This window comes from Salvelinus fontinalis, chromosome 1 (assembly GCF_029448725.1).
Source record: "Salvelinus fontinalis isolate EN_2023a chromosome 1, ASM2944872v1, whole genome shotgun sequence".
NCBI classification, from domain to species: Eukaryota; Metazoa; Chordata; class Actinopteri; order Salmoniformes; family Salmonidae; genus Salvelinus; species Salvelinus fontinalis.
Window position 1 is genome coordinate 73,347,390 of NC_074665.1, and position 141,642 is coordinate 73,489,031.

Genomic DNA, 141,642 nt, shown 5'->3' on the forward strand with positions numbered 1-141,642 from the left:
TTGCTTGTTTGATGGCTCTGCAGAGGTTGTAGAGGGATGTATTGTACTTGTTTGTGTCCTCAGCTGTAGCTTCGGGGTTGGCTGCAATACATAGCCCTGTGTGCAGTAGCCCTGTCCTTTATTTTAGCTCCAACCTCGGTGTTAATCCCGGTCTTTTGACCCGAGGAAGCAGCGAGCATTCACTGTGATGGAGGTGGTTAGCTCGTCGATGCTATCGGCGGAGTCCCGGAACATATACCTGTCAGTGCTAGCAAAGAAGTCCTGTAGCATAGCCTCTGTGTTGCCGTTATGTGGCAATTTATCCAAATTAGCTAGATGTTTATCAATATTAGCTGGCTAATGTAACAATCCTGCTTTCTGGAACAGCCACAAGGTTTCTTTCATCAATCCTTTGTTTAAATGTCAACAACAGGTTCAAGCAGGACCGAGTCATTACACATAGCTACATTGTAGTTTATTCTTTATCAAAGTCATTAATGCGTGTTGGCAGCCAGCTACTGCAGGAGGCACTCACTGTATTGCATTCGCCCATCCATTGTGTGTACCATAAAATCTACCCACCATTCAACCAACCTCTTAGAAAAGACACACAAAAGGTGTCCGAAAGTGGCACCATATTTATTCCCTATATAGTTCACCAAGGGCCCATTGCGTTTCGTCGAGGGCCATGATCAAAAGTAATGTGCTATATAGGGAATAGGGTGCCATTTTGGATACAGGCAAAATGGCACAATAGAGACATTAAGTGTGTTAACGCACAATTGTTTTCCCTTTTAACACTGGACTCTGGTTGGTTGGTTGGGGGGGGGGGGGTCAGTGTGAATATAAGGCAGAGTAGGTAATAGGTTAACTCTGATCCAGGGCGTTAATCGATAGCGATACAGGGCGTAGTGGAGGAACGTGCACTAATGCCCTGGACCAAAGCTAGTATTAGGTGTAACTTCTGACATAGACAGAATCATTGATGGAATGGAGGTTTTTCTTCAACAAAGTTTTGTTTGCAGCATAGTCTTTTTTCCCTCATCATAGATCATACAATGAAATGTTCATAGCAATAGCTAAACATTTTGGTCCGGTTTCACAGACTTGATTAAGCCTAGTCCTGGACTAAAAAGTTATTTTAAATTGAGATTCTCCATTGAGCATGCATCTGTGTCTGGGAAACGGGTCCTTTGATTCTTACAGGAGTTTCCGAAATCAACTACTACAGTACAAAGAAATAAGAATGGTTTTGGAATTCATAACTATGATAATAGGAATCATATGAAGGCCTTTTTGGAATGTTTTAATGTCTTGTCTTCAGTCTCTTAAACAGATGTTCCTTCCTTCAGCACTGTACTCTGAAAGTCAGACACAAAAATACAAATTTACAACCACACCCAAACAATACATACATGAATCAAAACAATCATTGATGGAAATTACAAAAAATATAGAAAAGACATGACCTAACCACACCCATGCAGCAGTTCAAAACAGTATTACTGTAGTCATTCAGGCTAAGTGTACAATAATAATAATATATATTTGACTCTGTATTCCACTAAGCAGACGCAGATATCCAAAACAAGTGTCAGTACAGAGAGTGCATACATTTTTAGTTTGGGTATGTGATCCCTGCGGGAATTGAATCCACAACCTTAGCATAATAAATGAGTAATAGATTGTAATAGCCACCTTGGTCTCATCAGAGTGGTCCTGTAGTGTGCAGTGTTTGTTCCTCTCTTTGGCGAGCTGCTCCTGAGTGGACTTTAAGAGCTGCTGGAGTTTGGTGGCTGCTTGGCCAAGATCTTTGATTAGTTTTCTCTCTTTCTGCAGGTGCACCTGAGGAGAAAAGAAAAGGGACAGAAGGTGATCCTTCGGACCTCACACAACCTCCATCGGCTTCAGTACTGACCAGGGCATGTATTCAGAAAGCGTCTCAGAGTAGGAGTGCTGATCTAGGATCCGTTTTTCCTTTTAGACTATAGTGAATGGACAGGGGTGACCCATAGAGATGTATAACGATCGCAACATTGAATAGGCTACTGTATATCCCATTATAGCATCTGTGACAGCATGGGTAGTGCTATTCAGGCTCCATTTTGAATTAGTCAATTTGTTCCACTACTTCTATGAGCTGGTAAACTAACTTTAAGGGAGCATACTGCCACCTGGAGTGTGTTGTTTGAACAGGTATAAACCCAAGGTTGGTGATTTATTGCCACCTACAGTTATGGAATGTTAGCTCAAGAGTATGATTCATTGGCTGATTTCTCCTGATGACATGGATGGAATCATGTGATCCTTCCTTGACCCATAATAAGTCCCACCCAGTTGACTACTTTAAAATTATAAAAGTCCTCAATGGCGGTGACCATGCTAAAACAGGCATTTGGGCACTAGAGTCCTCACCCCAGAGATAATTATAAATCCTAGATCAGAACTCCTATTCAGAGACACTTGATGAATACTGGCCCTGGTCCACATTTAGTAGGCAAACGTTGTCCAATGTTGCAGGGTTAGGGTTAGCAATGTAATGAATAGAGCCAACATGATTACTATTTTTATCCTACATGTCAGAGGCATGTTTGTTCTACATAACATATTTCTATCTGAAAGTTCCACAGCATTGTGTCCTAATGAACACAGCCAAGGGTCATGTTCAGCGCTATGTGGGTACCTTTAGCTGGGCTACGTCCTCTGTGTCGGCCTGTGGGGAGTCTCCTGCCTCTTTCAGCAGGTCCAGCTGAGCCTGGAGCTCTGCAACCGTCTTCTGAGCCTGGGGGGGGGGGGGATCAAGAGAGAAAACAGTCAGTCAGAGAAACAGTCAAACATACAGTCGATCCAACAAATCGCTGTGTCTAACTAAGCAATTTTGTTGTTAGCCAATGTCAAACTTGCTAGCAAGAGCTACCCTCTTCCGATTGGTATGTAGTGTGGGGTGGGAGAGTTTAGTACCTGCTCAAACTCCTCTGTGGTCTGATTCAACTGGGACTGGACCTTGAGCTGCAGAAAATATAGTATAAGAAGATGAATATCTGTACAGACGCTAGAGATGTTGTGTGTTCCTCCTTGCTACAGACAAAAATAGATAAAAGCATGTAAAAGCACTATAACATGTTGTGACTTGCACACCCACACACCACCCTGTGTCATGTTAGTGCCCACTTCACTCCACACCAGGCAAGACACAGCGTCATGTCCAAAACAAACAGTGTGGTTCTTCAGTGAAAAATCTAAAATCAGTGGGAAACTGAACCCAATGAGTGAGTGATCATGCTAAGATGAGTGATAGAAGCCATGGTTAGAGTTAGCTGCAGTTGGTAGTCAACACACACACTGGCTGGTTAAACACACACCATGGTTAGAGTTAGCTGCAGTTGGTAGTCAACACACACACTGGCTGGTTAAACACACACCATGGTTAGAGTTAGCTGCAGTTGGTAGTCAACACACACACTGGCTGGTTAAACACACACCATGGTTAGAGTTAGCTGCAGTTGGTAGTCAACACACACACTGGCTGGTTAAACACACCATGGTTAGAGTTAGCTGCAGCTGGTAGTCAACACACACACTGGCTGGTTAAACACACACCATGTTAGAGTTAGCTGCAGTTGGTAGTCAACACACACACTGGCTGGTTAAACACACACCATGGTTAGAGTTAGCTGCAGTTGGTAGTCAACACACACTGGCTGGTTAAACACACACCATGGTTAGAGTTAGCTGGTAGTCAACACACACTGGCTGGTTAAACACACACCATGTTAGAGTTAGCTGCAGTTGGTAGTCAACACACACTGGCTGGTTAAACACACACCATGTTAGAGTTAGCTGCAGCTGGTAGTCAACACACACACTGGCTGGTTAAACACACACCATGGTTAGAGTTAGCTGGTAGTCAACACACACTGGCTGGTTAAACACACACCATGTTAGAGTTAGCTGCAGTTGGTAGTCAACACACACACTGGCTGGTTAAACACACACCATGGTTAGAGTTAGCTGCAGCTGGTAGTCAACACACACACTGGCTGGTTAAACACACACCATGGTTAGAGTTAGCTGGTAGTCAACACACACTGGCTGGTTAAACACACACCATGTTAGAGTTAGCTGCAGTTGGTAGTCAACACACACACTGGCTGGTTAAACACACACCATGGTTAGAGTTAGCTGCAGTTGGTAGTCAACACACACACTGGCTGGTTAAACACACACCATGTTAGAGTTAGCTGCAGTTGGTAGTCAACACACAGGCTGGTTAAACACACACCATGGTTAGAGTTAGCTGCAGTTGGTAGTCAACACACACACTGGCTGGTTAAACACACACCATGGTTAGAGTTAGCTGGTAGTCAACACACACTGGCTGGTTAAACACACACCATGTTAGAGTTAGCTGCAGTTGGTAGTCAACACACACTGGCTGGTTAAACACACACCATGTTAGAGTTAGCTGCAGTTGGTAGTCAACACACACACTGGCTGGTTAAACACACACCATGGTTAGAGTTAGCTGCAGTTGGTAGTCAACACACACACTGGCTGGTTAAACACACACCATGTTAGAGTTAGCTGCAGTTGGTAGTCAACACACAGGCTGGTTAAACACACACCATGGTTAGAGTTAGCTGCAGTTGGTAGTCAACACACACACTGGCTGGTTAAACACACACCATGGTTAGAGTTAGCTGGTAGTCAACACACACTGGCTGGTTAAACACACACCATGTTAGAGTTAGCTGCAGTTGGTAGTCAACACACACTGGCTGGTTAAACACACACCATGTTAGAGTTAGCTGCAGTTGGTAGTCAACACACACACTGGCTGGTTAAACACACACCATGGTTAGAGTTAGCTGCAGCTGGTAGTCAACACACACACTGGCTGGTTAAACACACACCATGGTTAGAGTTAGCTGCAGCTGGTAGTCAACACACACTGGCTGGTTAAACACACACCATGGTTAGAGTTAGCTGCAGTTGGTAGTCAACACACACACTGGCTGGTTAAACACACACCATGTTAGAGTTAGCTGCAGTTGGTAGTCAACACACACTGGCTGGTTAAACACACACCATGTTAGAGTTAGCTGCAGCTGGTAGTCAACACACACACTGGCTGGTTAAACACACACCATGGTTAGTTAGCTGCAGTTGGTAGTCAACACACAGTGGCTGGTTAAACACACACCATGGTTAGAGTTAGCTGCAGCTAGTAGTCAACACACACTGGCTGGTTAAACACACACCATGGTTAGCAGCTGCTGTGTATGGAGAGGACTGGACAGACTAGACAAACGGTCTGTTTCAGAGGAAGCAACATTCTGGAGCTAGTGATGATCCACGTCTGAAGCACAGGCATACCAGATTGCCCTTCTGTTTCTTTTATTGCTGTAATCTTTTTATCAATCAAAATGTGTCAGTAAAAGAACAGAGGACTTTTCTACTGTGATCCGATGGATCCCAACTCCACAGATACATGGTTTAACAGCAGGAGAGATACTAATTTAGAATTTAGTCCATATAAATAAAATCTAGTCATTTCATTTATGAGTTAGTCCCTATTTATGACATGCCAAGATGGCTGCCATTAATATAACATTTTAAACTCTGGCAGCTGTCTATGGTCATGACATCAGCCAGTAGTATTTGTATATCTCTCTATTCCCTGGTTATGGTAACCACTGCTGTCCAGTGACCAGTTTCCAGAAAGTCTAGTACCCCCCAGTAAAACAGACAAGCAGTGAAGGGTGCCCCATGACCTATAACCTCCGGTGCACTCTGACCTCAGGCTCTGATTGGCTGTTCTGTGCCCTGGTTTCAGGGACTGCCTCCTGCCTCTGAGCACACATCATCGCCTCGCTCAGCTGACCTCTGACCTGGATAAGGAAGCTCCAAGGGTTAGGGACAAGAGGGGAGGGGGAGAATTGTGATACATACTAAGTAGACCTCAATAGGCAGCCCACTGCGTTTCCTATCAGGATCACAGGGGCGCGCACACAGTCTTGTTTAACTAACCTTGTGGGGATTGATTCCCATTCCCTATTCTCCCTAGTCCCAAAACCTAACCTTAAACCCCTAACCATAAACCCCTAACCTTTTTCCTTGTGGGGACTAACACAATGTCCCCAGGTGGTCACATTTTTGTTTGTTTACTATTCTAGTGGGGACTTCTTTCTCCTACCGTAGCCAGCTCTTCCTTGTGCGTCTGGGCTTCCGTCTGGGCTGACTCCAGCGGACTCTGAGACTTTGACAGTAGCTGCTTCAACTGGAGAAGACAGACCAGAACAATTTTACTTAATCTTTATTTGACAGGGAGTCATATTGAGACCAAGGTCTCTTTTGCAAATGAGACCTGCAATTAAAAAGATACAATTAGGAAATGCAAAAAAGGAATAGAAAACCCAATCATTCTTCAGTAAATATATCCTCAATCAGCAGTGTGAATTGCCCTAGAGGAACCAAATAAGAGTCTCAGCAATGTACTAGATTATTTGGTCAGCCATGTGATTTAGTGAGACAAGAGCACAAACCAGCTGGTGATATGGGATGATGATGTCTTTACTAGTCAGTGTATCGGTGTCATCAATCCCCTGTGTCTGGATGGTCTCTGATTGTTTCTACTACATGAATGCTGGTGTGTATAGCTAGTGTACCTATGGTGTACTGTATGTATGTAGATGTGTATAGCTAGTGTACCTATGGTGTACTGTATGGATGTAGATGTGTATAGCTAGTGTACCTATGGTGTACTGTATGGATGTAGATGTGTATAGCTAGTGTACCTATGGTCTACTGTATTGATGTAGATGTGTATAGCTAGTGTACCTATGGTCTACTGTATTGATGTAGATGTGTATAGCTAGTGTACCTATGGTGTACTGTATGGATGTAGATGTGTATAGCTAGTGTACCTATGGTGTACTGTATGGATGTAGATGTGTACCGGTGCCATTTCCTCCTCTGTCGGGGCGGTCTCGGACTGTTTCTCCAACTGGGCTTCCAACAGCATCAACTGCTCCTTCATCTGGAGGGAGAGGAGGGTAAGGAGTCCATTACTTAAGTACAATTCAGTACAGACAGTACCAGTCCAGCACTACACACCTACTGGACTGTAGTTGAAATCAGCCTGATATTATGATCAACCCATTCAGGTGGAAATTAATGAACAGATTATTTTATAAAATGTCGATATATTTATTATACCTGTTCTATGCTTTGGTTCTCTGCCTTCAAGCTCTCTGCAGTCTCCTTCAGAGTGTGCACTTGTTCCAGGGCCTAGTGTGAGTAGAGTGGGTGTGGTTTAGAACATGGCAGTGTTTCCCCAATAATAATTGAGCAGTGGCGGGGTGCTTTTTAAAAATACATTTGTGGTAATTTTCGGAATGTAAATGTTTTCAGTGTAAACTTAAACGACTATGTAGAGAATATATTTCTACATACTTTATATCTGGTTTTGGTATATAGAGCTATATACACTGCTCAAAAAAATAAAGGGAACACTTAAACAACACAATGTAACTCCAAGTCAATCACACTTCTGTGAAATCAAACTGTCCACTTAGGAAGCAACACTGATTGACAATAAATTTCACATGCTGTTGTGCAAATGGAATAGACAAAAGGTGGAAATTATAGGCAATTAGCAAGACACCCCTAATAAAGGAGTGGTTCTGCAGGTGGTGACCACAGACCACTTCTCAGTTCCTATGCTTCCTGGCTGATGTTTTAGTCACTTTTGAATGCTGGCGGTGCTTTCACTCTAGTGGTAGCATGAGACGGAGTCTACAACCCACACAAGTGGCTCAGGTAGTGCAGCTCATCCAGGATGGCACATCAATGCGAGCTGTGGCAAGAAGGTTTGCTGTGTCAGTGTAGTGTCCAGAGCATGGAGGCGCTACCAGGAGACAGGCCAGTACATCAGGAGACGTGGAGGAGGCCGTAGGAGGGCAAAAACCCAGCAGCAGGACCGCTACCTCCGCCTTTGTGCAAGGAGGAGAAGGAGGAGCACTGCCAGAGCCCTGCAAAATGACCTCCAGCAGGCCACAAATGTGCATGTGTCAGCATATGGTCTCACAAGGGGTCTGAGGATCTCATCTCGGTACCTAATGGCAATCAGGCTACCTCTGGCGAGCACATGGAGGGCTGTGCGGCCCCCCAAAGAAATGCCACCCTACACCATGACTGACCCACCGCCAAACCGGTCATGCTGGAGGATGTTGCAGGCAGCAGAACGTTCTCCACGGCATCTCCAGGCTCTGTCACATGTGCGTGTGAACCTGCTTTCATCTGTGAAGAGCACAGGGCGCCAGTGGCGAATTTGCCATTCTTGGTGTTCTCTGGCAAATGTCAAACGTCCTGCACGGTGTTGGGCTGTAAGCACAACCCCCACCTGTGGACGTCGGGCCCTCATACCACCCTCATGGAGTCTGTTTCTGACCGTTTGAGCAGACACATGCACATTTGTGGCCAGCTGGCGGTCATTTTGCAGGGCTCTGGCAGTGCTCCTCCTTCTCCTCCTTGCACAAAGGCGGAGGTAGCGGTCCTGCTGCCCTCCTACGGCCTCCTCTACGTCTCCTGATGTACTGGCCTGTCTCCTGGTAGCGCCTCCATGCTCTGGACACTACACTGACAGACACAGCAAACCTTCTTGCCACAGCTCGCATTGATGTGCCATCCTGGATGAGCTGCACTACCCGAGCCACTTGTGTGGGTTGTAGACTCCGTCTCATGCTACCACTAGAGTGAAAGCACCGCCAGCATTCAAAAGTGACCAAAACATCAGCCAGGAAGCATAGGAACTGAGAAGTGGTCTGTGGTCACCACCTGCAGAACCACTCCTTTATTGGGGGTGTCTTGCTAATTGCCTATAATTTCCACCTTTTGTCTATTCCATTTGCACAACAGCATGTGAAATTTATTGTCAATCGGTGTTGCTTCCTAAGTGGACAGTTTGATTTCACAGAAGTGTGATTGACTTGGAGTTACATTGTGTTGTTTAAGTGTTCCCTTTATTTTTTTGAGCAGTGTATTTTTAAATAAGATCATCTTTGAGAAGTAACAATCACCAATAAAAACTAGACAGTCAGAGAGAATATAAAATCCCAAATATGTCCTGGCATGGGGCCCCCATTGATTGTGTCATAATGTTTGAGTCACTCAGATAACATACGAACACAGAATAAGCAATGGCAAAATGTGAAGAATTTCAGGAAATGTGCTTTAAAATAGCAACATTTTGTCTCTTTGGCCAAGAAAAGGGCCTTTAAAATGTTGGGTCGGAGACTGCAACATTGGCCCCGCCCACTAATACACTGCAGGGCCAATATTACAGTTGGAGAGGAGAGAAAACACTGCTTCTTCACCTTCTTCAATTGGTCCTCAGAGTCAGCAATCTTGGATTTCCACACCAGCTCCTCCTCTTCAACACTCTTCTGAAGGCACTTCAGCATTCCTTCCTGTGTAGAGACAGATACATAATGGTGTGAGTATTTCTTTTTTTGCAGGATGAAATCTTGTAGACCACAACTCGCACTCACACACTTGTATTTTTATGCAAGAGAAGGTTTTGCTTGAGGTCAAATTTCACATCTTTATAGATGCAGGTTTTGGGTGATAAATTCAGTAGATCTATCCCCCATTTACACCCGTCTCTCACTCACACAAACATGTAATTGTCTTATGTTGTAGGCCCATTTTTAAGTTAATCTAGAGCAGGGGTATTCAAATCTTACACTACGAGGTCCAAAGTACTGCTGGTTTTCTGTTCTACCAAAATTAATTGCACCCATCTGGTGTCCCAATTAAATCAGTCCCTAATTAGAGGGAATAATGAAAAAAGCAGTGGAACTCGTTTCAAGATGCAGATTTTAATTTGAGGGATCTAGATATGCCGATGTGTAAACCAACTGGGCGTGTTGTGTTGTTGTAGGTACTCACCGTTTCAGCCAGGACCGTTCTGTACTGGTCACACTCTGCCTGCAGTGTCCCGTGGCTGTCCTCTGCTTCCTTAAGTTTCTCCAACAGCTCCTGGAATCAAAACACCATAGTCAGTCAGAACAAATGAGAAAACATTCATGTCCATTACATTTTCTACAAATGTGATATTTTTCTGTGGCGCTTTGGCTTACAGGTAAAAGCAGACAAACGATATATAGTACCAGTCAAAGCTGACACACCTACTCTCATTCCAGGTTTTTCCCTTTATTTTTTAAACTATTTTCTACATTGTAGAATGATAGTGAAGACATCAAAACTATCAAATAACACATATGGAATAATGTGGTAACCAAAAAAAGTGTTAAACAAATCTAAATATATTTTATATGGGAGATTCTTAAAAGTAGCCACCCGTTGCCTTGATGACAGCTTTGCACACTCTTGGCATTATCTCAACCAGCTTCATGAGGTAGTCACCTGGAATGTATTTCAATTAACAGGTGTGCCTTAAAAAGTTAATTTGTGTAATTTAATGTGTTTGTGCCAATCAGTTGTATTGTGACAACGTAGGGGTGGTATACAGAAGATAGCCCTATTAGGTAAAAAACCAAGTCCATATTATGGCAAGAACAGTTCAAATAAGCAAAGAGAAATGACAGTCCAGCTTTACTTTAAGACATGAAGGTCAGTCAATTCAGAAAATGTCAAGAACTTTGAAAGTTTCTTCAAGTGCAGTCGCAAAAACCATCAAAGCACAATGATGAAACTTGCTCTCATGAGGACCGCCATGGGAAAGGAAGACCCAGAGTTACCTCTGCTGCAGAGGATAAGTTCATTAGAGTTACCAGCCTCAGAAATTGCAGCCCAAATAAATGCTTCACAGAGTTCAAGTAACAGACATCTCAACATCAACTGTTCAGAGGAGACTGCGTGAATCAGGCCTTCATGGTCAAATTGCTGCAACAAAAAAAACACTACTAAAAGGACACCAATATGAAGAAGAGACTTGCTTGGGCCAAGAAACACGAGCAATGGACATTAGACCGGTGACATTAGATCTGATGAGTCCAAATTTGTGATTTTTGGTTCCAACTGCCGTGTCGTTTTTAGATGCAGAGTAGGTGAATGGATGATCTCCACGTGTGGTTCCCACCGTGAAGAATAGGAGGTGGTGGCGTGATGGTGCTTTGCTGGTGACACCATCTGTGATGCATTTAGAATTTAAGGCACACTTAACCAGCATTGCTATCACAGCATTCTGCAGCGATACGCCATCCAATCTGGTTTGCGCTTAGTGGGACTATTATTTGTTTTTCAACGGGACAATGACCCAACACACATCCCGGCTGTGTAAGTGATATTTGACCAAGAAGGAGAGTGATGGAGTGCTGCATCAGATGACCTGGCCTCCACAATCACCCAACCTCACCCAAATTGAGATGGTTTGGGATGAGTTGGACCGCAGAGTGAAGGAAAAGCAGCCAACAAGTGCTCAGCATATGTGGGAACTCCTTCAAGACTGTTGGAAAAGCATTCCAGGTGAAGCTGGTTGAAAGAATACCAAGAGTGTGCAAAGCTGTCATCAAGGCAAAGGGTGGCTACTTTGATTTGTTTAACACTTTTTTTGGTTACTACATGATTCCATATGTGTTATTTCATAGTTTTGATGTCTTCACTATTATTCTACAATGTAGAAAATAGTAAAAATAAAGAAAACCCCTTGAATGAGTAGGTGTGTCCAAACCTTTGACTGGTACTGTATATGAAGCATTATATATAGTGTACATAATATACAGACTACATAACCAGGAATATATTCGGCAGACAATCTTTGTCAAATATTGCATATAGAACTGCCGTGAATAGAGCAGACGTGATTCCTTATTCTACATGTCAGAGAGGCACGTTTGTTCGACAAGGCCTATTTCTATCTAAACGTTTCATAAACGGGCCCCATGACTTCTGTCAGACCAGACCAATCAATTTATGATCATGGCTCAGTCAGATTTGTACATCATGTCTTACCGGCAGCTCTGTGCTAAGCTCTGACCCCTGGCTCTGCTGGACCTGAGCAAGGGTCTCCTGTACCTTCTGCGATTGGTCCCTGGCTTCCCTTAGCTCCACCTGTAGTGATGCCATCATAGCGTCCCTCTCTGCCAGACTAATAAACAACCAGATGGCCAGAAACACAGTTTACTTTAATATCCTTTTTATATAGAAGAGCCAAAAGCAAATATTCCATATAGCTTTTAATCAACATTTGTATTGTTTTACTGTAAAATGTGTTGCGATTTTTAAAGACACTTTAAATACAGTTTGATTTGATATTCCACAAGACAAAAACCAAGTTAAAATCAATGGGTTAGGTGATGAACAATGCTTTTTGTACCTGGTTTGTAGCGCCGCCAGTTCTGCGGTGTTGTCGGACTGCTGAAACATAAAGCAGGAATTCAGATAACTATATCCTACAGTAGTACAGATATCCTACAGTAGTACAGATCAAGTTGATACACAAGAAGGGCAACTATAGCCTGGTCCCAGATCTGTTTGTGAGGTCTTGCCAACTCCTATGGTTGTTGTCATGCCAAACAACCATAGGAAATTGGTAAAACGGCACAAATGGGCCTGGGACCAGACTAGGTTAACTGTAGGTGACTGTAGGAGAGGAATGGCACACTTACAGCAGTGCTGCTCTGGGCCTGCTCTGATGTTTCTTTGAGTTTCTTCACTTCCTGGCTCGTTCTCTCCTTCATTCTGGAATGAAGGAGCACATTGTTAACCAGCATTAGGCAATGGTGTGTTGTAATGAAGTTTTATTGAAACATATCTTTTTTTGTTTGTTGTTGATCCAAGTAAGCACAAGGCATATAACTATAATTACTAGAACTAACAGTCCCATTCAAGACAATGTTCTGTCCCTTCTAGTAAGTATATTCTTCTGAAACTAGGTTTCAATAAAACCATAATTCACCTGTTGAGCAGCTGTTCAGTCTCTCTAGTGACATCAGCCTGACAAAAAAGCAGTCAACTTTGAGAAAACATGTCAATATTCATAATGGAAAAGCTGTCGTGTAAATATAGAAATGTACCGCTTTTAGCTCAAAGAAACTTACGGGAGAGTTTTTAAGTTGCTCCATCTCTTCTTTAAGCTGCTTCAGTTCTTCCTGAAGTGATGCCACCAGGCTTGCTTCCTCACTGAAATGAAGAGAGATGCATATGAGGATGTTCAGGTACATAACAGCAGAATTGAACAAAGTTGGTGACAGTTTCAGCTTCAAATGTGTGATTTAAACTGAAATAGCAGTGGACTTCCTCCAGACATACCTGTTAGGTGCCCGCTCTCTCTCAGCTGTAGCGACTGCCTGCCGGGACAGAGTAAGAAGATAATGAAAGATAAAAAGACAACATTGTGGTTCTCAATACCCCCCTTTGGAGTCTCTTCCCAATGGATACAATTCTGCCTAGAAATGTCCAAATACATTCAGTAAATATAAATAACTGATTCAGCTAGGAAATCAAGAGACAACTAACTGATTCAGCTAGGAAATCAAGAGACAACTGACTGATTCAGCTAGGAAATCAAGAGACAACTGACTGATTCAGCTAGGAAATCAATCAAATACATGTATTTATAAAGCCCTGTACAGAAACCCAGCCTAAAACCGCAAGCAATGCAGGATGTAGAAGCATGGTGTCTAGGAAAAACTCCCTAGAAAGGCCAGAACCTAGGAAGAAACCAAGAGAGGAAATCAATAGAGAAAAAACAGATTCAGTTAGCCAAAGTGCATGGCCATCCAACTAGCTAGCACAATGAAAACACAAGAGAGACTACTTACAGAACTTACAGTAGCCTCCTGTTTCATTTCTTGGAGCTGCTTCAGCTCCTGTTGGAGTGATGCCAACTGACTGTCTCTGTCCTGAAGACTGGAAGATAAATGATTGGTGTTGTTGAGAAAAGACCAACTCCACATCTATAAAGAGAATTATGAGGGACAGATTATCAAAACCATACCTGCTCTTTAGCTGTTCCAACTCAGTGGAGTTACCCTGTAAAACATAAATAAACATGAATTCAGAAGTGGACCCCCAAAAAACGTTGGTTTTCACCACCACATCACCTCCGGACAAGCCATTGCTCATTAGCACCAGAGAGGTTTGAAACAGACACTCAATTTGTGATTACCTCCTGCAAATACTTTGTGAACAAATTTGCCATTGACAGTGCTCTGAATCTTCATCATGGGTGTTTACAGAAAGTCATGCATTTTGAGTCTCTCAGTTAACAACCTCTGGCACTAGTAAGCACTGGCTCACGCAGAGTGTGCAAGTGCTGGTTGGGAGCAGTCTAGGCGCTTACCCTAATCCTAATCTGATAACTCACCTCCGTGTCCTCGTCCACGTCTCTGTTGTGGCTGGCCTCCAGCAGTACGTTGATGGATTCTACCTGATCCTCCAGTTGTCCCTTCTCCAGCTCGGTCTGCTCCAGCTGGGCTGTTAGGGCCTCCACCTGGGCACTACGCTCTTTCAGATCAGCCTCTATCCTGCCCAGATGGACCTGAATGTCTGGAGGGATGGCAGACAACATTCACTTACAAACTATATATTTATAGAGCACCAGCTGTTCTGGACGACTGTGATCACGCTCTCTGTAGCCGATGTGAGCAAGACCTTTAAACAGGTCAACATTCAAAGCCGCGGGGCCAGACGGATTACCAGGACTTGTACTCAAAGCATGCGCAGACCAACTATCAAGTGTCTTCACTGACATTTTCAACCTCTCCCTGACCGAGTCTGTAATACCTACATGTTTCAAGCAGAACACTATAGTCCCTGTGCCCAAGAAAGCGAAGGTAACCTGCCTAAATGATTACTGCCCTGTAGCACTCACGTCGGTAGCCATGAAAAGGCTCACATCAACACCATCATGCCGAAAACACAAGATTCACAGTTGACACAATCGCACTCCACACTGCCCTTTCCCACCTAGACAAAAGGAACACCTATGTGAGAATGCTGTTCATTGACTACAGCTCAGCGTTCAACACCATAGTGCCCACAAAGCTCAACACTAAGCTAAGAACCATGGGACTAAACACCTCCCTCTGCAACTGGATCCTGGATTTCCTGACGGACAGACCCCAGGTGGTGAGGGTAGTAGGCAACAACACATCTGCCACGCTGATCCTCAACACTGGGGCCCCTCAGGGGTGCGTGCTTAGTCCCCTTCTGTCCTCCCTGTTCACCCACGACTGAGTGGCCAAGCATGACTCCAACACCATCAGTAAGTTTGCTGACAACAGTGGTAGGTCTGATCACCGACAACGATGAGAAAGCCTATAGGGAGGAGGTCAGAGACTTGGCAGTATGGTTGCCAGGACAACAACAACCTCTCCCTCAATGTGAGCAAGACAAAAGGAGCTGACTGTGGGCGACAGGAAAAGGCGGGCCGAACAGGCCCCCATTAACATCAACGAGGCTGTAGTAGAGCGGGTCGAGAGTTAAGTTCCTTGGTGTCCACATCACCTACGAACGATCATGGTCCAAACACACCAAGGCAGTCGTGAAGAGGGCACGACAACACCTTTCCCCTCAGGAGACTGAAAAGATTTGGCATGGGCCCCAGATCCTCAAACTTCTACAGCTGCACCATCGAGAGCATCCTGACCGGTTGCGTCACTGCCTGGTATGGCAACTGCTCGGCATCTGACTGTAAGGCACTACAGAGGGTAGTGTGTACGGCCCAGTACATCACTGGGGCCAAGCTTCCTGACATCCAGGACCTATAAGCACTAGGCAGTGTCAGAGGAAGCCCCAAAAAATTGTCAAAGACTCCAGTCGCCCAAGTCATAGACTGTTCTCTCTGCTACCGCACGGCAAGCAGTACCAGAGCATCAAGTCTAGGATCAAAAGGCTCCTTAACAGCTTCTACCCCCAAGCCATAAGACTGCTGAACAACTAATCAAATGGCCACCCGGACTATTTACATTGACTGACGCCCCCCTTTGTTGTTTTTACACTGCTGCTACACGCTGTTTATTATCTATGCATAGTCGATTTACAAATACCTATACTAACCTGTGCCCCCGCACATTGACTATGTACCGGTACCCCCTGTATATAGCCTCGTTATTGTTATGTAATTTTCTTGTGCTACTATAAGATTGTATATATATATATTTTTTTTTTAATAATAATCACTTTAGATTATTTAGTAAATATTTTAACTCTATTTCTTGAACTGCATTGTTGGTTAAGGGCTTGTAAGTAAGAATTTCACGGTAAGGTCTACTACACCTGTTGTATTTGGCGCATGTGACAAATAAAATTTGATTAACGCTGTTCAATCAATAGATCTTATTCACTGCAATTTTGAAGAATAAAATACAATTGGTTAAGGTTGGCAGTCAAATAACGTGACTATAGCTAATCCGATTTCTTTTGGTCGTTTTATTAAATCTGACGGTTCAATTTAATGATCAAATTTGAGGAACGTTTCAATTGAGCATTTTCGCTTCATACTCCGTTAGTCCACTGGAATTCGAACAAACATGGCCGAAACATGAATAATGTCTTACCGGAGAGGGTGGTAGAGTCCTGCTGGGCTTTCTCCAGGGTGCTCTGTGAACTCCTCAACTCCTCACTAATCTCCTCCAGCCTCCTCTGCAGCACCTGCTCACTCTCTACACGGCTGGCCTGAGGTAGAGTTAGACATATTTAAAAATTCTGTCATACTACAGTAAGCATTGTGACCACATGCTCAGGGTAAGATATGACCACAACTAGAATGAGATTGTATTTCTATGATTATAACAGTATGACATTATTCCCAGGGTCTGGCCTGAGGATGAAGGGTGGGGGCGCATTGTATGTTACTAACCACCAGAGAGCAGCAGAGGCTAAATACAAAACATATCTACATTATTATCCAGCTACAGAGAGTTAGTAATAGGTATACAACTGCTGTGTGTGTGTGTGTGTGTGAGAGAGAGAGAGCAAAAGAGAAAGACTAGAATCTGGGAGGGCTAAGGATAGTGACATGTGTATATTCACTAATAGGCATGTAACATTCTGTTGATAAACCTCAGGACTGGTCCAGGAGGACATGATAATTAAATGATTAAATAACATGAACTCTTGACTGCCATTAGGATTTACCGAATGGACTAAACACAGCTGGTGTCTAGTAATGTTTTAAACTTTGCTTGGGCACATAGCACACATTCCATCTGGTGCCTGCCAGCCAGCCAGCCAGCCAATCTGCCAATTAGTCAGCCCTTGAGCCAGCCAACCAGTCAGCAACCAACCTGCCAACCAGCTAGTCATTCAGCCCCATTATTGTGTGGCTGCATTCCAGTTCAACACACAGCTCTATGATGTCAAGGCCATCAGAGACGCGCATTAGACGGGTGGGGTACCAGCCGGTGGCCAAGGCTTTAGAGGGGTGGGGGACCAGCCGGAGGGTAAGGGTTTAGAGGGGTGGGGGACCAGCCGGAGGGTAAGGCTTTAGAGGGGTGGGGGACCAGCCGGAGGGTAGGGCTTTAGAGGGGTGGGGGACCAGCCGGAGGGTAGGGCTTTAGAGGGGTGGGGGACCAGCCGGAGGGTAAGGCTTTAGAGGGGTGGGGGACCAGCCGGGGGGTAAGGCTTTAGAGGGGTGGGGGACCAGCCGGAGGGTAAGGCTTTAGAGGGGTGGGGGACCAGCCGGTGGGTAAGGCGAAGGCTCACAGCAAACTGACAGTTCTAGAACTAGGGTGCAGCCTTGCAGTTCAACATACCCTTGGATATATTGATATATTCATGCCGTCCCTGGGAGGGGTGCGTCACTTGAGTGGGTTGAGTTACTGACGTGATCTTCCTGTCTGGGTTGGCGCCCCCCCTTGGTTTGTGCTGTGGTGGAGATCTTTGTTGGCTATACTCGGCCTTGTCTCAGGATTATAAGTTGGTGGTTGAAGATATCCCTCCAGTGGTGCGGGGGCTGTGCTTTGGCAAAGTGGGTGGGGTTATATCCTTCCTATTTGGCCCTGTCCGGGAGTATCTTCGGATGGGGCCACAGTGTCTCCTGACCGCTCCTGTCTCAGCCTCCAGTATTTATGCTGCAGTAGTCTATGTGTCGGGGGGCTAGGGTCAGTTGGTTATACCTGGAGTACTTCTCCTGTCTTATCCAGTGTCCTGTGTGAATTTAAGTATGCTTTCTCTAATTCTCTCGTTCTCTCTTTCTTTCTCTCTCTCTCTGAGAACCTGAGCCCTAGGACCATACGTCAGGACTACCGGGCATGACGACTCCCTGCTGTCCCCAGTCCACCTGGCCTTGCTGCTATTCCAGTTTTAACTGTTCTGCCTGCGGTTACGGAACCCCTACCTGTCCCAGACCTGCTGTTTTCAACTCTTAATGATCGGCTATGAAAAGCCAACAGATTTATTCCTGATTATTATTTGACCATGCTTGTCATTTATGAACATTTTGAAAATCTTGGCTCTCTAATTTTCTCCTCTCTTTCTTTCTCTCGGAGGACCTGAGCCCTGGGACCATACGTCGGGACTGCCGGGCGTGGTGGCTCCTTGCTGTCCCCAGTCCGCCTGGCCTTGCTGCTGTTCCGGTTTCAGCTGTTCTGCCTGCGGTTATGGAACCGCCACCTGTCCCAGACCTATTGTTTTTCAACTCTTAATGATCGGCTATGAAAAGCCAACTGAAAATGATCCATGATTATTATTTGACCATGCTTGTCGCTTATGAACATTTTTGACATCTTGGCATAGTTCTGTTATAATCTCCACCCGGCACAGCCAGAAGAGGACTGGCCACCCCTCATAGCCTGGTTCCTCTCTAGGTTTCTTCCTAGGTTTTGGCCTTTCTAGGGAGTTTTTCCTAGCCACCGTGCTTCTTCACCTGCATTCTAGCTGTTTGGGGTTTTAGGCTGGGTCTCTGTACAGCACTTCGAGATATTAGCTGATGTACGAAGGGCTATATAAAATAAAATAAAATAAACTTTAAAAAAATATATATATATATTGGAATTCCTAATTTTACTTGATCACACAACAGACTAGCTAAATCTGGTGCGATACTACTTACAGTATGTAACATTTTCCTACATCACACAACAGACTAGCTAAATCTAGTGCAATACTATGTCATGACTGTCCTGTGAGGATCCGGATGGGTCGGATCAGCTTTGCAGTAGATGACTTCAGCCAGACTGGTGGTTGGTTGACAGTTCACACCCTGTTGTAAATTAGGGATTAGAACGTTCAGCTTTCTCCCTCTCCAAATTCACACAGGAACGTTTCTCGCTGAAACTAACACGTTCTAAAGCGAATACTGGATCAATATTTCTAATATAGAACGTGAGGAATGGTCAGAGGTGATCTAAAGAAGAATGTAATGACATCACAAAATGACAAATGTTATAAAGGAAATACTGTAACTTGAAAAGTATATACACACTACATGTACGAAGTCTCCATCCTTTACGTTGTGTATGTTTTTGTTAACCTTTTCATACGCGAGTTCCAAATATCTCTAACGGTCGCCCCCAGCGCGAGTTGTTTTATGCACGTGATGTCAGAATGCACTCACTGTTCCAAAATGTGATTATTACGCAACAGGACAGTTAACACGCGCTGCCTGCTAATTATCTATAGGCTGTGTTTCAACATGTCAAAATAATTTTCTAACAAGTTTTATTTTCTAACAGTTTGAATTGAGGTGTGTTCCGTCTCTTCATTCATTTACATAGAAGTAGCCCTTTTCAGCGGTGTGGACAATTTATGTTTGAGGCTTTACTGAGCCTGACAAAGTTCTCTCTTCAAGGAGAGCCCAAGCATTTTACCAATGTTTGCGCAGATCAAGTATGCAGATATTTGCGCAGTCTTGCACGAATTGGAACATTTTCTGGCTGGCAAATATAAACTATGGACACGCGTGCGTTCCCATCAAAGTTCCTTATTTTCTGTATATCGTGTTGTTCTTTCTACTGTATGTATGTATGTACAGTTGAAGTCGGAAGTTTACATACACCTTAGCCAAATAAATTTAAACTCAGTTTTTTACAATTCCTGACATTTAATCCTAGTAAAAATTCCCTGTCTTAGGTCAGTTAGGGTCACCACTTTATTTTAAGAATGTGAAATGTCAGTATAATAGTAGAGATTTCTAATGGGTCAGAAGTTTATACACTCAATTAGTATTTGGTAGCATTGCCTTTAAATTGTTTCACTTGGGTTAAACGTTTTGGGTAGCCTTCCACAAGTTTCCCACAATCAATTGGGTGAATTTTGGCCCATTCCTTCTGACAGAGCTGGTGTAACTGAGTCAGGTTTGTAGGCCTCCTTGCTCACACACGTTTTTTCAGTTCTGCCAACAAATTTTCTATGGGATTGAAGTCAGGGCTTTGTGATGGCCACTCCAATACCTTGACTTTGTTGTCCTTAAGCCGTTTTGCCACAACTTTGGAAGTATGCTTGGGGTCATTGTCCATTTGGAAGACCCATTTGCAACCAAGCTTTAACTTCCTGACTGATGTCTTGAGATGTTGCTTCAATATATCCACATAATTTTCCAGCCACATGATGCCATCTATTTTGTGAAGTGCACCAGTCTCTCCTGCAGCAAAGCACCCCCACAACATGATGCTGCCACCCCCATGCTTCACGGTTGGGATGGTGTTCTTCAGCATGCAAGCTTTCCCTTTTTCTCCAAAAATAACAATTGTCATTATTCTTTAAACATATATATTTATATATATATATATATATTTTTATCTTTATTTAACTAGGCAAGTCAGTTAAGAACAAATTCTTGTTTTCAATGATGGCCTAGGAATAGTGGGTTAACTGCCTTGTTCAGGGGCAGAATGAAAGCTTTTTACCTTGTCAGCTCGGGTATTCGATCTTTCAAACTTTCGGTTACAAGTCCATCGCTCTAACCAGTAGGCTACCTGCCGCCCCATTATGGCCAAACAGTTATATTTTTGTTTCATGAGACCAGAGGACATTTCTCCAAAAAGTACGATCTTTGTCCCCATGTGCAGTTGCAAACCGTAGTCTGACTTTTTTATGACTGTTTTGGAGCAGTGGCTTCTTCCTTGCTGAGCGGCCTTTCAGGTTATGTCGATATAGGACTCGTTTTACTGTGGATACAGATACTTTTGTACCGGTTTCCTCCAGCATCTTCACAAGTTCATTTGCTGTTCTGGGATTGATTTGCACTTTTCGCACAAAAGTATGTTCATCTCTAGGAGACAGAACACGTCTCCTTCCTGAGCGGTATGACGGCTGCGTGGTCCCATGGTGTTTAAACTTGCATGCTATTGTTTGTACAGATGAACGTGGTACCTTCAGGCATTTGGAAATTGCTCCCAAGGATGAACCAGACTTGTGAAGGTCTACAATTATTTTTCTTGGCTGATTTCTTTTGATTTTCCCATGATGTCAAGCAAAGAGGCATTGAGTTTGAAGGTAGGCCTTGAAATACATCCACAGGTACACCTCCAATTGACTAAAATTATGTTAATTCATCATTTTCTGGAATTTTCCAAGCTGTTTAAAGTCACAGTCAACTTAGTGAATGTAAATTTCTGACCCACTGGAATTGTGATACAGTGAATTATAAGTGAAATAATCTGTCTGTAAACAATTGTTGGAAAAATCACTTGTGTCATGCACAATGTAGATGTCCTAACAGACTTGCCAAAACTATAGTTTGTTAACAAGAAATTTGTGGAGTGGTTGAAAAACGAGTTTTAATGACTCCAACCTAAGTGTATGTAAACTTCCGACTTCAATCAAATCAAATTTTATTTGTCACATACGCATGGTTAGCAGATGTTAATGCGAGGTTAGCGAAATGCTTGTGCTTCTATTTCCGACCATGCAGTAATATCTAACAAGTAATCTAACAATTTCACAACAACTACCTTACAACTACCTTATACACACACACACACACACACACACACAAGTGTAAAGGAATAAATAAGAATATGTACATAAAAATATATATGGATGAGAGATGGACGAACGGCATTGGCAAGATGCAGTAGATGGTATAGAGTACAGTATATACATTTGAGATTAATAGTGTAGGGTATGTAAACATGATATAAAGTGGTATAGTTTAAAGTGACTAGTGATACATTTTTTACCAAATTTTTTGATTATTAAAGTGGCTGGAGTTGAGTCAGTATGTTGGCAGCAGCCACTCAATGTTAGTGATGGCTGTTTAACAGTCTGATGGCCTTGAGATAGAAGCTGTTTTTTAGTCTCTCGGTCCCAGCTTTGATGCACCTGTACTGACCTCACCTTCTGGATGGTAGCGGGGTGAACAGGCAGTGTCTCAGATGGTGTTGTCCTTGATGATCTTTTTGGCCTTCCTGTGACATCGGGTGGTGTAGGTGTCCTGGAGATCAGGTAGTTTGCCCCCGGTGATGCGCTGTGCAGACCTCACTACCCTCTGGAGAGCCTTACGGTTGTGGGCGGAGCAGTTGCCGTACCAGGCGGTGATACAGCCCGACAGGATACTCTCGATTGTGCATCTGTAAAAGTTTGTGATTGTTTTGGTGACAAGCCAAATTTTTTCAGCCTCCTGAAGTTGAAGAGGTACTATTGCGCCTTCTTCACCAAACTGTCTGTGTGGGTGGACCATTTCAGTTTGTCCGTGATGTGTACACTGAGGAACTTAAAACTTTACACCTTCTCCACTACTGTTCAGTCGATGTGGATAGGGGGGGGGGGGGGGGGGGGGGGGGGGTGCACCCTCTGCTGTTTCCTGAAGTCCACGATCATCTCCTTTATTTTGTTGACATTGAGCGAGAAGTTATTTTCCTGACATTTCCTGGTATATACGGCTGTGATTATAATCGAAGAGAATTCTCTCGGTAGATAATGCGGTTGACATTTGATTGTAAGGAATTCTAGGTCAGGTGAGCAAAAGGACTTGAGTTCCTGTATGTTGTTAAGATCACACCACGTCTCGTTAATCATAGGGCATATTCCCCCGCCCTTCTTCTTACCAGAGAGATGTTTGTTTCAGTCGGCTCGATGCGTGAAGAAACCAGGGGGCTGTACCGACTCCGATAGCGTGTCTTGAGTGAGCCACGTTTCCGTGAAACAAAGAACGTTACAATCTCTGATGTCTCTCTGGAAGGCAACGCTTGCTCGGATTTCGTCTACCTTGTTGTCAAGAGACTGGACGTTGGCGAGTAGTAAACTCGGATGCGGTGTGCCCGTCTATGGAGCCTGACCAGAAGACCGCTTCTTCTGCCCCTCCTGTGGCACCGTTGTTTTGGGTCTCCGGCTGGGATTCGATCCATTGTCCTGGGTGTGGGCCAAACACAGGATCCGCTTCAGGAAAGTCGTATTCCTGGTTGTAAGTTGACGTTGCTCTTATATCCAATAGTTCCTCCCGGCTGTATGTAATAAAACCTAAGATTTCCTGGGGTAACAATGTAAGAAATAATGCATAAAAAAACAAAATACTGCATAGTTTCCTTTCAACGCAAAGCAATGCGGCCATCTCTGTCGGCGCCGGGTGTTGTATTCGGCGCTGTATGTATGTAATGTATTTACAGTTTTATTCACGGTTTCAAGTACTGGTGACAAATAATGCATTCCGATTATTGCATACATTTTAAAAATGGACACCTACGACGTGTGTAAAATACTTTTTTGAACGTTGTACTGATTATAATGAGCTAATGCTAAGCTATTTGCCAGCTATATGTATGTGTGGTGCCATGTTTGTTGACATTATACAATGCATTCTGGGTGTCTGTCAGACCAAAGACATTATAATGGAGGTGAAGGAATGGTTCACTCATCTTTCGGAAGTGAATGATCGCAGACGACACACCCCCTTCAACATGCATACTATAAAACAGACGGAAAAAAACAAACATGGCGGCGCACAAAAACTACCCATCGTCGGATTACTTTCGATTTATAGAAAGTGTTTTGATCAATGGTGACCTTACCCATGATGTGATTAATTATAGTCATTGCTATTAGCTAATTTATATTGTAGTTTCTGTCAGCCGAGAGTTATAAAAATATGACTGCTTGTGTTAAGTCAATCGCTCCTCAGTTAGCACTAGGATAGGTGTAGCCTACATGTTCCTGTTTGGAGGATTGTGTTATGCTGTAGCTACTTCTGTGAATGTCTAAACATAAACTTCTGCACCTTTGACCCCGTTCCAGGGAAGCCAAACACAGACGTTCTTAGCAGACATAGAAGACGTCTTGGATGGCTACCCGATCACTACGGGTACCGACAGGCTTTACCTGTTGAAGCGAACGTCGAAGACACACGTGACAAGGTTCATCCGTCTACAACAGCAACACGTGCAAAACGACTACGTAAAACTTGCCACGGCTTTGAATATAGAATTCAGTGGTTCTGTGAATCGCAAACACGACAGCTTGCTGGCTAACACTGTCAAACAAGCTTGGAATGAACACCCACAAGCATACTATCATCGGCTTCATTCAGCTTACTGCCTACTCACTGAAACAGTAATGGAAGAGATATTACCATTCAAACAAATATGTTTGTCGAACATGTAGTTAACGAAGTGGGGATACTTGGGCCCTAGAGCCCACGTTGGTTTGACAATCTCAGAACTTTTGAGGCATCAAAAGTGAGTCGCGCTAATAGACCTGACATCTCAGGTTTGAATATTGAGCAGGAGCACTCACTCCAGTTAGAGGGTGCGTAATCAGGGATAGGAGCATTGAGAGATGACGCACAACAACGGTATCTACCACAAAACCAATAACCACCGCGCTCAAAATAACTATAAAGTACGTTGCCAGCGAAACAACTACCGCAACAATCAACCTGATCTTTACGTTTCTGCACCCAACCCACACAAAGTGCCAGGGCACAAGGGTAACAAAGGGTTCAATGATGATCAAATCAGAGACCGATGCTCTCTAGAAGCTCTGTTAAGAAATGTACAAAAGCGCTCAAAATGAGAAAGATAAGTCACCATGACTAGTCGTGGATTTGTCGGAGAACAGGTCCGCCAAAATTATCTCCATTAGCGAGGATGTAAAACGATCAAATTACTCCCGTTCTTACTCGAAACCCAATCCAGGGCCCGCTTGATCAAGAAACAAGTCCACGGGCATTGACTATAGCCTCAGATACAAATGTTGCAACGCACAAGGTAAACAACATCGCAATAGCCAGTTCCACTCAAACGCTGACAAGTCAATCTTTTTTCACTATGACATCACGCCGTTGCGAACAATCACTCCACTTTGTGGGGATACCTCACAACCTGTGATGTGCTAATTGAGTCGGGCTCAACAATATCGCTCATCTCTCCAACATTGTTCAATGATCTCACAAGGGCTTTGAACCCAGCTGAACGATGGAGAAACTAAACTTTGAGGTTTCACTCAGACTACCTCGCCTCTCACAATGCGACTCCTGCTGAAACTACACTTCCATGACGTATCTCTTGTTCATCCTGTGTATGTTACCAGCCTCGAAACTAAACACCTGCTACTCGGAGCAGACTTTATGGATCGTTTGGTCCCACTGATGGATTGACAAAACAACCAATTGTGGTCACAGTTAACAGTGCCATCTCTAATGACCACACTGTCTTCTCCTAACGCAGGCTGCAATAGTCATCCACAAGGAGTATCGGTTGAAAAGACCCCTGGGGGAAAAAGACGTTTCGATACCTTGGTGGAGAATCTGACTCAAGCAGATATTACGATATCTCGTCACATTCAATCAGCAAACCTGATTGGCTATTCTTTTCATGATTTCGAGCCAGCAGTCTCCGTGAGTGAGCAACTTTCCTCCTCCTTGGAGTCATACGATACTGTATCTAAGATTAACTTCTCTTGTCCTTCAGATACTTCGGCAAGCACCGCTGCCGTCTCAGGAAACAAATCAACGTTCAGAGTGGACTCTGCTTCCGATGATACATGTTCTGCTTTGAGAGGGACTGAAACGCCTTACAATGAAACTAACGGTGTCAGTCCCGCCACTAACCCGGTGACTCCAACTGGTGAAACACTGTGCGATATCGCCGAAAGATATCCTCCTCTCAGCTTGCAGGTACTGGAACGGTTGCCACACGCAGACACTGTGGTTAATGGCAGGCCACGACAACCACTGAGCTTTTTGAAGCACAAACACCAGGAGATTTGGTTGAAAGGTTACAACCAATCTACTAACAATGTGACTGCTGACAACTCGTACAAAGGGGCCGTTCAAAGGTTCGAGACTACGTGCAACACTGTACGAGGCCACCCGATCACCCAACAAATCAAGTTGTAAACTTCCCCACGAGAACAGAAGAGTGGACAAGCCCCTCGACGGGGATAAACTTATAGAATACATCTGACATCAGAGGTGTTACACTCATTGTAAAATAAGTCCAGTGGACTTTCTACCTCCAAAAACAAATGGCAACAATAATAATTTCTTGCCATGTGTAGTCTCAACTACAATGCTACTAGTAAAATGCTCTAGTCATGTGTTCCGGTAGGATAACATTTTGGGATAAATTGGTAGGGTCGCTGGACCCCCTGGGTACCAATGCCAGCAACAATCAGTAAGAAGGTTAGAGACCTAACAATTCAAATTGCCATTGATAACAGCGGTAGTAGTCACTCAGATTGCAACACGTGTAAGGGAATCTCCAAAACACTCTTCTGATGGTTAACACAGATGCCACTAATAAATAACTTTCCTCCTGAATGGAGGGTTCTATTAGAAGTCATGAACCATGTTCACACCACATACAACTGGTTCAGTACTTCCGTCGTGAGGTTCTCTCCTCCATGGATAATATAGCTTTGAAATAGACTCATTCATATCTTTCGCGACTACAATGGTGTAAGACACTTAGTAAAACCACTACAGGTCCTCTTGGCATATGGCTTGAGGTCAGCACCAATTCTTACTGACACACGGTCATTGACATGGAAATGATCTGATGACGTCAGACTCATTCTGCCCAGGATGCAGCCTACCAGGATACTTAGTTTTCTTGCCCTTGACATGTGCGCTTGTGCAAGCATAAACGCATATGCGCCACAAAACATTTTAAATGAGGATTTATACTAGGATCACTTAAGGGTCCGAGCAAAATACCAGTCTTGCTAAAGTTGAAAATAGACCCTGAAGCCCTTTGACTCTAAAGCTACATTAATCACCAGTTTCTCCCCCAGAGGTCCATTGGTCATCCCTGTAGACAGTCCAAATCTAGTGCCTTACAGATGTAGACTTATCATGTAGTTATCAACTTAGGATCACCCTAAATATGACAGGCAAAATGCCATGAGTCATTTAGCCAAGACCATGGAGGTACAGTGGTTGCACAGAGTGTTTTAGATGTAATTTGTGATTTAGTACGGAACCATACGTCACTGCTCCAGTCCAGCGTCCAGGGACCCAAAAGCTCTAACTGACAATGAATGGGCGACAAACCAAATAGAAACGGATCATTTTGTTTCTACTCGTCAGTATTATTTACTAAAACTATTGTTACAAAGGTTTTTATTCTAAGAGAAACAAAATGGTCAATTATATTCTTAAAATATGTGTTGACTGAATATAAGCAAGTGATGTCTGCTAAATAATCAAGTTGATGGCGCAGTCATATAACCTTGGCACCTACATAAAGCTGAGTGACTCACTCATTCATGGCTTTGGATCAAAATAAATAAGTACCAACATTCTTTCTGATAGTCTTCAATAAAGAAATGTTTTTGTTTTCCTGACCTGAACACCATGTAAACTCAGCAAAAGAAACGTCTTTCAAAGATAATTCATAAAAATCCAAATAACTTCACAGATCTTCATTGTAAAGGGTTTAAACATTGTTTCCCCTGATTGTTCAATGAACCATAAACAATTAATGAATATGCACCTGTGGAACGGTCGTTAAGACACTAACAGCTTACAGACGGTATGCAATTAAGGTCACAGTTATGAAAACGTAGGACACTAAAGAGACCTTTCTACTGACTCTGAAAAACATCAAACGAAAGATGCCCAGGGTCCCTGCTCATTTGTGCGAACATGCCTTAGGCATGCTGCAAGGAGGCATGAGGACTGCAGATGTGGCCAGGGCAATAAATTGCAATGTCCGTACTGTGAGATGCCTAAGACGGAGCTACAGGGAGACAGGACGGACAGCTGATCGTCCTCGCAGTGGCAGAACACATGTAACACCTGCACAGGATCGGTACATCCGAACATCACACCTGCGGGACAGGTACAGGATGGCAACAACAACTGCCCGAGTTACACCAGGAACGCACAATCCCTCCATCAGTGCTCAAACTGTCCGCAATAGGCTGAGAGAGGCTGGACTGAGGGCTTGTAGGCCTGTTGTAAGACAGATCCTCACCAGACAACAACGTCGCCTATGGGCACAAATCCACCGTCGCTGAGCCAGACAGGACTGGCAAAAAGTGCTCTTCACTGACGAGTCGTGGTTTTGTCTCACCAGGGGTGATGGTTGGATTCGCGTTTATCGTCGAAGGAATGAGCGTTACACTGAGGCCTGTACTCTGAAGCGGGATACATTTGGAGGTGGAGGGTCTGTCATGGTCTGGGGCGGTGTGTCACAGCATCATCGGACTGAGCTTGCTGGAAGTTACGACTGTTCCGAATGATGATATGATACAAGGTTATGATTAATACGTTGACTGTTTTATGGATGTGATAGGTAAAGACCTTTAGAGTTTAATTTGGGACATGGTAACTCTTTAAAACAACCGCTCTCGTGGTGCCCCAAATTCCTAATTAGTTTATCGTTACATGATTAACTTAAAAATCGGGTAACAATTAAACAGTTAGTTGATTAGATAAATAAGTCAGCAGATTAATGAAAGTAAAGTCATGACAACTACTTACAGAATGTTACATTTTCCTAGGTCACAGAACAGACTAGCAAAATCTGGTGCGATACCACTTATAGCAGCAGGGCCAGTGCCTCCAGCCCTCTCCAGATGTTGTCATTAGTCTGAACGTGTGCGTTTCCATGTCCGTGTGCGTTTCCATGTCCGTGTGCACGTGTATCCGTGTGCATCCGTGTGTGCGCGTGTGCATGTGCGTCCGTGTGCATGTGTTTTCCAGTCCTACCTGCAGTAGAGTAAGTTGTTTCTCTACAGAAGACACCTTAGTCTCCAGCCCTCTCTTGACCTTCTCATCAGCTTGAAGGCTCTCACTCCTCTCCCCCAGCTCCTTGGTCAGTCTGGCACAGTCCTGTCTCAGCTTGGCAAGCTCTGCATTCTGTCTGAGGAGAGAAAAGAGAGGGAGGCCAGGTCAGTCAGGAAAATACACATGGCTAAAAGTATGTGGACACCTGCTCGTCAAACAGCTCATTCCAAAAGCACAGGTATTAATATGGAGTTGGTCCCCCCTTTGCTGCTATAAACAGCCTCCACTCTTCTGGGAAGGCTTTCCACTAGATGTTGGAACATTGCTGCGGGGACTTTCTCACATTCAGCCACAAGAGCACTAGTGAGGTCGGCCACTGATGTTTGGCAATTAGGCATGGCTCGCAGTCGGTGTTCCAATTCATCCCAAAGGTGTTCGATGGGATTGAGGTCAGGGCTCTGTGCAGGCCAGTCAAGTTCTTCCACACCGATCTCGATAAACCTTTTCTGTATGGACTTTACTTTGTGCAAAGGGGCATTGTCATGCTGAAACAAAGTTAGAAGCACAGAATTGTCTAGAATGTCATTGTATTCTGTAGCATTAAGGTCACCCTTTACTGGAACTAAGGCGCCTATCCAGAACTATGAAAAACAGCTCCAGACCATTATTCCTCTTCCACCAAATGTAACAGTTGGCACTATGCACTTGGGTAGGTAGCGTTCTCCTGGCATCCACGAAATGCAGATTCATCCGTTGGACTGAGAGAAGTTGAAGCGTGATTCATCACTCCAGAGAACGCGTTTCCCCTGCTCCAGTCCAATGGTGGTGTGCTTTACACCACTCCAGAGAAGGCGTTTACCCTGCTCCAGTCCAATGGTGGTGTGCTTCACACCACTCCAGAGAACGCGTTTCCCCTGCTCCAGTCCAATGGTGGTGTGCTTTACACCACTCCAGAGAAGGTGTTTACCCTGCTCCAGTCCAATGGTGGTGTGCTTCACACCACTCCAGAGAACGCGTTTCCCCTGCTCCAGTCCAATGGTGGTGTGCTTTACACCACTCCAGAGAACGCGTTTCCCCTGCTCCAGTCCAATGGTGGCGTGCTTTACACCACTCCAGCTCACGCTTGGCATTGCGCATGGTGATCTTAGGCTTGTGTGCGTGCGGCTGCTCGGCCATGGAAACCCACTTCATGAAGCTCTTGTGCTGACTTTGCTTCCAGAGGCAGTTTGGAACTTGAGTGAGTGTTGCAACTAAGGACAGACGATTTTTACTTGTTACGCTCACAGAACGGCAGTCCCGTTCTGTGAGCTTGTGTGGCCTACCACTTCGCAGCTGAGCCGTTGTCGCTCGTAGACATTTCCACTTCACAATAACAGCACTTACAGTTGACTGGGGCAGCTTTAGCAGGACAGAAATTTGACGAACTGACTTGTTGGAAAGGTGCCATCCTATGACGGTGCCACGTTGAAAGTCACCGAGCTCTTCAGTAAGTCCATTCTACTGCCAATGTTTATCTATGGGGATTGCATGGGCCTCATGCTCGATTGTATACACCTGTCAGCAATGGGTGTGGCTGAAAAACCAGAATCCACTCATTTGAAGGGGTGTCCACATACCTTTGGCCATGTAGTGTACCTCAGAGCAGGCTTCACAGTAGACAGTCTCTTAGTCAGACACACTAATCCTAGACCTAGTAATCCTAATTTACTGTGTTCCATACGAATTTACATCTGCAATCTCAAAACAAAACATTCTTCGTAGTGGCAAATACTAAAATGTTTTGGGACAGGGGCCGGGAACCCACCTACTTGCTTTCTGCCTGACTGGTGGCCTGATTCAGGGTTAGGGTTTAGGTTAGGAACAGACACCTACTTGCTCTCTGCCTGGCTGGTGGCCTGGTTCAAGGCATCTCTGAGGATGGAGTTCTCTTGCTGCAGACAAGCCAGCTGGGCAGTGGGACCTGACTCCAACTGCTCCTGAAGACTGATGACCTGAGAGTAGGGAGGGACTTTTGACTTAGTTTTGGAATGCTTTGGAAATCTTTACATAACTAAATTTAAATCCAATAAAGTATACTGAATTCAAATGAGAAAAAGACAGTAGCTGACAGAAAGAGACAGACCTGCATTCTATTCTATTTCCAGTACCTTGGCGGTGAGTTTCTGTGTCTGTGCTACGTGGTCCTGGTAGGAGGCCTGCATCCGAGCCTGCAGAGCGATCATCTCTTGCTCCCTGGACGAGAGCTGGGAACTCAGCCTGGTTTCCACACTGGCCACCTTCGACTTCTCAGCAGACAGCTCCTACAGGAGGAGAAATACAGACTGTCAGACAGCTCCTAGAAGGACTGGGGTCAATTCAGGAAGTAATTCAATGATTTAAAAAAATTGAAAATATTTCATGTGAAATTCCAAATCCCTTCCTGAATTGACTGACTTCAATTCGAATTGACCCTAACCATGGCTCCTACACACAGACAACAGTGGTAAACAATTGGTCAACTCATCCATGGGAGGGGATTCTAGTTATGTGGTAAAATAAGTAATATTTTCAGAGATATTCTCAATGTGTGAGAATGTGTTTTTTACCCTGGTGAGTTCTCAGAGTCTGTTCTTGGCTGCGGTGACACACTCCTGCGCATTGTGTGTGTGCGTGCGTGGGTGTTACCTTGGTGAGTTCCCTCAGTCTGTTCTTGGCTGCGTTGGCGTCCTCTTGCTGAGTTGCCAGCTGTTTCTGATTCTCCTCTAACTGTTTCTTCATCACAGCCACCGGGTCGCCCTTCTGAGTAGCCTGAGTAGCACGCGCACACACACACAGGAAGTTAGTCACAATCAATATCAACAACTGTAGTGTATTTGTGAGTGTCTGACCAATCACCCGGCCTCCTCATGCATAACGTGTGTCAGTGTCACCACCCCTCCCACCACACACACACACTCCCAGTCCAACCCCCTCATCTCCCATCCAGTCCTTACCAGATTGTATTAGATGCCCTGCCGGATTCCCTACCCTCCAACTCAAGCCTTACATTTGTCAACCCCCCTTCAACTCCACAATGGTATCTCCCATCCCGGGTCATACCACAATGTCATGCATGATGTCCTCCCCCAACCCCCTCAGAGTGATTTCATATCACCCCTCTCCACCCCCAGACTGACATGTCTGTCACCCCCCCCCCCCCCCAACAGTATCTCCCATCCCCGCCACAGGTCGTACCATGTGCCAGGTGTCTTGTCTGATGCCAGCCTTGTCAGACAGGATCTCTATGAGGCGCTGGGCCTCTCCCTGACTGATCACCATACTGCTAACAGTAGAGACCAGGGCCCTGTAGGGCAGGTACAGGGGGGAATCCAGACCAGAGTCCACTGCTATGGCTAAACAGAGAGCACGACAGGGAGAGAGATGTTATTACATATTATTACAAGCACCCAGAGAGTCAGCCGCTACAAGTAAGGAGAGGAAATCATAGCTATTAATAAAACATCCTTCCCTACTGAGAAAAGCACTTAGTAACTGCCCTTTTGATGTGCACAGGAATACAATTTTGACAGAACTTGGGAAGTTAAGGGGTAAAAGGCCATGTGGAATATTCCTACTGTCTGATACAGATTGCCTGCCATCGTAAGATTGTGGGTTCTCACACTGCCACCAGGCTAGGGCCTGGTCAGTAACAGGGGAGGGAACTGGGCACTGTGGGCAGCCTAGTAGGGCATTCTATTCTATTAGGTTTGACTGATATTTGACAGAAGTCAGTTGTCTTCGTGGGGTGTTTGTGGGGTAAAAGGCAATAAATGAAGGCTAAATACAGTTGAAGTTGGAAGTTTAAATGTATTTGGCTAAGGTGTATGTAAACTCAGTTTCACAACTCCTGACATTTAATCCGAGTAAAAAATCCCTGTCTTAGGTCAGTTAGGATCACCACTTTATTTTAAGAATGTGAAATGTCAGAATAATAGTAGAGAAAATGATTTATTTCAGCTTTTATTTCTTTCATAAAAGCTGCATTGCTTTTAAATTGTTTAACTTGGGTCAAATGCTTTGGGTAGCCTTCCACAAGCTTCCCACAATAAGTTGGGTGAATTTTGGCCCATTCCTCCTGACAGAGCTGGTGTACCTGAGTCAGGTTTGTAGGCCTCCTTGCTCGCAAACACTTTTTCAGTTCTGCCAACAAATTTTCTATAGGGTTGAGGTCAGGGCTTTGTGATGGCCACTCCAATACCTTGACTTTGTTGTCCTTAAGCCATTTTGCCACAACTTTGGAAGTATGCTTGGGCTCATTGTCCATTTGGAAGACCCATTTGCAACCAAGCTTTAACTTCCTGACTAATGTCTTGAGATGTTGCTTCAATATATCCACATAATTTTCCTCCCTCACGATGCCATCTATTTTGTGAAGTGCACCAGTCCCTCCTGCAGCAAAGCACCCCCACAACATGATGCTGCCACCCCCGTGCTTCACAGTTGGGATGGTGTTCTTCGGCTTGCAAGCCTCACCCCTTTTTCCTCCAAACATAACGATGGTCATTATGGCCAAACAGTTCTACTTTTGTTTCATCAGACCAAAGGACATTTCTCCAAAAAGTATGATCTTCGTCCCCATGTGCAGTTGCAAACCGTAGTCTGGCTTTATGGCGGTTTTGGAGCAGTGGCTTCTTCCTTGCTGAGCGGCCTTTCAGGTTATGTAGATATAGGACTCGTTTTACTGGGGATATAGATACTTTTGTACCGGTTTCCTCCAGCATCTTCACAAGGTCCTTTTCTGTTGTTCTGGGATTGATTTGCACTTTTCGCACCAAAGTACGTTCATCTCTAGAAGACAGAACGCGCCTCCTTCCTGAGCGGTATGACGGCTGCGTGGTCCCATGGTGTTTATACTTGCGTACTATTGTTTGAACGTGATACTTTCAGGTTTTTGGAAATTGCTCCCAAGGATGAACCAGAATTGTGGAGGTCTATAATTTTTGGCCGATTTCTTTTGATTTAGCCATGATGTCAAGGAAAGAGGCACTGAGTTTGAAGGTAGGTCTGGAAATACATCCACAGGTACACCTCCAATTGACTCAAATGATGTCAATTAGCCTATCAGAAGCTTCTAAAGCCATGACATTTTCTGGAATTTACCAAGCCGTTTAAAGGCACAGTCAATAGTGTATGTAAAGTTCTGACCCACTTGAGTTGTGATACAGTGAATTATAAGTGAAAGAATCTGTCTGTAAACAATTGTTGGAAAAAGTATGTGTCATGCACAAAGTAGTTGTTCCAAAACTATAGTTTGTTAACAAGAAATTTGTGGAGTTATTGAAAAACGAGTTAATGGACTCCAACCTAAGTGTATTTAAAACTTCCAACTTCAACTGTATGTCTAATATGCTTAATATGTTTGTCATCACAAGACTGAGTAAATTCCCATGGCTCAGGGCAGAGTGGGTGGGAACTGGGCAGCTGAAACCCTGGCTGAGAGGGCAGAGTGGGTGGGAACTGGGCAGCTGAAACCCTGGCTGAGAGGGCAGAGTGGGTGGGAACTGGGCAGCTGAAACCCTGGCTGAGAGGGCAGAGTGGGTGGGAACTGGGCAGCTGAAACCCTGGCTGAGAGGGCAGAGTGGGTGGGAACTGGGCAGCTGAAACCCTGGCTGAGAGGGCAGAGTGGTACCAGGCAGACCCAGCCCCTGTGGCACCAGAGAAACTCCCTATTGTCTGAGTTACTGAGAGGCTTTGTCAGCTAGCACAACAGGGCCAGAGCTGTGCACACATACACACACTGAGCAGGAGGGCGCTACTGCAGCCAAGAACAGACAGAATTGAACAGGGTACCACACACACGTTGTCATTGTTGTAGTAAGAGTGTTACATTAGTGCTTGTGTTTTGGCTAAAGTAGTTCCTGCCTAGACTACCATTTCCACTCATTAAAAACAGAAAGATATGTTTTTAACAGCCTAGCTGGCAGTTACCTCACTTCCTGTGTTGGTCTGTCTGTCAGTCACAAAAACACAACCCATATAAGGAAGAATGACATCTACAGACAGACAACAGACTTCCCTGTTTTTCCAGAAATCCTGGTTGGAGGATTCCGGATTTCCTGCTTATTCCCTCCTGATTCCAGGATTCCTCCAACAGGGATTTCGGGAAAAGCATGGAATTTATTGAAAGTTCCTGGAATTTTACAACCCTAGGAGAAACTACTGTACTTGTGGTCCTGTAATTGTAGTCCTGTTGTTCTTGTGCAGCTGTAGTAGCTGGCACACAGAATGAGGGAAGCTTTTCTTTGAAGACCTACTCTGTTTGGTGGCACGCACACACACACATAGCCCAACACACACAGAGGCCTTGGGCCCTGACCATGTCCTGCATAATGTGTGCAGTAGTAGTCTTTCGACCAGACCACACCCAGTTAGACTGGCTAAGATCAGAGTCCACCACGGCAGCCTTCGTCAGATGCCGCCGAAACGCGTCCGTTTGCTCTGACATGTGCTGCTAAAAAGAAAAACATGAAAACTTAAAGAATATTTCAGTGAGTGCAGGCTTTTCTTTCTTCCAGTGTATACCTTTAGAACCCGGCACCCAAACACTGTTACGACAAACTTCAGCTGAGCACACCAATTCCTCTTTCTAATCAGTCCACCACAGAGAAAATAGCTGAGCTTTGTTCTGCAGTGTAGGAGCACAAGTCTCTCTGCAGATATTATATAGTCCGGTCTATTATACAATTAAGCAATAAGGCCCGAGGAGGTGTGGTATATTGGCCATATACCACAAACCCTTGACGTGCCTTATTGCTACTATAAACTGGTTACCAACGTAATTAGAACAGTAAACAAGTAGTTTTGCATCATACCCATTATATATTGTCTGATATATAACTGTGTGGTTCGAGCCCTGAATGCTGATTGGCTGAAAGCCGTGGTATATCAGATACCACGGGTATGACAAAACATTTGTTTTTACTGCTCTAATTACGTAGGTAACCAGTTTATAATAGAAATAAGGCACCTCGGGGGTTTGTGATATATGGCTTATATTACACGGCTAAGGGCTGTGTCCAGGCACGCCGCGTTGCGTCAATCAGCATCCAGGAGACGTTTTCTAAATCAAATAGCCTACTAGTTAGAAATGGAACTGGAAGAGGTGGTGTTCATTGATATCGCTTAATGTAAACTATGCTTTGTCCCTATTATTGCTCAAACAAGTACTATTTTCCACAAAATTGAAAAAAATATGCAACTAGGAATCTAAAAGGCATGCCCACACGCCAATATTTATCAATAATGTCTTGCGATCGAGAGGGCGGCCTTTCACATCGCCCCAATGCAGTATCCGTACCCGTGGCGATATCATGGATAGTAATGATTTTAAGACATTCCAAGATCTGAAAGATGCATTTTATATATATATATATATATATATATATATATATATTTTTTTTACTTAAGTCAGCTATGCTGGCCTATGGAGTTCCATGGGAAACTCAGCTGTCAACCTGTCCAATATGGAATTTGTAAAAACGGACTATCTGGTCTCCTTAAAGGACTAATCTCTGTAACATATCAACTATTAGAAAGCCCATACTCTGAGCTAGCCATTAAAAAAGTATGGCCCACAGATCTAAATGTAACAATCATCCTTTAACTGGACCAGAATACAGAAAAACATTACCTTGGCATCCCGTAATCCTGACCATCAATTTATTAATTTCAACTTTGTTCACATACTAACACCCAATAAATGTTTTATAATGAAATTGGCCTCAAATCTTTGTATGCATTGCTCTGTTTTTATTTTGAGTGGCAGCCAACAGTTACTAGGAAATATCAAATGCAAATATGATAACTGAATATATGAATATGACTTTGAATGTTATACCTGTAACCCCTTTCCCAAAAGATGACAAACTAAATAAAAAGTTGGTCACACAAAATAAATGTATATTATCAACAGTTGTGTTGCTCTCTAGTTATGTGAAATAATACATATGTAAAATGATTGAAATACATTGAAAATAGACAAAGCTTCCTTACCAGACTCAGCTTTTTTCTTGGAAGATACCTTCTTCTTAGAAGAGTTCTGGGCCTCCTGAGCCTTGGCCTCCTGAGCCTTGGCCTCCTGAGCCTTGGCCTCCTGAGCCTTGGCCTCCTGAGCCTTGGCCTCCTGAGCCTTGGCCTCCTGAGCCTTGGCTGCAGTCTGCTGGGAGCCCACTGGGGGCACTGCCATCACGGGGACCTCCTTGGTGACAGCCTCCAGGACTGGTGCAGGCTTGGAGGGGGCAATGGGGGTGGTGGCCACCTGAGCTGGCTCTACCTTAGCCACCTTCTTCTCCTTCTTCTTCTTCTCCTTTGGTGCAGGGGCAGGTGGGGCCTCTACGGCAGTGGGAACTGGAGCATGGTGAGTGGTTGGTTCAGGGGCAGGGGCAGGAGCAGGAGCAGTGACTATTTCTGGGGCTGGGGTTGGTTCAGGTTCGGCCACTGGGACCTCCTCTGGTTCCGATTCTGGCAGCTTCCCATTGGGCTTGTCTTCCTTCTTCTTACCACGGTTCTTCTTCTCAGATACCTTAATGATTAGAATAATACATTTAATTTAGAACACACTAACATTATATGACAATCAAAATGCGCTACAGTATGTGCATTAAAATGCAGGCAGACACACACCCCACACCCCACACCCACCACACACCCCACACACCCCACACACCACACACACCACACACACCACACACACCACACACACCACACACACCACACACACCACACACACAGCTAGAATAATTCTACAAAAAGGCATTTGAGTTGAGGTGTGTTTTATCTCGTTTTACCTTGTCCTTCTTCTTCTCCTTCTTGGTCAGTTGGCTGGGAGGCGCCATCTTGCCCAGCTCTCTACGCTGCTGGGCCAGAGCCTCCTCATACGAGGTCTCCTTCATGGAGAAGAATGAGAAAACATAAGTTAAATATAATACATGATCACCACCACAACAACAACTGTGTATCTCAGAAGATAGAGCATGGTGCTTGCAATGCCAGTGTTGTGGGTTTGAGTGCTGCTGGGGCTACCCATAAGAAAAATGCATGCACGCATGACTAAGTCGCTTTGGATCTGCTAAATGGTATACATTATGATTATTATATTAACAACAGTTAGGCTACCTTCATGGAGAAGGTGGAGACCAGGACGATGCCGAGGGCTGAGATGACCATGAAGCCTCCAAATACCATAATGCCTAGCGTCTGAGGGTCATACACATCCATGATGACCACTATGACGGGTTAGCTGTCCTGTTGGATGGGGAGAAAGAAAAACAGAAATTATTAGATTTGTATTTCACCTTTATTTAAAGGACCAATGGAATGGCCTAAAAAAGGTGAAAACTTAGATTTGAATGGCCCGGTGCCCGGGGTGGACTAACTCGCCCAGTGAAATAGAGGGGGTGTGGGAGGGCGGGAGTGTGAAAGCCTATGTGTAAAGTAATCAGTACAGATGGTTAGTGTTTTTATAACATTGTTCAAATCAAATTGTCACATGCGCTGAATACAACAGGTGTAAACCTTACAGTGAAATGCTTACTTACAAGCCCTTAAACCAACAATGCAGTTAAGAAAATCCCCACCAAAAAGAGAAGAATAACAAATAATTAAAGAGCAGCAATAAATAACAATAGTGGGGCTATATACAGGGGTACCATTACAGAATCAATGTGTCAATGTGTGGGGGAACCGGTTAGTCGAGGTAATTATGTACATTTAGGTAGTTATTAAAGTGGCTATGCATTGATAATAAGAGTAGCAGCAGCGTGGGGGGGGGGGGCAATGCAAATAGTCTGGGTAGCTATTTGATTAACCGTTCAGGAGTCTTATGGCTTGGGGGTAGAAGCTGTTTAGAAGCTTATTGGATCTAGACTTGGCGCTCCGGTACTGCTTGCCATGCGGTAGCAGAGAGAACAGTTCATGACAAGTGTAGCTGGAGTCTTTGACAATTTTTAGGGCCTTCCTCTGTCACCGCCTGGTACAGAGGTCCTGGATGGCAGGAAACGTGGCCCCGGTGATGTACTGGGCCATACGCACTACCCTCTGTAGTGCCTTGGGGTTGCCATACCAGGCAGTGATGCAACCCGTCAGGATGCTCTTGATGGTGCAGCTGTAAAATCTTTTGAGGATCGTTGGACCCATCCAAAATCTTTTCAGTCTCCTGAGGGGGAATAGGTTGTCGTGCCCTCTTCACGATTGTCTTGGTGTGCTTGGACCATGTTAGTTTGTTGGTGATGTGGACGCCAAGGAACTTGACGCTCTCAACCTGCTCCATTACAGCCCCGTAGATGAGAATGGGGCTGTGCTCGGTCCTCCTTTTCCTGTAGTCCACAATCATCTCCGTTGTCTTGATCACGTTGAGGGAGAGGTTGTTGTCCTTGAACCACACGGTCAGGTCTCTGACCTCCTCCCTATAGGCTGTCTCATCGTTGTTGGTGATCAGATGTGTTGGTGCCTACCCTTACCACCTGGGTGCGGCCTGTCAGGAAGTCCAGGATCCAGTTTCAGATGGAGGTGTTTAGTCCCAGGGTCCTTAGCTTAGTGATGAGCTTTATGGGCACTATGGTGTTGAACGCTGAGCTGCAGTCAATGAATAGCATTCTCACGTAGGTGTTCCTTTTGTCCAGGTGTGAAAGGGAAGTGTGGAGTGCAATAGAGAATGCATCATCTGTGGATCTGTTGGTGTGGTATGGAAATTGGAGTGGGTCTAGGGTTTCTGGGATAATGGTGTTGATGTGAGCAATGACCAGCCTTTCAAAGCATTTCATGGCTACAGACATGAGTGCTACGGGTCGGTTACCTTAGTGTTCTTGGGCAAAAGGACTATGGTGGTCTGCTTTAAACATGTTGGTATTACAGACTCAGACAGGGAGAGGTTGAAAATGTCAGAGAAGACACTTGCCAGTTGGTCAGCGCATGCTCGGAGTACACGTCCTGGTAATTGTTGGACAAGTTTAAAAGCTCTTTGTTCTATTGTATCCATAGAGACAGTTTATTTTTCCTACAGTTACACGCATTTAAAATGCTTCAAGCTTTAACAGTACTTATGGATGTGTGTCGCCATTAATAATATACCATTTAGCAGATGCTTTAATCCAAATGCGACTTCTAGTCATGCGCGCATACATTTTACACATGGATGGTCCCGGGAATTTCACCCACTACCCTGGTGTTACAAACGCCATGCTCTATCAACTGAGCTACAAGACCACAAAATACATTAACTCGATTAATTATTTTAATCGTTTGACAGCCCTAGAAATAAATAAATCAGAAATTAAAAATCGTCCCGTTGATGCGGCTGCATTTTAAATGACATTGGAGGCCCATTTGCCTAGAGACATTTTTGCATTTAAGACAATTTTCTGCAATTCTACAAATTTCTCCATGGAGCTGAGAAAATATTGCAGTTTTTTAAAGCTAATTTCCTGCAATTCTATGCATTTGCCATGGCTAATGCTGTGTTGTTTTACTCAAACATAATAATAATCTCAATACTGCCAAATTCATTGTTTTGTGAATTTTCAATTCTCCCCGACTGTCTAGCTGTCATTTTGGTGATTGAGAACAAACAAAGATTATATTATTTTTTAAATACACTGCTCAAAAAAATAAAGGGAACACTTAAACAACACAATGTAACTCCAAGTCAATCACACTTCTGTGAAATCAAACTGTCCACTTAGGAAGCAACACTGATTGACAATAAATTTCACATGCTGTTGTGCAAATGGAATAGACAAAAGGTGGAAATTATAGGCAATTAGCAAGACACCCCCCAAAACAGGAGTGATTCTGCAGGTGGTGACCACAGACCACTTCTCAGTTCCTATGCTTCCTGGCTGATGTTTTGGTCACTTTTGAATGCTGGCGGTGCTCTCACTCTAGTGGTAGCATGAGACGGAGTCTACAACCCACACAAGTGGCTCAGTTAGTGCAGCTCATCCAGGATGGCACATCAATGCGAACTGTGGCAAAAAGGTTTGCTGTGTCTGTCAGCGTAGTGTCCAGAGCATGCAGGCGCTACCAGGAGACAGGCCAGTACATCAGGAGATGTGGAGGAGGCCGTAGGAGGGCAACAACCCAGCAGCAGGACCGCTACCTCCGCCTTTGTGCAAGGAGGTGCACTGCCAGAGCCCTGCAAAATGACCTCCAGCAGGCCACAAATGTGCATGTGTCAGCATATGGTCTCACAAGGGGTCTGAGGATCTCATCTCGGTACCTAATGGCAGTCAGGCTACCTCTGGCGAGCCCATGGAGGGCTGTGCGGCCCCACAAAGAAATGCCACCCCACACCATGACTGACCCATCGCCAAACCGGTCATGCTGAGGATGTTGCAGGCAGCAGAACGTTCTCCACGGCGTCTCCAGACTCTTTCACGTCTGTCACATGTGCTCATGTGCTCAGTGTGAACCTGCTTTCATCTGTGAAGAGCACAGGGCCCCAGTGGCGAATTTGCCACTCTTGGTGTTCTCTGGCAAATGCCAAACGTCCTGCACGGTGTTGGGCTGTAAGCACAACCCCCACCTGTGGACGTCGGGCCCTCATACCACCCTCATAGAGTCTGTTCATGACCGTTTGAGCAGACACATGCACATTTGTGGCCTGCTGGAGGTCATTTTGCAGGGCGCTGGCAGTGCACCTCCTTGCACAAAGGCGGAGGTAGCGGTCCTGCTGCTGGGTTGTTGCCCTCCTACGGCCTCCTCCATGTCTCCTGATGTACTGGCCTGTCTCCTGGTAGCGTCTGCATGCTCTGGACACTACGTTGACAGACACAGCAAACCTTTTTGCCACAGTTCCCATTGATGTGCCATCCTGGATGAACTGCACTACCTGAGCCACTTGTGTGGGTTGTAGACTCCGTCTCATGCTACCACTAGAGTGAGAGCACCGCCAGCATTCAAAAGTGACCAAAACATCAGCCAGGAAGCATAGGAACTGAGAAGTGGTCTGTGGTCACCACCTGCAGAATCACTCCTGTTTTGGGGGGTGTCTTGCTAATTGCCTATAATTTCCACCTTTTGTCGATTCCATTTGCACAACAGCATGTGAAATGTATTGTCAATCAGTGTTGCTTCCTAAGTGGACAGTTTGATTTCACAGAAGTGTGATTGACTTGGAGTTACATTGTGTTGTTTAAGTGTTCCCTTTATTTTTTTGAGCAGTGTATATTAGGTCCATTATATTTTCTACATGCTTTATATCTGGTTTTAGTCATTTAAGCTTAGACTGAAAGCATTTTTCCATCCTGAATTTGTATTTTATTTATTATACTGTTTTGACTTATGCAACCCAGAAAAAATTGCTTAAAATCTTTGACCTTGTAGTTCTTTTACCTTGTACACCCAAGTAGTTCAATAGCAGAAAAATCCCTGAATATCAAAAGGGTACTTCATTTCATATCACAGGCTTTTAAAATCCAATATTGGAGCACAATTTATACTTAAAATATCAAAGTGATCCAAAAGGGACTCACTTCGTTGAACACACAGGGAAATGGGTAGTTAGGCCTAGCCTAATTAAAAAGGGCAGTTGGTCTAACTCCAAGTTGTCTTCAGCTCTCTCATCTAGATCTTAGACAACCTTTGCTTTCAAGTTCAAAGTACAAAATTTGCACCTCTAGCACAGTTTCTGGGATTCCCTACATAAGAGAACCTACACCTCGCATTTTCTTTCAACTGCAATGGCAAATTGTGTTACAGACTACAACATGTTTAATAAAGGGTGAATCCATTTGAAATTCAATCACATTTTGACAGCATCCCCTTTGATTTACATTCATGTTTTCCATTGGAAGAAGTGGTCAGAAAGTGATCTTCCGGACCTGAATGACAAAACTTTCAGGAGATAAAAGTTTACCCATTTTGCATACCCCACCATACCATGAGACATCTATGTCTTCATCACTGGAAAACAAACTGTTGAGTTTAATATCATTTAAAAGCTTACAAACAGGGTTGCAAAACCCATTTTATAGTTTTTTGATTTACGTTTAGTGAGCAACTGCCCCTAAAAAGCAACTTCTCCTTTTGAAAATGGCCCTATGTGGCATCGATTCTAGTCAAATATTTATTCTAGTGACAAAATGGACTAAAGTGTAAATAGGTTAATTTTGATCATAAAGTCAGTCTCATCCAAAACTAAGATTTGCACGCGACTTGATCATAACGCCCATGGTCAATTTGATATCCCTATGTGGCTAGTTAGGGACCATCAGTAAATTACACAATGTACATGGGACAATATTTTTAAAAGTCAATAGCTCCAAATTTAAATGACTTAAAAAGCCTCCAACTATGAATTGAAAAAAATGTATATACAAATATTGTAACTAAAAGATTAACACGAAAATATTGTCCTGTTTACCTGTGGAATGTATTGACGGTCCCTAACTATCCCCAGAGATGGTTTGACTTTGGATAGCCTAACCAACTTTGCCACAGTCGCTAATTGGCTAAATAATTTCGCAAACTTTTCCCACCTACGAACACACACACATCAAACCATACCCCCAAAACCCAACTCACGTTTGAATTCAGTCATGGTCGCTAGCATTTCTTAATGAACCAAATCTAAAAACCAGGCCAAATCAAGAAGTGCAGTCGCCCTTTAAGGTTAAAAATGACATTTAAAAAAACATTTTAAAATCGTTTGACAAGCTTTTAAATTACATCAAATCTCAACCATTGATCTTTGCATTGATGAAGCCATGGTATGCAAAATAGGTCAACTTTGAGCAGCCTTACCGCTTGAACGTTTTGATATTCAGGTACAAAGTCACTTTCTGAGCACTTCTTCAATGGGCAAACCTATAAATCAGCCCAGGTGACAGACCCAGGTCTATAGTGGTCAAGTTCTTATGGTTCAAGGACAAGATGGCTGTTCTGGAGAGAGCCAAGACCTTGAGAGGAATCAACATCTTCCTCAATGAGAACTTCTCTGAAGCTGTGCGTCAGAGGCAGAAAGAACTTATCCCAGCTATGAAAGCTGACACAGAGCGTGGGGACATTGCTTACATCTGCTACGACAAGCTCATTGTCCACCCTCTCAAAAGTCTGGGAGGAGTGAGAGCTTCAGGCTAACATCACACACTGACAAGTGCCTGATTGTTTGGCTAATATATTGTAGTCAATGTTTTTATTTTACAAAAACATTTCTCCATATGTCTATCGGTGATAAGCTACCCAGGAAAGGGCTAAGAATAGCCGATATTAATGTAGCCTTAGAAATAAGGTTCATAAAATCAATAACTTGCTAACATCAGATAACATTCATAAATTAATTTATTTAACTAGGCAAGTCAGTTAAAAACAAATTCTTATTTACAATGACGGCCTACCGAGGACCAGTGGGTTAACTGCCTTGTTCAGGGGCAGAACGACAGATTTTTACCTTGTCAGCTCAGGGATTCGATCCAGCAAACTTTGTTACTGGCCCAACGCTCTAACCACTAGGCTACCTGCCGCACACACACATGTTTGGAGTCACTTAGAAATGTCCTTGTTTTTTAAAATTAAAACACATTTTTTGAACATTAAAATAGAATCAAATTGATCAAAAATACAGTGTAGACCTTGTTAATGTTGTAAATGACTACCACACTGCCCTAACCCATATGCACAAGAGGAATACCTATGTAAGGATGCTGTTCATCGACAACAGCTCAGCTTTTAACCTCATAGCACCCTCCAAACTCATCATCAAGCTCGAGACCCTGGGCCTCGACCACGCCCTGTGCAACTGGGTACTGGAGTTCCTGACGGGCCGCCCCCAGGTGGTGAGGGTAGGTAACAACATCTCCAACCCGCTGATCCTCAACACTGGGGCCCCACAAGGGTGCGTTCTGAGCCCTCTCCTGTACTCCCTGTTCACCCACGACTGCGTGGCCATGCACGCCTCCAACTCAATCATCAAGTTATCTTACCATGACACTACACTGGTAGGCTTGATTACCAGCAACGACAAGACTGCCTACAGGAAGGTGGTGAGGGCCCTCGGAGTGTGGTGTCAGGAAAATAACCAACAAAACAAAGGAGATGATTGTGGACTTCAGGAAACAGCAGAGGGAGCACCCCCCTATCCACATCGACAGGACAGTAGTAGAGAGGGTAGTAAGTTTTAAGTTCCTCGGCGTACACATCACGGACAAACTGAATTGGTCCACCCACACAGACAGCGGGGTGAAGAAGGCGCAGCAGCACCTCTACAACCTCAGGAGGCTGAAGAAATTCAGCTTGTCACCAAAAGCACTCAAACTTTTACAGATGCACAATCGAGAGCATCCTGTTGGGCTGTATCACCGCCTGGTACAGCAACTGCTCCGCCCACAACTGTAAGGCTCTCCAGAGGGTAGTGAGGTCTGCACAACGCATCACCGGGAGCAAACTACCTGCCCTCCAGGACACCTACACAACCCGATGTCACAGGAAGACCATAAAAATCATCAAGGACAACAACCACCCGAGCCACTGCCTGTTCACCCCGCTATCATCCAGAAGGCGAGGTCAGTACAGGTGCATCAAAACAGGGACCGAGAGACTAAAAAACAGCTTCTATCTCAAGGCCATCAGACTGTTAAACAGCCAACACTAACATTGAGTGGCTGCTGCCAACATACTGACTCAATCTCCAGCCACTTTAATAATGGAAAATTTATGTAAAAAATGTGGCCTAGCCAGTCTCCAGACCTGAACCCAATAGAAAATCTTTGGAGGGAGCTGAAAGTCCGTATTGCCCAGCGACAGCCCCGAAACCTGAAGGATCTGGAGAAGGTCTGTATGGAGGAGTGGGCCAAAATACCTGCTGCAGTGTGTGCAAACCTGGTCAAGAACTACAGGAAACGTATGATCTCTGTAATTGCAAACAAAGATTTCTGTACCAAATATTAAGTTCTGCTTTTCTGATGTATCAAATACTTATGTCATGCAATAAAATGCAAATTAATTACTTAAAAATCATACAATGTGATTTTCGTTTTAGATTCGGTCTCTCACAGTTGAAGTGTACCTATTATAAAAATGACAGACCTCTACATGCTTTGTAAGTAGGAAAACCTGCAAAATCGGCAGTGTATCAAAAACTTGTTCTCCCCACTGTATATACACACACACACTGGCCATCTCTGAAACACACTTAATTCCTTTGATGATACAGCAACAGCAAGACAAGGATATAACATCTACAGAAAAGACAGGAAAGCATATGGGGAGGTGTTGCTGTACACTGAATGTACAAAAACATTAGGAACACCTTCCTAATATTGAGTTGCACCTTTTGCCTTCAGAACAGCCTCACTTCATCAGGGCATGGACCCGAAAGTTGTCGAAAGCAGATGCTGGCCCATGTTGACTTCAATGCTTCATACTAAATGTTTTTCTCAGGACTCTTTTGTTGAAGCTGTATGTTGGTCTGATGTGTATGAGGAAGTGAATCCAGATGCAGAACTGGAAGTATTTGTAAAATTATTCTAGGCAAGTCAGTCAAGAACAAATTCTTATTTATAATGACGGCCTAAGAAAAGGTAAAAGGCATCCTGCAGGGACGGGGGATGGAATTAAAAATATAGGACAAAAACACACATCACGACGAGAGAACACTACATAAAGAGAGTATTAAGACAACAACACAGCAAGGCAGCAACACAACATGGTAGCAGCACAAAACATGGTACAAACATTATCGGGCACAGACAACAGCACAAAGGGCAAAGTAGAGACCACAATACTTCACACAAAGCAGCCACAGCTGTCAGTAAGAGTGTCCATGATTGAGTCTTTGAATGAAGAGATTGAGATAAAACTGTCCAGTTTGAGTGTTTGTTGCTGCTCGTTCCAGTCGTTAGCTGCAGCGAACTGAAAAGTGGAGCGACCCAGGGATGTGTGTGCTTTGGGAACATTTAACAGAATGTGATTGGCAGAATGGGTGTTGTATGTGGAGGATGAGGGCTGCAGTAGATATCTCAGATAGGGGGGAGTGAGGCCTAAGAGGGTTTTATAAATAAAGCGTCAACCAGTGGGTTGGGTATAGAGGAGTATAGAGTGCAGTGATAAGGCCAATGCTCCTTATAGTGTCCTATAAGGAGCATTGGTGGCAAATCTGATTACCGAATGGTAAAGAACATGCGTTACAAAAATTATTTTGAGCCCCCTGGATTGTTGATGAAATGAAAAATTGTATGGTTCAAATAAATTATGCAAAAGTGGTGGCAAACAAGTCAGGCTGCTCAGCTGATTGTCTAATTTTACAGTATGTCAACCATTGTGACAACTTAAAAATAAATTATATTACCAAACCAAGATAAATGACAAAAATGAAAAAAGACTTGAGTACCGTAGCCCTTTACACTCGTACACGGGTAGTAGCTGTACAGTAACATGCTATACATGACGGGTAGTAGCTGTACAGTAACATGCTATACATGACGGGTAGTAGCTGTACAGTAACATGCTATACATGACGGGTAGTAACTGTACACTAACATGCTATACATGACGGGTAGTAGCTGTATAGTAACATGCTATACATGGCATCAGAGCTCTGGCTAGGCGCTTCACAGCGCTGTCTGGGTTTTGACTGACAGCTGTTCTTAACTTGAGCACCGCGCATGACAAAAAGTTGCCCCCATCCCTCCGGCTAATTGGGCAACTTGTGCTAATATTTTGTCTGAGTGACGGAAATGCTGTAAATTAAGATGACTCAATGTATTTTGAAAGATGAGACGTTGAGGTTTATAATAAATACTGCTTTGGTGTCATACAAGCAAGCCAAACACCTGTGAGTCCAAATGTGCACTTCACATTTATATATCATAAAACTCAAGTCATATACAGTGTCAACGTTTAAGATCACTATGTTTGATGTACAAGATGACATGGCGATATATTCTGTTGAGAACAACCCAGGGTATGATCATTTTTGTTTATTGTGAGCACCCGAATGCACTCATGACTCATTTCTATGAGCACCAAAATTACATTGTTTCTCTGAATTGCCATGTGAAAAAAAATACGATCTTAGTGTTAGGTTAACTTAACTAGTCACGTTGGCAATAGAACACATTTTGAAATCATGCCTGACCCAGATTGCGATTTACAATGGACCGTTTTTGGATTGCGTAAACAGTAATTTTGTGATGGCGGAGATGCAGACTTGTGTTCCAAATGAAACAACTACAAGTAAGCTTGCTCTACTTCCTGAACAGCAAAGCTAGGGGAGAACAAAAAAAAAAGTACCTTATAGTTGAAGACTTCAAGTCATAAAAGCGCATTAAAATTGCTTAGGAACTGTTCACACATTGGAGAGGTGTGTGACCACTTGGAGACACCGAATAGTCCTCTTACTCAAACACCTTGTACCTACCCCACATTTTCCAGGAATAGTCTTATAATGTTACTGAATCTATCCTGAGTATTTTCAGATTTCATTATCAACAAATGTTGCAAAAAGTAAAAAAATAAAATGTCACATAAACCAACAGTGTAATGTCTGGATTCAGTAATGGGTCAGGTGAACTGTTGTGTATTCACCTTTAATCTAAAACTTTTCCCATTATATAAAAACTGTCCCCTTTCAATTGCTACCATGGTTATGCATATGCTTTTCATATTTCTTCGGTAATAACGATTTCAATTCAGCCCTATTCATACAGGCTAATTCCCACATGTAAAGGGTCAAGTTAGTTTGGGAGAGGTGGAAAAACTATTGTTATCCATCAATAATAAGCCACCAGGTATCGACAACCTAGATTGGAAAGTATTGGGAATGGTAGCAGACTGTATTGCCACCTCTATTTGCTAGATAATTAACCAAAGCCTGAAGGAGTCTGTGTCCACCAATGGTGTAAAGTATTTAAGTAAAAACACTTTAAAAGAACTACATAAGCATTTTTTCCCTGTACTTTACTATTTATATTTGACTACTTTTAAAAGGAAAGAAAGTACTTTTTACTCCATACATTTTCCCTGACACCCAAAAGTACTTGTTACATTTTGACAGGAAAATGGTCCAATTCACACACTTATCAAGAGAACATCCCCGGTCATCCCTAGTGCCTCTGATCTGGCGGACTCACTAAACACAAATGCTTCGTTTGTAAATGATGTCTTAGTATTGGAGTGTGCCACTGGCTATCCGTCAATAAAAATAACATTTAAAATGGTGGCATCTGGTTTGCTTAATATAAGGAATTTTAAATGGTTTATAATTGTACTTTTGATACTTAAGTACATTTGAGCATTTCCATTTACTTTTGACAATTAAGTATATTTAAAACCAAATACTTTCAGACTTTTACTCAAGTAGTATTTTACTAGGTGACTATCACGTGAGTCGTTTTCTATTAAAGGTATCTTTACTTTTACTCAAGTATGACAATTGAGTACTTTTTCCACCACTGGTGTCCACAGGCGTGGGAGGAAGCTAAAGTAATTCCACTACCTAAAAATAGTAAAGCACCCTTTGCTGGCTCGAACAGCCACCCAAATCAGTTTTTTGCTTGGTCTTAGTAAATTGGATGGCGAGAATTGTGTTTGACTACTGACTTTCCTACAGAGAAGGGCACTCAGTTTGTACTGCACTGACTCCGATGACTGATGAATGCCTAAAATAAATGGATAATAAGATGATAGTTGGAGCTGTATTGTTAGATTTCAGAGCAGCCTTTGATGTTATTAATCCTAAAGCTTCTCTAACATCAGATATGTACAGTGCGGTGTCCTTCAGGGACGCTGCCTTGGGCCGTTACTCTTCTCTATTTTTACAAATGATTTCCTACTGGTCTTACACAAAGCTACAATGACTATGTATGCAAATTACTTCACACTCTACAGGTCAGCATCCAAAGCCAACGAGCTCACCGAAATTCAAAATAAGGAGTTACGGTCAGTATCAGAATGGGTGGTTAACTTCTTATGGCTGGGGGGCAGTATTGAGTAGCTTGGATGAATAAGATGCCCAGAGTAAACTGCCTGCTACTCAGTCCCAGAAGCTAAGATATGCATATTATTAGTAGATTTGTATAGAAAACACTCTGAAGTTTCTAAAACTGTTTGAATGTCTGTGAGTATAACATAACTCATATGGCAGCAAAAACCTGAGAAAAAAATCAAACCAAGAAGTGGGAAATTTGAGGTTTGTAGTTTTTCAACTCATCGCCTATTGAATATACAGTGGGATATTGGTCATATTGCACTTCCTAAGGCTTCCACGAGATGTCAACAGTCTTTAGAACCTTGTTTGATGCTTCTACTGTGAAGGAGGGGGGAATGAGGGCTCTTTGAGTCAGGGCTCTAGCAGAGTGCCATGAGCTGACCACGCGTGTTCACGTGAGAGTTAGACCTGCGTTCCAACGCATTTCTACAGACAAAGGAATTCTCCGGGCGGAACATTATTGAAGATTTATGTTAAAAACATCCTAAAGATTGATTCTATACTTCGTTTGACATGTTTCTACAAACTGTAATATGACTTTTCGTCTGAACTTTCACATGGACTTGCCCGCGCGTCGTGAGTTTGGATTGTGTACTGAACGCGCTAACAAAAAGGAGGTATTTGGACATAAATTATGGACTTTATGGAACAAATCAAACATGTATTGTGGAACTGGGATTCCTGGGAGTGCATTCTGATGGAGATCAAAGGTAAGTGAATATTTATAATGCTATTCGGACATCTGTTGACTCCACAACATGGCGGATATCTTTATGGCTTGTTTTGGCTCTGAGCGCTGTACTCAGATTATAGCATGGTGTGCGTATTTCTGTAAATTGAGGTGGCTCTCTGCAAAATCACCGGATGTTTTGGAAGCAAAACATTACTGAACTTAACGCGCCAATGTAAACTGAGATTTTTGGATATAAATATGAACTTTATCAAACAAAACATACAAGTATTGTGTAACAGGAAGTCCTATGAGTGTCATCTGATGAAGATCAAAGGTTTGTGATTCATTTTATCTTTATTTCTGCTTTTTGTGACTCCTCTCTTTGGCTGGAAAAATGCCTGTGTTTTTCTGTGACTAGGTACTGACCTAACATAATCAGATGGTGTGCTTTCGTCGTAAAGCCTTTTTGAAATCGGACACTGTGGTGAGATTAACAACAAGTTTATCTTTAAAATGGTGTAAAATACTTGTATGTTTGAGGAATTTTAATTATGAGATGTCTGTTGTTTGAATTTGGCACCCTGCACTTTCACTGGCTGTTGTCAAGTCGATCCCGTTAACTGGATCTCAGCCGAAAGAAGTTAAGACCCTCTATGCACAACTCCAGTTGAAGTTTAGGTCTTAGAGAATGCTTTGAACCAAATACAATGCTTTTAGTTTTATACGTATTTAAGACCAGTTTATTATTAACATTGAGCAATTCGAGGAAACTAAACTCCTAGGGATATTGTCATTGCCAAGTCATATTGACAAAGTTGTTGTGAAGATGGGGAGGGGTATGTCTGTTATAAAAAGATTATCTGCGTTTGACACAAAATCAACTGTACTAGTTGTTAAGGGTCTTGTCCCATGTGACCTAACCACCTCGATTTGGTCTTACGTAGCAAAATGTTTAATTGTTTTTTACACTGGATAAAAATTTGAGCTAGAAAATGCTATATCATACACTGCAGTTGAGGAACAACGGGAAAGTCATTCTGCTTTGAAAATTGACAAACTTGTAATCCCACTTTTGAGAAAATGGTCCTTGAATATTTTGATACACCTACTGGAGAGCTCTTCTTTGTCAACAGTCATTCAGCATCGTTCACACCCTCTTAAGCCTTAACCGCACCCATCTCTTTAAGGATTCACATGTGAGGCCATGTGGTAAACACATGCTATATCAAGTAAAATGTGTCTATTTGTCACATGCACAGGATACAGAAGGTGTAAACGGTAAAGGGACAGTACTTGCATACCAGCAATATCAAAAACGGAAAGTGTTCAAATAAAAATATTTTATCGTTGTTAGATTACCCAACACACTTGTCTAAATGTATGGATCGTGTGAAGGAAATGCTATAACCAGCCTCCACCCACATCTAGCTAAGCAGATGGGTCACTATTGTCTAGACATGTACGTACACATGTTCATGAAATACAAATCGATGGCCTTAATCACCCCCAGACACACCCAATTTGATAGGTTTTGTAATAATCTGGCCGAAGTGGAGTCTTTCGATTAGACATGTAGTTAGCTAGCTAAACAATGAACCGGCATATCCCAACTCATACTACTACCAATAAAAACATTGTCATAGCTGTAGTATGAATCTGCTAAAGCTAACAAACTAGGTTTAATGTTAACTGGATGCAAATGGATTTCTGATTCAAATAGTATTACTACACAGATCATACACGTAAGGTTAGCTAGCGAGCCAGCAAGCTAACATTTGCTAACAGTATACTTTAACTTGAAATAAAAATGACTTCCTAAAAAAATTATAAAGTATATCTGGAAAATGTAGCTAGACTTCTACCCGTATACATGGACGAATGCTTCACGGCAGACTGGAACCATTTAACTCTTGTTTGTAGCTACAGCTTGTTTGGCTAGCTTTGTGTCAAGTCACACCGGTTCACACTGACCGTGGCGTGTGCAGAAAGTAGCCCATCACTCTTTCCTACTGATCTGTCGATAGCGTCTGCTAAATTCCGGGCATCAATGTTGTTGAGAAAAGTAGCAAAACTTTTGTAGTTCTCGATGGTTAGCGTTATATCTTTCAAAAACAGCACGGTAGAAAGGACTGTCAACACATACTGAATAGCTCACGTTAAAGACTGGTCTGCCATGTAGCACGCTTCTATCTAAACTCACTTCCTGGCATGTCCAGCCCATACATTATCTCAGCCAATCATGGCTAGTGGGAAGGTTCCTGCGTTTTTCCATGGCTAAACCAACTAGGCTCGTAATTTAACAATTTTAATCGTATTTATGGATGGAATACAAGTTTGTTATTAAGGCACATGAAAATTCACGTTCCAGAAGGCATTTCTGCAAAAAACGAATTTGATAAAAAATTTAACTGTTTACGTTCAAATGCTGCTCCTGTGAAGTACAGTAGTGAAGTCGACATACGCCTAGTTTCCTGAAACGAGTCACATGTGGTCAAGTGCAGCAAAGAAAGACCTAGCAAAGCTGCAGCTGGCTCAACACAGAGCAGCACGCCTTGCCCTTAACTACACACACAGAACTAACATCAACAGCATGCATACCAGTCTTTCCTGGTTGACAATTGAGAGACTTACTGCTTCTCTTCTAGTTATGAGAAATGTTACTGTAATACATTCCAGATTGTTTGCATAAATCAAATAACATTCAACTCACACACCCATTCATACCCCACAAGACATGCCACCAGGAGTTTCTTCACAACTCACACACCCATTCATACCCCACAAGACATGCCACCAGGAGTTTCTTCACAACTCACACACCCATTCATACCCCACAAGACATGCCACCAGTAGTTTCTTCACAATCCCCAGATCCAAAACGAATTCACGGCAACACAAAGTATTATACAGAGCATTGCTCGCATGGAACTAACATCTCCAATTACTCAAGCAAACAGCAAAATTACCTTTAAAATCAGATTAACTTCTTGCAACTATAGGGGGTGCTGTTTCAAATTAGCATAATTGTCTCTACAGATTAAACTGCCTAGTACTCAATTCTTGCTCGTACAATATGCATATTATTGTTATTATTGGATAGAAAACACTCTAGTTTCTATAGCCGTTTGAATTATGTCTCTGAGTGAAACAGAACTCATTCTACAGCACTTTTCCTCCCAGTGTGTGAGATTTAGACATCTTGGCCTCTGGTTCCAGATCAGTTTTAAATGTCTCTGTTAATCCTATGAGATACAAACACTGCCCACGCCTTCGTCTAGATGTCAGTAAGTGGTGACAATTTGAATGGAGTCGATTGCGCAATCATTGGCTCTATAAATCACCAAATACCGGAAGTAGCGTTCCTTTGGACACTGCGCTCAACGCAAGAAGGATATCTGACTGGCCTTTTTCCAAGCCTTGGTTTAGCCAGTAATATAGCGTCGGTCATCTTTTTACTCGTTATAGGTGTTAGAAACATCATAAGGTAGTTAATTTAAACCGTTTTATAGCAATTTATATCCGTTTAGTGCGATTTTGAGGCATTGCTTTGTAATAGACTTTGAAGCTCCGGGCACGTTTCGGGGTCCCGGTCGTACGTTAGTGGGCATTTCGACGGACAAGTGGACATCTTTCGACCAAAAGAAGATTAGACCCAAGAAAGGATTCATTGTCCAAGATTCTGATGGGAGAACAGCTCATAGTAAGAACAATTTATGATGATAAATCGTGTTTCTGTCGATAAATGTTAAACGCTTATGTCGCCATTTTGTTTGCTATAGCTTCGCTTGGCGCAACCTGTATTGAAAAGTAAGGATAATTTTTAAAAAATGTAATTCCGCGATTGTATTAAGAATTAAATTGTCTATCAATCGCTGTCCACCCTGTATTTTTTAGTCAAGTTTATGAGTATTTATGTATAAGACTAGATCACTGTCTAATATGGTGCAGGACATTTTCTGACCAGCTGAGCTACTTTTGTCATTGTCTAACCATGATTTTGGTGGCTAAATATGCACATTTTCGAACAAACTCTATATGTATGTTGTAATATGAAGTTACAGGAGTGTCATCTGAAGAATTCTGAGAAGGTTAGTGAAAAAATGTATATATTTTGGCGATGATTACGTTATCGCCCTCTTTGGCTAGAATCAGTGCTCGGGTAACGTTTGCGTATGTGGTATGCTAATATAACGATTTATTGTGTTTTCGCCGTAAAACACTTAGAAAATCTGAAATGTTGTCTGAATTCACAAGATCCGTGTCTTTCCATTGCTATGTGCTGTGTATTTTTAAGAAATGTTTTATGATGAGTAAATTGGTAATACACGTTGCTCTGTGTAGTAATTCTAGGAGCTTTGGTGAGATTTGTGATGCTGGCTGCAATGGCAAACTATGATTTATACCTGAAATATGCAAATTTTTCTAACAAAACCTATCCTATACCATAAATATGTTATCAGACTGTCATCTGATGAGGTTTTTTCTTGGTTAGTGGCTATCAATATCTTAGTTTAGCCGAATTGGTGATAGCTACTGGTGTTGAGAGAAAATGGTGGACAAAGAAAAATGGTGATTTTTGCTAACGTGTTTAGCTAATAGATTTACATATTGTGTCTTCCCTGTAAAACATTCTAAAAATCTGAAATGGTGGCTTTATTCACAGGATCTGTATCTTTCATTAGGTGTCTTGGACTTGTGATTTAATGATATTTAGATGCTACTATTTAATTGTGACGCTATGCTAGCGATGCTAATCAGTGTGTGGGGGGGGGGGGGTGCTCCCGGACCCGGGGTAGAGGCTCCTGAAAGGTTAAGCAACATCTCACAGAACTGTGGGGACTGTGAGGGGACACACAATAATTTTGTTGTATTGTTTGTATTATAATTTTTGCATATCGTTGAATTTAAAATTTGTGTGACTGTCCTTGTCTATCAGTGTTTTGTTACTTGTCATGTTTTGCGTTTTTTGTGGACCCCAGGTAGAATAGCCTAGCTGCTACTTCTGCAAAAGCTAATTGGGATCCTAATAAACAAATAATTATGGAAGGTTTCGTTCAAATCAAAAGGGGTGCTGTCAAAAAGTGATTGAAACCCTAAACTAAACCGATTTTGGCAAATCAAAGGAAAGAAGTATGCTTGAATTGAAAGCTCTTTCTGCCACCCAAGTGCAGCATAGCCTACCTGCTCAGTGTTTTTATAGGCCAAATTATGGCTTGGTGGAATTAACCATTTGGCAAATTATGCAAAGGGAGGAGGAAATATAAGCTGTGAGTCATGCCAAGAGCTCAGCCTCTCCATCTGGTTAGGAAGTAAGGTCTAGCTAGACAGATCAAACAGAGTGTGCCTGCCTCTAACCTGCACACAATGCTTAAAAAATAGATATGTGTAGAAAGAAAAGGCAGCAAAGAGTTAGCCATATGCCACCTACTGTACCTCTGAAGAAATGTCCCTTTCATGCAGAGAGAAATGCAAATCGTTTAGGAAAATCATATAGCCTATTATGCAACATCACTTTCCATCCTTCCCACTCTATTAGTATACGCCATCAAAAGCTCTCCATTACAGTCAATAGAATCTAGCCTATTAGGGTTGCCACATGTCCCGGATTGTATGGGACAGTACCACATTTCGGCACTTTGTCACGCATCCCACACATAAAACGTTCATGTCCTGCATTTTATCAACAAATTAAAACACCGCTCATTTACAAAAAAAAGGTTGATTTGTCCAATATTTCAGTCAGGGTTCCTATGCATTTGATGAGAATTGACAGTCCAACCTGTCTCTTTTGCAGTCACTTTGCACTTAGTGGGGAGAACAAGACATTGCATGACATAAGTATTTGATCACCTACCAACCAGTAAGAATTCCGTCTCTCACAGACCTGTTCGTTTTTCTTTAACAAGCCCTCCTGTTCTCCACTCATTACCTGTATTAACTGCAGCTGTTAGAACTCATTACCTGTATAAAAGACACCTGTCCACACACTCAATCAAACAGACTCCAACCTCTCCACAATGGCCAAGACCAGAGAGCTGTGTAAGGACATCAGGGATAAAATTGTAGACCTGCACAAGGCTGGGATGGGCTACAGGACAATAGGCAAGCAGCTTGGTGAGAAGGCAACAACTGTTGGCGCAAATATTAGAAAATGGAAGAAGTTCAAGATGACGGTCAATCACCCTCGGTCTGGGGCTCCATGCAAGATCTCACCTCGTGGGGCATCATTGATCATGAGGAAGGTGAGGGATCAGCCCAGAAATACACGGCAGGACCTGGTCAATGACCTGGAGAGAGCTGGGACCACAGTCTCAAAGAAAACCATTAGTAACACACTACGCCGTCAGGGATTAAAATCCTGCAGCGCACGCAAGGTCCCCCTGCTCAAGCCAGCGCATGTCCAGGCCCGTCTGAAGTTTGCCAATGACCATCTGGATGATCCAGAGGAGGAATGGGAGATGGTCATGTGGTCTGATGAGACAAAAATAGAGCTTTTTAGTCTAAACTCCACTTGCCGTGTTTGGAGGAAGAAGAAGGATGAGTACAACCCCAAGAACACCATCCCAACCGTGAAGCATGGAGGTGGAAACATCATTCTTTGGGGATGCTTTTCTGCAAAGGGGACAGGACGACTGCACCATATTGAGGGGAGGATGGATGGGGCCATGTATCGCGAGATCTTGGCCAACAACCTCCTTCCCTCAGTAAGAGCATTGAAGATGGGTCGTGGCTGGGTCTTCCAGCATGACAACGACCCGAAACACACAGCCAGGGCAACTAAGGAGTGGCTCCGTAAGAAGCATCTCAAGGTCCTGGAGTGGCCTAGCCAGTCTCCAGACCTGAACCCAATAGAAAATCTTTGGAGGGAGCCGAAAGTCCGTATTGCCCAGCGACAGCCCTGAAACCTGAAGGATCTGGAGAAGGTATGTATGGAGGAGTGGGCCAAAATCCCTGCTGCAGTGTGTGCAAACCTGGTCAAGAACTACAGGAAACGTATGATCTCTGTAATTGCAAACAAAGGCTTCTGTACCAAATATTAAGTTCTGCTTTTCTAATGTATCAAATACTTATGTCATGCAATAAAATGCAAATTAATTACTTTAAAATCATACAATGTGATTTTCTGGATTATTGTTTTAGATTCCTTCTCTCACAGTTGAAGTGTACCTATGATATAAATTACAGACCTCTACATGCTTTGTAAGTAGGAAAACCTGCAAAATCGGCAGTGTATCAAATACTTCTCCCCACTGTATGACAAGATATTATATGATAAAGATGTGGTGCTGGTGATGTTATACACTTCTCCAATCAATGTTGAGATCTGATAATCACGGTACTCCATCTTGTTTATTTTTTTGTTTATCTGTCAGCCCCAGCCTCAAACTCAGGCCCTGTGTGTAGTTAACTGACCCCTCTATGCCCATTCATCACCATTTTACCGGTTGTAGTCTTAGCTGATTAGTTGTTGTTGTCTTACCCGTTGTTGCCTTAGCTATGTCTTCCAATTAACACCTGTGATTGCTTTATGCCTATCTCAAATATCAATATGCCTTGTATATTGTTGTTTAGGATAGTTATCATTGTTTTAGTTTACTCCGGAGCCCCGAGACCCACTCAACATGCCTCAGATACCTCCTTTGTCCCACCTCCCACACATGCGGTGACCTCACCCAGCATAACTAGGATGTCCAGAGATGAAACATCTCTTATCGTCACAAAATGCCTGGGTTCACCTCCACTGTACCCGCACCCCACCAGTCTGTACATTATGGCCTGAATCTATTCTACCATGCCCAGAAATTTGCTCCTTTTATTGTGTCCCCAACGCACTACATGACCAGTTTTGATAACCTTTAGCCGTACCCTCATCCTAGTCCTCCTCGGGTGATGTGGAGGTTAACCCAGGCCCTGCGTGTCCCCAGACACTCTCATTTGTTGACTTCTGTGACCAAAAAAGCCTTGGTTTCATGCATGTTAACATCAGAAGCCTCCTCCCTAAGTTTGTTTTACTCACTGCTTTAGCACACTCCGCCAACCCTGATGTCCTTACCGTGTCTGAATCCTGGCTTAGGAAGGCCACCAAAAATTCTGAGGTTTCCATCCCCAACTACAAAATGTTCCATCAAGATAGAACTGTCAAAGTGGGATGAGTTGCAATCTACTGCAGAGATAGCTTCCAAAGTTCTGTCATACCTTCCAGGTCTATGCCCAAACAGTTTGAGCATCTAATTTAAAAAATAATCCTCCCCAGAAATAAATCTCTCACTGTTATAGACCCCCCTCAGGTCCCAGCTGTGCCCTGGACACCATATGTGAATTGATTGCCACCCATCTATCTTCAGAGTTCGTTCTTTTAGGTGACCTAAACTGGGATATGCTTAACACCCCGGCAGTCCTACAATCTAAGCTAGATGCCCTCAACCTCACAAATTATCACGGAACCCACCAGGTACAACCCAAAATCCGTAAACATGCCCTCCAAATACACCTCTGCTGTTTTCAATCAGGATCTCAGCGATGGGTCCGCGGTCAAACGACCACCCCTCATCACTGTCAAACGCTCCCAAAAACACTTCTGCAAGCAGGCCTTTCTAAATCGACCTGGCCCGGGTATTTTGGAAGAATATTGACCTCATCCTGTCAGTAGAGGATGCCTGGTTACTCCTTAAAAAGTACTTTTTTCACCATCTTTAATAAGCATGCCCCGTAAATTAAATTTTTAACTAAGAACAGATATAGACCTTGGTTCACTCCAGACCTGACTGCCCTCCACCAGCACAAAAACACCCTGTGGCAGACTGCAATAGCATCGAATAGTCCCCGCGATATGCAACTGTTCAGGGAAGTCAGGAACCAATACACACAGTCAGTCAGGAAAGCAAAGGCTAGCTTTTTCAAACAGAAATTTGCATCCTGTAGCTCTAACTACAAAAAGTTCTGGGACACTGTAAAGTCCATGGAGAACAAGAGCACCTCCTCCCAGCTGCCCACTGCTCTGAGGCTAGGAAACACTGTCACCACCGATAAATCCACAATAAATCGAGAATTTTTTTGCATTTCTCTACAGCTGACCATGCTTTCCTCCTGGTTACCCCAACCCCGGCCAACAGCTCCACAACCCCCGCAGCTACTTGCCCAAGCCTCCCCAGCTTCTCCTTCACCCAAATCCAGATAGCAGATGTTCTGAAAGAGCTGCAAAACCTGGACCCTTACAAATCAGCTGGGCTAGACAATCTGGACCCTCTCTTTCAAAAACTATCCACCGCTGCAACCCCTTTTACCAGCCTGTTCAACCTCTCTTTCGTATCGTCCGAGATCCCTAAAGATTGGAAAGCTGCCGCGGTGACACTCTAGACCCAAACGGTTATAGACCTATATCCATCCTGCACTGCCTTTCTAAAGTCTTCGAAAGCCAAGTTAAGAAACAGATTACTGACCATTTAGAATCCCACCGTACCTTCTCCGCTGTGCAATCTGGTTTCCGAGCTGGTCACGGGTGCACCTCAGCCACGCTCAAGGTACTAAACGATATCATAACCACCATCGATAAAAGATTGTACTGTGCAGCCGTATTCATCGACCTGGCCAAGGCTTTCGACTCTGTCAATCACCACATTCTTTTCGGCAGACTCAATAGCCTTGGTTTCTCAAATGACTGCCTCGCCTGGTTCACCAACTACTTTGCAGACAGAGTTCAGTGTGTCAAATCGGAGGTCCTTCTGGCAGTCTCTATGGGTAAACCACACGGTTCAATTCTCAGGCCGACTCTTTTCTGTTTATATCAATAATATTGCTCTTGCTGCGGGTGATTCTCTGATCCACCTCTATGCAGACGACACCATTCTGTATTCATCTGGCCTTTCTTTGGACACTGTGTTAACAAACCTCCAAACGAGCTTCAATGCCATACAACACTCCTTCCGTGGACTCCAACTGCTCTTAAAAACCTCTTGACGCTAGGGGTCAGAATTTATTTTTTCTTAAAATATCATTCCCAAGGTAAATGTACATTTTCTCTGGCCCAGATCATAGAATATGCATATAATTTACAGATTAGGATAGAAAACACTCCAAAGTTTCCAAAACTGTCAAAATATTGTCTGTGAGTATTACAAAAAGTATTCTGCAGACGAAAACATAACGCAGAAGTAATTTCTTTTTTTTTACTGTGTTAATGACAACTCTTAATGATCGGCTCAACTCTTAATGATCGGCTCAACTCTTAATGATCGGCTCAACTCTTAATGATCGGCTCAACTCTTAATGATCGGCTCAACTCTTAATGATCGGCTATGAAAAGCCAAATGAAAATTATCCATGATTATTATTTGACCATGCTTGTCACTTTTGAACATTTTTGAAGATCTTGGCATAGTTCTGTTATAATCTCCACCCGGCACAGCCAGAAGAGGACTGGCCACCCCTCATAGCCTGGTTCCTCTCTAGGTTTCTTCCTAGGTTTTGGCCTTTCTAGGGAGTTTTTCCTAGCCACTGTGCTTCTACACCTGCATTCTAGCTGTTTGGGGTTTTAGGCTGGGTCTCTGTACAGCACTTCGAGATATTAGCTGATGTACGAAGGGCTATATAAAATAAACTTGATTGATTGATTGATTTCCTGGCCCGTCTTTCTTCCATTTAAAGGGGTATCAACCAGATTCCTTTTCCAATGGCTTCCTCAGGCTGTGACCAGGCTTTAGACATAGTTTCATGCCTTTATTTAGAAAAATGAGCGAGATGTTTCATAAGTAGTCAGGTGTCATCTGAATAGTTCCTGCGCGCGCGAGAGGAGCTCTCCATTTTCCTTTTGTCTCTTAAAGAATAGGTTATGGTCCGGTTTAAATATTATCGATTATGTTTGTTAAAAACAACCTGAGGATTGATTATAAAAAACATTTGACATGTTTCTACGACCATTACGGATACTTTTTGGAATTTGTCGAACGGAACACGGCTTTGGTTCTCTCAACATAATGCGCAACCCAAATGGCGCTTTTTTGTTATAAAAGTAATATTTATCGAACAAAAAGAACATTTGTTGTGTAACTGGGAGTCTCGTGAGTGGAAACATCCGAAGATTATCAAAGGTTAGCGATTAATTTTATTGCTTTTCTGACTTTCGTGACCAAGCTAACCAAGCTAATATAAGGCTAGCTGTTGTAGCATTGTAAGCTACACTCACAGAAATTTGGATTTCTTTCGCTGTAAAGTATATTTTCAAAATCTGACACGATAGGTGGATTAACAACAAGCTAAGCTGTATTTTGGTATATTTCACTTGTGATTGCATGATTAAAAAAATATTACAAAAAATATTTCTATTCTAATACGTTTGGAAATTTTCATCTTCCTTTCAGGACCGGAACAAGGCTGTAGTTCTCTCAACATAACGCGCAACCCAAATGGCGCTTTTTTGTTATAAAAGTAATATTTTTCGAACAAAAAGAACATTTATTGTGTAACTGGGAGTCTCGTGAGTGCAAACATCCGAAGATTATCAAAGGTAAGCGATTAATTTGATTGCTTTTCTGACTTTCGTGACCATGCTAATTTGGGGCTAGCTGTTGTAGCATTGAGAGCTACACTCACAAAAGCTTGGATTTCTTTCGCTGTAAAATATATTTTCAAAATCTGACACGATAGGTGGATTAACCTGTCTAGGATCAGCGTGGCGCTAGCGGCACACCCCCCCCCCCCCCCCACTGAAAAACCAGTGCCGCGAAATTCAAAAAAAATATTTTTTAAAAATATTTAACTTTCACACATTAAAGTCCAATACAGCTAATGAAAGACACAGATCTTGTGAATCCAGTCAACTTGTCCGATTTTTAAAATGTTTTACAGGGAAGACACAATATGTAAAGATGTACATCTATTACCTAAAAACACATTAGCATAATCCACCATCTTTTATTTGTCCACCAACACCAGTAGCCATCACCAATTCGGCTAAACTAAGATATTTATAGCCCCTAACCAACAAAAAAACTCATTAGATGACAGTCTGATAACATATTTATGGTATGGGATAGGTTTTGTTAGAAAAAAGTGCATATTTCAGGTAGATGGCATAGGTTACAATTGCACCCACCGTCACAAATGGAATAGAAAAACTACTTAGAGCAACGTGTTTACCTACTTACTAATCATCAAACATTTCGTAAAAATACACAGCATACACGAATCGAAAGACACAGATCCTGTGAATACAGACAATATTTCAGATTTTCTAAGTGTCTTACAGCGAAAACACAATAAATCGTTATATTAGCGTAGCACATAGCACATAGCAGCCCAGCATTGATTCTAGCCAAAGTGAGCGATAAAAGTCAACATCGCCAAAAGATATTAATTTTTTCACTAACCTTCTCAGAATTCTTCCGATGACACTCCTGTAACATCATATTACACATTCCATATAGAGTTTGATCGCAAATGTTTATATTTAGCCACCAAAATCATGGTTAGACAATGTGAAATGTAGACAAGCTGGTCAGAAAAAGTCCTTGCGCCACTTAGACAGTGATCTACTCTTATACATAAATACTCATAAACGTGACTAAAAAATATAGGGTGGACAGGGATTGATAGACAATTTAATTCTTAATACAATTGCGGAATAACATTTTTTTATTTATCCTTACTTTTCAATACAGTTTGCGCCTAGCGAAGCTACGTCATAAAACATGGCGTCCTAAGCCACTAAAATGTTTCGACAGAAACACGATTTATCATAATAAAAATGTCCTACCTTGAGCTGTTCTTCCATCAGTATCTTGGGCAAAGGATCCTTTCTTGAGAGCAATCGTCTTTTGGTGGAAAGCTGTCCTCTTGCCATGTGGAAATGCCTACTGCGTTCGGGATGAACTGAAAAGCGTGCCCAACTATTCACATCGTTGCAAAAATAAATGTCCCAAAATCGCACTAAACGGATATAAATTGCTATAAAACGCTTTAAATTAACTACCTTATGATGTTTTTAACTCCCATAACGAGTAGAAACATGACCCGAGTAATATTACCCCCTTCACTAATGCTTGGAACAGGAGCGGGCCGGTGTCCTCTAGGCGCATGACGCAGCTCCAAAAGAATGACTAGCTTCAGGGTTTTTTCATTTGTGGGGCCTGTGAACGCGCAATCGACCCCATTGGAATCGTCATCACGTAAAGGCATCCAGGGGAAGACGTAAGAAGTGTCCGTATAGTCATAGCAATATCAGTGCCGTTTTAACTGACTTCAGAACAGTGGCCAACATTTCTGAAATCTGAATCCATGTCAGGGAAATTGCTGTAGAATAGGCTCTGTTCCACTTAGAGACAAAATTTCAACTCCTATAGAAACTATAGACTGTTTTCTATCCAATAATAATAATAATATGCATATTGTACGATCAAGGATTTTGTGGGAAGCCGTTTCAAAAATTACCCAATTAGCATAAATAGTCTAAACAGCGCCCCCATCCCCAACAGGTTAACAACAAGCTAAGCTGTGTTTTGGTATATTTCACTTGTGATTGCATGATTATAAATATTTTTAGTAATATTTTTGCATTTGGCGCCCTGCAATTCTAGCGGTTGTTTAGAAAAGTGATCCCGTAAAAGGGATCTGTAGCGCAGAGAAGTTTAGCTCTAGTAAAACTAAATGCATGCTTTTCAACCGATCGCTGCCTGCCCGACTCGCATCACTGCTCTGGACGGTTCTGACTTAGAATATGTGGACAATTACAAATACCTAGGTGTCTGGCTAGACTATAAACTCTCCTTCCAGACTCATATTAAACATCTCCAATCAAAAATTAAATCAAGAATCTGCTTCCTATTCCGCAACAAAGCCTACTTCACTCACAACACCAAACATACCCTCGTGAAACTGACTATCCTACCGATCCTCGACGATGTCATTTACAAAAGAGCCTCCAATACTCTACTCAGCAAACTGGATGCAGTCTATCACAGTGCCATCCGTTTTGTCACCAAAGCCCCATATACCACCCACCACTGCGACCTGTATGCTCTCGTCGGCTGGCCCTCCCTACATATTTGTCGCCAGACCCACTGGCTCCAGGTCATCTATAAGTCTTTGCTAGGTAAAGCTGCGCCTTATCTCAGCTCACTGGTCACGATAACAACATCCACCCGTAGCACACGCTCCAGCAAGTATATCTCACTGGTCATCCCCAAAGCCAACACCTCCTTTGGCCGCCTTTCCTTCCAGTTCTCTTGGCCGCCTTTCCGTCCAGTTCACTGCTGCCAATGGCTGGGACGAATTGCAAAAATCGCTGAAGCTGGAGACTTATATCTCCCTCGCTAACTTTAAACATCAGCTATCCGAGCAGCTAACAGATATGCTGCAGCTGTACATAGCCAATCTGTAAATAGCCCACCCAAATCTACCTTCCCTCTTCCCCATATTGTTTTCATTTACTTTTCTGCTCTTTTGCACACCAGTATTTCTACTTGCACATCATCATCTGCATATCCATCATTTCAGTGTTAATTTTGCTAAATTGTAATTACTTGCTACTATGTCCTATTTATTGCCTTACCTCCTCACGCCATTTGCACACACTGTATATAGACTTTCTTTTTTTATATTGTGTTATTAACTGTACGCTTGTTTATTCCATGTGTAACTCTGTGTTGTTGTTTGTGTCGCACTGCTTTGCTTTATCTTGGCCAGGTTGCAGTTGTAAATGAGAACTTGTTCTCAACTAGCCTACCTGGTTAAATAAAGGTGAAATTAAAAAAATAAAAATAATAATTCTCCGCAGTGCAAGAAGAGGCGTTGGCCAATTTCATATTGTCAACCAAATACATTTGTAAAATCCTTTCGGGCTACATTCCAGCTAAACTAGGAGTGGAGAGTTAACTACCGGTACTTACAAAAAGCGTGCATCTAACAAAGAGCTACGAAAGTAAGTAAATAACCATATTAGACTTCAATACATAAGGTAATTTTGTCAAACGCTCATTCAACATATTTACTGCTACTTTATTCAATCCTGTTTTAAAAGTCTCCCTAACAGTTTACATTCCCTGACACCAACCAGAAATGTTTCCTTGGCCAAATATTCACAGATTTTCATAAAACAGTCACATAAGTGTTCTCTTATTTTTCTGGATCACCAAAAGAGTAGGCTACGTACACTTCAATTATCTCACGCTGTGCAGCTGGGGGAGATGTGTGTGTGCTTGGCATTATAGTGCCAAGCATGATATGTGTTATTATAACAAGTGCTTGGCATAATGCCAACACCCCAACACTCCGTCCAAGTTTGTCTGGACATTCCAAAGGGATATTTTACTCCCTGGCCAGAGCAGTAACTACCCCCCAGCCCCTACTCTCTGACTCCCATCCAAATCAAATCAAATGTTATTGGTCAAAAACACATGTTTAGCAGATGTTATTGCGGGTGTAGCGAAATGCTTGTGTTTTTATACATACATATATATTTTTATCCTTATGATACATGATGCTCTATTCCGCCTGGGGCCCCCGACAGCATATGAACACGCCATAAGCGCCAGCAAGAAATTTGCTTAAATACTGCTAAATGTTCTCTCATCAGCATGGCAAAATGTGAAGAATAGCATGAGATTAGCTATAAAATAGCACATTTTATCTCTGTCCCATGGCAAAGTGTTGAAATGCAGGAAGTTCGTTTTCTTTGGCGGGGACTGCTAAAACAAATTCCTACTGCCCCCCCCCCCCCCCCCCCCCCCCGGTAGGTGCCCTGGAGCCTCAAATGCGGTGGTCAGTCAGGTCCTGTAATTCAGCAGGTTTGTCATAAAAACGCTGTCATGTAATTTAGAAATATTTTATCATGGCATGAAATGGAAATTAAGTTGTGTCATGACTAACTGGCATCTTGTGGGAAACTGTCGTAACTAGCAAAGCTAACGCATTAGCAAGAAAGTCGAGATAGCCAGCTGAGAATTCGCAACTCCCCAAATCTATGTAACTACCGTTACACAGAGTTTATCTGCTATGTCGCTACATCACATCTCGAGTTGAGAATGATCAGCTAGGAGCTGGCTAGCTAACGTTAGCTAGGCTAGTAGGCTACAACACGTTAGCTAGTTGACTTTTTAGCCAGTTAACTTAGTTTCATTGCTAGTTTATTATTATAAAATTGCGAAGTTGTCAGCTGCTGCCTAGTAAGAATCACATGCTAAATAGTTACAGGCATCATTAGCCAAACAGCTAGTTAGTTAGTCTGACTTCCATCCATATGAAATATGGAATAAGGTTCTGATTTTTCAGAATAGTATTCTAGAGCTCTTCAGAATTCATACCTTATTTTTTATATATACCTGCTACTGTAGACCGCTTCTGGAGGCGGTTGAAGAAGCACGGATTTTGTCGTTGAATTTCTTTCAATCTGAAGTCAAATATGCAGCTATTTCCCAAAATGATCTCTTTCAGGCAGTCCGTCTGGGAATCCTCTTCCTTTAAATGGAGTCGTGGCACTTTGAGCTGGCTCGCATCGGGCCAGTGAGGGGGCTCGATTAATATCGCCCGGGCGCCCGTGTAGAGGTGTTTTGCAACGACTGAAAATTAATTGCTTTCGATTTTAAACCGGGCTGTTCCCGGCGTGTGCCAGGCGCCCGGTTCAAAGCCCGCGGCGAAATCGGCTCAAAACAAAAGTGACTTAATTAAGTACGTGTGTAAATTGGTAGGATTCTGTGTTTTCCCATGGAAAAGTGATTGATTTTTATTTAAAAAACGCTTTATCTGCTTTCCCAAAGATTTGTTTTTTTAAATTCAAACATTTATTTTATGTTGACAAAATGACTGAGCCGTGCACAGATTAGAGAATGGTGCTCCTCACTCCCCGCTTTCGCCCGATGTTTGACGGCATTTGCTTAAACACCGACTCTGATTTTGTGGGCATGTCCCTGTTAGACATTGGGCTAGTGCGATTATGCTGAACAGCAGGGCACCGGTCCATGGCCCGTGCCGTGCCGGGCAAAAGCGGTGAGGGAGGAGCGCCTTTCTCAAATCGAACAGTAATCTGCGCAGTTCAGTCATGTTGTCATCAAGGCAACATGGTGCATCGTCCACAAACAAACAACATATATTTTCCATAAAATATGTTTTTCATTGGGAAGGCAGATAATGCATTTTCCTCAAAATCCTTCATTACTTCTCATGCTTAATTACGTCACTTTTGTTTTGAGCCGATTTCGCCGTGGACTTTGAATGGGGCACCTGGCTCACATCCCGGAGGCAACCCGGTCCCAAAACTAATGCAATCAATTTGTGCTAAACACGGCCACACCGCCACTACTAAACATGAATCCCATCATTAATCCACAAGATTCCTAATTGGCTAAATCTACTCAATCAATGGAACCAACGATGTCTGTAGCTCACAATGGAAAGTGTTTCTGGGAGTTGTTGTTTAAATACTCGTTGGAATTACTTGGCTTGAACGGTGAAAGCTCGTTCTTAAAACTACAACAGATGTGGAGACTAGGCACACTGGCAAGGATGTGAGCATCACAAATTATTTCCATGCCCCCTTTGTGGACACGATTTCATTCGAGAATATTCAAGGTAGCTATGCACATCTGTTTCTGGCACAGGAGGTTGGTGGCACCTTCATTGAGAAGGATGGGCTCTTGGTAATAGCTGGAGCAGAATAAGTGGTATGGTATCAAAAAAAAAAAAAAAAAAATTTTTTATTTCACCTTTATTTAACCAGGTAGGCTAGTTGAGAACAAGTTCTCATTTGCAACTGCGACCTGGCCAAGATAAAGCATAGCAGTGTGAACAGACAGCAACACAGAGTTACACATGGAGTAGACAATAGACAAGTCAATAACATGGTAGAAAAAAGAGAATCTATATACAATGTGTGCAAAAGGCATGAGGTAGGCAATAAATCGAATAATTACAATTTAGCAGATTAACACTGGAGTGATAAATCATCAGATGATCATGTGCAAGAAGAGATACTGGTGTGCAAAAGAGCAGAAAAGTAAATAAATAAAAGCAGTATGGGGGTGAGGTAGGTAAATTGGGTGGGTAGTTTACAGATGGACTATGTACAGCTGCAGCGATCGGTTAGCTGCTCGGATAGCAGATTTTTAAAGTTGTTGAGGGAGATAAAAGTCTCCAACTTCAGAGATTTTTGCAATTCGTTCCAGTCGCTGGCAGCAGAGAACTGGAAGGAAAGGCGTCCAAATGAGGTTTTGGCTTTAGGGATGATCAGTGAGATACACCTGCTGGAGCGCGTGCTACGGGTGGGTGTAGCCATCGTGACCAGTGAACTGAGATAAGGCGGCACTTTACCTAGCATAGCCTTGTAGATGACCTGGAGCCAGTGGGTCTGACGACGAACATGTAGCGAGGGCCAGCCGACTAGGGCATACAGGTCGCAGTGGTGGGTCGTATAAGGTGCTTTAGTAACAAAACGGATGGCACTGTGATAAACTGCATCCAGTTTGCTGAGTAGAGTATTGGAAGCTATTTTGTAGATGACATCGCCGAAGTCGAGGATCGGTAGGATAGTCAGTTTTACTAGGGTAAGTTTGGCGGCGTGAGTGAAGGAGGCTTTGTTCCGGAATAGAAAGCCGACTCTAGATTTGATTTTGGATTGGAGATGTTTGATATGAGTCTGGAAGGAGAGTTTGCAGTCTAGCCAGACACCTAGGTACTTATAGATGTCCACATATTCTAGGTCGGAACCGTCCAGGGTGGTGATGCTAGTCGGGCGTGCGGTGCAGGCAGCGAACGGTTGAAAAGCATGCATTTGGTTTTACTAGCGTTTAAGAGCAGTTGGAGGCCACGGAAGGAGTGTTGTATGGCATTGAAGCTCGTTTGGAGGTTAGATAGCACAGTGTCCAGGGAAGGGCCGGAAGTATACAGAATGGTGTCGTCTGCGTAGAGGTGGATCAGGGAATCGCCCGCAGCAAGAGCAACATCATTGATGTATACAGAGAAAAGAGTCGGCCCGAGAATTGAACCCTGTGGTACCCCCATAGAGACTGCCAGAGGACCGGACAACATGCCCTCCGATTTGACACACTGAACTCTGTCTGCAAAGTAGTTGGTGAACCAGGCAAGGCAGTCATTAGAAAAACCGAGGCTATTGAGTCTGCCGATAAGAATATGGTGATTGACAGAGTCGAAAGCCTTGGCCAGGTCGATGAAGACGGCTGCACAGTAATGTCTTTTATCGATGGCGGTTATGATATCGTTTAGTACCTTGAGCGTGGCTGAGGTGCACCCGTGACCGGCTCGGAAACCGGATTGCACAGCGGAGAAGGTACGGTGGGATTCGAGATGGTCAGTGATCTGTTTGTTGACTTGGCTTTCGAAGACCTTAGCTAGGCAGGGCAGGATGGATATAGGTCTGTAACAGTTTGGGTCCAGGGTGTCTCCCCCTTTGAAGAGGGGGATGACAGCGGCAGCTTTCCAATCCTTGGGGATCTCAGATGATACGAAGGAGAGGTTGAACAGGCTGGTAATAGGGGGTGCGACAATGGCGGCGGACAGTTTCAGAAATAGGGGGTCCAGATTGTCAAGCCCAGCTGATTTGTATGGGTCCAGGTTTTCCAGCTCTTTCAGAACATCTGCTATCTGGATATGGGTAAAGGAGAAGCTGGGGAGGCTTGGGCGAGTAGCAGCGGGGGGGGGGGGCGGGGCTGTTGGCCAAGGTTGGAGTCGCCAGGTGGAAGGCATGGCCAGCCATTGAGAAATGTTTGTTGAAGTTTTCGATTATCACGGACTTATCAGTGGTGACCGTGTTATCTAGCCTCAGTGCATTGGGCAGCTGGGAGGAGGTGCTCTTGTTTTCCATGGACTTTACAGTGTCCCAGAACTTTTTGGAGTTAGAGCTACAGGATGCAAATTTCTGCTTGAAAAAGGTGGCCTTTGCTTTCCTGACTGACTGCGTGTATTGGTTCCTGACTTCCCTGAACAGTTGCATATCACGGGGGCTCTTCGATGCTATTGCAGTTCGCCACAGGATGTTTTTGTGCTGGTCGAGGGCAGTCAGGTCTGGAGTGAACCAAGGGCTATATCTGTTCTTGGTTCTGCATTTTTTGAACGGAGCATGCTTGTCTAATATGGTGAGGAAGTAACTTTTAAAGAATGACCAGGCATCCTCAACTGACGGGATGAGGTCAATATCCTTCCAGGGTACCCGGGCCAGGTCGATTAGAAAGGCCTGCTCGCAGAAGTGTTTCAGGGAGCGTTTGACAGTGATGAGGGGTGGTCGTTTGACCGTGGACCCGTGGCGGATACAGGCAATGAGGCAGTGATCGCTGAGATCTTGAATGAAGACAGCAGAGGTGTATTTGGAGGCCAAGTTGGTCAGGATAATGTCTATTAGGATGCCCATGTTTACAGATTTAGGGTTGTACCTGGTGGGTTCCTTGATGATTTGTGTGAGATTGAGGGCATCAAGCTTAGATTGTAGGACTGCCGGGGTGTTAAGCATATCCCAGTTTAGGTCACCTAACAGAACAAACTCTGAAGCTAGATGGGGAGCGATCAATTCACAGATGGTGTTCAGGGCACAGCTGGGAGCTGAGGGGGGTCGGTAGCAGGCGGCAACAGTGAGAGACTTATTTCTGGAGAGATTAATTTTTAAAATTAGAAGTTCGAACTGTTTGGGCATAGACTTGGAAAGTATGACAGAACTTTGCAGGCTATCTCTGCAGTAGATTGCAACTCCTCCCCCTTTGGCAGTTCTATCTTGACGGAAAGTGTTATAGTTGGGTATGGAAATCTCAGAGTTTTTGGTGGCCTTCCTAAGCCAGGATTCAGACACGGCAAGGACATCAGGGTTGGCAGAGTGTGCTAAAGCGGTGAGTAAGGCAAACTTAGGGAGGAGGCTTCTGATGTTGACATGCATGAGGCCAAGGCTTTTTCGATCACAGAAGTCAACAAATGAGGGTGACTGGAGACATGCAGGGCCTGGGTTTACCTCCACATCACCCGAGGAACAGAGGAGTAGTAGGATGAGGGTGCGGCTAAAGGCTATCAAAACTGGTCGCCTAGAGCATTGGGGACAAGGAATAAAAGGAGCAGATTTATGGGCGTGGTAGAATAGATTCTGGGCATAATGTGCAGACCAGGGTATGGTGGGGCACGGGTACAGCGGAGGCAAGCCCAGGCACTGGGTGATGATAAGAGAGGTTGTATCTCTGGACATGCTGGTCTCAATGGGTGAGGTCACCGCATGTGTGGGGGGTGGGACAAAGGAGGTATCAGAGGTACGGAGAGTGGAACTACGGGGTCCATTGCAAACCAAAACAATGATAACTAGCCTGAACAACAGTATGCAAGGCATATTGATATTTGAGAGAGACATACAATAAGGCATAAAGTGATTGCAGGTCATGATTGGGAGAGCTAGCTAAAACAGCAGGTGAGATAACAGAAGCTAGTCAGCTAACACAGCAACAGAAGGTAAAAATGGCGACGACTGGGCAGAGAGGGTCGGATTAACTACACACAGATCCTGAGTTAAGGCACAGAGCCGACAGATAAAACACAAATAAACAGAATGGAGTTCCATGAATTAATGGACAGTCAAGCAGGCATCAGCTATGTAGCCAAGTGATCATAGTGTCCAGAGGGCAGCCGTAGATGGAGTAGTGAGGCCTCCACTAAGCTAGCACGCGTTTAAAGTTAGTAGCCCGGGGGGGTGGTCTGCTCAGACGGAGGGGGTCTGCTCAGACGGAGGCCGGTTGAGGGCACCCGTTGAGGGCACGTCTGCAAACCAGACGTGGTCGTGTCGACAGAGAATCCAAGCCGGATAGCGATGGCGAAAGAGAGGTTGTGAATTGTAGAATTGTGTTTGCTAACTGGTGCTAGCTTCCTGGCTGCGCTAGCTGCAAGATAAGCTAGCAGTTAGCAGACCGGGGCAGGCAAGTTAGCCTTTGGGGGACGTCGCGATGGGGGGGAAGTCTGTTTTTGCCTCTTCTTGCGGTGACGTCGATAGACCAGTCGTGGAATTAGTAGGGTTCCAGGTAGCTCTAGGTAGCTAACAGGCCTAGTAGGTTAGCAGAATGGGCCTTCAGCGGGCGTCACGCCTGAGGGGCCTGTTGGAGTCCCCGGGCAGATTATGTCGGTATTCCAGTCGTAGAGGATAGGCGGGGTTCCGTGCTCCGTACCGGCAGTAAATGGGTCCGGGTCTTGTAGCCCAGGAGTGGGCTTCAGTGGTAGCACAGGAGCCCTAGCCAATTAGCTTCAGGCTAATTGGTGCCTGCTTCGGTGCCTGCTCCGGGATGGAAACGCTAGCCAGGAGTGGTCACCCGGGATTGTGGTTAGCTAGTTGCGAAGATCCAGATGAAAATGTTCAGAGTTTGCGGTAGGAATCCGGGGATATGGAGAGAAATAGGTCCGTTATGCTCTGGTTTTAGTCACGTTGTTCGAACTAGCGAGAGCTTTCCGAGCTAAAGGTTAGCTGATGACCGCTAGCAATGGTTTGCTAACTGATAGCTGGTAGGCAGTTAGCTGGCTATCTTCAGTAGATGGATTCCAGATCAGAAGTAAATAGAAATACTTTAGAAAAAAGCAGATCCACGCCACATTGGGTGAGGCGGGTTGCAGGAGAGTATTTAGAAGTTGAGGTTTAAGAAAGTATTTTTAAAAGATATGCGAAGAAAAAGATGTAAAAATATATATACAAGGGACACGGGACACGACAGGACAAAGACGTCTACACTGCTACGCCGCAAATGCCAATCCATTTGCTCTGTTTCGGCCCGGATGATGAGCCGTCTTCCCCTAAGCAGCCTCCACTGGTTTCTGGATGTCCAGAAGTGTAACATTGCAGTGCTTTGCTCTGCAACATAGGGTAGAATAGAGAATTCCAAGTCAGATATTGAATTCCATAGAGAATAGGAATATGAAACAGTCCTCTGTCTTTTGAGTAGCCTATATCTAATCAGATTAGGTCATTTTGGAGTTTGTGGTGAGTACAATAGAATAGAACTGAATAGAATAACTTTGTTTTCAGGGTGAATTGACCATGATGGTTGCCATCCCTTTTCCCAGGCAACCATGTGAAGAAAAACCGAGATCACGCAGACAGTCATCCAGAGTTACATAAGAAGTGACCATCAATCAATCAAATCTATTTTAAAAAGCCCTTTTTACATTAGCAGTTCTCACAAAGTGCTATACAGAAACCCAGCCTAAAACCCCAAACAGCAAGCAATGCAGAGGCAGAAGCACGTTGTCTAGGAAAATCTCCCTAGAAGGCAGGAACCTAGGAAGAAACCTAGAGAGGAACCAGGCTCAGAGGGGGTGGCCTGTCCTCTTCTGCCTGTACCGAGTAGATAACGGTTAGGGTGGTGGGGCTCTATCCGGGAGAAGGTAGCACGTCCTGTGAAGTCAGGTTAGGTCAAGGGTCTACAGCTGCAGTCGTAACAGCAACATGACAAGGTGGATTGGGTACAAGAACAGCCAGGAGTTCTGTAAAAAGTACACATACCGGTATTCAAAGAGGAGTCTGTAATTTGTTTTCTAATGATCTTTTCGTTAAAGAAAGTTCATTGTGACAACTTGATCCAAACTTTAGGTCAGAGAACCTTCCACATACGTCACATACGCCACACAAAGATAATAGATGGAAATAGATCTCTATGCTGTCAAATATGTCACTTCAGCACTACAGCCTCTGTTCAGCCATCACCTTCTAATGCCGTCACAACCACACCTATCACACAAAGAAAATAGATGGAAATAGATCTCTGTGCTGTGAAGTGATGACAGCAACCTGTGCATTCAACAGAGCTCTTACATTTCCCTTTAGGGAATACAGTATCCTCTACCTTCACCACTGACAGTGCTGTTCCAAACCATCCACTCCAGGGCCATCACAACTGCACCTGTTGGATGTGCTGAAATGTCATTGGTCGCTGTAGGCTACACACACACACTTCCTGACGTGTGCCAAAATGTAATTTTCTCACACAGCTAGCTGCAGGCACCAGGATAACACTGTTAGAAACATTGTTGCTATATACACAAAGTCATAAAACGAAGAACGGAATCCGGTCAATCCTCCAATGTTGACAAATTAATTGTTCTTGTGCACACAAAAATATTTGTTTACCAGTGACACAGTAAAAACTATAACTGCATACATAACCTAAAAAAAGGAAACGCTGAATTAATGAAAGGAAATGCTAAAAGTACTGCTTAGGATTTATTAATTTGATCCATGATTAGTGAACATACTGTATAATGATGTTAAACATTTTGATGCATGTTGGGCCCAACACCAGCCCGATACAGCATTTACAATACAGCCTACCACAGTATGTTGCTATGCAATCTGGTTTCCGAGCAAGTTATGGGTGCACCTCAGCCACACTCAAGGTCCTAAACGATATCATAACCGCCATTGATAAAAGACAATACTGTGCAGCTGTATTCATCAACCTGGCCAAGGCTTTCGACTCTGTCAATCCCCACATTCTTATCGGCAGACTCTATAGCCTTGGTTTCTCAAATGACTGCCTCGCCTGGTTCACCAACTACTTCTCAGACAGAGTTCAGTGTGTCAAATCGGAGGGCCTGTTGTCCGGACCTCTGGCAGTCTCTATGGGGGTGCCACAGGGTTCAATTCTCAGGCCAACTCTTTTCTCTGTACATCAATGATGTCGCTCTTGCTGCTGGTGATTCTCTGATCCACCTCTACGCAGACGATACCATTCTGTATACTTCTGGCCCTTTGGACACTATGTTAACAAACCTCCAGACGAGCTTCACTGCCATACAACTCTCCTTCCGTGGCCTCCAACTGCTCTTGAATGCAAGTAAAACTAAATGCATGCTCTTCAACCGATCGCTGCCCGCACCTGCCTGCCCGTCTAGCATGACTACTCTGGACGGTTCTAACTTAGAATATGTGGACAACTACAAATACCTAGGTGTCTGGTTAGACTGTAAACTCTCCTTCCAGACTGACATTAAGCATCTCCAATCCAAAATTAAATCTAGAATCGGCTTCCTATTTCGCAGCAAAGCATCCTTCACTCATACTGCCAAACATACCCTCGTAAAACTGACTATCCTACCAATCCTTGACTTCGGCGATGTCATTTACAAAATAGCCTCCAACACTCGACTCAGCAAATTGGATGCAGTCTATCACAGTGCCATCCGTTTTATCACCAAAGCTCCATATACTGCCTGTATGCGACCTGTATGCTCTCGTTAGCTGGCCCCCGCTTCATATTTGTCTCCAAACCCACTGGCTCCAGGTCATCTATAAAGGTCTTTGCTAGGTAAAACAAATAAAAATATATAATAGCTATAGTATATGTGTCAATCCATTTTAATTCAATAACTATTTGACAGCATCCATTTTGATTTAAACAAAACTTTCCATACTTGTTTACCCAATGAAGAAGTGGTCGGAAAGTGACTTTTTGGACCTGAATCCCAAAACATTCAGGAGATTAAGGTGCTCAAAGTTGTCCATTTTGAATACCCCACCGTATTATGAGACATCCATGTCTTCATCACTGGGAAAGATAAACGGCTGAGTTTGATAGCATTTAAAAGCTTACAAACATTCTTCTCAAACAACTTTATTATTTCTTGAAATAAATATTTTAAATTAAAATTGTAATTAAAAAAATAAATAATTAATGTCAATTATCTATCCGCATAGGTTGTACTGGAGCTTAGACCCTATTTCACATCGTCTGAGGATTTTGTGTTGTGCCCTCATCGGTTGAGACACAACATGCTCTTGAATAAAGCGGGGCATTTCAATCATAGAAATAACATTTATAGAATGGGCCTATCCCTTCAGACCACAGACCATTAGCTGGCACACCATTGAAATTTAAATAAAATTGACATTTTTACTACTAATTATTACCACAAAGATGACCGCCGGCCCACCCACCGTTGAATGTTATGTCTGTTGTATTATCTATATTTATATGATTTCAATAGGTTTCCTATGGAGGATTGACAGTATAATTTAAAACAACAGATATTCCCATTCAAGTCAACATTCTCTCGTGTGAACCTCCAACCATCTTTGTGGTACCATTTGAAAGACAAAATTTCAATTTTATTCATATTTTAGTATGTTTATTAGCCAAAACATGTGTCTCAACTGATGGCGGGCACAACACAAACACCTTTGTGGTTGAATTTGTGTTTAAAATTCACTGCTCGAATGAGGGACCTTACAGACAATTGTATGTGGGGGGTACAGAGATTAGGAGTCATTCAAAAATCATGTTAAACACTATTATTGCACACAGAGTGAGTCCATGCAATTTATTATGTGAGTTCTTAAACACATGTTTAGTCCTGAACTTCTTTAGACTTGCCATCACAAAAGGGGTTGAATACTTATTGACTCACTTTTCATTTGTAATTAATTTGTAAACATTTCTCAAAACATAATTCCACTTTTACATTATGGGGTAAGTGTGTAGATCAGTGACACAAAATCTAAATTGAATCCATTTTAAATTCAGGCTGTAACACAACAACATTTAGAAAAAGTCAAGGGGTGTAAATACTTTGTGAAGGCACTCTACCCTTGACACAGACTACACTTCAGTGCTCTGTGGTGTGTGAGCCTCATGTGAAGTACTTTCAGATGCATAACCCTTAAGTGCCAACCAACTGACTAAGGGGAACACAGTTCAAGTCATGCGTGTGTCCCTCTGATGCACTACTGGAACCCAGGACTCCCATTTCCATCTTTAAGTTCAACCCAGCATGAAGGAGAGCCTGAAGCACTTTCTTTCCTGGGCCTGTACTGAGACTAAGAGTATGACCACGGACCCTGAAGCCTATGTTTTTGTGCTGCTTTGCCCTCTGGCTCCGTTTCCTCATTTTTGGCAACACCATGTGACTCATATCCAGCTCCTAAAAGTAAAACATTGGATGCGTCCCAAATGGCAGCCCACGCCCTATAAAGTTCACCACTGATGACCAGGGCCCATATGGTTCAACAGACAGTGAGAAGAGAGACACGCAGATAGGAGAGACAAGAACACAGCTCCATCCAAGGATAGCCAGCCAGATGCTGAGAGAACATTCCAGATTCTCCACCAACGCCACTACACTGCCATCCGTGTGTGTGTGTGTGTGTGTGTGTGTGTGTGTGTGTGTGTGTGTGTGTGTGTGTGTGTGTGTGTGTGTGTGTGTGTGTGTGTGTGTGTGTGTGTGACCTATCAGCCTGCTCTGATAGCCCATGTTAATGGTTGACTCCCATCCAACGGGAGAATTCGGACAGAAACAGGGAGAGACTAGCTACCTCGACTTGTCCAATAAGAACGCCATTTTTGTTTTCGCTTTCCGTTGCAAAATAATTTGTTCAAGTTCAAGTTTCAACTTAATTTGTTCCAGAGGGCAATTGGTTTGCAGCAAAGAAGCATAAAAACAACATTGAACATATCAAATCCACAATGACAGTTTTAGGAAATACAGTGGACTACTACATCAAGTCATAGGGCTGACACCATCAATACTAATATATACAGTAGGCCTACTTCGTGTGTGCTCTAGTGAATACAGCCCTGGCTTGAACTTTTGATGTGTCCTGTTCTCTTTGGTTCTTCTCCAGTGAGGTTTTGTGTGACACACACTGGAGTTGCAGTGGTTCCAACACTCAGCCACAGGACTTACTGTAGGAGTCACTGTGACTCTGTAAGTCAGTAGTAGTCTACTGTCACTGTTGCAGAGGTTCTTTCGAACTGTCAACCACAGCTGGCTTTAGGAAACAGGACCTAGTGGTCACTCTGACCCTGTGAGTCGGTAGTAGGAGGCTACAGTCAGGCCTGGTCAACCCAACTGGGGCTTGACTGGATAGATCGGAGTAAAGTATAAAAGTTGCCCGTAGCCACAGATCTAGGATCAGCTTACCATACCTAAATCCTAACCTTAACCATTAAGAGGAGAAACACAAAACTGATGTTAGATCAGTGTCAAGAAGAAACTATATCCTACTCCTCTGTCTCATATGAAGGACTCTGGTTACCTTCTACCTTTAACAACTGATTTAAGGTCAGCTTTCTTAACATCAACAAGAAATGCATTAGAAGTCATGACGTCTGCAGTATGGCGAAAGCTGGTGTGGCTGACTTGAGAGCTGGTTGTGTGTGTGTGTATAATTGGCCTTAACCATTATGTCACCAGTCACCTCACCGAAAGAGCCAGGGAGGGGCATTCGTACTTAAAGACATTTAAACTGCAATTACCAGAAAACAAGTTTGACATGTTTCATAACATGAGAGACAAAGAGGTAACACTTCACTATTCTTAGAATAATTTATTAAGGGTTTATAAACGGTTCAGCCATATCTCTTATAATTCCAGAGTACTCACCAAGGCTCTATGACAGCCTTGGCAACATACTGTAGTGTATATTCCCTCCATGGAATTGCCTTTGGACGAGTTCATTGAACAGGAAGGCACAAGTCTTTATCGAATATTTTTTACATTCAAACAACTCTTCTAATTTACTCAAACATCAACATGGCCTATTAGACCACTTTCTGATAGACGTGCTGATAGACGTGATGTTGAATCCACAATCGTACCCTATTCCCTATGTAGTGCACTTCTTTTGACCAGAGAGCTATGGGCCCTGCTCAAAAGTAGTGTACTACATGGGGAATAGGGTGCCATTTGGGACATAACCATCGTGAACAAGATTTGTCATTCTGCAGTTGAATAGTGAGTGTTATTTGCCAGTCAGGGTGCTGTGTGGGAAATGACTGTTTGCTCTCCACATGTTACAACAATGTTTGCTCAGGAAGTCTAGGGCTCCAGAGTGGTGCAGTGGTCTAAGACACTGCATCTCAGTGCAAGAGGCATGTAACGGTCGTCATAGTCGTTCTCCTCCTCAGACGAGGAGGAGCATGGATCGGACCAACACGCAGAGTGGGTAGTGCTCATGATAATTTATTAAATCGAAACCGAACACTAACATGAAACAAAATAACAAAATGAATACAACAGACAACAGTCCCGTGTGGCACGAATACAAACACGGAAACAAACACCCACCAAACACACGTGAAACCCCGGCTGCCTTAGTATGATTCTCAATCAGCAGCATACCACCCTGCATACCACTGCTGGCTTGCTTCTGAAGCTAAGAAGGGTTGGTCCTGGTCAGTCCCTGGATGGGAGACCAGATGCTGCTGGAAGTGGTGTTGGAGGGCCAGTAGGAGGCACTCCTTCCTCTGGTCTAAAAAAATATCCCAATGCCCCAGGGCAGTGATTGGGGACACTGCCCTGTGTAGGGTGCCGTCTTTCGGATGGGACGTTAAACGGGTATCCTGACTCTCTGAGGTCATTAAAGATCCCATGGCACTTATCGTAAGAGTAGGGGTGTTAACCCCGGTGTCCTGGCTAAATTCCCAATCTGGCCCTCAAACCATCATGGTCACCTAATAATCCCCAGTTTACAATTGGCTCATTCATCCCCCTCCTCTCCCCTGTAACTACTCCCCAGGTCGTTGCTGCAAATGAGAACGTGTTCTCAGTCAACTTACCTGGTAAAATAACGGTAAAATAAAAAAATAAAAAAATCAGGGACAACGATTGATAGCTGCCTCTGATTGAGAATCATACCAGGCCGAACACAAAATCCCAACATAGAAAATCACACATAGACAAACCCACCCAACTCACGCCCTGACCAACTAAATAAATACATGACAAAAGAAAACAGGTCAGGAACGTGACATAACCCCCCCCTTAAGGTGCGAACTCCGGGCGTACCAGCATAAACTCTAGGGGAGGGTCTGGGTGGGTGTCTGTCCACGGTGGCGGCTCTGGCGCTGGTCGTGGTCCCCACCCCTCCATAGTCAATCCCCTCTTCCGTAGCCTCCTCCAAATTAACCCCACTAGATTAAGGGGCAGCACCGGACTAAGGGGCAGCACCGGACTGAGGGGCAGCACCGGACTGAGGGGCAACACCGGAATGAGGGGCAGCTCCGGACTGAGGTGCAGCACCGGACTGAGGGACGGATCCTGGCTGGCTGGCTCTGGCGGATCCTGGCTGGCTGGCGCTGGCGGATCCTGGCTGGCTGGCTCTGGCGGATCCTGGCTGGCTGGCTTTGGCGGATCCTGGCTGGCTGACTCTGGCGGCTCGGGACAGACGGACAGCTCTGACGGCTCGGGACAGACGGACAGCTCTGACGGCTCGGGACAGACGGACAGCTCTGACGGCTCGGGACAGACGGACAGCTCTGACGGCTCGGGACAGACGGACAGCTCTGACGGCTCGGGACAGACGGACAGCTCTGACGGCTCGGGACAGACGGACAGCTCTGACGGCTCGGGACAGACGGACAGCTCTGACGGTGCTGTGCAGGCAGGCAGCTCAGACAGCGCTGGGCAGGCAGACAGCTCAGACAGCGCTGGGCAGGCAGACAGTTCAGACAGCGCTGGGCAGGCAGACAGTTCAGACAGCGCTGGGCAGGCAGGCAGTTCAGACACTGGCTGCGCTGGAGAGGAGGAAGGCTCTGACAGCGCTGGACAGGTGGGAGCAACTGGAGAGAGAAGACGGAGAGACAGCCTGGTGCGGGGGGCTGCCACCGGAGGACTGGTACGTGGAGGTGGCACCGGAAAAACCGGACCGTGAAGGAGGACACGTGCTCTTGAGCACCGAGCCTGCCCAACCTTGCCAGGTTGAATGGTCCCCGTAGCCCTGCCAGTGCGGCGAGGTGGAAAAACCCGCACTGGGCTATGCTGGCGAACCGGGGACACCATTTGTAATGCTGGTGCCATGTACGCCGGCCCGAGGAGACGCACTGGAGGCCAGATGCGTTGGGCCGGCGTCATGACACCCGGCTCGATGCCCAACCTAGCCCGGCCAGTGCGGCAAGGTGGAATAGCCCGCACTGGACTAAGCACACGTACTGGGGACACCGTGCGCTTTACCGCATAACACGGTGTCTGACCAGTACGACGCCCTCTCACTCCACGGTAAGCACGGGGAGTTGGCTCAGGTATCCTACCCGGCTTTGCCACACTCCGTGTGTGTACCCCCCAAGAAATTTTTGGGTCTGACTCTCGGGCTCCCAACCGCGTCGCTGCGCTGCCTCCTCATACCAGCGCCTCTCTGCCTTCGCTGCCTCCAACTCCGCCTTGGGACGGCGATATTCCCCTGGCTGAGCCCAGGGTCCCTTGCCGTCCAGGATCTCCTCCCAAGTCCACGAGTCCTGTGTCCTCGGTCTCTGCTGCTGTCTGTTCCCACTCTGCTTGATCCTTTTTTAGTGGGTGTTTCTGTAACGGTCGTCATAGTCGTTCTCCTCCTCAGATGAGGAGGAGCATGGATCGGACCAACACGCAGAGTGGGTAGTGCTCATGATAATTTATTAAATCGAAACCGAACACTAACATGACACAAAATAACAAAATGAATACAACCGACAACAGTCCCGTGTGGCACGAATAGAAACACGGAAACAAACACCCACCAAACACACGTGAAACCCCGGCTGCCTTAGTATGATTCTCAATCAGGGACAACGATTGACAGCTGCCTCTGATTGAGAATCATACCAGGCCGAACACAAAATCCCAACATAGAAAATCACACATAGACAAACCTACCCAACTCACGCCCTGACCAACTAAATAAATACAAGACAAAAGAAAACAGGTCAGGAACGTGACAAGGCATCACTGCAGTAGCTGGTTCGAATTCAGGCTGCATCACATCTGGCCATGATTGGGAGTCCCATATTGGCCCAGCGTCGTCCGGGTTTGGCTGGGGTAAGCCGTCATTATAAATAAGAATTTGTTCTTAAATGACTTGTCTAGTTAAATAAAGGTTAAAAAATATCTATTTTTAAGAAAGTCTCAGCACAGCCCTCACATTGGAAGAGGAAGAGACACGCACAAATTCCACAACCTCGAAGCACATTCCTCCAGAGCTTATGGTTCTGTGAAGAGGAAGGTAAAACGAGCTGCAATACTAGGTGCAAGAATCTACACTGAACAAAAAATATAAAACTCAAAGTAAAAGTGTTGGTCCCATGCATCATGAGCTGAAATAAAAGATCCCAGAAATTGTCCATACTCACAAAATGCCTATTCAAATCAAATTTAATTTGCGGTGTAGACCTTACTGTGAAATGTTTAGCTCAAACCAGATGGAATGGCGTATCGCTGCAGAATGCTGTGGTAGCCATGCTGGTTAAGTGTGCCTTGAATTATAAATAAGCACCCTCACACCATCACACCTCCTCCTCCATGCTTCACGGTGGGAACTACACATGCGGAGATCATCCGTTCATCTACTTTGCATCTCACAAAGACACGGCAGTTGGAACCAAAAATCCCCAAATTTGGAATCATCAGCCCAAAGGACTGATTTCCATGAGTCTAATGTCCATTTATTGGCACAAGCAAGTCTCATTATTATTGGTGTCCTTTAGTAGTGGTTTCTTTGCAGCAGTTCGACTATGAAGGCCTGATTCACACAGTGTCCTCTGAACAGTTGATGTTGAGATGTGTCTGTTACTTGATGCATTTATTTGGGATGCAATCTGAGGTGCAATTAACTCTAACTCTAAACTTATCATTCGCAGCAGAGGTAACACTGGGTCTTCCTTTCCTGTGGCGGTCCTCATGAAAGCCAGTTTCATCATAGCGATTGATGTTTTTTGTGACTGCACTTGAAGAAATCTTAGCAGTTCTTGACATTTTCCGGATTGACTGACCGTCAGGTCTTAAAGTAAGGATGGACTGTCGTTTCTTTTAGCTTGTTTGAGCTGTTCTTACCATAATATGGACTTGGTCTTTTGCCAATTAGGGCTATCTTCTGTATACCAACCATACCTTGTCACAACACAACTGATTGGCTCAAAAGCATTAAGAAGGGCCTCCTGAGTGGCGCAGTGGTCTAAGGCACAGTGCTTATCGCAGTACTAGCTGTGCCACTAGAGATTCTGGGTTGGAGTCTAGGGCGGCGCACAATTGGCCCAGCGTCGTCTGGGTTAGGGGAGGGTTTGGCCGGCAGGGATATCCTTGTCTCCTCACGCACTAGCGACTCCTGTGGCGGGCCAGGCACAGTGCATGCTGACACGGTCGCCAGGTGTACAGTGTTTCCTCCAACACATTGGTGCGGCAGGCTTCCGGGTTGGATGGGCAGTGCGGCTAGGCTGTGTTTCGGAGGACGCATGGCTCTCGACCTTCGCCTCTCCCAAGTCTGTACGGGAGTTGCAGCGATGAGACAAGACTGTAACTACTACCAATTGGGGAGAAAAAAGGGGTGAAAAAAAAATAAAAGTATAAGGAAAGAATTCCAAAAATATACTTTTAACAAGGCACACCTGTTAATTGAAATGCATTCCAGGTGACTACCTCGTGAAGCTGGTTGAGAGAATGCCAAGAGTTTGTAAAGCTGTGGCACTTTGAAAAAACTCAAACATAAAATATATTTTGATTTGTTTACTACATGTGTTATTTCACAATTTTGTTGTCTACACTATTATTCTACAATGTAGAAAATAGTAAAAATAAAGCAAGACCCTTGAATGAGTAGGTGTGTCTGAACTTTGATGGGTACTGTAGGTCCTGGATGGCAGCAAGCTTGGCCCCAGTGATGTACTGGGCCGTACACACTACCCTCTGTAGCGTCTTACGGTCAGATGCCGAACAGTTGCTATACCAGGCAGTGATGCAACAGGTCAGGATGCTCTCTATAATGCAGCTGTAGAACCTTTTGAGGATCTGGGGACCCATGCTAAATCATTGTAGTCTCCTGATGGGAAAAAGGTGTTGTCACAACTGTCTTGGTGTGTTTGGACCATGATAGTTCGTAGGTGATGTGGACACCAAGTAACTTGAACCTCTTGACCCGCTCCACTACAGCCCCGTCGGATTTAATGGGGGCCTGTTCAGCCCGCCTTTTCCTGTAGTCCATGATCAGCTCCTTTGTCTTGCTCACATTGACGGAGAGGTTGTTGTCCTGGCACCACACTTCTAGGTCTCTGACCTCCTCCCTATAGGCTGTCTCATCATTGTTGTGTCATCAGCAAACTTAATGATGGTGTGAAGTCGTGTTTGGCCACGCAGTTGTGGGTGAACAGGGAGAACAGGAGGGGACTAAGCACACACCCCTGAGGGGCCCCAGTGTTGAGGATCAGCGTGGCAGATGTGTTGTTACCTACCCTTACCACCTTGGGGCGGCCCGTCAGGAAGTCCAGGATCCAGTTGCAGAGTAAGGTGTTTAGTCCCAGGGTCTTTAGCTTAGTCATGAGATTTGTGGGCACTATGGTGTTGAATGCTGAGCTGTAGTCAATGAACAGCATTCTCACATAGGTGTTCCTTTAGTCCAGGTGGGAAAGGGCAGTGTGGAGTGAGATTGAGATTGCGTCATCTGTGGATCTGTTAGGGCGGTATGCGAATTGGAGGAGGTCTAGGGATTCCGGGATGATGTGAGCCATGACCAGCCTTTCAAAGCACTTCATGGCTACCGACGTGAGTGTTACGGGGCGGTAATCATTTAAGCAGGTTACCTTCGCTTTATTGGGCACAGGGACTATGGTGGTCTGCTTGAAACATGTAGGTATTAAAGACTTGTTCAGGGAGAGGTTGAAAATGTCAGTGAATACACTTGCCAGTTGGTCCGCACCTGCTTTGAGTACTCGTTCTGGTCATCCGTCTGGCCCCGCGGCTTTGTGAATGTTGACCTGTTTAAAAGGTCTTGCTCACATCAGCTACGGAGAGCGTGATCACACAGTCGTCTGGAACAGCTGGTGCTCTCGTGCATGCTTCAGTGTTGCTTGCCTCAATGCGAGCATAAAAGGCATTTAGCTCATTTGGTAGGCTCGCGGCACTGGGCAGCTCGCGGCTGGGTTGCCCTTTGTAGTCCATAATAGTTTGCAAGCCCTGCCACATCCGACGAGCATCAGAGCCTGTGTAGTAGGATTCAATCTTAGTCCTGTATTGATGCTTTGCCTGTTTGATGGTTCGTCTATGGGTGTAGCGGGATTTCTTATAAGCATCTGGATTAGTGTCCCTCTCCTTGAAAGCGGCAGCTCTAGCCTTTAGCTCGGTGCAGGTGTTGCCTGTAATCCATGGCTTCTGGTTGGGATATGTACGTACGGTCATTGTTGGGACGACATCATCGATGAAGCCAATGACAGATGTGGTGTACTTCTCAATGCCATTGGATGAATCCTGGAACATATTCCATTCGGTGCTAGCAAAACAGTCCTGTAGATTAGAACTCGCGTCATCTGACCACTCCCATATTGAGCGAGTCACTGGTACTTCCTGCTTTAGTTTTTACTTGTAACCAGGAATCAGGAGGATAGAATTATGGTCAGATTTGCTAAATGGAGGGCGAGGGAGAGCTTTGTATATGTCTCTGTGTGTGGAGTAAAGGTGGTCTAGAGCTTTTTCCTCAGGTTGCACGTGACATGCTGGTAGAAATGAGGTAAAACGAATGTAAATTCTCCTGCATTAAAGTACCCGGCCACTAGGAGTGCCGCTTCTGGAAGAGAATTTTCTTATTTGCTTATGGTCTTATACAGCTCTTTGAGTGCGGTCTTAGTGCCAGCATCGCTTCGTGGGGGTAAATAGACGGCTACGAATAATATAGATGAGTACTCTCTTGGTAGATAGTGTGGTCTACAGCTTATCATGAGGTACTCTACCTCGGGCAAGCAATAACTCAAAAATTCTGTAATATTAGACATTGCGCAACAGCTGCTATTGACAAATAGACACACACCCCTGCCTCTTGTCTTATCAAACGTAGCTGCTCTGTCCTGCCGATGCACGGAAAACCCAGCCAGCTCTATATTATAACTTAAGATATTCGTTTTTAAATGTCCAGTTGGTAGGATAGTCTTAATCGTAGATCGTACAGTTTATTTTCCAATGATTGCACGTTGACTAATAGTACAGATGGTAGGAGGTTTACTCACTCGCCTATGAATTCTCACGAGGCACCCCGACCTCCGCCCCTTTTTTCACTGCCTTTTCTTCACACGAATGACAGGGACCTGGTCTCGAGAAAGCAGTATATCCTTCGCAATCGGACTCGTTAAAGGAAAAAAAGTATTTGTCCAGTTCGAGGTGAGTAAATCGCTGTTCTGATGTCCAGAAGCTCTTGGTCATAAGAGACAGTAGCAGCAACATTATGTACAAAATGAATTACAAACAATGTGATAAAACAAACAAAAATAGCACAGTTGTTTAGGAGCCCGTAAAACGGCAGACATCCCCTCCGGCGTCATTACTAATTTCTCTGTACAAATAAAAAGGATGCTCTAAAATGTGCAGTTTTGTCACACAAACTCAAGACCACCTTTACAAATACAGCACAATGCCACAGACTTCTCAAGTAGAGGGAGTGTGCAATTGGCATCCGGTTTGACACACTGAACTCTATCTGAGCAGTAGTTGGTGAACCAGATGAGGCAGTCATTTGAGAAACCAAGGCTGTTGAGTCTGCAGATAAGAATGCAGTGATTGTAAGAGTCGAAAGCCTTGGCCAGGTCGATGAAGACGGCTGCACAGTATTGTCTTTTATCGATGGCGGTTATGATATCGTTTAGGACTTTGAGCGTGGCTGAGGTGCACTCGGAATCCAGATTGCACAGCGGAGAAGGTACAGTGGGATTCGAAATGGTCGGTGATCTGTTTGTTAACTTGGCTTTCGAAGACTTTAGAAAGTCTAATTTTGTAAAGTGGTTTCTCGCATCAAAACAACATTTTCAGTCACCTTCTTGTCTGAAGGACAAGTGGATGAACATGTTAATGTCACGCCCTGCATGTTTTTTCCCAAAAGTCTCATGGAAAGTAGGCCTACTTTGAACGCCACACATTGGCTGCTACTGTAGGCTGAATGATAATACAGCCATTTCCATGTTAAAATGTTATGTGATGCATTTTTAATGTTCAACTAGCCACAGTAGCCTACTTGAACACTTAAAACTAACTTAAAGCAGGTACAGCCTCAGTGTTCACAGTAAACACACGCCGGAAGTTGCACCTAAATTTCACAACTTTCAAGTTTACGCTCAGCAGACCTGAAATTTGCTGTGCCATTTTTTGTTGTTGTTGAGGGAACGTTGATTTCCAATAATGTGAAATCCATAGATTAGGGCCTAATTTATTTATTTCAATTGACTGATATCCTTATATGAACTGTAACTCAGTAAAATCTTTTAAATTATTGCATGTTGCATTTATATTTTTGTTCAGTGTATATCTGATTGTTGTAGCTAAAAGGCTTGTCAGTTATCAACACTTGGTTTGTACCTATGGAATTATCTTTCATCTTTGACAAACATTCAGAAAAAGACCAGTTTAAAGTACAAAATACAAGGTAGTGTATACATGAACAGTTCTGTAGATTGTAGACAGCGTCAGGCCTTAGGAAAGCTTTTACCAATCATATGATCACTGAACCCAAACAAGCAGAAGCGTGTAAAGAGCTCAGCCAGTGTATTTCAAAGGCCCCAGTGCAGGGCTGTAAAGAGCTCAGCCAGTGTATTTCAAAGGCCCCAGTGCAGGGCTGTAAAGAGCTCAGCCAGTGTATTTCAGAGGCCCCAGTGCAGGGCTGTAAAGAGCTCGGCCAGTGTATTTCAGAGGCCCCAGTGCAGGGCTGTAAAGAGCTCAGCCAGTGTATTTCAGAGGCCCCAGTGCAGGGCTGTAAAGAGCTCAGCCAGTGTATTTCAAAGGCCCCAGTGCAGGGCTGTAAAGAGCTCAGCCAGTGTATTTCAGAGACCCCAGTGCAGGGCTGTAAAGAGCTCGGCCAGTGTATTTCAAAGGCCCCAGTGCAGGGCTGTAAAGAGCTCGGCCAGTGTATTTCAGAGGCCCCAGTGCAGGGCTGTAAAGAGCTCGGCCAGTGTATTTCAAAGGCCCCAGTGCAGGGCTGTAAAGAGCTCAGCCAGTGTATTTTAAAGGCCCCAGTGCAGGGCTGTAAAGAGCTCGGCCAGTGTATTTCAGAGGCCCCAGTGCAGGGCTGTAAAGAGCTCGGCCAGTGTATTTCAAAGGCCCCAGTGCAGGGCTGTAAAGAGCTCAGCCAGTGTATTTCAAAGGACCCAGTGCAGGGCTGTAAAGAGCTCAGCCAGTGTATTTCAGAGGCCCCAGTGCAGGGCTGTAAAGAGCTCGGCCAGTGTATTTCAAAGGCCCCAGTGCAGGGCTGTAAAGAGCTCAGCCAGTGTATATCAGGCTGTAGGCCCGCTGGTTTGTTTAGTAGCGGTTGCTAAGAAGCACTCACCGAGCAAGATATGTAGCCACAGTGTGTTTTGGTAGTGACAAGTCCCTGAGGCACACTGGCATTTCCTCTCCACTCACCTACAGCAGACTGTCTGTCCCAATCTTATCTCAGGACACAGGATGAGTGACCAATCTTAACAGACACAGCAACGCATACACACAGTTTACTGTTCTAAGATATAGAAGTTCCTCTTACAGTTGAGTAAAGTTAGTCAAGATAAGTTCAAGGGGAAACTGCACCTAGCATTGTAACTGGGAGTCTTTTCCAGCAGAAATATATGCTACCTTCCCATGACACTCCCAAATATGTTGGCATCAAATCAGCATTGCCAATGATAGGCCTACTGTGGACCTTACTGTCAGAACAGACATACTGTAGGTTCAACAGTATAGGGGCAACGCTCTGAGAGAAAGTACGTCATTACGTAGTACCGGTAGTGTTTTTATTTCTTCATTTTTTCCATTCTAGTGTTTTAATTGCTATATTGTATTTACTTCGCCCCCATGGCCTATTTCTTGCCTTTACCTCCCTTACTCACATTGTATATAGACGTATTTTTCTACTGTATTATTGACTGTATGTTTGTTTTACTCCATGTGTAAAACTCTGTTGTTGTGTGTCACACTGCTTTGCTTTATCTTGGCCAGGTCGCTGTTGTAAATGAAAACTTGTTCTCAACTTCCTACCTGGTTAAATAAAAGGTGAAATAAAATAAAAATATTAGTAGTTTAGGTTTTTGGTGAAGTCTACTCTCTCCTATCCTCTTCAGCATGCAGACTACACCACCTGCTGGTGTGAAGATGCCATGGCCCCGGTGACAGTTGACGTTCACTTCAATAGTAATATGCTACTTCCAATTTTTTTGTTGCATATTGCTTAGTATCAGAATCAAGCAATAATAAGTCAGAAATGTCCAAATTCTGAGTTGTCTTGAACGAGTCCATAGTATCAGAGTGATGATATCACACGCAGTTCTATTACCTTAATAAGATACTAACACAGTAAGTATTTTGGGAAAGTAGGACTTATTTAATGACATTATTGCATTTTTTTTTTTTATGTAGACACTCCGTAAGAAAAATAACTAGGTAAAGAAGTATTTCACACAGTTGTAATCCATTAGAAATACATTCAATTAGCAAAAAACATTTAATATTTCTTTATAAACACAGCTCTCTCTGGGCTTGGAAATGATTGCTAAGTATTTACCACCTTCATAGTGCATTATATCTTATTCTTTTCTTCAGCAATTCAAAGAATTCAATCGTTTTTGTTTCAATATGAACCCTTTCCATTTCACAGGTTAATGCGTGTAGGCATAGCCTGGTCCCTGATCTGTTAGTGCTCTTGCCAACGCCATTGCTGTCATAGTAAAGCCAGACCAGGCATGTCAAATCCATAAGGAGTAGGCAAGAGGGCAGAAACAGACTGGTACCCAGGCAAAAGGTTCTGTCAGTAACAAAAAGCAGTAGGAGAAATATACGCGACGCCAAACTTAATTGCTTAAAAACAAATACTGCATCAGCAGTAAGAAGCATGGGGATTGGTTAGGTTAGTGTTGCTCTGTAAGCAGGTGGAGTAGGCCACTGGTAAACAACAGGAAATCAATGAAGTGCAGTCATGTAGTCTCTGCATCCCAATTATCTTGGTAGTGTACACTCATCCTCATCACACAATTAAAAACATTTGATTGGTATAAGCATGTCAGACCCTTTCAAATTCATGAAGGGAAGTGAACAAGTGCACACTTAGGGCAGAACATTCTAGAATTGAAAACATAGACAACAGCTTCAAGCAGATGCTGAAGGACATGAGTCAGTCAAACTCCTCTGAATAAGTGCTAGGACCAGAGTTACTCTCCAATAGCCAATATAAGTCTAGTGCTTGATGCTTGCTTAATGTTAACTATATAATGCATGAAGCTTCTCAACTGACCAGGCTACATATGCAATGTAATGATTGTGCTGACTTCACAGAGCCCAATCCTACAGTAACTTTAGAATGTATGTCAAGCAAAATCCATTAATTTCAAGGTTTAACAAACCATACAACTATTTTAAACATTTTAGAGAAATAAATAAATTACTGGATAAACTGGGCAGATGCAAAGTTCAGTAACAGAATTATATGAAAATCTATTTTATTTTGTTACCAAACGTATCTACACAGTTCTTCCTGTAAAATATGCGTCTGTAAACTTTTCAGTGGAAATTTCAATGTTTAACTTAACTTTGTTTGGTATACATTTTAAAGTGAAACATCTGAGTATAATTCCGTTACCATGGAAATTCCCTAGAGCAACTGGCTGAAGGGTGAGTGGACTAGGACCTGCTGCTGCCCTCACACTTCCTGCTGTGTGGGTGTCACATGATTCATAGGTATACAGTACAGTCAGCTACTACGGGTGGACTTCAATGACTGACTGTCTCAAACTAGTCCACTGAACATTCACTCAATGAGTACAGAAACCAGTGCTCCCTGGCACTCACTAGTCTAGACATGGCAGATTGAAGAGAGGGGGGAAATAAACTTTTTTTTTTATAATAAAGAAATAATAATAAATCACATACCACATGTTTGGCAGTCAACTTTGATAAAGGGACGACTACCAGTCCTGCCACTCAAAGGGGCCGTGGTGAAAATAATCTATTGGTCCATAATATGTGTAAGTAAACTTGTCAAAAGCAATGTGAATCTTAAGAATTTAGCTCCAGTTACTGGCAGTAATGAAGACGAATGTGAGAAGAGCCATGTAGCCATTCCTGAGGTACGGCCAAATCATTTCTGTGTGGTACCACACAGTATAGATACACTGCCACACGCACACTAGTGTCTACTCAGCGTTTTTAACCATGAAGAAGAGCACTTCACTTTACTGGTGGTTTGAGAGAGTTCGGCCCAGACTAATCTTAGAGTATATAGTCTTAAGTCCCAATTCTCCACCCTTCTCCCACTTCCTGTCATGGATTTAACAATGGTGGAAACTCCCATCAGCCAATTCTTATATCAATCCAATGTATTTAAATCCAGGATGGGAGAGTGCAAGTGCACACTTGGGTAGAAAGGTGGACAACTGGGACGCAGTCATAAGGACCTTTATTTAGGCACTAAGTTAGTCTCTCTCCCTTTTCCATCCACTTTATATGTTCTTTATGAACAGTTGCTCCATCTGGGTCGTATTCACTAGGCACAAAACCAAAGGAAAAAACAAACAGGGAGGGACTATCTGAACTTGTCCAATAAGAAATTGTTTTTGTTTTCTACTGCAAAATGTTTTGCTACACTGTGGCCTAATGAATACGACCTTTAAAACTGTTCCATTACAAACCAGCTGAGCTCAGCTGTCAGTTATTTACTATGTGATACTTTAGAGTATTGCTGGTTTAAAGTGGAGTTGCAGTAAGAAAACATTATAGATAGCTATACCCGCACCATAAAAACCTCAGGTTATTCCAAAACAACTCTGCCTAGTTAAACTCTTAAGCTACAGATTCACATTCAGTAGGTCCAAATTCCACCTAAATTAAACACTTGTGTTCAGCCGCAAAACGGTTTGCTACGGAGTTCCCTAATGAACATGACCCAGATGTATGCGTTTACGTTATTAAAAGTGCGGGACCTAACGGGGTTAGTTAGAGTGTGCCGTGAAAAGCAAGCAAAACATCACAATGAAGCTATTATTCCACAATCAACATCGTTAAAAATGTTAAATACAATACAAGAATAAAGAGTAATCCATCCAGAATAGAAAAATGTATCACATAATCTATGGGTGCATTCATAAATTCACTCTGGAGTGCCAAAGGACCCTCAAGAGTGCGCTCTGGGCGTTCGTAAATTCAGAACATTGTCAGATTGTCCGTTTGTGAATTTAGAGCCACACTGGATGCCCTGGCTGAGGAGTAGGGTTGATCTGAGCATTCTGACCTCACAACAGCAGTCAAACATCCAAGCTAACTGGCTAAAGTAAGTTAGCTTGCTAGTTACTTCCAGACATAAATGAGAGAACACCTCACTCTGCTAGGGCAAGTAAAATGGTCAGAGGTGGTTTGGCTATTTTCACGTTATCCAGAGCGTTGGTGACTAACTGTGCAGCTGGCAACAATTGAATAAAAAGTTTTTTTTTATTTATTTTTTTACAATGTTTACTGACACCGGCCATATTCAACAGGTGTTCGTTCATCAGTTATTCTGCATTCTGGCACACTCAGACGAGAGTGCTCTGAAATCGGATTAGATAGCCAAAGTGAATTTACGAAGGCGCCCAGATGAAAGAGTAATATCAGAAGACAATGCAAGCGGCTACATTCTCCCTGTTCCGGAATGCTGGCATCACAAAAGGTGAGTGTTCCATGGGACATGGGGCGGAGTAGAACGAGATGGGTTGCCACGTGGGCAGGGACCATGTAAACCTTGAGACAGACAGAAAGACAGACAAACTGCAAAGAGACGGCTGCAGGTACTTGTGCAGGTTTCTGAAACGGCATCATTTAGGGGTGGAGGTACCCAGGATCGTGTTTAATAGGCACAGAATGCTCCGAAACCGAGTGAAACGGTGAGGGACCATCTAATGCTGTGCAATAAGAAAGGCTCCTTTTCTTTTGCAAATGGATGTTTTTCTACCATGTGCCCTAATGAACACGACCCAAGGTCCCCTGGGGGTAGAGGGTGGTGGGAAGGGGTATCCAGGTTCCCTTCTCAAAGGCTGGGTCAGTAGCCTGGTTCCAGATCCGTTTGTGCTTTTGCCTACGCCATTGGCACTGTTCTGCATGACAGTTCCATACGGAGTTGGCAAGACAGCAATAAACAGACTGGCACACAGGCTAGCTGGTCAGTGGGTGGTGGTCTGGCGGTCTGGGAGGATAGGTAGGAGGCAGGTGGTTCAGTTGCTCTTGAGAAGCTCAATGCAGCCCTGCAGCAGAGCCATGTTGTTCTGTGGTTACAGAGAGAACAGGGATATCAGTATTATATCCATTCAACAACAGACATTTCACAAGGACAAGGGCACAATATATCACATAACATGAACTACATTTTGCTCATAGTTCCTACATATTCAATATCCACTGAAAGCTCCTGAACAGTCCAGTCTATCACTGAGAAAAGTACCAACAAAGTAGAGCGTTGTCTGCGGTTGGTGAACGCCTCCTGCTGCACACAACAGTTTAGTGATATTGTGGGATTGAATCCCACGGCTTCTAATTGTGTAATTCGATCTCTCTCCTCCCCCTATATTTCATTACTGCATATTCCGAAAAAAAAATTTAAACACTGGAAGGAAAAAGAACTCTGTACACCATGACTGACCTTGGCGTGTTTGATCTCCAGTTCAGCCATCTCTATTAGGTTCTTACGGAAAGCCACCACTCTCCTGCCCTTAAAACTGGTCAGCTCTGGGAGGAGAAGACCATACTGTCAGTTTACTCACTGTACTGTATTATGGAAGAAAATGTTAGCCCAAACCCACATGCACACTGTCTTACACAAACCTCTTTTTCCAGACTCGGAGAGCTTGTCAAACTTCTGCAGACACTGTTGTTGGTGCTCCTCAGCCTGGGTGATGTCTTTACTCTTCAGCCGGGCCTTGTCCAGGGCCTTGTTACTGTTCTCATAGTCAGCCAGGGCCCGGGCCCGCCTGTACAACAGGTCCTGACACACACACGTAGTGGTTAACACACACACAGACTGCATTTCTCAGAGAATGTATGTAATATGCATGCCTACCGTGTTTCCACGTGCATTGAAGAATAAAATGTATGATTCAAAAAGTTGAAGTTGCTGAGGGTTTTTGAGAGAGAAACAGACTAGACGTGGCTCACCTTGGCTGCCTGGATGTCCAGCATGTAGTAACGGAGCAGCTCTGTGAGCTTCAGCTCCTCGTCTGACGCCACTCTGCCCTCCACCTTCTACAGGCAGGACCAAATAGATACAACATCGATGCTACCGCCATGCTCAAAGAACATAAGATACACATTTTTTAAATATTTATTTATATATATAAATAACTGACACTCACACATTTCCAACTAGCACTGACTTTGCTGATTGCTACTTGAGGAAAATTGTACTTACTACGACTGACAAATGTTGTCTCCCCTAGCTATCTTAAGATGAACTGCATGTCACGCTGGATAAGAGTGTCTGCTAAATGACTAACTTGTAAAAAAAATTGACATTTGCACAGCTCACAAAAGCAAAATGCACACACACGTGTTTAAATGTATTGCTGACCTCACAAAATTTGAATTTGCATGGAAATGGACAATAGCAGCTTATATAAAAACATACAATGAATAGAAGAACAGTCCAGGTTGAGAAGTGCAGAAGACCAGCACTGTGGTTCTTACCCTTAGTTTCTCAAACAGGTCCGCAAACTTCTCAAGGTGCCTGAAGGGAATAGACAAACCATGAGAACTTAAGCAAAGTCACAATTTGTTGTCGCTGATATTGGGTGAGATGTAAACCATTCATTTAGCAACCCTTAAATTCTTGTAGCTAGACTACATAATCATACATGGTACCACAGGTCGTTCTTTATAGTATGGGCACCGATAGCTAACAAGCAGCAATAGTTCCAGTGCTTGGGTTCTCAATCACTGATGATTATTTGGACAAATCACGATTTTGCAGGTGTTCGCATCTTTCTGAATTTCAGAAAGGGGGGGGGGGAACTTAACTTAATCAAGCTTTTGACCAATTACGCAGGACTTTAGTTCTGGGTTAACCGAGATTACGCCACCCGTAGTTGGCTTGAGGAAACAACGGCACCATTCGTATACCTCGAACTATAGTGTATTTATATTGTTACTCACTTTTTAAGTGCAGTGTTGTCATCGACAGAGAGACTGTTCAAAGTGGCAGAGATGTGGATGTAATCATCAGCAACATCTGAGACAGAATAATATGTTAATCTAAATTCATCTGAGACAACATCTGAGACAGAATAATATGTTAATCTAAATTCATCTGAGACAACATCTGAGACAGAATAATATGTTAATCTAAATTCTTGGCCCACTTTAAATCTGAACTCAGCCCCTGAGTGACTTCAAGAGGTTAGGGGTCACCATAATGCAAAACCTGGTATCCTAGGTGGTCTCCCTGAGGCCAAGGGTCAACAGCTGTAAATTCCAAGCAATAAATAAAACTCAGTATGGGTAACATACTGTAAGAAGTTGCACCACTTTGGTGACACCACACAATGCTACCACACATCCTGCTGTTTATCTATAAACATTTGAACGTCTTGAAAACCGATCTGGCCTTAATGGCTACATGTACTCTTAAATCTCCACCCGGCACAGCCAGAAGAGGCCTGGCCACCCCTCGGAGCCTGGTTCCTCTTTACCCGGCACAGCCAGAAGAGGCCTGGCCACCCCTCGGAGCCTGGTTCCTCTCTACCCGGCACAGCCAGAAGTGGACTGGCCACCCCTCGGAGCCTGGTTCCTCTACCCGGCACAGCCAGAAGTGGACTGGCCACCCCTCGGAGCCTGGTTCCTCTAGGTTTCTTCCTACATTCCTGCCTTCTGAGTTTTTCCTAGACACTGTGCTTCTGCATCAGCATTGCTTGCTCTTTGGGGTTTTATGTTAGGCAGTGTTTGACTTGGGCAGGAGCTGAGTACCAGCGCCTCAAATGTTCTGTTCCTTTCATAGAATATTAGCACAAAAGTATTGTGGAGTTTCTGCACCTAACTATAAAACAGTACCAGCACCTATTTTAGTCCCAAGTCCAGCATTGAGGCTAGGTATCGCCAAAGCAATATGTGACAACTGCTGATGTTAAAAGGGCTTTATAAATGACATGTGATTGATTGAGCCAGATATGAGGGGGAGGGGGGACACTGTTCTTATCAATAACTCAAAAAGCTCCAATTCAAGTTGGTTGTTGTTGATTTCATAGTCATACTTTTGTGAGAGCGGGTCATCTTCTCTGCCCTGGCAGTGGAGTCTTTGATCTTGGATGAATAATCAAGCAGGAAGGTCTTCTCCTGCTCAAAAAAATCATCTACTTCCTGCAAGAAAAAAAGATTTTAAAAAGACATCAACCTTCTGCCTAAGACACAAAAAAACCACACAAAGCCAGATCTTCATCCTGGATACTAAGGTCCCTGCTCAGCTTGTAAACCGTTACGATCTGTAGCTGCATTTGTTTCTCTTTGTTTAAGTCTGCTACTGTAATGCATTGACTTTCTGCATCTGGTTTGTAATGCATTGCTGACTTCACAAAATGACACTTCATGGAAATGGACAATAAAAGCATTGGGCTTGTTTGACAATGCAGGCGACTGCTGACTGATCCTGAAATCACCTTGCATAAATTATTGTTTGTAGGTCAGTCAGTCACAATTTACCCACAAATCAAATCAAATTTTATTTGTCACATACACATGGTTAGCAGATGTTAATGCGAGTGTAGCGAAATGCTTGTGCTTCTAGTTCCGACAATGCAGTAATAACCAACAAGTAATCTAACCTAACAATTCCACAACTACTACCTTATACACACAAGTGTAAAGGGATAAAGAATATGTACATAAAGATATATGAATGAGTGATGGTACAGAACGGCATAGGCAAGATGCAGTAGATGGTATAGTGTACAGTCTATACATATGAGATGAGTAATGTAGGGTATGTAAACATTATATTAAGTGGCATTGTTTAAAGTGGCTAGTGATACATTTTTACATAATTTCCATCAATTCCCATTATTAAAGTGGCTGGAGTTGAGTCAGTATGTTGGCAGCGGTCACTAAATGTTAGTGGTGGCTGTTGAACAGTCTGATGGCCTTGAGATAGAAGCTGTTTTTCAGTCTCTCGGTCCCTGCTTTGATGCACCTGTACTGACCTCGCCTTCTGGATGATAGCGGGGTGAACAGGCAGTGGCTCGGGTGGTTGTTGTCCTTGATGATCTTTATGGCCTTCCTGTGACATCGGGTGGTGTAGGTGTCCTGGAGGGCAGGTAGTTTGCCCCCGGTGATGCGTTGTGCAGACCTCACTACCCTCTGGAGAGCCTTACGGTTGTGGGCGGAGCAGTTGCCGTACCAGGCGGTGATACAGCCCGACAGGATGCTCTCGATTGTACATCTGTAGAAGTTTGTGAGTGCTTTTGGTGACAAGCTGAATTTCTTCAGCCTCCTGAGGTTGAAGAGGCGCTGCTGCGCCTTCTTCACAACGCTGTCTGTGTGGGTGGACCAATTCAGTTTGTCCGTGATGTGTACACCGAGGAACTTAAAACTTTCCACCTTCTCCACTACTATCCCGTCGATGTGGATAGGGGGGTGCTCCCTCTGCTGTTTCCTGAAGTCCACAATCATCTCCTTTATTTTGTTGACGTTGAGTGTGAGGTTATTTTCCTGACACCACACTCCGAGGGCCCTCACCTCCTCCCCGTAGGCCGTCTCGTCGTTGTTGGTAATCAAGCCTACCACTGTAGTGTCGTCCGCAAACTTGATGATTGAGTTGGAGGCGTGCATGGCCACGCAGTCATGGGTGAACAGGGAGTACAGGAGAGGGCTCAGAACGCACCCTTGTGGGGCCCCAGTGTTGAGGATCAGCGGGGTGGAGATGTTACCTACCCTCACCACCTGGGGGCGGCCCGTCAGGAAGTCCAGGACCCAGTTGCACAGGGCGGGGTCGAGACCCAGGGTCTCGAGCTTGATGACGAGTTTGGAGGGTACTATGGTGTTAAATGCTGAGCTGTAGTCGATGAACAGCATTCTCACATAGGTATTCCTCTTGTCCAGATGGGTTAGGGCAGTGTGGTTGCGATTGCGTCGTCTGTGGACCTATTGGGTCGGTAAGCAAATTGGAGTGGGTCTAGGGTGCCAGGTAGGGTGGAGGTGATATGGTCCTTGACTAGTCTCTCAAAGCACTTCATGATGACGGAAGTGAGTGCTACGGGGCGGTAGTCGTTTAGCTCAGTTACCTTAGCTTTCTTGGGAACAGGAACAATGGTGGCTCTCTTGAAGCATGTGGGAACAGCAGACTGGGATAATGATTGATTGAATATGTCTGTAAACACACCAGCCAGCTGGTCTGCGCATGCTCTGAGGACGCGGCTGGGAATGCCGTCTGGGCCTGCAGCCTTGCGAGGGTTAACACGTTTAAATGTTTTACTCACCTCGGCTGCAGTGAAGGAGAGCCCGCAGGTTTTGGTAGCGGGCCGTGTCAGTGGCACTGTATTGTCCTCAAAGCGAGCAAAAAAGTTATTTAGTCTGTCTGGGAGCAAGACATCCTGGTCCGCGACGGGGCTGGTTTTCTTTTTGTAATCCGTGATTGACTGTAGACCCTGCCACATACCTCTTGTGTCTCACAGATGTGATGCTCTCGAACTTGGCTAGTATTGTATGATATACGAGGAGGCCACACCTACCTTTATCCCAGAGATGATGACCTCATCAGCACTCTTGACCATGTTCTTAAAGAAACTCCCAAACGTCTCCTTGGCGTTCTTCCTTCGTACGCTCAGCTACGTGGACCAATCACAGGGAGGGAAATCATTTATTTAGCCAATAAGACCACAGTACAAGTTCGCAATGTAAAATTGATTACGTAAGCTACAACAGCTGTGGCGCTGTCTTGTGGAAGCCTTTTGTTCCACATAGGAATGAAGAAAGTGAGTAAGAACTACAATAAGTGTTATGGTTTTTCCTGATAATTTTATAAAAAATGCCTGTATAACATTTCCCAAAAGGACAAACAAAACCATCTCGGCAGACCCTAGCTGACTCACAGCTCCACTGACCGAGTGGTTTGGAAATAGAGCTGAACTCAGCAGCAGGATGTGTGTCCTAGGTGTGCTTGCCTATCTTCCTCTATCCCCCTTCCCTCTATCCCCCTCCATCCCCTCCCTCCTCTATCCCCCTCCCTCCCTCCATCCATCGTGTTCACTAAGCACAAAACGGAAGAAAAAAAATGGAGAGGTACTAACTGAACTGCATTGGGAAATGTTTTTCAATGGTGTGCTCTAGTGAACACGACTCAGCAGTTAACTAGGAAGTCAGTACTGCTGGAAAATACGCAGTCTGTCTTCTTCATTTCCTTTTCCAAGTGTCAAACTCACATCCTGGTCATACTCCAGGAATATCTGGAAGTTTCTGTCCTTGCTCAGGATCGGGTGAGAAGATAGTCGCTGCAGGAATACCTCGTGGACTTGTACAGTCTTCTTAAATACAGCCAGGTACTCACTGGGAGAGAGCCAGAAGATGGCAAATTACCAACTGAGTGTGCACATACAGATACACAATCTTGAGATCACCAGAATCATTCCCACAGGAATCGTAATACAACATTTAAAAACGCAGAACTGTGCCAATTAAGCTTGGACACAGTGACAAGGGGTAAAGGAGGAAAGGTCAGAACTCACGCCTCCAACTCCTGCTTCATCTTGGTGTATTCCTCCTTGGTCATGGTGGCTTCTCCCTCTCCCAGTTTATGCATCTTCTCCCTTGGGCTCTCGAAGTCTGGCTTTGGGGGGGCTGGAGGGATCTGGACAGACAGGGAGATGGGTGAGGAAAAGAGCAGATACCGGAGTCCTTTGCAGATACCGGAGTCCTTTGCACCTTCCCCTTCATCAAATAACACTCACGTGTCCTGACAGTGAAGTTGCGAAATGACATTCACAGTGGCAGCATTGGCTGTGAGTGTGAACTATACTGTAATTAAGTGGTGTGTGTGTGTGTTCCGTAGACTACTCCATAGAGCTGGGACGATAAACTGAAAATGATTAATACAGACCACTTGCTGACATTACGATAAGTAGCCGATACTAGAGAAGTTTAAAAATAAATACGTTTGCTAATCTGGGTCACTGTTAATGGGACAACTGATGGCTAACTAGTATTAGTAGTTAAGGATAAAAATAAACATTGTGGTGTACATTAAAATGTTATAAACTACTCATTATCGCATCAATCCAGGCAATTTATCGCGATATGGACTTTTTGTCCATGTCACCCAGCTCTACTACTCAAGTCACTCAATGAGCCCAGCGTAGTCCCAAGCCAGTGTGTGCGTGTGTGTGGTGGACTTAACAGGTCACTCACGATGAGCCCAGCGTAGTCCTCAGTCTCAACCAGCGTGTCATGGAGCCAGATAAAGTCCTCATGTTGCCTAGGAACAGAGAAGTCTGGCTTCTGGAAGGAGCTCAGGGTGGTCTGACAGAAAAGACAATTCAAGCTCCATTTAAAATGCATTACCACAAGGTTGTAATATACTTTAGAAGTAAAAGATCTGAGACAGTGTTACTGTTATTTATTTTTGGCTGACACTGATCCAGAGTGACTTACAGTGCAGCATTCAACTAAGGCAGGTAAGACAACCACATTTGACATAGAAACAACATGAGCTGTAGTTCTAGCCTGCTGTACACGAAGAGCATTATATATTATTTGAATAACTGACAGGGAAGTGAGGGTGACCCTTAGCTTAAGAACTGAAACTGTGAAGTTGCTGTTTTTACCTTGGTGTGGACAGTGAACTTGACTTTGTCACGTTCACAGAGTGCATCAGGAATGTCGATGAGTAGAGAGGCGTCGTTGTTTAGGTCCACAGACACAGAGCGTGCCTAAGACAAGGGGGAACAGGGTAAAGGACAAGGACAAAGTTATTTCAGCTTTTATTTCTTTCATCACATTCCCAGTGGGTCAGAAGTTTACATACACTCAATTAGTATTTGATAGCATTGCCTTTAAATTGTTTAACTTGGGTCAAACGTTTCTGGTAGCCTTTCACAAGCTCCCACAATAAGTTGGGTGAATTTTGGCCCATTCCTCCTGACAGAGCTGGTGTAACTGAGCCAGGTTTGTAGGCCTCCTTGCTCGCACAGGCTTTTTCAGTTCTGCCCACAAATTTTCTATGGGATTGAGGTCAGGGCTTTGTGATGGCCACTCCAATACATTGACTTTGTTGTCTTTAAGCCATTTTGCCACAACTTTGGAAGTATGCTTAGGGTCATTGTCCATTTGGAAGACCCATTTGCAACCAAGCTTTAACTTCCTGACTGATGACTTGAAATGTTGCTTCAATATATCCACCCTCATGGTGCCATCTGTTTTGTGACGTGCACCAGCCCCTCCTGCAGCAAAGCACCCCCACAACATGATGCTGCCACCACCGGGCTTCACAGTTTGGGTGGTGTACTTCGGCTTGCAAGCCTCCCCCCTTTTTCCTCCAAACATAACGATGATCATTATGGCCAAACAGTTCTATTTTTGTTTCATCAGACCAGAGGACAATTCTCCAAAAAGTATGATCTTTGTCCCCATGTGCATTTGCAAACCGTAGTCTGGATTTTTTATGGCGGTTTTGGAGCAGTGGCTTCTTCCTTGCTGAGCGTCCTTTCCGGTTATGTTGATATAGGACTCGTTTTACTGGGGATATAGATACTTTCGTACCTGTTTCCTCCAGCACCTTCACTAGGTCCTTTGCTGTTGTTCTGGGATTGATTTGCACCTTTTTGCACCAAAGTACGTTCATCTCTAGTTGACAGAACGCGTCTCCTTCCTGAGCGGTATGACGGCTGCATGGTCCCATGGTGTTTATACTTGCGTACTATTGTTTGTACAGATGAACATGGTACCTTCAGGCATTTGGAAATTGCTCCCAAGGATGAACCAGACTTGTGGAGGTCTACAATTTCTGAGGTCCTTAGCTGATTTTCCCATGATGTCAAGCAAAGAGGCACTGAGTTTGAAGGCAGGCCTTGAAATACATCCACACATATACCTTCAATTGACTCAAATTATGTAATTCGCTTATCAGAAGCTTCTAAATCCATGACATAATTTTTTGGAATTTTCCAAGCTGTTTAAAGGCACAGTTAACTTACTGTATGTAAACTTCTGACCCACTGGAATTGTGATACAGTGAATTATAAGTGAAATCATTTGTCTGTAAACAATTGTTGGAAAAATGACTTGTGTCATGCACAAAGTAGATGTTTTAACACACTTGCCAAAACTATAGTTTAACAAGACATTTGTGGAGTGGCTGAAAAACGAGTTTCAACCTAAGTGACTCCAACCTAAGTGTATGTAAACTTCCGACTTCAACTGTATATATCCTTGGGATTGAATTACACACTCACCGCACTTGAAGCAATAACTCCAGCTGATTTCCCAAAAGGGTCAGTCAGTGTTCCCAAGAGTCTGCTAGCTAGTGCACATTTCTCCTAGCATGGTCTTAGATCTGGTTGTGCCATCCTACCACTCCCTATGGTCATTATTGTCAAGGCTACGTTTCTCCCATCTTAACAGCTGTTTCTGTTTGAGTAGGAGAAGCCTTGATCGTATGGGTGGCCCCAGTGGGAACTGACCCACAATCCTGGCGTTGCAAGCAGCATTCTCTATCAATTTAGCCAGTACTTCCTGTGTGAATGACCCACTGAGCATCAGTGTTTCACCATACTACTACCCGAACTCTGCTACTCAGCTTGACAAAGTCAACCGAAATAAAGCAGAGTAAGTCTCCTCTGGAAAGTCTGAGGAAAAGAAAAAAAATTGCAGAAAAGAAAATTACCACAGGCCTGTCAAATTCCACACCAGTCCATATGTAAGCCATCTGAGTTATTCTGTCATTGGCCAGGACAATACTAGCCTCTTACTGCCACGTTGCAAGTCCCCAAAGGCAATGGTTAGATCAGTGGTCTGTGGTCCATATTCTAAAATCAATAGCCCTCTAGCCAGATATAATTCAAAATAGTAGTGGGGGAAACAGGAAGAGCAGAAATTAAACCAGCGAGCCTGGCCTGACGTTATTGGGGAAGTGCAGTGCCATACAAGCCCAACTCTCTTGTCAGAGGCAGTGGAACACTTGGAGGCTACGACATCAAGTACTTATGGCAAACTAAAGTAGCCTGGGGTGGTGACAATACAATAATGGATAAGACATTTTGTGACAACATTCATCTGTGAAGTAGTTTACTAGCTAAGCCAATGATGGTAGTAGAATGCTTTCTATACCGCCTCCAATACTAGTTGACGTTATAAGTTAAACTGTTGCTTTCAACAGACTGCAGCTGTTGATTCCTCTAGATAGCTATTTAGCTAGCCAGGCAACCTTATTTTCAGTTTATTAGGTAGCCAGCTAAATTTATCATATTTAGCTGACTGTATGAATAGCGTTACCTAAATACTGCACAGTTGTGTTTTATTAAGCAAGTGAGCATCTCATGAACTTCCTCGCTAGCTAAAATATAGGCTACAGTTAGCTGGCTATTTAACATTAAGCGAAGAGCTAGGTAGTTGGATAACAAGGACGATAGTACATCGCCCATAACGTACCTTTTCTTTTTCGCTATCATCAAGAGTAGATGTCATGATTATAAAAGTACAACAAGGCTGCAGATCGTCGTGTTGTGCAGCAAGTCTAGCTATTATCGCTATCTTCTGGAAACAACCCCCGTTTCGCTCTTCCTGTCTCATGACAAATAAATCCCGCCCAATAACTCGCCCTGATGTTTTTGATTGGACAAGGTTTCTGAACGTCAATCAAATAGTTCGTTGCTTTTTTTGTCCAACCCAAGTCGCATTTCGAACATACGTTACCGATACAACAATTAAACATACTAAATTATTACATATTGTAATAATATACTGTATATGGCCACAGCGTATGTGTAATTTTCGAAGTTCACTTTGGTTCCATGTCAGGAACACACGGACCAGTTTCAAAGACCCACCTTCAAGAGATTACTGGACTAGTTTTGTCTATCATGTACCATCAAGAATTTACTTGAGAAAAAAAACGACATGCCTTGCAGCCTGTCCCTCATCGGTCAAAATGTTGTAACAAAACAAAAATCGCGCGATGTTTGGGAGGTAACGACTTTCCACTACGTGTATTCATTGTTTTCCATATATTCAGTAATCATTTCATGTAACCAAAGCATAGCCTAAGGTACTCCCTGTTCACCCATGACTGCATGGCCAAGCACGACTCCAACACCATCATTAAGTTTCCGGAGGACACAACAGTGGTAGGCCTGATCACAAACAACGACTAGACAGCCTATAGGGAGGAGGTCAGAGACAACAACCTCTCCCTCAACGTGATCAAGACAAAGGAGATGATTGTGGACAACAGAAAAAGGAGGACCAAGCACGCCACCATTTTCATCGACGGGGCTGTAGTGGAGCAGGTTGGGAGCTTCAAGTTCCTTGGTGTCCACATCACCAACAAACTATCATGGTCCAAACACACCAAGACAGTCGTGAAGAGGGCACGACAATGTCTATTCCCCCACAGGAGACTGAAAAGATTTGGCATGGGTCATCAGATCCTCAAAAAGTTCTACAGCTGCAACATCGAGAGCATCCTGACTGGTTGCATCACTGCCTGGTACGGCAACTGCTCGGCCTCCGACCGCAAGGCACTACATAGGGTAGTGCGTACGGCCCAGTACATCACTGGGGCCAAGCTTCCTGCCATCCAGGACCTCTATACCAGGCGGTGTCAGAGCATGGCCCCAAAAAATTCCAAGGACTCCAGCCACCCCAGTCATAGACTGTTCTCTCTGCTACCGCACGGCAAGTCTAGGTCAAAAAGGCTTCTTAACTGCTTCTAACCCCTATAAGACTCTTTAACAGTTAATCAAATGGCTACCCGGACTATTTGCGTTGTCCCCACCTCACCCCCCATTTTTACGCTGCTGCTACATTCTGTTTATTATCTATGCATAGTCACTTTACCTCTACCTACATGTATATATTACCTCGACTAACCGCTGCACATTGACTCTACCGGAACCCTCTGTACCGGAACCCCCTGTATATAGCCTCGCTACTGTTATTTTATTGTTGCTCCTTAATTATTTGTTATATTTCTATTTATTTATTTATTTATCTAAAACTGCATTGTTGGTTAAGGGCTTGTAAGTAAGCATTTCACTGTAAGGTCTACACCTGTTGTATTCAGTGCATGTGACAAATAACATTATATTTGTTGTATTGAGTCACTCTAAATACAAAGCCGCAAACGCAAAGATGGAGAAAGAACGGATATCAAATCAAATTTATTTATATAGCCCTTCTTAGATCAGCTGATATCTCAAAGTGCTGTACAGAAACCCAGCCTAAAACCCCAAACAGCAAGCAATGCAGGTGTAGAAGCAAAGTGGCTAGGAAAAACTAGGCCAAAACCTAGGAAGAAACCTAGAGAGGAACCAGGCTATGAGGGGTGGCCAGTCCTCTTCTGGCTGTGCTGGGTGAAGATTATAGCAGAACATGGCCAAGATGTTCATAAATGACCAGCATGGTCAAATAATAATAATCCCAGTAGTTGTCGAGGGTGCACCAGGTCAGCACCTCTGCTGTCTCTAGAGAGTTGAAAACAGCAGGTCTGGGACAGGTAGTATGTCCGGTGAACAGGTCAGGGTTCCATAGCCGCATGCAGAACAGTTGAAACTGGAGCAGCAGCACGGCCAGGTGGACTGGGGACAGCAAGGAGTCATCATGCCAGGTAGTCCTGAGGCATGGTCCTAGGGCTCAGGTCCTCCGAGAGAGAGAAAGAGAGAATTAGAGAGAGCATACTTAAATTCACACAGGACACCGGATAAGACAGGAGAAATACTCCAAATAACAGACTGACCCTAGCCCCCCGACACATAGACTACTGCAGCATAAATACTGGAGGCTGAGACAGGAGGGGTTAGGAGACACTGTGGCCCCATCCAATGATACCCCCGGACAGGGCCAAACAGGCAGGATATAACCCCACCCACTTTGCCAAAGCACAGCCCCCACACCACTAGAGGGATATCTTCAACCACCAACTTACCGTCCTGAGACAAGGCTGAGTATAGTCCACAAAGATCTCCACCACGGCACAACCCAAGGGGGGGTGCCAACCCAGACAGGAAGATCACGTCAGTGACTCAACCCACTCAAGTGACGCACCCTTCCTAGGGACGGCATGGAAGAGCACCAGTAAGCCAGTGACTCAGCCCCTGTCATAGAGTTACAGAGAGGGGGGAACTGGCCAGGCAGAGACAGCAAGGGCAGTTTGTTGCTCCAGTGCCTTTCCGTTCACCTTCACACTCCTGGGCCAGACTACACTCAATCATAGGACCTACTGAAGAGGAGTCTTCAATAAAGACTTAAAGGTTGAGACCGAGTCTGCGTCTCTCACATGGGTAGGCAGACCATTCCATAAAAATGGAGCTCTATAGGAGAAACCCCTGCCTCCAGCTGTTTGCTTAGAAATTCTAGAGACAATTAGGAGGCCTGCGTCTTGTGACCGTAGCGTACGTGTAGGTATGTATGGCAGGACCAAATCGGAAAGATAGGTAGGAGCAAGCCCATGTAATGCTTTGTAGGTTAGCAGTAAAACCTTGAAATCAGTCCTTGCCTTAACAGGAAGCCAGTGTAGGGAGGCAAGCACTGGAGTAATATGATCACATTTTTTGGTTCTAGTCAGGATTCTAGCAGACGTATTTAGCACTAATTGAAGTTAGCATGGATTCATTTTTCTGCATCATTTTTGGACAGAAAATGTCTGGTTTTTGCAATGTTACGTAGATGGAAAAAAGCTGTCCTTGAAACAGTCTTGATATGTTTGTCAAAAGAGGGATCAGGGTCCAGAGTAACGCCGAGGTCCTTCACAGTTTTATTTGAGACGACTGTACAACCATCAAGAGTAATTGTCAGATTCAACAGAAGATCTATTTGTTTCTTGGGACCTAGAACAAGCATCTCTGTTTTGTCCGAGTTTAAAAGTAGAAAGTTTGCAGCCATCCACTTCCTTATGTCTGAAACACAGGCTTTCAGCGAGGGCAATTTTGGGGCTTCACCATGTTTCATTGAAATATACAGCTGTGTGTCATCCGCATAGCAGTGAAAGTTAACATTATGTTTTCGAATGACATCCCCAAGAGGTAAAATATATAGTGAAAACAATAGTGGTCCTAAAACGGAACCTTGAGGAACACCGACATTTACAGTTGATTTGTCAGAGGACAAACCATCCACAGAGACAAACTGATATCGTTCCGACAGATAAGATCTAAACCAGGCCAGAACTTGTCCGTGTAGACCAATTTGGGTTTCCAATCTCTCCAAAAGAATGTGGTGATCGATGGTATCAAAAGCAGCACAAAGGTCTAGGAGCACAGATGCAGAGCCTCGGTCTGACGCCATTAAAAGGTAATTTACCAACTTCACAAGTGCAGTCTCAGTGCTATGATGGGGTCTAAAACCAGACTGAAGCATTTCGTATACATTGTCTTCAGGAAGGCAGTGAGTTGCTGCGCAACAGCTTTTCAATTTTTTTTGAGAGGAATGGGAGATTCGATATAGGCCGATAGTTTTTTATATTTTCTGGGTCAAGGTTTGGCTTTTTCAAGAGAGGCTTTATTACTGCCACTTTTAGTGAGTTTGGTACACATCTTGTGGATAGAAAGCCGTTTATCATGTTCAACATAGGAGGGCCAAGCACAGGAAGCAGCTCTTTCAGTAGTTTAGTTGGAATAGGGTCCAGTATCCAGCTTGAAGGTTAAGAGGCCACGATTATTTTCATCATTGTGTCAAGAGATATAGTACTAAAACACTGTAACGGCTTTCCTCCTCCTCTTCATCCGAAGAGGAGGAGCAAGGATTGAACCAAAATGCAGCTTCTTGAGATGACATGATTTATTAAATTCAAGACGAAAAAACACGAAAACACTTTAACAAACTACAAAACAATAAACGACGTAGACGAACCTGAACATAAGAACTTACATGACACGAAGAACGCATGAAACAGGAACAGACTACATAAACCGAACGAACGAACAAACAAACCGAGACAGTCCCATGTGGCGCGACAAACACAGACACAGGAGACAACCACCCACAAACAAACAGTGTGAAAACACCTACCTTAATATGGCTCTCAATCAGAGGAAATGAAAACCACCTGCCTCTAATTGAGAGCCATATCAGGTCACCCTAAACAAACATAGAAACACACAACATAGACTACCCACCCAAACTCACGCCCTGACCGTCAAACACATACAAAATAACAGAAAACCGGTCAGGAACGTGACAAACACTTGAGTGTCTCCCTTGATCCTAGGTCCTGGCAGAGTTGTGCAGACTCAGGACAACTGAGCTTTGGAGGAATACGCAGATTTAAAGAGGAGTCCGTAATTTGCTTTCTAATGATCATGATCCTCTCCTCAAAGAAGTTCATGAATTTATTACTGCTGAAGTGAAAGCCATCCTCTCTTGGGGAATGCTGCTTTTTAGTTAGCTTTGATACAGTATCAAAAATACATTTTGGATTGTTCTTATTTTCCTCAATTAAGTTGGAAAAGTAGGATGATCGAGCAGCAGTGAGGGCTCTTCGATACTGCACGGTACTGTCTTTCCAAGCTAGTCGGAAGACTTCCAGTTTGGTGTGGCGCCATTTCCGTTCCAATTTTCTGGAAGCTTGCTTCAGAGCTCGGGTATTTTCTGTATACCAGTGAGCTAGTTTCTTATGACAAATGTTTTTAGTTTTTAGGGGTGTGACTGCATCTAGGTTATTACGCAAGGTTAAATTGAGTTCCTCAGTTAGGTGGTTAACTGATTTTTGTCTTCTGACGTCCTTGGGTATATCTCCTACAACTTTCACTGTGTACTATTGTATGTGGCTAGGTAAGTTATCTAACTAACTAGAATGCATTTCCATCAGCTGTTTAGATGTGCCCATCGTGTGTGGGAGCCAGCTAGGGTTGTGACTGGACTCTTCTCCCATTGTACCCCGACTTCCGTGAATACTTTCTCCACTTCCAATGTATCTCCAGCTCGTAAGAAAAGCAGTCCATACAGTTCCATGGACAGCAGACGCTACTCTACACTTGTCAAGTCAGTTGTGTCCCACTGAGTCAGTGCTCAAACTACCAAGATCCTAGAGGAGCCAGATGCTCAAATCTACAGACCTGTGAGAAAATCCCAAACACCCTCTTAACGACTGCCACCCAAAGTGTTTAAAATGCTCCACCCGTTGCTTAACCGCAGCAGGGCATTTGAATATGGCGAAACTGAGCTTGGATGTGTGATCATATCCTTCAGCAGACACTGTCCCCGGAACAAAAGTTTTACCTGGAGAGGTGTAGGAGGAAGATGATCACTCAACTGGTAGAGGACGGCTTTAAGGAATACAATATGAGTAAGTAGGTGTAAGCAGAACCCTCTGATTGTAAAAGTATATTTAATTCTCTAAAATATGAATTTGACATATATGAGGACATGATACACACAAACAAACATGTCAGATCTATTCAGGCAAGGGAAGCTTTTCTACGTGACCGTGGGGAGTGTTTGCCCATTGACAACAGAGGAGGCCCCAGGGGAAGACACAGCAGATCCCGGGAAGGCACCAGAGGTTCCAGCAGAGGTAGAGGTGTACATGGAGAGTATACACCATGTGCTGGAGGACGTTAGGGGAGTGAGAGCCATCGAGAGCCGTGTGCAGCATGACAAACTAGGCTATCTTTGATTTGTTAGGCCGTCATTGTAAATAAGAATTTGTTCTTAACTGACTTGCCTAATTAAATAAAGGTTCAATTAAAAAATCCTTTCTGTAAGGTGATGCAAGAAAAATGTGCACATTTGATTGGTGACTTGGAGTAAGGAGTGTGACAGTTGGCTCAGTATCTGACAATTAAGCATTTTATACTATGTCCTGTGACTGTATTTTGCTCAATTACTCTATTTTGAGCCTGACACGTTTGACAACAACCATTATTCTAATGTTGTGTTACCTTAAGGAAGTATTTCAAGCTGGAAAATGCATCATTGACCTTACACTGTGTTGAGAATGTAAAATGGTTGTCTTGAACAACCTTTCCTCTAGTCTAAATGTTGAGTTTTTTTTTTTGCTTTTCACTTCTGAGGAACTCTAACCACTTTGGTAGTATCAGCCTGTGAAGTTCAGTACTAAACAAAGATGAATAAGAAATAGTTTCTGTCATGTTTTACACTATATAAACTCAGCAAAAACAGAAACGTCCTCTTACTATCAACTGCGTTTATTTTCAGCAAACTTAACATGTGTAAATATTTGTATGAACATAACAAGATCCAACAACTGAGACATAAACTGAACAAGTTCTACAGACATGTGACTAACAGAAATTGAATAATGTCTCCCTGAACAAAGGGGGGTAACAGTCAGTATCTGGTATGGCCACCATCTGCATTAAGTACTGCAGTGCATCTTCTCCTCATGGACTGCACCAGATTTGCCAGTTCTTGCTGTGAGATGTTACCCCACTCTTCCACCAAGGCACCTGCATGTTCCAGGACATTTCTGGGGGGAATGGCCCTAGCCCACACCCTCCGATCCAACAGGTCCTAGACGTGCTCAATGGGATTGAAATCCGGGCTCTTCGCTGGCTATGGCAGAACATTGACACTCCTGTCTTGCAGGAAATCACACACAGAACGAGCAGTATGGCTGGTGGCATTGTCATGCTGGAGGGTCATGTCAGGATGAGCCTGCAGGAAGGGTACCACATGAGGGAGGAAGATGTCTTCCCTGTAACGCATAGCGTTGAGATTGCCTGCAATGACAACAAGCTCAGTGCGATGATGCTGTGACACACCGCCCCAGACCATGACGGAGCATCCACCTCCAAATCGATCCCATTCCAGAGTACAGGCCTCGGTGTAACGCTTATTCCTTCGACGATAAACGCGAATCCGACCATCACCCCTGGTGAAACAAAACCGCGCCTTGTCAGTGAAGAGCACTTTTTGCCAGTCCTGTCTGGTCCAGCGATGATGGGTTTGTGCCCATAGGCGACGTTCTCAGCCTATTGTGTACAGTCTGAGCACTGATGGAGGGATTGTGCGTTCCTGGTGTAACTCGGGCAGTTGTTGTTGCCATCCTGTACCTGTCCCGCAGGTGTGATTTTCAGATGTACCGATCCTGTGCAGGTGTTGTTGTCTTTGAAAGACAGGGTCCTGAAAAAGGGACGTTTCTTTTTTTGTTGAGTTTAATTATATTTATTTTTCTATTTTTTGTTTTGTTTTTGTAAACATTCCCTCATTTGAGGTTTTAAATTAACATTTGGAATCAGAAATCTAAACAACACGGATGAAGTGTTATAGCTCAGAATACAATTAGCATATTTTACTGTGGCATTCTAATTACACCACACTGAAAATAAGCCTGGAGAAAAAAACATCACAGGGTACCGTGTGGCTCAGTTGGTAGAGCATGGCGCTTCCAACGACAGGGTTGTGGGTTAGACTCCCACAGGGGACCAGTAAAAAAAATGTAAGCACTCACTACTGTAAGTTGCTCTGAATAAGATAGTCACTAAATGTAAAATAATGGAATCGTTGCCAGTCTCTAAGGTATTTGAATCGTGTGCATAGATAAGATACATTTAATAACTGTTCAGTGTAATATTTGCTCAAAGTCCATCCTGCAATGATTTGATCTCTTCACACACTGTCTTCTTTTTTGGAGATAATAGCATAGCTTTTAATGTCAACATTGATCTCTATGCAAGACCTTAATCACAAACTGTTAAAGTCAAACCATGCAGCCCTGTATTGAGGGTCCTCAGTAAAGCCCAGGTTGGTGTAGAGGCTGTAGGACAGTGTATTCTCCTCCTCAACGAAGCAGTACACTGGGAAGCCCTGAGAATAGAGTCTCCTGGACATGCTGCTGACCAGGGCTTTGGCCAGGCCCTGTCCTCTGTGCTCCTGCAGGGTGTACAACATACCTGTGATGGGGTAGGAACCATTGTTTTGGTAATTGTTTCCCAGTGCGCCCAAAATAAGGAGGGACATGTAAAATGTATAAAAGCATTCCTTAGTCCTGTTCAAGTGAGAGCTGTGTACAGTGCCTTCGGAAAGTATTCACACCCTTTAACTTTTTCCATATTTTGTTGTGTTACAACCGGAATTTCAAATGTATTAAATTGAGTTGTGTCACTGTCATACACATAATACCCCACAATGTCAAAGTGGACTAATGTTTTTTTAAATGTTTACAAATTAATAAAAAATGAAAGGCTGAAATGGCCAGCAGCACACCACCCTGCATCCCACTGCTGGCTTGCTTCTGAAGCTAAGCAGGGTTAGTCCTGGTCAGTCCCTGGAAGTGGTGTTGGAGTGCCAGTAGGAGTGACCCTTTCCTCTGGTCTAAAAAAAATATCCCAATGCTCCAGGGCAGTGATTGGGGACATTGCCCTGTGTAGGGTGCTGTCTTTCGGATGGGAAGTCAAACGGGTGTCCTGACTCTGTGGTCACTAAAGAGCCCATGGCACTTATCGTGAGTGTAAGGGGTGTCAACCCCTGTGTCTTGACTAAATTCCCCATCTGGCCTTCATACCATCTTGGCCACCTAATCATCCCCAGCTTACAATTGGCTCATTGATCCCCCCTCCTCTCCTTTGTAACTATTCCCAGGTCGTTGCTGTAAATGAGAATGTGTTCAGTCAACTTACCTGGTAAAATAAGGGATAAATACATTTAAATAAATGTATTGAGTCAATACATTTAACTCCTTTGTTAAAGAAAGCCTAAATTAGTTCAGGAGCAAAAATTACAAGTCACATAAGTTGTATGAACTCACTCTGTGTGCAATAATAATGTTAAACATTATTTTTTAATGACTACCTCATCTCTGTACCCCACACATAGAATTATCTGAAGGTCCCTCAGTCGAGCAGTGAATTTCAAACACAGATTAAACCATAGTGGTGGCTGCATCATGCTATGGGTATGCTTGTAATCATTAAGGAGAGGGGAGGTTTTCAGGATACAAATGAAACGGATGTAGCTAAGCACAGGCAAAATCCTAGAGGAAAACCTGGTTTAGTCTGCTGTCCACCAGACACTGGGAGATTAATTCACCTTTCAGCAAGACAATAACCTAAAACACAACACCAAATCTACACTGGAGTTGCTTACCAAGAAGACATTGAATGTTCTTGAGTGCCCGAGTTAGTTTTGACTTAAATCTACTTGAAAATCTATGGCAAGACCTGAAAAAAATAATATTAGGAAACCAATTTGACAGAGCTCGAAGAATTTTGAAAATAATAAAATGGGGAAATATTGCACAATCCAGGTGTGGAAAGCTCAGAGACTTTCCCAGAAACATTTATTGACTCAGGGGGTTGAATACTTACATATCTAATCAAGATATATTAGTGTTTTATTTTTCATAATTCTTTTTACAAATGTTAGACATATTTTCTTCCACTTTGACGTTGGAGTATTTTGTGTAGATTATTGACAAAAAATGACAATTAAATCCATTGTAATCCCACTTTATAACACAACAAAATGTGGAAAAAGTCAAAGGGTGTAAATACTTTCTGAAAGCACCGTAGATATTCCACATACCCATGGCAGAGGAGGGATAGGTCAGAACCCAGGCTATGGGCTGCTGGCTCTCTGCATCCAGCACACAGCAAGACGGGTAGTGCCGGATCATGTTCCGGATCATCTGGAAACTGTTCTCCGTGTTCCCGAACTTCCAGGTTTTGTTGACTATATCAGAGTGGGATTCGTCCAGTGAGGATATCATTGATTCAATTGCACTGTGGATTTGAGAAGGAAAGAAAGAAGAGAGGTGTGAGATAGATAGCGTATAGCGGCCGCTCGGGGTAACTCCGTCGGGGTCTCAAATTACCGTTGAGAGTTAGAAAAGTAGAATACACAAGGTTCACTTATCATTAAGGACCTAAGCCACCCGAGCCATGGTCCATTCACTCTGCTACCATCTAGCAGGTGCATCAGAGCTGGGACTGAAATACTGCTTCTATCTCAAATCAAATTTTATTTGTCACATAGACATGTTAAGCAGATGTTAATGCGAGTGTAGCGAAATGATTGTGCTTCTAGTTCTGACCGTGCAGTAATATCTAACCTAACAATTTCACAACAACTACCTTATACACACAAATGTAAATGTAACGGCAGTCTAAGTCGTCCTCCTCATCGGACGAGGAGAGGCGAGAAGGATCGGAGGACCAATGTACAGCGTGGTAAGTTTCCATGATTTAATAACACGAAAACTAGACAAAATACAAAAACAACAAACGAACCAACCGTCACAGTCCCGTATGGCACAAACACTGACACAGGAAACAACCACCCACAAAATCCCAACACAAAACAAGCCACCTATATATGATTCTCAATCAGGGACAACGATTAACAGCTGCCTCTGATTGAGAACCATATTAGGCTGAACACAGAAACAGACAAACTAGACACACAACATAAAATTCCCACGCAGCTCACGTCCTGACCAACACTAAAACAAGCAAAACACATAAGCACTATGGTCAGGACGTGACAGTAAAGGAATGAATAAGAATATGTACATAAAGAATATATGAATGAGTGATGGCCGAACGGCATAGGCAAGATGCAGTAGATGGTATAGAGTACAGTATATTATCTCCAGGCCATCAGACTGTTGAACAGTCATCACTAGTCGGATACTTGCCCGGTATTCTGCCCTGCACCTTGAGACTAATGCTCCATGTATATAGAGACATTTAACACTGGTCACTTCATTTACTTTTTAATATACTGTTGTTTACTCACTGTGTATGTATACTGTATTCTCCACATAGCTCATCCTAATATACCTACTACTGTACCTACCATTTTCTTTTCCAAATGATATACTGTCTATACACATCATGTATTTATATTCTGGATTTTTACATCGCTCACTCTAATATAGTATCTACTTTGGATTTTTAATTGTACTTGTTCTCATTTCTTGTTAAGATTGTTTTATTATTTGTGTATTGAATTTGCTAGACATTCTACTGCACTGTTGGAGCTGGTAATACAAGCATTTCACTACACCTGCTATAACAAATGCAAATCTGTGTACGCGACCAATAAAATTAGATTTTAAATTTGGTATAGTGCATCCTCAGTTTTCCTCTATGTTAGTCACTGACAGTCACTCAAGTAGCCCATGTCAGCAATGGTACCGCCCATGCATGCAGTGCACTTGCCATTGATTTTGTTTGAATGTGACACTCAGATATCATAAGAACATTGCATAAGTCATGGTAAAATGTGTAGAATTGCAGAAAATAAGCTTTAAAATTGCAAAAATGTCTCTACCCCATGGTAAAATGAATCGAGCTGAGCCCATCATACCTTTCTACAGGTGGAAGGCGGGATGGATCCTGGAGCATCATCATGTGACACACAGACACTTTATTCACTGGCACCTTTCTCTCAGAAGCCACCGCCATCACCATCTCCTCATAGCAAAGACTGGTGCCTAAAATAGCAGAGGGCTGTAATGTTGGCAAACAACTTCTACGAAATTGAACTTTGTGCTATATGGTGTGTGACTAATGAAACCACCCCAGATCCCAGCAGTCTAGAGACAACCAGAGACACCAGGGGCCGTATCTATCAAGCGTCTCAGAATAGGAGTGCTGATCTAGGAACAGTTCCTCCTTCTTCATAATTATGCAAAACTGATCCTAGATCAACACTCCTACTCTGGCAAGCTTTATACATACAGCCCAGGTCTTTCTTTACTTGTAAAAGAGGTCTTCTGACCTCAATGGGACTTCCTGGATAAAGCAATAGGTTAAATGAATAAAACACAATGGGGAGCTCACCATCCCCTGTTTTATGGCCCTGCTATTTGCTGCAGCAGGGCAAGGCTGAGTTTGTGGGTAGCTCTGGTCCATGTTGTTGGTGCACGTTCCTCCACTATGTTAGTAGAGGAAGGTGCAATAATGACCTGAACCAGAGCTCAGTTTGGGGGCGCTTGAGAGAGCTAAAGATGGCGTTACACTCCGAATGGGGAATTCTCAACATGGTAGATGCATTTTAAGGTCCATGGGTGATGGTTTTAGGAGAGAGAGAGAGAAACTTACTTTAGTTTTAGGAAAGAGAAACAAGAGACAGAGGAGGGTGGGGCAAGCAGGCAAAGTGCAAGTGGCAGGTACTGTAATTACAGTGTAATTACCTAAACATAGGAACTTTGTCCAGTCAATTATGTTGTTCTCTCCAAGGATATTCCTAAAAGAAGCTTCATCTTTAGTAAAAACACATGTGTCTTTAAAAAGGTCCCCCTCCTGCAAAATGGGCAAATGAGGAGTTGAGACAACAAAATACACATTATTTCTATTAATTAAGTTTGGGACAAGTGTATCTTTATGAATTTATCTAATGTTACCTTCTCATATGGTGGTTTGCAGAGAATGACATTGAATTCTGGCCAGTGGTCCACAAAAACCTGAATCGGGTCAGCCATAACTCTGTTCATCTGGAAAATGTAACCATAAACCTTGACAGACAAGGCAGAAATAACCATTAGACACTACAGATAAAATTGGACATGTACCTTAGCCCTTGGTTCACTCCAGACCTGTCTGCCCTTGATCAGCACAAAAACATCCTGTGGCGTTCTGCATTAGCATAAATTAGCCCCCGTGATATGCAACTTTTCAGGGAAGTTAGGAACCAATATACACAGGCAGTTAGGAAAGCTAAGGCCCATACAATCTAGCCCATACAATCTACCTCATCCCCATACTGTATTTATTTATTTATCTTGCTCCTTTGCACCCCAGTATCTCAACTTGCACATTCATCTTCTGCACACCCTACCATTTAGTGTTTAATTGCTATATTGTAATTAATTTGCCACCATAGCCTATTTATTGCCTTAACTCTCTTATCCTACCTCATTTGCACATGCTGTAAATATATTTTTCTTCTGTATTATTGATTGTATGTTTGTTTATTCCATGTGTAACTCTGTGTTGTTGTATGTGTCACACTGCTTAGATTTTTCTTGGCCAAGTCGCAGTTGCAAATGAGAACTTGTTCTCAACTAGCCTACCTAGTTAAATAAAGGTGAAATAAAATGAATAAATATATAAAAAGGATATATTAAAACATACACTGAGTGTACAAAACATCAGGAACACCTGCTCTTTCCATGACATCGACTGACGAGGTGAAAGCTATGATCCATTATTGATGTCGCTTGTTAAATCCACTTCAATCAGTGTAGATGAAGGGGAGGAGACACATTAAATAAGTATTTTTAAGCCTTGACATAATTGAGACATGGATTGTGCATGTCTGCCATTCAGAGGGTGAATGGGAAAGACAAAAGATGCCTTTGAACAGGATATGGCAGTAGGTGCCAGGCGCACCGGTTTGAGTGTGTCAAGAACTGCAACGCTGTGGACATTCAGCCAACTGTGTCAAGTTGTTTGAAGTCCTGTGTGGAGTCGACATGGGCCATCATCCCTGTGGAATGCTTTCCCTGATGAATTGAGGTTGTTCTGATGGCAGCTCAATATTAGGAAGGTGTTCCTAATGTTTTGTATACTCGGTGTATAACAGCAACATTTACAGTGGGGAGAACAAGTATTTGATACACTGCCGATTTTGCAGATTTTCCTACTTACAAAGCATGTAGAGGTCTGTCATTTTTATCATAGGTACACTTCAACTGTGAGAGACGGAATCTAAAACAAAAATCCAGAAAATCACATTGTATGATTTTTAAGTAATTCATTTGCATTTTATTATCCAAAAAAATTACAGACCTCTACATGCTTTGTAAGTAGGAAAACCTGCAAAATCATCAGTGTATCAAATACTTGTTCTCCCCACTGTACATATTTAGCTCTCATCCAGAGAAACTTGAGTGGATACATTTTTTGTATCTTTTTTACTGTATTGCACCCCCGTGGGAATTGAACCTACAACCCTGGTGTTGCAAGTGCCATGCTCTACCAACTGAGCCACACAGGACAAACATATTGACATATATATATATATACTACAGATACAAATGCTAGACAACATATATTGAGTATTTCATTTATATCAAACAGGGATAGAGTTCATACTTTGTTTTCTAAAGGAGGCATCTAGGGAACTGTCATATCTATTCCTAGTTCCAATGTTTTTAAATGGAACATGCTTATTTCAGATTGTGAGGAAGGCACTTTTAAAGAATAACCAGGCATCATCTACTGACGGGATGAGGTCAATGTCATTCCAGGATACCCCGGCCAGGTCGATTAGAAAGGCCTGTTTGCTGAAGTGTTTTAGGGAGCGTTTGACAGTGATGAGAGGTGGTCGTTCGACCGCAATGAGGCAGTGATCGCTGAGATCCTGGTTGAAAACAGCAGAGGTGTATTTGGAGGGCGAGTTCGTTAGGATGATATCTATGAGGGTGCCCGTGTTTACGGATTTGGGGTTGTACCTGGTAGGTTCGTTGATCATTTGTGTGAGATTGAGGGCATCAAGTTTAGATTGTAGAATGGCCGGGGTGTTAAGCATGTCCCAGTTTAGGTCACCTAGCAGCACGAGCTCAGAAGATACACGGGGGGCAATCAATTCACATATGGTGTCCAGGGCACAGCTGGGGGCAGAGGGTGGTCTATAGCAAGCGGCAACAATGAGACACTTGTTACTGGAAAGGTGAATTTTTAAAAGTAGAAGCTCAAATTGTTTGGACACAGACCTGGATAGTAAGACAGAAGTCTGCAGGCTATCTCTGCAGTAGATTGCAACACCGCCCTCTTTGGCAGTTCTATCTTGGCAGAACATTTTATAGTTCGTGATGGAAATTTCAGGGTTTTTGGTGGTTTTCCAAAGCCAGGATTCAGACACGGCTAAGACATCCGGGTTGGCAGAATGTGCTGAAGCAGTAGGGAGTAGGCTTCTAATGTTAACATGCATGAAACCAAGGCTCTTACGGTTACAGAAGTCAACAAATGAGAGCACCTGGGGAGTAGGAGTGGAGCTAGGCACTGCAGCTCCTGGATTAACCTCTACATCACCAGAGGAAAAGATGAGAAGTAGGATAACGGTACGGCTAAAGGCTATAAGAACTGGCCGTCTAGCACGTTCAGAACAGAGAGTAAAGGGAGCAGGTTTCTGGGCACGATAGCATAGATTAAAGGCATAATGTACAGACAAAGGTATGGTAGGAAGAGAGTACATTGGAGGTAAACCTAGGCATTGAGTAATGATGAGAAAGATATAGTCTCTAGAGATGTATAAACCAGGTGATGTCATCGCATATGTGGGAGGTGGAACAACATGGTTGGTTAAGGCATATTGAGCAGGACTATAGGCTCTACAGTAAAATAAGACAGTACTCACTAACCAGGACAGTAATGGACAAGGCATATTGATATTAGGGAGAGGCATGCGTAGCCAAGTGATCGTATGGGTCCAGTGAGTGGTTGGGCTGGCTGGGGACACGGCGATTCAGACAGTTAGTAGGCCGGGGCTAGCAAGCTAGCAGTTAGCAGGCCGGGGCTAGCGAGCTAGCATAAGGGCCTTAGAGGGACGTCGCGATGGGGGAAAGTCTGTTTTTGCCTCCTCGTGCGGTGACGTCGATAGACCAGTCGTGGAATTAGTAGCGTTCCAAGTAGCAGAGGGATCCAAGTCCAATTGGCAAAATGGGTATAGTAGTCCAAGAAACTGGCCGATGGATCAGCTAACAGTCCAATATGCTCTAGATAGCTACCAGGCCGTGGTTAGCAGAATGGGCCTTCAGGGGACGGCGCGCCTGAGGGGCCTGTTGGGATCCTCGGACAGATTATGTTGGTATTCCAGTCGTGAAGGATCGGCGGGGTTCCGTGCCCCGTATCGGCAGTAGAAGGGGTCCGGATATTGTAGCCGAGGAGTGGGCTTCAGGAGTAGCCCAGGAGCCCTAGCCGAGAGATGGGTCTAGCATGGGCTAGCTCCAGGCTAGTTGGTGCTTGCTCCGGGACGGAAGCGTTAGCCAGGAGTAGTCAACCTGGGTTGCGGTTATCTAGCTGCCATGATCCAGATGAAAGGGTTCAGAGTTTGCGGTAGGAATCCAGGGATATGGAGAGAAAAATAGATCCGTATGCTCTGGTTTGAAACGCGTTGTACGAACTGGCGAGAGCTTTCTGAGCTAAAGGTTAGCTGATGACCGCTAGCAGTGGTTAGCTGACTGATAGCTGATAGCTGGTAGCTAGTTAGCTAGCTGGGCTGCTGAATATGGCGGCGAGTGCAGACGAGATTTTAGCTTGCTCCGAGTAACCTTAACTTTTATCCCTCCTAAACTTACTTAAATGTAACAGAACTTGGCTTATAGTTAACACAATAGAGAACAACGCTTAGTTGACCGTTATTTGATCAGAAATTTTGAGAAATGGCAGAAAAGAATGTGCGAAAGAGCAAAGGGAGGAGAAGGCAGTTGCTAGCTGAGCACTCATACATTGGAGAAAAACCGCCACCTGACTCCTCAGGAGAAGAAATGGAGGAATCTGGACATTCGGTTGATTCTGAAAATCCAGTCAATAGTCCCGCACACAAAAAGACACAGAAAGAATTGTCTTTGCGCGAACTACAGGTCAACATAATCGATGCTGTCTCTGCAAAGATAAACGAAAGAGCCGATGGTCTGGAGAAAAGGATACGCGAAAACACATCAAAAATTGTTGACCTCGAGACCTCTCTGAATCATGCATACAAGAGTATCGAAGAGCTTAAACTTGCAAACACTGCTACTTCTGAGAAATGCACTGCACAGTAGAAGACCGTCATGCAAGAGCGCTTATCTGTCGGAAAGATATCAGTTTGTCTCTGTGAATGGTTTGTCCTCTGACAAATCAACTGTAAATTTAGGTGTTCCTCAAGGTTCCGTTTAAGGACCACTATTGTTTTCACTATATATTTTACCTCTTGGGGATGTCATTTGAAAACATAATGTTAACTTTCACTGCTATGTGGATGACACACAGCTGTTTATTTCAATGAAACATGGTGAAGCCCCAAAATGGCCCTCGCTAGAAGCCTGTGTTTCAGACATAAGGAAGTGGATGGCTGCAAACTTTCTACTTTTAAACTCAGACAAAACAGAGATGCTTGTTCTAGGTCCCAAGAAACAAAGAGATCTTCTGTTGAATCTGACAATTAATCTTGATGGTTGTACAGTCGTCTCAAATAAAACTGTGAAGGACCTCGGCGTTACTCTGGACCCTGATCTCTCTTTTGACGAACATATCAAGACTGTTTCAAGGACAGCTTTTTTCCATCTACGTAACATTGCAAAAATCAAAAACTTTCTGTCCAAAAATTATGCCGAAAAATTATGCCATGCTTTTGTTACTTCTAGGTTAGACTACTGCAATGCTCTACTTTCCGGGTACCCGGATAAAGCACTAAATAAACTTCAGTTAGTGCTAAATACGTCTGCTAGAATCCTGACTAAAACCAAAAAATGTGATCATATTACTCCAGTGCTAGCCTCCCTACACTGGCTTCCTGTTAAGGCAAGGACTGATTTCAAGGTTTTACTGCTAACCTACAAAGCATTACAAGAATGATGGTAAGAAATACTTGGGTGGTTATTGGAAATTAAATAACTCATTGTTATTGCATGATGATTTAAAAAATGTGATTAAGAATCTAATTTCTGTTTACTGGATTTTATCTACATCTAATGCAGAATTTGGGAAATATTGGGAACTGCTGAAATTTAAAATCCGCTCAGCCTGTATTACTTATGGAAAACGGCTTGCTTTAAGAAGGAGATGTGAGGTAGCTGAACTCTCTAAGACAATTGCGGATATTGCAGAGATTGAGCATCTTGATCTTAACGAGAAAGCTAAATTAAATGATTTACAGAATCAAGTAGATACATTGTATGAGGAAAAGGCTGGAGGAGCTTTCATAAGATCCAGAAAACAATGGCTTGAAAAAGGTTAAAAGAACATTTGATACTTTTTTAATTTGGAAAAGAGGAGAAGGGAACTCAACACACTTAAGGAATTCTAAGATTAATGGGGTTACCACTGAGGATAGAGAGTTGTTATCAGACTTTACCACTAAATTTTATGAGAATCTTTACTCCTTAGATAACAATTTGGGTGACTAAGGATCTCCTTGATTCTATAGAGAATGTTAATTCGGTTAGTGGAGAATTCAATCGGTCTTGCTGTCAAGATTTATCCATTATGGACATCCAGTACGGGATTGCTCAGTTAAAAAATAACAAATCTCCAGGTTGTGATGGATTAACATCTGAATTTTACAAAACCTTCTCTGAAGAAATAGTACTTTACTTTCGGAGTTACGAGGGAGGGGATATTGACTTCACATCGGCCACTATGCAAACATATATAAACTATGCATAAACTTAACAGAGCAGGCCGGGGTTTGAAAGTCAACGAGAGAAGTGAACGATTCTTCCTTAGTTGTTAATTTTCTCGAAAGCTAAAGGCACAACGTAGATTCGAGCCAATGACATAAGAAGTTGTACATGGTATTACTCCAACTTCGTGAAAGTGACAAACTGACACATTTTTATTTTCGTCAAAAGCAACTTTAAATCAAACGAGTGTCTGTGCATATGCGCAGTTTGGCGCAAGACGACCGTTAGACCCGATGACGTATTTGTACGCTTACATTTAGCAAGCCAACGTCGCCATGACATCTCCTACCAGCGTGATTGGGGATTTATATTGGAGAAACAGTTTTAGCCTGTCTTCATACTGTTGTAGTCCAAAAAAAACAGAAATTAGTTACCTCTGGTTCTTTCAGACATTCCTATGGGGAAAATGAGTCGGGAAAGAATTGGGTTTTGGGATAAACGCCGAAAATAAGGTCTGAGGTTAACACAGGCTTAGGATATTTTATACGTTTTGTTCTATGAGATAATATCAGTCAATTAACATGACCTTTATGTTTTCTGAAGCTTTTTATGTGCTTTTTTAAATGATTACATAAATGCTTCAAAATTCACAAAAAGTGACATACACTGATTAAGATTATCTCAGAACAAAACGTATAAGATCTGCTAAGCCTGTGTTAACCACAGACCTTATTTTCGGTGTTTATCCAAAAGCCCTACAAAAACTCCATTCATATTCCCATAGGCTTTGTCCAATGAACCATGGCAGAGTTAGTGCCTACAAAAAGACAGCATTACTTTCTCTCTATAAGAGTCCTGTCATGTATATTTTGTAAAGTAACAATTATTAGGAAAATGTTTCTTACACAAATCAAAATTTATGAAGAAAAAGCCACTTTTCTAAAAAAAAAAGTATCTCATGTGGAATGCTATTTAGAGTCATTAAAATGTATACAAAACAAAATGTCAAAAAAATTTATTCACTACATGTCTGTATTTGAATTGATATACTGTGGAATAGTTTATTTTTATTTTTAATTTTTCTAATTTCTTTGTGGAATCCCTCTGGCTGTTATGTTTATGTTTTGCATGTTACTGTTAATAAAAATAAAATAAAAAAGTTAGCTAGCTAGCTTCAGTTGAGGTATTCCAGTTCGAAGGAAAATATAAATACTTTAGGGAAAAAAACAGATCCACGCCACATTGGGTGAGGCGGGTTGCAGGAGAGTATTTTGAAGTTGAGGTTTAGGAAAAATATTAAAAAGAATGCGAAGTGTAATAAATACCATTCCAAATAACACAAGCATATTGCTATTACATTGTTATAACTAACTTCTTTCTTAAACAGGATTTCTCACATACTCATAAGCAGAAACTGAGACCCACACACACCCAGAGACAGATGGCTGACACAGACCTTTCATAAACACTGATAAGGCAGGAAAGGCCTTGATCAAGAGTGCTTGGGTCTGCATTTCACGAGATAATGAGACACACACATAACCAAGGACAGAGGGCTGACATAAACCTTTCATAAACACTGATTAAATAGGAACATCTGCGCACACACCTAATCTCCTGTTTTAGCTGAACATTTGGTAACAAAGAACTTTTGCTGTAAGACTCAGAAGGATGACGCCCAGCTCATCAGGACCAATCTGAGAAGACAACAACCTGATCAGGACCAACCAGAAAAACCAGATCTACCAGACTCAACCTACTTTCTGTCCTGTATAAAATGTCTATGTATTTCTGTTATCTGGGCTCTGTCTGCAGGTTCCTTACGAGCTGAATGAACGAGTCCATGCATGCTTGTATCAGATATCTTTACCTCTGAATAAAACTGCTTTTTATTATACGAATATCCACCCTGTCCAGAGTCTCTACTTCGTCTCAGTTCTCCAGTAAACTTGTGATATCAACAGAAGAAAAAGTTATAAAAATATATATACATGGGACGAGACAAAACAAAGACAAAGACGTCTGACTGCTACTCCATCTTTGAAATCTTTAGGCTACATCTTATCCGACTTGCCACAACTAAAGTAGTTTCCTCTAGGAAAAATAGTTATTCTGTTATAATATATAATAATGTAATCTATTCCAAAAAGCATAATCTTTGCATTATCAAATCACAATTTTTTTTTAAGTGCATTTAAGCCTTAATAAACTTCACACAAAAAGTATAATTTAATAATAAAAATGAATATAATGCACACTATACTACCTTAATACCCACCTGCTGCGACTGAGGAAATAGCTCTTTCAGTTGGGTCTCAACAGTCTTCAGCTGCATTTCATTCAGTTGCTCCATGGTTGTTCCTCGTTCTGACACTTGCATGACTTGACACTAAACAAACGAACGACTGTACAATAGGCTAAATAGACTAAGGCGGGTAAATCATTACGTTTCTTCCTGAATTTATTACGCAATAGTGAACACTTCACTTTTACTTCAACAAGTTTTACAACCTTCAGTACTTTACTTTCGGAGTTACGAGGGAGGGGATATTGACTTCACATCGGCCACTATGCAAACATATATAAACTATGCATAAACTTAACAGAGCAGGCCGGGGTTTGAAAGTCAACGAGAGAAGTGAACGATTCTTCCTTAGTTGTTAATTTTCTCGAAAGCTAAAGGCACAATGTAGATTCGAGCCAATGACATAAGAAGTTGTACATGGTATTACTCCAACTTCGTGAAAGTGACAAACTGACACATTTTTATTTTCGTCAAAAGCAACTTTAAATCAAACGAGTGTCTGTGCATATGCGCAGTTTGGCACAAGACGACCGTTAGACCCGATGACGTATTTGTACGCTTACATTTAGCAAGCCAACGTCGCCATGACATCTCCTACCAGCGTGATTGGGGATTTATATTGGAGAAACAGTTTTAGCCTGTCTTCATACTGTTGTAGTCCAAAAAAACAGAAATTAGTTACCTCTGGTTCTTTCAGACATTCCTATGGGGAAAATGAGTCGGGAAAGAATTGGGTTTTGGGATAAACGCCGAAAATAAGGTCTGGCTTAGGCTTAGGATATTTTATACGTTTTGTTCTATGAGATAATATCAGTCAGTTAACATGACCTTTATGTTTTCTGAAGCTTTTTATGCGCTTTTTTAAATGATTACATAAATGCTTGAGAGTCCTGTCATGTATATTTTGTAAATTAACAATTAGGGTGAAAATGTGCACAATTATCGATATATGTATACTAGTTATCCTACAAAGAATAATCAAAAATTTCTATAAGTTATTTTGTTCTTTAAAAAAAAAAAATTTTTTTTAAGCCTAAATGGACAACATGTTTTTTGTGTGTGTACTCCTATCATTAATTGGACTGTATATACAGTGAGCTCCAAAACTATTGGAACAGTGACAAATGTTTTGTTGTTTTGGCTCTGTACGTCAGCACTTTAGTTTTGCAATTGCCCAATATCATTAAATAGTACCTGCAAAACACCAGTCTCAACGTCAACAGTGAAGTCCGGGATGCTGGCCTTCTAGGCGAGAAAGAAAAAGCCATATCAGACTGGCCAAGAAAAAGACAAGATTAAGATGGGCAAAAGAACACAGACAATGGACAGAGGAACTCTGCCAAGAAGGCCAGCATCCCGGTGTCGCCTCTTCACTGTTGACGTTGAGACTGGTGTTTTGCAGGTACTATTTAATGAAGCTGCCAGTTGATGACTTGTGAGGCGTCTGTTTCTCAAACTAGACACTCTAATGTACTTGTCCTCTTGCTTAGTTGTGCACCGGGGCCTCCCACTCCTCTTTCTATTCTGGTTAGAGACAGTTTGCGCTGTTCTGTGAAGGGAGTAGTACACAGCATTGTACGAGATCTTCAGTTTCTTGGCAATGTCTCACATGGAATAGCCTTCACTTCTCAGAACAAGAATAGACTGACGAGTTTCAGAAGAAAGTACTTTGTTTCTGTCCATTTTGAGCCTGTAGTCGAACCCACAAATGCTGATGCTCCAGATACTCAACTAGTCTAAAGAAGGCCAGGTTTATTGCTTCTTTAATCAGAACAACAGTTTTCAGCTGTGCTAACATAATTGCAAAAGGGGATCATTAGCCTTTTAAAATGATAAACTTGGATTAGCTAACACAATGTGGCATTGGAACACAGGAGTGATGGTTGCTGATAATGGATCTCTGTACGCCTATGTAGATATTCCATAAAAAAATCTGCTATTTCCAGCTACAATAGTAATTTACAACATTAACAATGTCTTCACTGTATTTCTGATCAATTTGATGTTATTTTAGTTGACCAAAAATGTGTTTTTCTTTCAATAACAAGGACATTTCTAAGTTACCCCAAACTTTTGAACGGTAGTTAATATATATATATATACATACATATAGTATCTATATCTTTTTTTATAGGACAAATCTGAGGGTGCACGTGCCCCTGTGCCCCCTGCATGATGCCATAATAACTATCTATTGTATAGGAGAAACGACAGGGATTATCCAGTCGCTGTACATTTCAATGACCTGAAGCATGACATTTCCACCTTTAGATTTTGTGGTTTAGAGAAAGTTAAGATATCAGACAGGGGAGGGGATATTAATAATAGTAAAAGAGAATGTTTTTGGATTTTCACTCTCCAGACATTATTTCCTAAAGGACATAATGATGAAATGCCTATGTATGTTATGTTGTGAATTTGAACATGAAATATGTGCCTATTGTAGATTATTCTGACGTTTTTCGTACGATGTACCCAATGACTAATGAAAACTTGCTATGTCCTCATTGAGGTTTTACAGACGTGTTCAATACGCCTTATTTATACACTTTTGTAATATTTATGAAATGCATATTGTTATATTTGGTAGCACTTATTTGTTTTTCCTTTGCCTCCAACCCCCTTCGATGTGTAGAACGGATGTGGGTGGGGTCAGGTCTACATAAGGGTGCAAATTTCAAAAAATCACAAAAGCTCTGACGAAGGCCGTGAGGCCGATACGTAAGCTTATTAAATATCGGTGATACTATCAAGAGCAGTGTGCGGTTTCCTTTTTCCTTCATATTGAATCTAAATACAATAGCCAGTTTCCCACTTCTTTCTGTGTAGACGACCACAGATAGCACTCAGTCAGTCCATCATGCAGCAAACCGCATACCTTTGACATATAGCCTGTTGTAGTCATTTGTCTGACTTTTTATCAATTTATAAATGAGGTATACAATAGGTATAATGCCTTATAACGTCTTTATAATGTGTTGATGGACTGACTGAGTGCTATCTGTGGTCGTCTCCACAGAAAGAAGTGGGAAACTGGCTATTGTATTTAGATTCAATGGAATGTTCTCGAAATACCTATTATATGTTAGCCTACTTGTGCTATAATTTTTCAACACTGACAATAAGCCTGTCTGTTATTTTGTCATTATGTGATGGGAGTCGAATGTTTATGAAAACTTGTACAATGGAATATTCCCAAAAGTGCAGACTCTAAAACAAACACACTTATTTAGATTCATGCTGCGAACTGCATACCTTTGACATATAGCCTATTGTAGCCCACCGGTGCTGCGGGCGAGCTAAAACAAACACACTTATTTAGATTCATGCTGCGAACTGCATACCTTTGACATATAGCCTATTGTAGCCCACCGGTGCTGCGGGCGAGCTAAAACAAACACACCTACAGTATATACTTACTTGTAACACATCCAATCATAGCTCCGAAGTTGACTCAAAATTAAACATTAACGAAGTTTATACCATTTGGGGACAGTCGAAAGCATAAGTAATCAAGTGATTTGGTTACTTTGTAGGCCTATTACTCCATTGTGCAAGGGTATAGGGTATAATTAGGGTATAATTTCAGCCTGTTTGTGGGTTCCTGTTGTGTGGGTAGTTGGTTTTAGTTCTGCTGACCGTTGTTTTGCTCAAGAATAAAGATTCTGAACTCGAATGAACTGCTGGTTGCTGAAATAATTATTCGATCACATTTATTTAAAATAAAATAAAATGTAATTAAATTTGTCACTGTAACGTTCATCTGGTGGTGTATGAATAGACCAAGGCGCAGCGGGTGATGAATACATAACTATTTATTACAAACAGACGAAACACTGACAAAACACTAGAACAAACTACAAAACAATAAACGAAGGCAACAGACCTGGACTACGAACTTACACGTAACAAAAGAACGAACGAACAAGTACTGACTACAAACAAAACGAACTCACGATACAGTCCCGTATGGTGCAACAAACACTGACACAGGAAACAACCACCCACAAACAAACAGTGTGAAAACACCTACCTTAATATGACTCTCAATCAGAGGAAACGCCAAACACCTGCCTCTAATTGAGAGCCATACCAGGCAACCCATTAACCCAACATAGAAAACACATAACATAGACTACCCACCCAAACTCACGCCCTGCCCAATTAAACACATACCAAAACAACAGAAAACAGGTCAGGAACGTGACAGAACCCCCCCCCCTCATGGTGCGAACTCCGGGCGCACCCCTAAAACTCAAGGGGAGGGTCTGGGTGGGCATCTGTCCGCGGTGGCGGCTCCGGCGGTGGACGAGGACACCACTCCACCACTGTCTTTGTCCCCCTCCTTAGCGTCCTTTGAGTGACGACCCTCGCCCCCGACCATGGTCCAGGAACCCTCACTAAGGCCCCTCCACAATAGAGGAGACAACTCAGGACACAGAGGTAGCTCAGGACAAAGAGGTAGCTCAGGACAAAGAGGTAGCTAAGGACAAAGAGGTAGCTAAGGACAGAGAGGTAGCTCAGGACAGAGGGACAACTCCGGACTGAGTGGCAGCTCCGGACTGAGTGGCAGCTCCGGACTGTGGGGCAGCTCCGGACTGTGGGGCAGCTCCGGACTGTGGGGCAGCTCCGGACTGTGGGGCAGCTCCGGACTGTGGGGCAGCTCATGACTGTGGGGCAGCTCATGACTGTGGGGCAGCTCATGACTGTAGGGCAGCTCATGACTGGAGGGCAGCTCATGACTGGAGGGCAGCTCATGACTGGAAGGCAGCTCATGACTGGAGGGCAGCTCATGACTGGAGGGCAGCTCATGACTGGAGGGCAGCTCATGACTGGAGGGCAGCTCATGCTTGGAGGGCAGCTCATGACTGGAGGGCAGCTCATGACTGGAGGGCAGCTCATGACTGTAGGGCAGCTCTGGCAGCTCCTGACTGGCTGGCGGCTCTGGCGGCTCCTGACTGGCTGGCGGCTCTGGCGGCTCCTGACTGGCTGGCGGCTCTGGCGGCTCCTGACTGGATGGCGGCTCTGGCGGCTCCTGACTGGATGGCGGCTCTGGCGGCTCCTGACTGGCTGGCGGCTCTGGCGGCTCCTGACTGGCTGGCGGCTCTGGCGGCTCCTGACTGGCTGGCGGCTCTGGCGGCTCCTGACTGGCTGGCGGCTCTGGCGGCTCCTGACTGGCTGGCGGCTCTGGCGGCTCCTGACTGACGGACGGCTCTAGCGGCTCCTGACTGACGGACGGCTCTAATGGCTCGGGACAGACGGGCGGCTCTAATGGCTCGTGGCAGACGGATGGCTCAGAAGGCGCTGGGCAGACGGATGGCTCAAAGGCGCTGGGCAGACGGATGGCTCAGAAGGCGCTGGGCAGACGGATGGCTCAGAAGGCGCTGGGCAGACGGATGGCTCAGAAGGCGCTGGGCAGACGGATGGCTCAGAAGGCGCTGGGCAGACAGATGGCTCAGACGGCGCTGGGCAGACAGATGGCTCAGACAGCGCTGGGCAGACAGATGGCTCAGACGGCGCTGGGCAGACAGATGGCTCAGACGGCGCTGGGCAGACAGATGGCTCAGACGGCGCTGGGCAGACAGATGGCTCAGACGGTGCTGGGCAGACAGATGGCTCAGACGGTGCTGGGCAGACAGATGGCTCAGACGGTGCTGGGCAGACGAGCAGTGCAGGCGGCGTTGGGCAGACGAGCAGTGCAGGCGGCGTTGGGCAGACAGCCGACTCTGACCTGCTGAGGCGCACAGTAGGCCTGGTGCGTGGTGCCGGAACTGGTGGTACCGGACTGGAGACACGCACCTCAAGGCTAGTGCGGGGAGCAGGAACAGGGCACACTGGACTCTCGAGACGCACAGGAGGCTTGATGCGTGGTGCCGAAACTGGAGGCACTGAGCTTGAGACACGCACCACAGGGAGAGTGCGTGGAGGAGGAACAGGGCTCTGGAGACGCACTGGAAGCCTGGTGCGTGGTGTAGGCACTGGTGGTACTGAGCTGGGGCGGGAAGGTGGCACCGGATATACCGGACCGTGTAGGCGTACTGGCTCCCTTGAGCACTGAACCTGCCCAACCTTACCTGGTTGTATGCTCCCCGTCGCCTGACCAGTGCGGGGAGGTGGAATAACCCGCACCGGGCTATGCACACGTACAGGAGACACCGTGCGCTCTACTGCGTAACACGGTGTCTGCCCGTACTCTCGCTCTCCACGGTAAGCCCGGGAAGTTGGCGCAGGTCTGCTACCTGACTTCGCCACACTACCCTTTAGCCCCCCCCCCCCCCCCATTTTTGGGTTGTACTTGCGGGCTTCCAGCCTTGCTTCCGTGCTGCCTCCTCATATCGTCGCCTCTCCGCTTTAGATGCCTCCAGCTCCGCCTTGGGACGACGACACTCCTCTGGCTCTGCCCAGGGTCCTTCTCGGTCCAAAATCTCTTCCCATGTCCAATCCTCCTTGACCCACTGCTGCTGTCGTTGCTGTCCGTTAACCCGCTGCTTGATCTGGGTTTGGTAGGTGGTTCTGTAACGTTCATCTGGTGGTGTATGAATAGACCAAGGCGCAGCGGGTGATGAATACATAACTATTTATTACAAACAGACGAAACACTGACAAAACACTAGAACAAACTACAAAACAATAAACGAAGGCAACAGACCTGGACTACGAACTTACACGTAACAAAAGAACGAACGAACAAGTACTGACTACAAACAAAACGAACTCACGATACAGTCCCGTATGGTGCAACAAACACTGACACAGGAAACAACCACCCACAAACAAACAGTGTGAAAACACCTACCTTAATATGACTCTCAATCAGAGGAAACACCAAACACCTGCCTCTAATTGAGAGCCATACCAGGCAACCCATTAACCCAACATAGAAAACACATAACATAGACTACCCACCCAAACTCACGCCCTGACCAATTAAACACATACCAAAACAACAGAAAACAGGTCAGGAACGTGACAGTCACGTGCCGAATACAACAGGTGTAGCCCTTACAGTGGAATGCTTACTTACAAGACCTTAACCAACAATGCAGTTTTAAGAAAAATAAATGTTAAGTAAAAAATAGATAAGTAAAAAATAAAATAAATAAAATTAACAAATAATTAAAGAGTAGCAGTAAAATAACTGTTGCGAGGCTATATACAGGGGGTACCGGTACAGAGTAAATGTTCGGGGGCACTGGTTAGTTGAGGTAATATGTACATGTAGGTAGAGTTAAAGTGACTACGGCTGGAGTCATTGACAATTTTTAGGGCCTTCCTCTGACACTGCCTGGTAAAGAGGTTCTGGGTGGCAGGAAGCTTGGCGCCAGTAATGTACTGGGCCGTAAGCACTACCCTCTGTAGTGCCATGCATTCGGAGGTCAAGCAGTTGCCATACCAGGCAGTGATGCAACCAGTCAGGATGCTCTCGATGGTGCAGCTGTAGAACTTTTTGAGGATCTGAGGACCCATACCAAATCCTTTCAGTTTCCTGAGGAGGAATAAGTTTTGTCGTGCCCTCTTCACGACTGTCTTGGACCATGATAGTTTGTTGATGATTTGGACCCAAAAGGAAGCTCTCAACCTGCTCCACTACAGCCCTGTCGATGAGAATGTATACCTTTGACATATAGCCTATTGTAGCCAACCGCTGTGCTCGGTCCTCCTTTTCCTGTAGTCCACAATCAAATCCTTTTTCTTGGTCATGCTGAGGGAGAGGTTGTTATCCTGGCACCATACGGCTAGGTATCTGACCTCCTCCTTGTAGGCTGTTTCATCGTTGTCGGTGATCAGGCCTACCACTGTTATGTCATCGGCAAATTTGATAATGGTGTTGGAGTTGTGCCTGGCCATGCGATCATGAGTGAACAGGGAGTACTGGAGGGGACTGAGCACGCACCCCTGAGGGGCCCCGTATTAAGGATCAGCATGGTGGATATGTTGTTACCTACCCTTACCACCTGGGGGCGGCCCGTCAGGAAGTCCAGGATCCAGTTCCAGGTGTTTAGTCCCAGAGTCCTTAGATTAGTGATGAGCGTTAAGGGCACTATAGTGATGAACGCTGAGCTGTAGTCAATGAATAGCATTCTCACATAGGTGTTCCTTTTGTCCAGGTGGGAAAGGGCAGTGTGGAGTGTAATAGAGATTGCATCATCTGTGGATCTGTTGGGGCGGTATGCAAATTGTAGTAGGTCTAGGGTTTCTGGGATAATGGTGTTGGTGTGAGCCATGACCAGCCTTTCAAAGCACTTCATGGCAACAGATGTGAGTGCTACGGGTCTGGAGCCATTTAGGCAGTTTACCTTAGTGTTCCAGGGCACAGGGACTATGGTGGTCTGCTTGAAACATGTTGGTATTATAGACTTAGTCAGGGACAGGTTGACAGTGTCAGTGAAGGCACTTGCCAGTAGGTCAGCGCATGCTCGGAGTACATGTCCTGTTACTCCATCTGGCCTTGCGGCCTTGTGAATGTTGGCCTGTTTAAAGGTCTTACTCACATCGGCTACGGAGAGTGTGATCACACAGTCGTCCGGAACAGCTGATGCTCTCATGCATATTTCAGTGTTACTTGCCTTGAAGCTAGTATAGAAGTAATTTAGCTCGTCTGGTAGGCTCGTGTCACTTGGCAGCTCACAGCTGTGCTTCCCTTTGTAGTCTGTAATAGCTTGCAAGCCCTGCCACATCCGACGAGCATCGGAGCCGGTGTAGTATTTGGCTGTCCCCATTGGAGAACCCTTTTTGGTTCAGTAGAACCCTTCTTGGTTTTTAGGTGGAACCTAAACTCAGCAAAAACAGAAACGTCCTCTCACTGTCAACTGTGTTTATTTTCAGCAAACTTAACATGTGTAAATATTTGTATGAACATAACAAGATTCAACAACTGCCCCAGACCATGACGGACCCTCCACCTCCAAATCGATCCCGCTCCAGAGTACAGGCCTCGGTGTAACGCTCATTCCTTCGACAATAAACTTGATTCCGACCATCACCCCTGGTGAGACAAAACCGCGACTCGTCAGTGAAGAGCACTTTTTGCCAGTCCTGTCTGGTCCAGCGATGGTGGGTTTGTGCCCATAGGCAACGTTGTAGTCGGTGATGTCTGGTTAGGACCTGCCTTACAACAGGCCTACAAATCCTCAGTCCAGCCTCTCTCACCCTATTGCGGACAATCTGAGCACTGATGGAGGGATTGTGCGTTCCTGATGTAACTCGGGCAGTTGTTGTTGCCATCCTGTTCCTGTCCCGCAGGTGTGATGTTCGGATGTACCGATCCTGTGCAGGTGTTGTTACACATGGTCTGCCACTGCGAGGACAATCAGCTGTCCGTCCTGTCTACCTGTAGTGCTGTCTTAGGCGTCTCGCGGTACGGATGTTGCAATTTATTGCCCTGGCCACATCTGCAGTCCTCATGCCTCCTTGCAGCATGCCTAAGGCAAATTCACACAGATGAGCAGGGACCCTGGGCATCTTTCTTTTGGTGTTTTTCAGAGTCAGTAGAAAGGCCTCTTTAGTGTCCTAAGGTTTCATAACTGTGACCTAATTTCATACCATCTGTAAGCTGTTAGTGTCTTAACGACCGTTCCACAGGTGCATGTTCATTTCTTGTTTATTGTTCATTGAACAAGCATGGGAAACAGTGTTTAAACCCTTTACAATGAAGAGCTGTGAAATTATTTGGATTTTTACAAATGATCTTTGAAAGACAGGGTTCTGAAAAAGGTTTCTTTTTTTGCTGAGTTTATTTGGGTTCCGTCTTACGAAGCCACTCCTTCGTTGCCCGGGCGGTGTGTTTGGGATCATTGTCATGCTGAAAGACCCAGCCACGTTTCATCTTCAATGCCCTTGCTGATGGAAGGAGGTTTTCACTCAAAATCTCACGATACATGGCCCCATTCATTCTGTTCTTTACACGGATCAGTCGTCCTGGTCCCTTTGCAGAAAAACAGCCCCAAAGCATGATGTTTCCACCCCCATGCTTCACAGTAGGTATGGTGTTCTTTGGATGCAACTCAGCATTCTTTGTCCTCCAAACACGACGAGTTGAGTTTTTACCAAAAAGTTCTGTTTTGGTTTCATCTGACCATATGACATTCTCCCAATCTTCTTCTGGATCATCCAAATGCTCTCTAGCAAACTTCAGACGGGCCTGGACATGTACTGGCTTAAGCAGGGGGACACGTCTGGCACTGCAGGATTTGAGTCCCTGGCGGCGTAGTGTGTTACTGATGGTAGGCTTTGTTACTTTGGTCCCAGCTCTCTGCAGGTCATTCACTAGGTCCCCCCGTGTGGTTCTGGGATTTTTGCTCACCGTTCTTGTGATCATTTTGACCCCATGGGGTGAGATCTTGCGTGGAGCCCCAGATCGAAGGAGATTATCAGTGGTCTTGTATGTCTTCCATTTCCTAATAATTGCTCCCACAGTTGATTTCATCAAACCAAGATGCTTACCTATTGCAGATTCAGTCTTCCTCGCCTGGTGCAGGTCTACAATTTTGTTTCTGGTGTCCTTTGACAGCTCTTTGGTTTTGGCCATAGTGGAGTTTGGAGTGTGACTGTTTGAGGTTGTGGACAGGTGTCTTTTATACTGATAACAAGTTCAAACAGGTGCCATTAATACAGGTAAGGAGTGGAGGACAAAGGAGCCTTTTAAAGAAGAAGTTACAGGTCTGTGAGAGCCAGAAATCTTGCTTGTTTGTAGGTGATCAAATACTTATTTTCCACCATAATTTGCAAATATATTCATTAAAAATCCTACAATGTGATTTTCTGGATTTTTTTTCTCATTTTGTCTGTCATAGTTGAAGTGTACCTATGATGAAAATTACAGGCCTCTCTCATCTTTTTAAGTGGGAGAACTTGCACAATTGGTGGCTGACTAAATACTTTTTTTGCCCCACTGTACATGCTTGGCTACCACCTTTAAACATTGGCCACCAGGATTAGCTATTTGTAACTATTCTCTTAATAATTGCAGAACGGTGCAAGATAGAAACATGTTCAATATAGTTATATTGAGAGGTGATGTAACTAGATTCCTCCAAAAACATACAGGGCCTGTTTTTATTCACATTATATTGGAGTCAGATTGATGAATGTAGTTTATTATATTCAACATCATTTTCTTTTAACCATGTGTCTGTATCATCATATCCATTCTCTTTCCTCTACAGTGGCATTGAATTGAGGGTCTCCTCCCTGAACGAATCACACATTGACTTAGTTCGATGGGGACGAGCAGGGCTACAGGAACATTAAACCCATCAGTCACTTACTTGCATTTCCCCAAATAATGGTTAAGGTTAGTACACCCCGGAGCATGTAACATCTACACAGGTCTCACCTGAACCGTACCAAGGGGTGCTTTATATGTTCCCCCTGGGAAACAATTACCAAAGCTGTGGTTCCTATCCTGCTCAAGGTATGTTGTCAATAGGAACAGAGGAAAGGGCCTGGCCAAAGCCCTGGTCAGCAGCATGTCCAGGAGACTCTATTCTCAGGGCTTCCCAGTGTACTGCTTCGTTGAAGAGGAGAATACACTGTCCTACACTTCACCAACCTGGGCTTTACTGAGGACCCTCAATACAGGGCTGCAGGGTACCAGTTCAATTATTAGTGTTAGCCAGGGGCTGTTCGGTCATTGGGCTTCTCGATTATAAATGTGAATTGTGAAATCTAATCTACGCAGAATCACCATATTTGTTACGCTATCCATGTCTATTCATGTTGGGACCAAATAAAACATGTTTATATTTGTTTTAATCAGAAGCCTATTCATTTCATAAAACGTGCTTTTTTTGTTGTCCTGTCCTACTTTTCTTGAATGGCAGGTTATGCAACCATGATTTAACCAACAAAAATAACAATTTTAATTGTATTGAGTCATGGACATGTCTGTAGTCTTGTATTAAGAAGCCAAGACAAGATCTATCTTAGTGACTTGCCAAGCAGAAGTCATCACTGACAGTTAACCAGTGGTGTAAAGTGCTTAAGTAAAAATACTTTTAAGTTCTGCTTAAGTAGTTTTTTTGGGTATCAATACTTTACTATTTATATTTTTGACAACTTTACTTCACTACATTCCTAAACAAAATGATGTCGTTTTTACTCTATACATTTTCCCTGACACCCAGAAGTACTCATTACATTTTGAATGCTTAGCAGGACAGGAAAATGGTCTAATTCACACACTTATCAAGAGAACATCCCTGGTCTTCCCTTCTGCCTCTGATCTGGCGGCCTCACTAAACACATGCATTGTTTGTAAATGTGTTGGATTGTGCCCCTGGCTATCTGTAATTAACACAAAACTAGAAATGTGGACTGCTTTGCTTAATATAAGGAATTTGAAATGATTTACACTTTTGATACTTCAAATATATTTGATCAATTACATTTACTTTTGATAGGTATATTAGGTATATTTAAAACCAAATACTTTCACTGATGTGGTGTTTTATTGGAGTCATTTTCTATTAAGGTATCTTTACTCTTACTCAAGTATGACAAATGGGTACTTTTCCCACCAGTTAACACATCAGTAACGCCGCAGTTATTCAACACTGCTGTAGAGACTGGAATGAGAAAACGTTTCTCAAATGCTTCAACATTTTCCTGCAAATGTCAATTCACGAATATAACCTAGCCTGTACACAACCACTTGCTTAAACTAATTCTATAATATATTTAGCAATAAGGCCCCAGTGGGTGTATACCACAGCTAAGAGCTGTTCTTACGCGCGACGCAATGAGGATTGCCTGGGTTCAGCCCTTAGCTGTGCTTTAGTGCATTTGGAATGTATTCAGACCCAGACCTTTTCCACATTTTGTTACGTTACAGCCTTATTCTAAAATTGATTAAATCCCCCCCCCTCTCAATCATTACACAATACCCCATATTGGACAAAGCAAAAACAGGTTTAGACATTTTTGCAAATTAATCAAAATAAAAACTGAAATATCATATTTACATAAGTATTCAGACTCTTTACTCAGTACTTTGTTGAAGCACCCTTGGCAGCGATTACTGCCTCGAGTCTTCTTGGGTATGATGATACAAGCTTGGCACACTTGTATTTAGGGAGCTTCTACCATTTTCTATGCAGATACACACAAGCTCTGCCAGGTTGGATGGTGATCGTTGCTGCACAGCTATTTCCAGGTCTCTCCAGAGATGTTTGATCTGGTTCAGATACTGTGTTGACCTGTTGGAAGGTGAACCTTTCCCCCCCCCCCCCTCCCCGAGGCCCCCCATACTGGCCCATTTTTCACAACATAAAAAACGTTTGACAGGCCCACTGGGCTAAAAAAAGACGAGCCCATCTGTCTTATTACATTTATCTGTCACGTTCTGTTTTCTGTGGGTTCTGTGACTCATTGGGCGTGTGACTGGCAGTTGTATTGCTCAACTTTGGACACAGTCATGTGAAAAGAAGACATCTAGAACTTACTTTGTAAAGGAGAGGTTTGGGCATATGGCAACAAAATAAAGCAAATAACCACATGTAAATGTTCCAAAACATTTCTTTATTTAGTTAACTGTTGCATCATTTTCATTGTAATACTACATTCTCAAGACAGCAATGTGTGCATTAAGTGCTTATATTAGTGTGGGGATACAATACGTTTGAAAATCTTTTATTAGTGGGATTCTAAGAATACATCCTAGACAAGGAGGTTGAACTGCATTGGTAAGACTAACAAATAACACTAGTACTAGATAATACTAGTTATTGGGTAGACTAGACATTGATTGAAGTTCTCTTCATTGGGTCTTAACTATTGCACTGGTTCTTGACCATCTGGATATCGCTCAGCCAGGGGCGGCTCCACACCTCGAAGGTGCACTTGTAGGGCTGAGGAGACAGAAAGCAACATGAGTTGGCATAGTAACACAACCTTTCAGCAAGCAGAACACTTGACAATGGACTTGTTCGACATTGCAGCCGACTGCCTGATCTACAAATCAACTTGCGTCATAAATAACTACTCATTATTTGTAGATCAGTCACAATTTACACACAATATATCCGTTTTTATGGTCTTGAACATGGCCAAAGGCTGCACACACAGCCTCAATTCGTTAGGGCATGGACTGAATGAAGTGGATTTAACAAGTGACATCAGTTAGGGAACATAGCTTTCACCTGGTCAGTCTGTCATGGAAAGAGCAGGTGTTCTTAATGTTTTGTATACTCAGTGTATAGCAATAACAACTGAACTGAGCAATTTTAAGTAGTTTATCAACGGTTGTCTAAATTCTTAGTTACCAATGTGCTATGACTGTTTTCAACATGTTATAAACAATCTATGGACCAGTCATAAGCCGGACATATAGGAAGCTCTGATAACCGACTAGCACTTAGGCTGAGGACAAACCGATCTGGGAACAGGCTAGTCTAGGCCCTAGTGGTCCTTACCGCAGCCATCTGTGTGTCCTTGTGCACGGGGCAGACCTTCTCAACACCTCCCTTCCTGCATGGGGTCCTGGCCATCTGCACTGTGAAGATGTACTTCATCCCAGATACCAACTGTAGGCAAGAGGGTGGGTTACACAAACAATCTTTATAATCATGGCCATCATTTTATGGGATCATATCATTCACATATACAGAAATCGCATCTGCTTTCAAAGTAATTTTGAAAGTTTTATTGATTGTCCACGTCATGTTAGATTAGGCCAGGGTGGCATTCTGTTTCTGCTCTTTTGCCAAATCCTGGCAGAACTGTAATGCAAAACACAGTACAGTAAAGCAAAAACAGATTGGCACTCTGACTATCTTAGGCTATGAGGTTAACTAACAGAGGTGATAAACAGCATTTTGGCCTAATCCTAGATTGGTTCTTCTCCCTATCATGCACGGATGATAAATAATTGAACAGGATAAAACAGAATCCAATCCATGATCCACCCCTTCCGCATTCTATGCTGTGTTCTCAAATCAGCGCCTGTTTAGAAATGAATAGTCCTCTGCATAATGGCAAATGTGCACTGATCCAGAGGGGTTGGGAAATTGCCATATAAACACAGACAATCATTGAGCTTTCAATGTGGTGGTACTCTTGTGTTAATCTGATGAACTTCCGGACAATAAGACCCATTCCCATTTTCAGTCATATAGCAGATGCTCTTATCCTTAGCGACTTAGTTCTATTACTAGGCTCATTTCACCTGAGGAATGAAACATGAGCAAACACAATAAGCATGGACAGGCCCCGAGGTCTTTTGGGCGTCTATGTTTGGTTAAGATTTGGTCCTGCCTAGACTGGCCTTGTTTGTCCCAATCATAGACATCTATGTTTCACAGCACAGTACAGTACAGAAGAGCGCAGCACAGCACAGGAGAGAAAATGAGGTACAGTAGAATGTACCATATTGTACTCTACTGAATTAAACTATATTGTACTGTACTCTGAATAGTACTGTTCAAACTTGTGAAACAGCCTTGACGTCTATGATTCTTTCAGATTTGGTCTGGGCCGGACTGACCAAATTGGTACTTGTTTGTTGGCGACTTGTATTAGAATAATACGCAGCATGCCTTGTTCGTTTAAAAAAAAACATTTAGGTCGTTCAGCTTATCCAGAACGACTTACAGTCAGTGCATTCAACTAAGGTAGATATACAAAAATATATCAGTCATAACAATAAACAGTTATTTATATAACCGTTACTATGAATGTTATTGTAGTTGGTTTATTCTTTTTAACATCGCTAACATCTTTAAAGTTATTTTAAAAAGTTAACATAAGTCCATGTGACATATTGGGTGGAATTTATTATTATAATAAATATGCCATACATCCATAAAATGTTAAATGACGAGACAGAGACATTCATGCGAGTAACCAGCTTTGTTCTGTACATCACAACACACCCGGGTATCTCAAGCACCCCGGTATAAATACTTGAGTTGCAGTAATGAACATTTACCAACAGATGGCATCACTGTGCCATCTTACACCCATAACACAAGACATCCATAAAAGACCCATTTTGAACATACCAAAATGAGAAAATACGTATTTTCTACGTCATTTTGCTCACTGGGTAGACTACACAAACTAACAAAATTATCTTGTCGTGAACTAATAAATGGAAAAGGATCTGACCTGCTTCTGTACATTGACAACCTCGGCCACCTGCCTGACAAACATGTCGTTTGTTTTCTTGTTGTGTTCGACCACCGCGAACTGCAGGGCGTCTCTCGTTCCTTGGTCGTTCATATTTGCGGCCACGGGGCCTCCGATCAAACCGGCGCTCGCCACGGTAAAGGCCACCGCGAGCAAAGGAACGACGATCTTCCATTCCATGATCATTTTCCCGTTTTGATATATTTTTTAATCGTGACTCCAATCGTAACAAACAAACAAATCCTTGCCTCAGACGACT

The 141,642-nt window shown here is 43.6% G+C and overlaps 4 protein-coding genes and 1 pseudogene across 15 annotated transcripts in view; 1 reads left to right on the plus strand and 4 right to left on the minus strand.

The window, feature by feature from the left end:
- Positions 1-437: 437 nt before the first annotated feature.
- On the minus strand, positions 438-67,512 carry LOC129861326 (ribosome-binding protein 1-like). Of its 10 annotated transcripts, none has more exons than XM_055932737.1 (29): positions 66,963-67,508; positions 38,189-38,317; positions 37,861-37,959; positions 37,067-37,595; positions 32,270-32,427; positions 31,721-31,843; positions 31,204-31,356; positions 30,929-31,047; positions 29,039-29,192; positions 16,506-16,623; positions 14,312-14,493; positions 13,943-13,977; positions 13,767-13,854; positions 13,255-13,292; positions 13,044-13,125; positions 12,902-12,939; positions 12,612-12,684; positions 12,320-12,360; positions 11,956-12,091; positions 9,931-10,020; positions 9,357-9,449; positions 7,198-7,269; positions 6,938-7,018; positions 6,176-6,259; positions 5,778-5,870; positions 2,941-2,988; positions 2,663-2,761; positions 1,678-1,824; positions 438-1,340 (listed from the first exon to the last, which is right to left on the minus strand). In XM_055932737.1, the coding sequence occupies exons 2-29, from the start codon at positions 38,288-38,290 to the stop codon at positions 1,308-1,310; spliced, it is 3,108 nt and encodes a 1,035-aa protein (XP_055788712.1). In that variant the 5' UTR covers positions 38,291-38,317; positions 66,963-67,508; the 3' UTR covers positions 438-1,307. The 10 variants fall into 10 exon arrangements, with proteins under 10 accessions (XP_055788712.1, XP_055788672.1, XP_055788644.1 ...); XM_055932697.1 differs by having other exon boundaries at positions 11,956-12,101; positions 12,318-12,360; XM_055932669.1 differs by lacking the exon at positions 13,943-13,977 and having other exon boundaries at positions 11,956-12,101; positions 12,318-12,360; positions 13,767-13,901; positions 66,981-67,509.
- Positions 67,513-89,876: 22,364 nt separating this feature from the next.
- Positions 89,877-104,315, minus strand: LOC129861365 (sorting nexin-5-like). Its single transcript, XM_055932748.1, has 13 exons — positions 104,155-104,315; positions 101,334-101,438; positions 100,918-101,028; positions 100,239-100,360; positions 99,936-100,059; positions 99,246-99,341; positions 96,777-96,882; positions 95,683-95,758; positions 95,218-95,257; positions 94,690-94,776; positions 94,360-94,519; positions 94,178-94,263; positions 89,877-93,803 (listed from the first exon to the last, which is right to left on the minus strand). The coding sequence occupies exons 1-13, from the start codon at positions 104,293-104,295 to the stop codon at positions 93,753-93,755; spliced, it is 1,305 nt and encodes a 434-aa protein (XP_055788723.1). The 5' UTR covers positions 104,296-104,315; the 3' UTR covers positions 89,877-93,752.
- An 83-nt stretch (positions 104,316-104,398) lies between these two features.
- Positions 104,399-110,113, plus strand: LOC129861385 (mitochondrial genome maintenance exonuclease 1-like; annotated as a pseudogene).
- A 2,189-nt stretch (positions 110,114-112,302) lies between these two features.
- LOC129861372 (glycine N-acyltransferase-like) lies at positions 112,303-125,710 on the minus strand. Of its 3 annotated transcripts, none has more exons than XM_055932760.1 (6): positions 125,220-125,710; positions 117,029-117,139; positions 116,819-116,927; positions 115,990-116,116; positions 114,205-114,401; positions 112,303-112,574 (listed from the first exon to the last, which is right to left on the minus strand). In XM_055932760.1, exons 1-6 carry the CDS (start codon positions 125,331-125,333, stop codon positions 112,366-112,368), a joined length of 867 nt encoding a protein of 288 aa, XP_055788735.1. In that variant the 5' UTR covers positions 125,334-125,710; the 3' UTR covers positions 112,303-112,365. The 3 variants fall into 3 exon arrangements, with proteins under 3 accessions (XP_055788735.1, XP_055788753.1, XP_055788744.1); XM_055932778.1 differs by having other exon boundaries at positions 117,029-117,118; positions 125,232-125,705; XM_055932769.1 differs by having other exon boundaries at positions 125,232-125,632.
- A 13,045-nt stretch (positions 125,711-138,755) lies between these two features.
- Positions 138,756-141,642, minus strand: part of LOC129861395 (cystatin) — a 2,936-nt gene continuing 49 nt past the window's right edge. The window contains exons 1-3 of the mRNA XM_055932794.1: positions 141,363-141,642; positions 139,670-139,780; positions 138,756-139,105 (exon numbers count right to left, since the gene is read on the minus strand). The exon at positions 141,363-141,642 is cut by the window's right edge and continues 49 nt beyond it. Of these exons, the coding sequence (XP_055788769.1) occupies positions 139,025-139,105; positions 139,670-139,780; positions 141,363-141,569 (399 nt within the window). The 5' untranslated portion in view covers positions 141,570-141,642 and the 3' untranslated portion in view covers positions 138,756-139,024. The remainder of the gene's footprint in view (positions 139,106-139,669; positions 139,781-141,362) is intronic.

Coding starts and splice junctions, on each gene's coding strand:
- LOC129861326 (XM_055932669.1), bottom strand. CDS start 38,290: ATGGATGTGTATGACCCTCAGACGCTAGGCATTATGGTATTTGGAGGC. Junction 37,960..38,188: donor TCTCCACCTTCTCCATGAAG/GTAGCCTAACTG, acceptor TTCTCCATGAAG/GAGACCTCGTATGAGGAGGC. Junction 1,341..1,677: donor ACCACTCTGATGAGACCAAG/GTGGCTATTACA, acceptor TCTGACTTTCAG/AGTACAGTGCTGAAGGAAGG.
- LOC129861365 (XM_055932748.1), bottom strand. CDS start 104,295: ATGAGACAGGAAGAGCGAAACGGGGGTTGTTTCCAGAAGATAGCGATA. Junction 101,029..101,333: donor AGTTCACTGTCCACACCAAG/GTAAAAACAGCA, acceptor CTTTTCTGTCAG/ACCACCCTGAGCTCCTTCCA. Junction 100,361..100,917: donor AGGACTACGCTGGGCTCATC/GTGAGTGACCTG, acceptor CTGTCTGTCCAG/ATCCCTCCAGCCCCCCCAAA.
- LOC129861372 (XM_055932760.1), bottom strand. CDS start 125,333: ATGCAAGTGTCAGAACGAGGAACAACCATGGAGCAACTGAATGAAATG. Junction 116,928..117,028: donor GCAAACCACCATATGAGAAG/GTAACATTAGAT, acceptor CCCATTTTGCAG/GAGGGGGACCTTTTTAAAGA. Junction 116,117..116,818: donor GACAAAGTTCCTATGTTTAG/GTAATTACACTG, acceptor CTGCTATTTTAG/GCACCAGTCTTTGCTATGAG.